At 41.2% G+C, this 121896-nt stretch overlaps 4 protein-coding genes across 11 annotated transcripts; 1 reads left to right on the forward strand and 3 right to left on the reverse strand.

The window, feature by feature from the left end:
- Positions 1–31980: 31980 nt before the first annotated feature.
- Positions 31981–59600, reverse strand: BMS1 (BMS1 ribosome biogenesis factor). Of its 6 annotated transcripts, XM_087765632.1 has the most exons (24): positions 59503–59600; positions 58728–59023; positions 58142–58332; positions 56587–56666; positions 54869–55057; positions 54232–54374; positions 51925–52046; positions 48229–48425; positions 47366–47502; positions 46028–46833; positions 44711–44812; positions 43397–43554; positions 42772–42853; positions 41716–41792; positions 40515–40697; positions 38619–38807; positions 37831–38011; positions 37252–37310; positions 36126–36248; positions 34932–35079; positions 33838–34013; positions 33206–33367; positions 32944–32996; positions 32362–32499 (listed from the first exon to the last, which is right to left on the reverse strand). In XM_087765632.1, the coding sequence occupies exons 2-23, from the start codon at positions 58901–58903 to the stop codon at positions 32985–32987; spliced, it is 3693 nt and encodes a 1230-aa protein (XP_087621758.1). In that variant the 5' UTR covers positions 58904–59023; positions 59503–59600; the 3' UTR covers positions 32362–32499; positions 32944–32984. The 6 variants fall into 6 exon arrangements, with proteins under 6 accessions (XP_087621755.1, XP_087621757.1, XP_087621756.1 ...); XM_087765629.1 differs by lacking the exon at positions 32944–32996 and having other exon boundaries at positions 31981–32499; XM_087765631.1 differs by lacking the exons at positions 32944–32996; positions 59503–59600 and adding an exon at positions 59125–59494 and having other exon boundaries at positions 31981–32499.
- Positions 59601–61760: 2160 nt separating this feature from the next.
- Positions 61761–64552, reverse strand: LOC104015441 (uncharacterized). 2 transcript variants are annotated; one of them, XM_087767313.1, is made up of 3 exons: positions 64503–64552; positions 64198–64382; positions 61761–64106 (listed from the first exon to the last, which is right to left on the reverse strand). In XM_087767313.1, the coding sequence occupies exons 1-3, from the start codon at positions 64540–64542 to the stop codon at positions 63153–63155; spliced, it is 1179 nt and encodes a 392-aa protein (XP_087623439.1). In that variant the 5' UTR covers positions 64543–64552; the 3' UTR covers positions 61761–63152. The 2 variants fall into 2 exon arrangements, with proteins under 2 accessions (XP_087623439.1, XP_087623438.1); XM_087767312.1 differs by having other exon boundaries at positions 64198–64542.
- A 13084-nt stretch (positions 64553–77636) lies between these two features.
- Positions 77637–84849, forward strand: TMEM254 (transmembrane protein 254). Its single transcript, XM_087767314.1, has 4 exons — positions 77637–77877; positions 79543–79646; positions 80873–80932; positions 83261–84849. The coding sequence occupies exons 1-4, from the start codon at positions 77770–77772 to the stop codon at positions 83379–83381; spliced, it is 393 nt and encodes a 130-aa protein (XP_087623440.1). The 5' UTR covers positions 77637–77769; the 3' UTR covers positions 83382–84849.
- A 5140-nt stretch (positions 84850–89989) lies between these two features.
- LOC104015451 (uncharacterized) lies at positions 89990–121405 on the reverse strand. 2 transcript variants are annotated; one of them, XM_087767466.1, is made up of 12 exons: positions 121187–121405; positions 116688–116714; positions 113063–113405; positions 108473–108589; positions 107328–107569; positions 105531–105696; positions 104957–105053; positions 103976–104051; positions 103129–103254; positions 101711–101878; positions 101350–101407; positions 89990–93283 (listed from the first exon to the last, which is right to left on the reverse strand). In XM_087767466.1, the coding sequence occupies exons 1-12, from the start codon at positions 121285–121287 to the stop codon at positions 93185–93187; spliced, it is 1620 nt and encodes a 539-aa protein (XP_087623592.1). In that variant the 5' UTR covers positions 121288–121405; the 3' UTR covers positions 89990–93184. The 2 variants fall into 2 exon arrangements, with proteins under 2 accessions (XP_087623592.1, XP_087623591.1); XM_087767465.1 differs by having other exon boundaries at positions 120993–121328.
- Between the last annotated feature and the right edge of the window lie 491 nt (positions 121406–121896).

Genomic DNA, 121896 nt, shown 5'->3' on the forward strand with positions numbered 1-121896 from the left:
GATGCAGATTCTCTTAGGTACTGAACAGGCACAAACAATTGCCCTTTTTTATGTTCCTCTCCGCAGCACATCAGACACTGAAAGCAATAGAGAAATCAATAACAACTGCATATAACTTTCCTGCTGAACATAGGCAACCCCCGTGCATGTGCATGGGCTGAAGGTTTCCTTCTGATGCAAGTGTCAGGCTGAGACTTTTCACCTACGTAGAGATATTTAACTCCCCAACACTCTGAAAAGCAATCTTCCTACCAGAGACTAACAATACAGAGGTCCCAATGACTATACCCAAGGCTTGGTTTCCTTAGACTAGCCTAGGTAGTCTCCATTTTGTTATGTATAGATATGGACAGATAAAACTGGGCAATTTACTTTGCTGCTAAACCTGATTAAATACATTTTATTAAGGTTCCTTTGTCTTGTCTGGATTACAAGCCTCAGTCTGGATTTTATAAGCAAATTCAGGCTGCTAGGAAAGAAGATTCAGCAGCTTCATCGGAGGTGAACTTTCCCTGAATTTGCACTAGACCACTCCAGTCACTCAGCAATTTTTCCATTTGCTTCAGTTACATAACCACTCTTGAAATAACATATGGATTTACTATAGAAATTCAGTTTGCTCACACTAACCGTGTTTGAAAGTGAGCACAATCATTGACCTTGGAATACCTCAGCAATATAATTCTATCTAATTCTCTAAGAGATGAAAATAAATATTCTCTCAAGATATGGTCACTGGAACAACTCGGATACCTAAGCATATGTCTTTGCTAAGAATAAGATTGCATGCCAAACTTTGCTTAGGTTGTACGTGGAAGACTTGTGCCTAAAATAAGTCCACATATGTTATTACACTTTATACAGGTGCCTTAAATCTACGCAAGAGTGAGTTCTAGCGTACAAATGAGTTTGTCTTGTTCTCAGAGTAAGTTTATGCTGTTAAACCAGCACATTTGGTCAATATTTAATTTAGAGCTGACACAATGCAGAACAGACTGCTTATTTGCCCAATGGTTGTAGGCAAATTATGTACAAAAGAGCACAGCATAAGGACAGCAAGAAAAAAAAATACAAATATCAGCTCTTTAAAAACAGATAGTTTCATTTCTTGCTTGTCTGGCTGAACAACTAACCAAAAAAAAAAAAGTCAATATATACAAAGAAAAATGACCAAACTCTGACGTATCCCCATTGCTTGATAAATATCTCCAGCCATGTTAAGCTTATATTGCGTCCAATTTCAAGTGTGTGGAATTCAAAGAAAATATTCTCTGCAACAATATCATCTGAATAACTTCAGTTAAGGTACACAGAAGCCATAGAATAATTTTGAGCTAGTTTGGGTTTCTTTTTGTTTTCAAAAAGAAACTACAGTTCTGTATGCACCTGAAAAAAAATGAGAAATTCATGTTGAATGTTCCTAGTATTCCATATGGATTAGCAAGCAAGGCTGAGAATAAGCCCAAGAGTAATGTGAATGAGGCAATGTGAGGTAAAGTGCAACAAATACATTAGCCAATATCTTAGCGATAATTTCACTAATGGGCAGGAAAACACAGTAAAAAGGCTTTTGAAATATTCTGCTGATATTCCTTGAAAACATGGTCCTAACCAAAAAAGTTTTGTTTTTTAAAGGTTTGTCCATGAACATTTCTTTCTTTTTGCCCCACTATTTATCCCCCTTATTGTCTACCCATTCACTTTCTCCCCAGAATAGTCTCCTTAATCTCTATTCATGTACTTTCTTTCCCAGACATGCTCTCTCTCTCTCTCCATTTGTTCCGAGACACAAAAAGTAGCCTGCATGTTGCCCAAAGATTATTAGCTTATAGCTAATAAGTTCTGACTGATATAAAAGGCTCCAAGGGAAACAGTTCTGTATAGTGGGAGAGAGTATGCAGACTAATTCAAGGTTAAAATATTTAAAATTGGCCCACCAAAGAGATACACAATAACAAAAATGCAGATATTTCAACTTTTGAGGAATCTTCAGCCTCCCATTGTCTTCCATTACACATTTTACAACCAAAATTTGTCAGGTTTAACATGCTCCCCCCACCCCCAGCACAAGACAACTTTACTTAAGAATCCAATTTGTCTGCCATTCATCAATGCCCTCCACGTGAACCTCATGGCATCACAGAGACGTTTCTATCCCCTGCATTCACAGTGCTGGAGCCTCCTGAGCCAACAAACTGTCAAATTAGTGCCAACTCATGACAGCTTTATGATATGTAATCTTGTTCACCAGCAAATGGTCTGAGACCCCCTGCTTGCTACTGCTGTCAAACGAGAAATGCTTTTTTGTGTCTCTCTGATAAATTTATATTTTGAAAGCAGATCCCAGCTGGGAAAGTAGTGGGTTTGCCTCACAAAAATCTTGCATAAGCACACTTAACTGCTTTCTCCATGTGTTACTTAAAAAGAAGCTTTTAGGTTTTTGCTTGAAAATGATGTTAGGGAACAGCAAATTGGCTTAGATTAATTCGAAGTGTACATTGTCCTGCTGATTCAAAATACTTATTCACCTAACAAGTAACAAATCCTGACTCCTTCAACAATCACAATTGACACAGTGCTAAAAATATTTTGCCTGATCTATGTGGGCTGTAAAGCCCATGTATCAAAAGCCGAGGTGCAGAGAAACCCAGTTTATTCAAGCATATTCAGAAAGAGGAAAAGTTGAATTCATAGCAAAACACTTCTTAAGATTTCAAGATGATAAACACTGGACAACAGAACAACATGGATAAGTTCGGACAGTAACACACACTTACATAGAGAGTTCTTTGAGACAGGAAACAAGTCTTTCCTTTACATGTCTTTATAGCAACTTTGTTCTAGTCATTGCAATATAATACAACAAGAGTATACTAGCTGAATTGTTGTATGTGTCCTGAAATAATCAGCTTTTACGTCCTTCTTTGTGTAAGTGATCTGATAGTAGCTGCCTGCATTTATTTCTTAATTGGTGGCAGAATTAACCACAAGAAGTAGCCAAAGAGAAAAATTAGTGTGTGAGAAATGCTTAAAAGCAAGAATGCTATTTTCAATTTGCTTCATTTATAATTCAACAGATACAAAGGGTGCAATTCTGCAAAGTTGCCATGCAGAGTACCCTAGTGAAGTCAGTGGAAGCACAAGGATTTACAGGAACAAGCCCTGTAAACAGAGTCAAAAAAACCAAACAACCCAAGAGTGGGGGGGACAATAAGGGGACATCAGGAAAACATCAGTGACAACTTTTGTTTTAAAAAACTAGTTTTACAGTCTCCCCTTCAAAAAAAGGTCCAAGCGTAACACAATTGTGCTAGAAAACACTCTCTAGTTTTCATCTACTGTATGTTCCTCTGCTCTACAAAACACCAGAAAACTTTAGTGCTTTTGCTTAAGAACATCTATTTGTAGGTGCAATACACATATCTAGACTTGAGCCAATAGGTTTTAACTGATAGAGCACTCATACATACATCCATGTAAAGTCTATCAAGTACTATCCCCAAATTACTCGCATAAGAAACAACCCAGACAATTAATGGAGAAACTTCGCTCGCTATCCCATTAATCTAGCTGTGTTAGGACTTGCAGAGACTACAAGGTCGTGTGAAACCAGGTGTGCAAATGCACTGGATCCCTGGCTGTGAGGCCACTTGACGCTGAATTTGTGGCTGGGTATATCAGAGAGACTGCCACATGGTTGTGTGGGGCAATCCTGATCTTGGGAGCACAGAGCTGCTGGAAGGGAGAGCATCCCCAAGCAGAGTCAGTAGTGCTGTTACAGATGAGCAAACGGTGTCTCTGGGCACGGATGGCTTCATATGAAGATAAAACTCTCTTCCCAAGGATGATTCCTAAAACTCACCCACAGTTTTGGGGGGAGGTTTAGCACACACGTATACGAAATGAGAGAAAAGGGGTTTGTTTTCTTAGAACCAATTCTTAAAAACCCCATTCTTGAACTTCTGGGCGAGGCTCATCAAAAGCCTAACTCAGGACCCCAGGCACCAGGGTAACCTGAGCACCGCACCTTGTCACAAGACAGCCGGTGACTATGAAAAACCGAGAAACACATTCCTGCCACTCTGCTCTTCACCCTCCACACACTGGAGAGGAAAGCCCACCCCCCCCCCCAGGGACTGTCCTCCTCCGAAGTGCACTCGGGGAAGCCGAGGAAGCAAGTGCTTTCCCCACCCCCGCGTTACCCTCCGGCTCGGCGCTGCTTGCGGAGGCGGATGGTGGCCCCTGCCGGCGCGCCGGAGAGCCCAGCAGCAGCACCACCACCACCAGCCGCCGCCAGGCAGATGCTGGCTGAGATTGGCCCAAAGCTATCCCATCTTTTGTCGGAAATTACCAAAGGTTGTCTCATGGATAAGGATTCTGTAGCTTTAAGATCAAAAATCATTGCAGATATTCCACTAGTATTTAATAATTGACGTTAAGATACTTGAGGGGGGGGAAGTACTTTCTAACATGGCTGATATTAAAGCCCAATAATTAACGGAAGAGAAAAATCTGCAGCTCATCCCATTTCAGCTTTAGTTTATTTGAAAATGTTGTTTGTTCCTGTACTCTAGCCAACTAGTGCTACATTACGTACTCTAGAATTGGTTAGGTATCAACAGAAAATTTGACAGCACAAGTAAGCAAGTTTCCATACAACATCTAGCCATACAAACTAACCAATTCAAATGTACAGACCCCACAGGTTTTCCATCCTTGCTTTTCCTGGAAATGAAAATATCAATATGAATGATGATAGATTTTTGCAAAATAATTTGTCCACTGAAGTTTCAATTAGCAGAACAATTGCCAGATACCAGTTGGAATGAAGTATTGGAAAGACAGAACCTCAGAAGTTGTTTACAAGCCTTTAAATTTAGCCCTTTAGGCCAGCATTTTCTGTTTTCAGATAAGAATTTTTAAATTATAAAGAAAAGAATTACATTTCCTATGTAGTCATTCATACCAACATGACTTAAAATTGTTTGAATTAATGTTCTTCAGTAAAATCTCAGATTCATTTATGTTCATATAGCCAGGGACTGCAACACAACTAAGAATTTGCCACGTGGCAAGAATCAGAAGCAATATGCCTAAACCCAGGCAATCTAGTCAGTAGCTCTGCATTTACAGCTGCCTGCCTACGAGCAGCTAAGATGTGCTACTTGGTCTTTCCTGTCGCACACCAACAATCCATCTTTCCCATTTACCTGCCATCTAATCAGAAACAGAGAAGTGACCTTTCCACTTACAAGTTAACAAGTTCGAACTGCTACTCACTTCACAGAAGGACAGCCGGAGACTTGAGCAAAATACATGATCTACAAATGCATTTCAATAATGCAAGGCATAAAGTCAAGCAGGAAGATGCTTTTTTTATTAGTCATCTTTTTAGCAGAGAAGTCTTATGTTGTAAGCCACATAAATCCCTGTCACTCCTTCTTCTGTATTAGCACACAGAAATGCGCCTTTCCTCCTTAGTGCCAGTTTACAGTCTAAACAGAGCTGAGGAAGAGAGGCATGCAAGCTTCTGGACACAATAAGAAATGGAAGCCCATCTCTGGTGTTCCTGCTGAGATGTATCCTTTCACCCTCACTGCGTGTCCAAAACAGATATAAAGGCTAGAGGTATTACAGTGTATTCAATATATAGTACAGTTTGTATTTATAAATAAAACATATACTCCAGTACACTTATAAAATATGCTTAATCATTGCGGTCTAAAATCCTTCCATAAAAGCTGCTGCTATAAAGTTGCATAAAGTGTCATTTGAGTACAGGCTGTAGCAGCTAACATCTCTGCTGCGTATAGCAGAGCCTGAACCTTTCTGTGCATGATCTATGTTGGCAAACTTGTGTTTGTAGTCAAGGGAAGACTGCACAGACCTCAGCATAAAATGTACTCAACCTTTAATGTTAACTATAAACAGTGACATTCACAACTGTCACTGTCAACTGTCAAATAAGTCCTAACAAAAAAAAGGAATGGATCGTTATTGCAGATTTTGAAAAGTACTCTAAATCCTTCAAATCCCAGTCTGCTACAGAAAAGCAGTAATAACCAAAAAATGAGAGAGAGAGAAGCAAGCAGGAGATTACGGTGCATTCTTTCTTTGGTGCCACCTAGGAAAGACTCCTGAAAACAATCTGTACTTATCACGATTGCCAGACTCAATTAAACTTCAGTGTACATGCCTTGGGTCCTGAGAGCAGGTAGATTGCTTTCATGGAGAAATCAGTTCCGCAGGGAAATCAGATCAATAAAGCCCTCAAAAGGTGCCCCCAGTTTCTCGCTAATTTTCCATTGCTTACCACTCAATAGAGGAGCATTAGCCAGCCTGCCTGTCCTTGATCAAGCATGTAGTTAACTCCCCCTAAAAGAAGTAATCTGCTATGCCGCACCAGACGTGCTTTCCTCCAGGGGATCAGAAAGAGCTAGCGTTCCAGGCGTCACTTCTCCACTTAGAACTGAATTTGCATTCAGACTTCAGATAAAGCAAGAAATGAAAACATTACTTCTAAATAAAGAAAAGCATGAATCTCATTCATACTCTCTTTCATGGAAAAGCATTAAAATTAATTCTCACCACTGTGCTAATGCTCCACATTCATTTTCAAAAAGCACTGTTCAGTATTAATAACAGATGCTCCATCCAACTAATCCTTCACATATCCTGGCATTTGTTTTGGCTTTCAAGCTTGCTGCTCTTAATGGATTCTTTTTCCAAGTAACGCACATCATCCTAGAGGCTGTCTCATTGCAACAGACGGAGGTGCCTCTCTCCTCTTCCTCCCTCCTACACACACATTTTCTGATGTGCCTTTCCCAACCTATTACCATACAATGTTAAAAAAGATACGCACATACACGTGCAAAAATAATCTTACTTGAACAACAATATATTGTACCTGTAGGCGAACAGTGAGTTAAAGTAAACATGGTTTCATAGTTAAGACATTAGAACAGGACACACAAGACCTTCATTTAGTTCCAAACTCAGGCAGGATTCTCTTACAACCTTTGGTAAAATTCATAATCCTTTAACTACACCTTTCTCATCTATAAAATAAGAATAATGACATTGTCCATATGGTTATTTTATTTTTGAGCAATTTTGAGGCTTAGAGTGTTCTGTATTTGCTGATGTCCGATATTTAACACCTCAGAATACAGATTGATAGGGGTCTCTAAACATTTCAAGGAAGAATAAGGAGAATAAGAAGAAAAGAATAAAGGAATCCTTCTAAGTCAGCCTGTTTCTTTTTTAATTCGTGTGTATTTATAGAACAACTAACAGTTTTCATTCTTTCATTGCCAGAAATTAAATGGGATACAAACCCTTCGACACAATTAGACAGGAGGAGTCAGAGTGACTGACAGTTCCCTTCATGAAAAGATTAGAGCCATGGTTGGAGGCAGGATCATCTCACTTGCTCCTTTTCATTTACAAGATCTACAATACATTGCTATATAAATCTTGCACTCTCTCTCTGCAGGTAATTATATAGATATTGTTTGATTTTATATATCTATATCTATCTATAGATAGGTATCTATATAGGTATATACAAGTCACACACAAGCAAAACGTGGCAGCAATATATATCTTGACAGTCTACATGAAGATAACCTTTTAAAGGAAAAGCCTTTTGTAAAATCAAAATGCCATTCTGCTTCACAAGACAAATTTTAAAGGAAAAATAGTGAAGCAGTATTAATATAGAAATAAAGCCATATATATATAAAAATGTTCTGATATATATACGCACACATATATGCATATACTCACACACACAGCATATACACACACATATAGAGAAAAACGTGTGTTTAAAAGTCCAGAGCAGGACTTCCCATTCACTAGGTAATATCACTGTTAAATTTGATCATTGCTGTCTTTAAAAAGTTGGTAAAAGTACAGGTAGGATGCACAAGAAAATGAAATCTGTCCATCATCAGAAATTATAGTCAGTGCAACAATGTTATGAATGTCCTACATGCATATCCTTTCCCTTATCCACTCCTTTGACTAACATTGTTCCAGGAAGGCGGCATACAATCTTCATGTTATATTGCAATCATCAATACACTGACAGTTTTGTAGTGTATATACTTTTATACACACACGTGTTCAACAGAAATTACTCTGGCACCATTCTTGTACGATTCCAGTTCAGCATATGCTTTGTGCATATGCTGAATTTAAATCCCATGCTTGAAGCTAAACATGGGTTTGCGTCCTTCATCTAGGCAGTTTAAATAACTATCAGAGGGAAATATAAATTTTACTTGATCCTGATTTGGGCTGGATTTCTACAGGTCCTGTGCAGAGCGCATCACATACTGTGAACTCTGTTACCCCCTTAAAAATTGGGTATGAGATTTGAAATTATAATTTAAAAAACAAAAAAAAAAATCAAAACCCCACACCTGTCACTAACAAGGGAACACTAGTGGGGGAAGAAGAGGTAAAAAAAAAAAAAAAGACATGAGTATCACTGGCAACTGTATGCCATTTTCTATGCATTTCACAGTCTCTGAGTTAAAGGCACCTGGAAAAGATAGGCTTTAAGCTTCTGGTAGTTACCTCTAGTTAGTCTTTTACATCCCTAACCATTGACATTTTACATGATGTAATGGGGAATGCTTTAAGGAGGAGCAGCAGCAAAACACACAAATACACATCGCTCTAACTCAATCCAATTTCTACGGCACCCAGAGTCTCTCAGTTCTGAGAAACTGCCCCATTCTGCCGCTCTCTGAGGTAGGTGAGACACAGTTTAAGAGACACAGCGCGGTCATAAAGAGAGACTGTTGCAACTGCCAAGTTTCCTGTTCCTGCGAGTGCTGGCATTGCTCCTGGAACAGAGGGGAAGAACAGTCTGTTAAAGTCCTATTGTCTCCAATAGCTCGAACATCTGCAGGAATGAGGGGATTTACTCTTCTTTCCCCTTTCCCTTCTCCCACTTCTTGGCCACTTTCAACTACAAGCACTTGTGATGTTTGTCTATATGCCATACTGCAATATTGACTTAAATCTGACAGCAGAAAGCCCCAGTTATTTATTTAGTTTTAGCTCATAACACTAAGTTTCTGTAGCAGCTTTTCAAAGCATTATACCGAGAACTGATAGAAAACAGAACATTTAAAAAAAACCAAACAAACAACACCAAACTATTTGATCCCAAGGAGGGAGAGAGAAAAAAAAAAAAAGCAGCATCCACATAAGATTTTATTACATGTAACTGGCCATCTTTCACTGTTGAAATTAAAGCTTTGGAGAAGGCTACAGAATATAAAACCTAAGTCATGTTTCCAAAATGGTTTAAGATGATCCAGAGTCAAGCTGAATATGTGAATACATCTAACACCAATTTCCATTATAAGTTTTGTTACATGTAATTGAAAACACTAACACAGAGTCTTTTCTATAGTTGTATAGCTAATACATTACACTAAAAAGAGGTCTTAAACCACTATTTTTAAAACATACGTACAGCTTCATCCAGAAACATACAGGATTCATCTTTTGTGAATAACAATGTATGCTGAAACAACTTCTCAATAGCCCCAACTCCCCAAAATGATTTTTTTTGAAGCATTCCTGGCTGTAGTGAAGTATGTGTGCTCTTTTCTGAGCATACATATATCTCCATTTCTTAGCCATTAGCATTAAAACTAGTATTTAAGAGTTGGAACAACTTGGCATGTGAAAATGGGATTACTCATATAGGATTAATTTAAATAGATCAAGAATGGATATCTACCTAAAAAATATGCTCAGCCACACATTATAGGCTCAATGAAGAAATCACAGGATTTCTGTATCTCTGACTTCTGCAGCAGATTAGGTCATAATGGTCCCTGTCCCTGCTGTCCTCAAAATCTACTCCTCCTCAAAAAAATTCAAAAAACAAACAAACAAACAAAAAAACCAAAACAAAAACCCACCACACCACAAAAACAAGATAGAAACAAACAAAATAAAAATACCACCAAACCCATACCCAACTCATTTTCCTATTCTGTAGTTCTATTTAAGAGTTTAGTTGGCTTAGGAGGGGGAGTGGGCATCTTCCTGGTTATGATAAATCAAGTTTTCATCTCAGAGAGCTTTGAAAACACATTATCTGCAGCATTCAGACATGAAAAGAGAAGCGTCTAGCACACATACCCTGACTGCATTAGATGCACTTTCCAAGCTTAGATATAAGAGTTCGGTTCCCCTCTCATTTCTCAGGTCAGGAAGGGCTAACAGTACTTCAAAAGGTAGCGCATACTCTCAGCTGGATAAGTTCTTTCACTGTGGGGGGAATTATGGTCCCAAAGGAAGCTCCTTTCTTCTATTAGAAGGAGAATTTTTGGCTGCTGAGGGAGGCAGAGCTGTGGGAGAAGATTTTTAATGAATTCAAGCAGAAATCGCGTGAATTAACAGCTGCGTCACTGGACCTGGAGTCAGGAGAGATGTGCTCTATTCCTGGCTTTGTGACCTCAGGCAGATCAGTTTTACTTAATAATTACTGCACTACAAGTAATTGGTAGCCAAAAGATCTTGTAATGCAATACTCGCATAGTACTGTTAGCCATTTTATGTTGCTTTCAGTTTAGTAGATGTCTCAGTCCCTCTGAAAAGATAAAGTGGAAAGAGAATACAAAACCCAGGACCTGGTTTGCTGGGTGCCACGTGCATGCCCAGTGAAGAGAAAAAGTGAACAGGCAGGCAGCAAGTAAGAAAGAAATTCAAGAAGCAGGATTGCCCTAGCCATACTGACCAAGAAAGGAGTAGCATCCAGATCATCCTATTTCCAGGCATTTCCCCTTTCACTGGGCTATGAAGCCTTCTTCACCTGACGCTGTTTCAGCAGCCTCATGACTGATGCCTGAGGTTGTTTGCTTTCTGTTTAATCCTTTACAAAGAATAATGACAAGCAGCAACTACCATCTCCTCCTATTCAGTCTTTTCAATAGACCCGAGGTGCCTCTTACATCCTTTTTAAGATCAATTCAAAGCAACACAAAATATCCAATGGTCAGTACTGCAGAAGAAACTGGAATAGTGACATTTTTTGAAAATAAAAAAAAAACAACCACCAAAAACTAGAAGTCATCAAGCATTTTAACACCACAAGTCCAATAAATAAAGTCACAGAATTGTCTAGGACTTCGCTGGTCACAATGTCAAGCATATTTAAGGAAACTAGTGAAGTATAACAAATTGTACATGCAACAGGTTGTATCTTGCCTTTTTACAGCAACACAGGTGGCTTAAAGTTTGGAAGGGGGAGAGGATTATTAATCCTCTATAATACTCACTTATTACAAGACTATCAATCACATTGCTATCCGTTATAAAATGGAGACTAGATCCCCACCTAATAAAATTTAGAAAGACATTCTGCATCCTCTTCCCTTCTGGTTTTGCAGATTCTTTCCCTGGCTAGTATTAACCCAGACAGGCTGTCTCTTCACGTTAGCTTCAATCTGCCTCTAAGCTCTCAGTGCACCCTGGGTAAGAGATTTCTGTTCTCATCCTGCACCTTAACCAGTAAAGTTTCTAGTTCTAATGTCAATATTTTCTCTAGGTCAGGTCAATATTTGATATCTTGGCTTTCTTCATAAATGAAATTAATACTGCAACAAGAAAAAGCCCTCTGAGTTTTATCAGTTTTGAAACATAAGCTCAAAAAGGAAATCTCAGGTGTCTTTTGAAAATGGAAGGAAAATATCCCAGCTATGAACTTCAGACAATGACTATAATTTTTAGTATCTACCTATAATTACAATTTAAAAATTATTGTATCTTCAGAAAGCTGCCCCTAAGTATTAGCATATATTAACCTCATTTGCTGAAACTCAAAAAAAGAAAAAAAAAAAGGCAGGAGAATCCAACGACCAGGTTCCTGCTGTGCCACATCACGAAACCAGGCTGTGCCAAGTAAGAAATGTAGGATATCTGCAATGACCTCTGTCATGGAGAATTCAATTGACTATAAGTTTCTCTTTCCTATTGATCTGCAATTTGGCAGGCTAGACATACGACATATAGTGTTTGCTCTTTCTTTCCCCCTTCTACATATATTTATGGGGCTAAAGAACTAGATAATCAAAAAGTTTGCTACAGCATAAATTCTTCATCAGAAGAATTACCTGATATCAGCATCCTCTGTTGTACCCAACATCTAGCTGAATTAGCAGGTGTTTACCACAGTTCTCATGTGTGGTGTCCAATTCACCCTAGTGAAAGTAAAAGAGGCAAAACAAAATAAAAAACCCACACAGCATTTTTCAGCTATAACTTGGCTATACAGAAAAAGGCAAAATGTCCTGTTGTGGGTTAACAATGGCATACGGCATTTCCTGAGTGGACAGGAATGGCCTCAGATGGTGATGAGCTATGACTCAGCAAGCCCAACTCAAAGCTGGATGTCTCACCACTCTGACAGCACACACGCTCAGTACAGGTTAGCTCTGTGCACCCTAAGATCAGAAGCAAAAACCTCGTTATCTGAAGCCCTCTTCTCTAGAAACACGTCATCAGCTTCAACACCTACAAAGCATTAGCTTAAATCCAGCAGCATGAGGAGAATACCTTTGTAAAAGGCTTTTCAGCTCCAGCCCAGTAAAATCAGATTGCTCAGCTAAATTAAAAGCTTTTTTTTTTTTTTTAATATCATTCAGGAACAATTAAGTCCATAATGTACTCAAACTATGAATTCGTAGAAATCTCATATTTAGTTGCCAGAATAAAGCACATCTTTTTTTCCATTCCTTTTATAATATTCATCACTAACATACAACCATACTCCATGAAAACTATTGAAAAACAGTGAGAACAAAGGATACATTTCGAAGATATACTTGCTACTCGATTGCAGAAGTAAAATGATAATGGAATTTCTAGAGACTGAAATATTTCAATTATTTTTTGTGGGAACAAATTTAAAGTGTTTTATACTTTTCCTACCCTTCCTACATGTATTTGCATGAACTTTGTTGAAAGAAATCAGTCTTGGCTTTTCTTTAAAAAAAAAAGTTAAATCCCCCGTCTCAATAAGAAACAAATTAAGAAAATGCTAGAACTGATGGATCACATGTGCTTTCTACTATCTTCAGCATAAGCACCAGCATGTTTTAGACAACAGAAATTGTCGAGTCCTATTTTACTTCAGTAGTATTTGCAAGAATGAAGCAAATCTCTACCCCTTCTCCAGTAACATGGTAAATATGAATCACACCCTATACTCGGTAAAACACATAGCATCCTAGTACAGTGATGGAAGCCAGTGAGAGCAAGTGTTGCAAAGTGAAAGCCAGGCACAGCCAGCAGAGCACCACATCCAAAGGTTTGCCAGTGGTGTAAGCCAGGCTCAGCTGCCCTTCCTGCCTTTGGCCATTCTTCACGCCTACCGTATGTTTTTTCATACCGTGAGTTTCCTTCCCAGAGCACGGAATAGAAAGGTTACTTCAATCAGCCCCTTTTACACTTTAATGCAGCTGACCAGGAACATGCTTCAGCAGGTAGATGCTCTGGTTTCATGCTTCACAAATAAGCAAAACAAAGAGCAGCAACAAGCTCAATGTGTAAAGTTACACGTCACAGAATAAAAACACCTGTCTCACATGCCCGCTTAAGAAAAACAAGTATTAGTCAAAAATATAAATTATTAGTATATATAACCTCTGCAAAGAGCATTTCTAGATCCACTTCGCAGTGCCCAGCAAGTCACAAGACACTTCCATCTCACAGAAAGAAATCAGGCTGACTTTTGTGGTCTTGAGGAGAGCTGATTCACAGGACCAAGAAACAGGAGCTACAAAAAGACTCATGACAGTGTTTCTGTTGCAGGCAAAAGCTCCACACTTGCTGTGGACTGCAGAGCAGAAAGTAACTTTTCTTGGCGCTGCCCCACGTGCAGCAGTGGCCAAGGAGCCTCTGGGCATCCTGGGCTGCCAGTAGCCTCTACTGCAGGATGGGCAGCAACTGTCCGATGCCTCCCCGGGCACCAGAGAGGAGAATTTCACGTAACAGCAGCATCTGGGGAAAGAAGTAGCTTAAGTGTGTACAAACCTGATTTCCTTCCTGATGTCCTCTCCTTTCCTCCCTTCAATAAGGCACTGCTTTATTACATTACTTGGCAAAGAGCAGCTTGTTCAACACAAGGGCAATTAGCTTAAATTTTTCTGAGTAGGAGCTTAAACCAACATTTGTTAGTGACCTCTAAAATTCAATGGGTCCTTGTTGCTGCCAACAGCGTCCTGACAGGAGGTTAGAGGTTCAGTCCAGTAACAAGCAAAACAGTGCTGCTTGCTTACTCTGTGTGCATCCAGTGACCAGCCAGCCTACTGCTCCCACTTGCAGGGTAGCAGGGGAACAGACATTTGGGACTTCAACTACCAATCCAAGACAAAGTTGAAAAATTGAAATATATCAACAAGATTTCCCCCTTTCTTAACACAGAAGGGAGAAAGGGACTTAACTGAAGCAGCACACCTGCCTTGTCATAGGCACTCCTCTACCCTCAGATCACAGTTTAAAGAAAGCAGCCTGGGATTACAGTAAGACTGTAGCAATTATTTAACTGCTGCTCTGACAAATATGGACCCTTTGCCTCTTTTCCTGTGCTTCCACCAAAAGACCTCCTAACAGGAGAGGAGACCTCACATCTTCATTTCTTTTCATTGATGAAATACTGCTAAGGGTAAACACCTTTAACAGAAATCATGTGTTATCACCAACATGACTAAATATCATAGACAATGCCCAATACTGTGTCCTGTAACAAGCCATGGATTTTAGCTGTCTCACACCTATTTGTGCTAACATTTGTAAAGGAGATAATTTAGGAAGATGGAGAGGATTTAAAACAATTCGCACAAAAATCTAGCAAAATAACAATCAGTAATAAACCAGCTGCAATCCAGCTCTCAAGCTCTTTTTAGGGAACATGTAAAACTGGTCAAGGCTTTCAGCCTGTTACACAGAAACAGTCTTCCCAGGCAAGCCCAGCAGGTGCTTACTCAGAGCTTTGATGAGAGGCCAGAGACCATAGCAGGAGTTCACTGAATCCTGGGACATATGGAAGCAGACTGCTTCAATGTCCAAATTAAAAAGCTGCAACAGAGACAATGAAGGGTGTTGAGGTTAAAACAATGTTCTTTAACAGAGATTAGTTAAAAGGACTATTTTAGCAAACCTATATTGCCCAGGTGAATACAAAAAGATGTTCCTTCAAACGAGGATAGCGCGTAGCGTGACTGGGCTCAGCAACGTCAACCCACTCAGCCAAAACCCATCACTAAGGTCAGAGCCGTTTCTCAAACTATTTGACAAAAAATCCTCTGTCCCACTCTGCCGAGCAGGTGGCTCACTCTGGAGTCCCCGACCTGATTTCATCCATGGCTCTGTGCTCACACTTCTTAACCCACTCTGGAGCTGTTTGGCTGCACACCCTGGTCAGTCAGACATGTATACATACGTACATACGCATGCTTCTTGCCAGTCACGATGTGTGGCTTCATAAGTACTACACCTTCTCTCACCGAATACGGCTGAACCTCAACAAAATGCCAGATGGGTTTACTGGTCTAAAGATCAAAACTGTAGCCATTACAATTAAACCTTAAACTTTTTCTGAAGGAGAGTTTCAGGCCGACGGTGTGAGCCTCCAGGCCAGCCATCTCTCTGCAAACATGATTTCCCAAGAGGCAACAGATGAGCGTATGCTGGCCTATTTCCACCTCGGATTTATTACACTCTAGGGAGAATAAATCTTAATATCTAAGGAAAAAAAAAAAAAAATCAATGTAAGCTTATTACAAATGCACGGTATTTTTAGAAGTTGGTCAAACTATCAGGGTTTTTTTTCTTTGTTAAGTTTCGTTTCTTTTTTTCATCCCAAATATGCCAGTGATTTGACTAAAAAGTTAGTTGAAAAAGTACATCCTTCTTCCGGATGCAAAAGCTTTAGTAAGGCAAAGTATTCCCTGAATATTGAAAAAAAAAAACCCAACGGTATTATTACATACCAAGACGAAAGAGTTACATTTGCCTGCTATTTACTAGTTACAATATTTATTCCAAATTTTCATGGGCTTGGACACACAGCTGAAGATGCAACACAGGTACTGATGGAGGAATAAACATAAGCCACAGCTTTTCCTTACTACCTTGCATGCCACATCACGTGACACTCGGGCAAGAGGCACTGGACACCCTGTGCTGCTGCTCAGGGATCACCAAAGGTTTGGTGTGTGGAAGGGGACCTCAACCAGAGAAAGAGGAGAGAAGAAGGACCTGGAGATCTGAGGTCCATCTGCCTGCTCTCCCAGCTCCAGGTCTGCCAAAACACCTCCTCACATTTTCCATCTCTGAGCACAGTTACTGCTCCTGCAGCCATATTTCTAGATTTTTCTCCTAACAAGCATCCCTTTGCCATCCATTCACCTAAGGCAAATGCAGTGACTTCTGCACCAGAAATTGCTTCAGAGCCATATCATATTTGTAAAACAAACCTTCAGAAGGAATAAAAAAAAAAAAAAAAAAAAGAAATACTCATCCTGGACTCTTACAATGTATTTTTCACACTGTATTATACCAAACCAACAGGCTTAGCAAGAAAGTGAGAGGGAGGGCATTCTGTTTGTATAATTTATTTTATCCAGTGCATAGCATTTTCTACAGTTGCAGCACCATATTCTGCAGGAAGAAATGCAATATAAGTATTCAGCACCTCCAAGGAAGCTTAGTTTAAAGAGCCCCCTACTGAAACCTGTGTTTTCTCACAAGTTTGCTACACTTCATAACTTTCCTTTGCCCTCCACATGTCTCGGAACAGTTGCATTGATTATTCAAGCCATAATATCATAACCGCCCTCCATAGCTAATACTGTCAAACAGTCGAATCCTGGAGATATTCACTGTTTTTATTTAAAATGCTTTCTCTTTCTGCTGACAGTAACAGCGCTCGCTAAGCCTGAACTCTTAATCACCCAATATAATCAGAGAACAGTCTTCAAGGCCTACATTTAGTTAACTAAGCTTACAAATTTTCATGTACCTAGGTGTTCTTCAGGCAAAGAATAAGACTATACAGTTCTTCGTCCAGAAATTTTACAACACATACCATTCCAAACACTTTACTTGGGGAAAAAAAAATTAAATAATTTATGGAGTAGAAGAGTATAAACGGTTCCAAATCAATTAAAATCCTTTTCAGTACAAAACTCAATGTAAAAGAAAGAAAAAAATGAGAAATTAAAAAGTAAATGTCATGCAAACTTTCCACTGATGGCAACTGAAGAATAAAATACAGTTATCTGACACAGAGATGGTTAAGAGGACAAAAGAATGAATTGGGTGGACATGAAAAATTGAAGGAAAGACAAATTCGGAACTGATGTCAGGCCACACATTTTAATTGCGGAACTGCATGCCAGAGATTAACACAGAGCTGGGGTCATTCAGAGAACGATCAAAGGGCACTTGGGGGACATTGGGCACTGGGGTGAAGCAACTTTCTACAGAAAATCTTGCTAGTCTTTACTTACTTGTACTATTGCTGTGTTATTTGAAATAGCTAGCATGAATTGTGGTACTCCTTTAGGAGAAAAAAAAAAAAAAAAACCAACAACACACAGAAAGAAAGAAAATAGCCATACCATTAAGGTTGTCAATCATAAGCAAGAAAAACTACAGGCATTCAAAATAAACTGCCCCTTCAGAGCTGAGGTCACCTTGTCAATATCAATCTTCTCATTTTGATGCATATTAAGAGCTATTGGAGTGTCCCCTTTTATCCTGTGACTGTGAATTGACCTTACTGACACTACTGAATACAATATGGTCATTTAAGGATGCAGTAATTATTGGTAACTGCACTAAGTTAGTAGCACACAGGGCATCATTGCTGTGGCTTGTATGGCCACCTGGCCTTTATTTTAAGAGATTTATTCTAATTTCATATGCCTTGACTCAAACTATATTCACATCAGTCCCTTATTTACAGTTATTTTCCATTGGACTCCCATGACAACTTACACTAAAAAGGAGCATATTTCACCTGAAAAAAAAAAAAAAGCGCTGTTGCTTTACAAATTTTAATTAAGCCTATCAAAGCTCATAGTACACAAACACCTTTAGTCTTCCAACCTTATCATAGCACCATTCTGCATTCTCTATCTTTAAACATTATGTCAAGACACTGATGGAAAAAATGCTGCACTAGTACTATCTTGCCATTTGTAAAAGAGAAGAGCTTATTGGAGAGAAAGGCACATCTGTGAAGCATTATTGAGAGCATAATATACACACCATTATGCCATGATACAATGTGCATGCTAAACTTCAGCCCTAAACAGAATCACTGAGATCACCTGCATGCAGGGTAGCACCAGTTTAATGACCTTAATTTAGTTAAAACAATGTGTGTAGACCCATACTTTAAACTGATAAGTGGGTAAGAAATGAAGTCTACTCAATGACAATTTAAGATGTTATCCATGCACAAAACACTATGGCTTTAGTCAGACAAGCTTAAAATGTGATTAAAAAAACACCAACAAAACAACTCACTGTGTCTGCGTATTGCTTTGTATGAACTTCTTGATTATGAATGGCAGTTCTCAAAAGGGAATATTTTGTGTGTATTACTACCTTCAGCATGGTATTAAAATGGTCTTTGTCATCTCACGTTTACTCCTGACGAAAATGCTTGCAAGTGAATCAAACAAGACTTCTGTCAAAATACAACAGAGGAACAACCACAGCTGGGTCAAGAATGAGACTTCCTGCCGTGTGTGTCACAGCCCATCACCACAGAGGTGACACAACATGCACCCCAGTGCCTCTGATATGCACCAGCCCATCAGAAGCAAAACCCACCGAATTGCAGCACCCTTTCTCCAGAGTTGTACTCCATTTCCAAAGTGAATCAAAAGGTAAAACAGCCTGTCTCCAAGGCTCAAGATTGGGAAGGGCGGGTGCCTAATATATGTATACATGCTCCTTTTTGCATGACTTCCAAGCAGCTGCAGCCTTACGAGCCCAAGATGTGGCCTTGCTGGGAGGACACCAGTCAACCTGGGCACACACGCCAAGTGCTGCACTGCTGCCAAACACAAGCCACAGTGCTTCCTCGTGCTGCAGCTTCCTTCGGTCTGAAATTGGCTTTACTGACAAAGATATACAATGTGATCACCATAGAGATGACTTTTTGTTAAAAGGAAAAAGAAATAATCAATAGTAGCTTGGGCTGGAAAGGGACCTTGGAATTGATTCGGAGAGGACATGCTGGGCTTAGGCCCAAAGCAGAGATCCTGGCCAAACAAAGTCTAATGCTTTTAGAGTTCATTTAAAGATGACCCCAAATTAAATTTCCAATTGTAGGGGCCTAATTCACTCCAGATTGTTTAGAAACACTGTTAAGGAAGAAGCAAAAAAAAAAAAAAAAAATCCCAACACAAATATCCTTCTGAGGTTTTGGAGTTCAACTTAATACATTTTTAATCAGACCTTGTATGTTCTTCCATGCTTGTTCACTTTTGTTGCTATAGGTTGTCACATTCTGTTAACCCGGAGGATCAATAAGGAGACAAGCTTCTCCGACAGCTTGCAAACACTACTGTTTTCTTCACACTGTTTCTATTCAGCGGTACTTCTGCCATAGATACATCCACATTTTTAAAGCTATTTATTTTCCCCGAAATAGATACAAAATGCTGTAGCAAAGAGAAGGCACAATACTCCACCTATTTAAACTAAGCACCCCAAAATATCTCACCTTGTTTTGCCATATCACAAGCCAGACTTGAGAAGTTACCTGGCTTTAGAGATTGCCATACATTCATCCCTCCAGACTGCAGCAGTCCCATCACATCAGATTCATCTGCAGTGCAGTCTTACCCACAAACTGTGCCAGCAGCTTTTGCTTCGCAATGGTGTGAAAAGTGAGAATAAACCACACACTGATGACCCATCAAAAGGTCACTGAACCTGGCTCTGCTGTGAAATGTCACTATATGCATCCAGGAAAAGATCCGAAGCACCAGAAATGCAGCAGTGATGGAAAACCCGTCATCTGCTTCTCAGAGCATTTCAGCAGCTCCAGCAGCCTGAACAGTACCTTTGCACAGTTCTCAATGCCAAAGTCCTAGAGCTTACCTAAAGCACCAGTCTACAAAGATAAGGGTGATGGGGTGAGCAGGGAGGGAGGAAAAGGGGAAATAAAGGTGAAAAACACTTCTTTAAAGTGAGTCATACTCACTTTGACCGTGGCTTCAGCTGTGTCTTGACAAACAATTAATGCTAGATTTTCACGCTACCACTCATTTGGCAGAACATATTTAAGCCAATACAAAACACAGATCAGATTTCAAATTAGCAAGATCACCAGTGAATTATATGATGAGAATCATAGCAAGTCTGTGCTGGCACCAGGCTTCAGCATGCCACCTGGTATTCCAGATTGCACTGATCCCAGCCTGTGCTGATCCCCACCACCTGGTGCATTGCAAAATGCCTCTTCTGCAATACTGCAAGGCTTTCTGAGCAGCCCTCTTAGAGGGAGAGCCCTTCTGCTTCCAAGGTCGCCAACATTTCCAAGAAACAGCCTTGCAGAAAGGCTGCTCGGCTGGATCAGACCTTTATTTGCATGTCAACACTGCAAGACCCTGCTGACTGACCAGTGCTCCCGACACTGCACTCATTCTCATGACCAGGACTACTTTATCAAGCCCATTCTGCTCATCGAGAGCAACTATACTCCTCCCAGACACAATCCACAGTGAGCACCCCCGCTCCAAAACAGCGCGCACGCTTCTGCCCAATTTGGCTTCTCCTTCCTGCTTCAGTGCTACCATAACTTCACTGCATACAGCATCGAGCATCAATTATTCACAAGAAGTGAAGGTGGTCATTGTGCCCTCACAGCTCAACAGATAAATAACCCTTATGGACCATCTCCACAAATTTGCTACCGCAGAAACCACCCAGGGGAAGTTCTGTTGCTATATTTAGCTACAGATAATTTTGTAAGTCCAAACAATAATGAAATGATCAACTGTATAGTGGAAGAGGTCAGATGCTTGATCTATGTTGATAAGCAGAGGGCAATCATGCAAGGGTCCAGCCCAGCTTCCCCACAGAAACCTCACTTTGGGCAGGAACAAGTCACCACTATTGTTGCACAAAGGCAGCTCTGCATAGCTATTTATCTTCTTAAAAACTCACAGCAAAAAGCTCCAGGGGCGAGAGCTGAAGAAAAATGGACAGAGGCTGCAAGCCTTGGCCAGGGCCCCTCCAGGAGTGCTCACAGGGACACAGCACACAGTACCTAGTGCTCCAGCCCTTGCCACCCCCCAGGGACACGCAGCCAGCTGCACCTCACGCTAGAACGCAAGGCTCAGCTAGCAGCACCATCTACAAAATCAGCCCAGCCATCTCCTGGCACTGCACATAGCAAGTACTAGGACTGACGCAAAATTAATAACAGCAGTAACACTTAGCTTAGAAAGCCTTTTTCTTACATTAGCCAGTGGCTCCCAAGGAGGCTTCCAGCAACGCTAGGGAATCAGTAGTGTAAAGGATCCTTCTTTCTTACTTACCTGGTTTCATCACTATCCTCCAAGTGCAGCAGCTTTCATGACCATGCTCAACCTTTATATGGGCTAACTTCAGCCACCCGACACTGAACAGCTTTGATGCTGAAACACCTGCAAAACAAGGTGTAGCAGATCAGTTATCACTCACCTTAATCAGAAAAGCCTGTGTCTCATCTGTTAGACCACAGAGCCCTAGCAAATTTTCTGGGGTTTAGCTAGCATAAGAGTGGGGAAGGGAGTAGAGCTAAGGGACTGCCAGGGACACACAGAGCCTGCCTGTGTGAGGTGCTGTGCTGGCACACCAGCTGAGCTCCTCGGGCAAAACAAGCCCAAGAGAGCTAGAAGTGACTTGTAAAAAGGTCAGTGGGAGGTCTGGTTGTATACTGGTAAACAAAAAAGATACATGAACCAGAATAAAACCTGCCAAAATGAAGTTAAATCATGACTTAAAAAAAAAAAAAAAAAAACAACCAACCACACACATTGTAACTGATAGGATAAAGATATATGGAATCACTGCTTTGTGTCTCACAGCTACAATGTTCTAAATCCAGTACCAGGAACACTAAAGCACATTGTCATGCCATTGCTCTGTTTCCCACCTTGGCAAAAGGAGATAATTTATGATCTCTCTGCTATCAGAGTAGCTTAGAGGCTTCTCACACTAACATGGGTAAAAACCGTTGAGACTCTTAGTGTGGAGGTAGAATAAAAATGCAAAATATATTAACTCTCCACATTAGCTATGGCTGGAAGGAAAATAGGAGGCTCAGCAGACTAATTGCTTTACTTAGTATGGCAAATTATCCATTCCAGAAGGCAACTAGTGGCATGAAAATAATAAGTGAATGTTAGAGGGCATTAGCAGAGGTGCAAGAATTCCCTACCATTAACAGCGCTAGTTTATGCTTTTAAGTTTACAGCAAATTAGCCACACCTTTCTAAAGCTTATCAACACTTCTCTCACTAGAAGTTAAACCTCAAACCCTAAAATATTGGCATCTCTGCCTTTTCATAATAACAAACCTTAAATGAGATAAACTAATACTTTTCTGTAGCGGTTAGGAAAAAACACTGAATCAAATCATGCAACAGTAGCCTCAAAGTCAAAAGTCCACTTCTCCTTGCATCTCCTCATACATGCTCATTTGCTTCAATGAGAACATTAACATTCAAGAGCAGCCAGATCTGCTTCACCTGCTGCAATTTACCAGAGAGGCTGCTTTGGAGTCACAGCTGAAACCCCAGTGGCACCGGCTGCCCTCAGCAGGACACGCTGTGCACACGTGGCCAGTGTACGCTCCAGCCCACGGCACGGATGTGTGTTCAGGGGCCCTGCTCATGTCAGCGAGGTGAAGGATCAAGGAAGGCTCTCAGAGAACATGTTACGAGTTTGAATGGAGTAAGTTACTTGATACTGTGAAACAGTCAAAAAGTCACTTCTGGGCTGGGGCAGCAAGAGGCTGGGGCGGGTTCTGCTTTACACAATTAGGCATAGTTAAATGAAGGGCATGTTTCCCTAATGAGCCCTTCTACCCCTATAACAGCGGGATGAATTATGTCCAATATATATTCCAGTTCACTACTTGAGAAGATTAAAATGGCATCTTTTAGTTTTCCAGAAATGAAAGGCTGGATCACTATCTTTCCCACTTGCAAAGCTTCTGGGACTAACAGGCATCACTCCATCTGGGAGACAAAAATCTGTCCTTCCAGCTGAGACCATAGCCCACGAGTATTGATCACCCGTCCACCTCCCTTCCACATAATAGAATTTCCCAGTGAGCTAATTGTTTTTACTTCTTTCATCTCCGTAAATGAGGTCAATGGCAAGGGCAAAGAAGAGAGAATTAGCTCTAAGCATTCTTGGCTTCAAAGCAAGAGGAGACAGAGCTTCCAGATTTTGGAGTGTACTGTATAGGGTTTGTAAAGCACCATGGGACCTTCCAAATATCTGAACTTAGAATTACTACAGCTTTGGATGAGGCTTGCCTGCACTGCCCAAGGATTTATGCTTTCTACATCTGCTGTTACAGGTTGGCAATGCCACTTGTGGGTCAATGACAGCCTTAATTCAGGTTGTCCCTCCAACAGTGACCTGCTCTCGTCCACAGCTCCTAAAGCACTTTACAAAAATGCATGAAGCTTCACAACAGATGTGAAGGCAGGCAAGTACCACAGTGCGTGTCGGTGCCTCATCCTTATTACCATCTGCCTGCAGTGACAGAGCTGAACGGCACCTTCTGCCCTGCAGCCCCGCATTGTGAGAGTGTAAGCGAGGCAAGGCGGAGTTGTAACAACGCAGATTTGTCCGTGCGGATATACACCAACATCAGGTTTACAGAAACGAAAACTAAACCACCAGCAAAGATGCAAATGACAGAATTAAAACCTGACTCTCAGGAGAAAAGTGGGTCCTTTGGCTTTCTCTCCCAAAGCAGCAATGATTCTCTGAGGTCTGACCTTTAGCTCCCCTCACCTTTTTCCCCACACACATGGGCACATGTCCTAAATCAAGGCTTTCCCTTGTGCAATGCTGCAGTTTCCTGCAGTATAAAAACCCTATAGGACCCATTAGTGTCTCATCAAAATAATATTTTATAGCATAGTTATCACAGGCAGAACTATTAACAAGGATCAGGAATGATGGCCTGAGACAGGCACCTACAGACTTCTTGTACGGGTGGGAAAGCAATTAATTTGCTGCTGAACTCTTCACATATTTTGGGAACAGCTAGAATTGAAAAGAAATCATGCTGCTAGTATAAACAGCAAGAGCAAAACTTCAGTTCAGAAACAGAAAGGTCAAAAAAAAAAAAACCACCTCAACTTTGTATACAGCACAATGAGCATATCCCATATTTTTTCATCTCTGTAGTCCCAGCCCTATGAGACTAGCAGCCTGAATGCTGGCTGCATGTGGTGAAGCCTCTGGTACACTCGGGGCTATTGCAGCATCTGCTTTACAGCTCTCGGGTTATAACTGGTTCATAACCGCCCAAGTACAAGACAAGGTGGAGAAGTCAGAGCAGGGCTGAGGCTCTGGGAGGCGTCAGGTCAGTTATGGCCTCACCAGACCTTGCTCATGCCAGTCTGCAAGGAGGACACTAGTGCCAGCCACCACCTCTGCAGGGCAGGTGGCAGGAGGGCTCTCATCTATGTGGGCAGCCAAATAGCCAACAGGTGGAAACACTTTTACTCTCTCCCAATCAGGGCAAGACAAAACTCAATGCTAGAAGTCTCAGCAGTGTGCTGGTCCTCCCTAAACACTAACGCTAAAGCTGTACAAATCAGTTTTGCATTCTGGAAAGATGCTTTTTAAGCCAAGCTCTGATTTTTGTGGAGTTTGCAGAGACCACGTCTCAAGACACAGAAGAAACCTAGCAGGCATTACTGCTCTCAAAACACATGTAGTACCCTGTCCTCAGGGACCAGCCCCCATTAAGCAAAAGCTACAAAACAAGTAAGGTCAGTAGTAGCACGACATCCAGCATTTGTAAATGGATTCTGCAAAGCAAAATTGTTATGGGAATCTTCCTGACACATCTACATATGTTTTCACTGCGTTATTGCTAGAAAGGACACCTTATAGAATATAAAACTACCCAAAAACATATGCAGCTCAACTCTGGGAGTAATTTTTGAAAGTCTGTTCCTTCCTGGATGTGAGCAAAGGTTATTATGTGTCTAGAATAGATGTAGTCTAGACAGATGGAGCATCATGGGGGGAGGAGGACAGAACTCACGATCTGTTTGTTTCCTGAAGAGCCTTTTGTAATGAACTTTGTAAAAAGCCTTTTTGTAAATCCAAGTGAATTAAATTGCTTTATATAGCACTGGGATAAACAACTTATTGACAATTAGATTTTTTTAAATTACTTAAACAATGAGTGTTGAAAACAGATGAACAAGCAGGAAAATTTGGATAAAATAATTTAAAAATACACACATTCCAGTAGGCTGGAAATTAATTCTCTTCCAAAAAAGTGTTTTTAATTTAAATCATACAAGCAATCCCATCAAAGTCAGCGTTTTAATATTTTCAGGAATAAAGATCTCAATCTTTCTTTTCAAGCCATGACAAGTGTCAGATCACAGAATCATCTATCAAGATCCTCAATAATCCATCTCTTTCCCTGTGCTGATTACTGTCTGTAATGAACAATGTGCCCTAGAAACTGTTGCATGATCGGAAGACCTCTGAATCTTTAGCAGTCTGCAGCCTTTTAAGATTTGCAGCCTCTCTTGATAATTTTTGATAGAGCATACAACACTATGAACACATGCTGAAAACTTGTGCATAAAGGAGAATTCCTATAATATACTTGTGTTTTTGTCTGGCATCAGATATATATTATTTAAAAAAAAAAAAAAAAAGAAAAAAAACCCACAAAACAAACAGAACAAAAACAAAGCAAGGAACTTATGATCTTACAGCCAAACCAGAGAAAGAGAAGACCTGAGGCAATCTTAGCAGGCCTGATGAGACTGAGGTGATTTTCAGCTACAGATAGTTATTTTAACCTATCTTTGTTTGTATCACTTAACCCTGTTGTGGCACAAAAGCCATGTCCTTCCTCATGCACTGAAATGCCAGGTTTGGTGCCAACCCCGGGGGGGAAAATATCAGCACATTTCAGTTCAGTCCCAACTATAATATATCAGCTTCCTAGCCTGCTTTGTCTCTGGCACAGTGGTTTTACCCCTTCCCCCATTCATATGGAAGGAGCTCCAGCAAGGCAGAGTAAGAGGTTCATGATCACTGTTTTAGCTCTTTCCCACGACATGGTGGTGGGACTTCTGTCTCGAGGTCCTACTGACTGCTCTTCTCATGGGGAAACAAGAAAAATATTTGTTCAGACAATTCAAAGTAAAAACCTACTGCAAATACACAATTTGTGTTTGAGTTAACCAGTCTTTACCTTGTTTTGTTTACATTCAAGCTGTAATCTTCTCCTACATGAAAAAATCTTGGGAACTCCTTCACAGATATTATCCACAGATAATTTAAAATGAGGCTTAAATGGCAACCTGTTTATACCACAAAAGGTGAAATCAGTAAATGGATAATACTGTAAATAATTCAACTACCTTTTAATATTTAATTTCTATGGATCATAAGTTTGTTTCATAGTTCCTATGAAACCTGCCCTTAATAGTAAATAAAAAGTAATTACAATAGCATTCTTCAAACATCTGTGTATGAGTAGTGATTGCACTAAGCATGAGGGGCTGCGGCCACAGTTCAATGAGGTAGTAAAAGTGAAAACTGGCTCAATGAAATTACCCCCTCCTCTGCCTCCCCATGAGTTTTTACCAAAGCAGATGACACACTGAGTTGTGCCACAGGGCAAACTGGAGCAGAGAATTGATCTGAGTCAACAGTTCCTCCCCTGTTTTTTCCTTTAGACACCACTGATGAAGGAAACCGGCAGCATTCACTCAGGATTACTAACCAAATGCCCGCGTCCTTAGGCCATAGACTGAAACTCTGATTTTGCACCTAGGAAACCTGGCATTTAGCAACAGAAATTCAAAGCCAAAGAGCCAGTCACTCCAGACTGCATCTTCACAGATGACCTGTCTCAGGTTCACTGCTAAGTTATCTTGCTGCCAAGTAAGTTTTCAGTACAGCAGCCTTCCAGCGTAGGAATTTAAGAACCTCCAAAACAGGAAAACATGACCCAGAGGAAAAAAAAAATGTAAAGACAAAATAAATCCAACTATACCCAGCAATATTTTGGGGAAAAAGAAATGGATGAAGGAAAAAGTTGATAGCTCTTTGTCTGATTTTATACAATCAGCATAGAAATGCTTTATCATCCCCTACAATATAAGCAACCCAACATTTTTAGTACTATATAGAAGCAAATATCTTTTCTGTACAAAAGAGAATTAATTTTAATCTATTTCCTCTGTTTCCTCCATTCAGGCAACTGCTTAATACATTGATCTTCCATGCATTTCCATTTTCTTCACCAATACATTTCTTATAATTGGAATGAGCTGCTCTATTAAGCTTCTTAATAGATTCTATGTTCTCAAAACCCAATAACTTCAGGACAATACATTAAAATAGACAACAAATTAAGCTTGGTGTTTGCGAATGCGAGGCTCCATCAACAGTGACCTTTAAAGCTACAGAAAGGATGCTGTTTAAAATTGTTTGCAGAGAAACCAGTGTCTAATATGTCTAACTGCATTACTTTGTGTCAATGCAAAGAGTCTGCAAAGACTTTGTCTTTGCAAAGAGTTTGTTGGTGGCCAGGAACAAATTACAGTCCTGATGTGAAGCAGCAATGGACATGTGCAGATGTCAATGAATTCACTTAGAGCTGTGGGTCTGTAGCGGTTGTGAAAAAAACAGGACGTCTGTATTTAGCTGCACCACCTAGCACAGACACAGCCTAGTTAGAGCGATGAAGTCAAGACTGGCCTTAGCTTTGTATAGGCAAGCAACACTGAGCATTACACACAGCACAAAAGTATTCTGACAGTCTAACATAGTTATTTTAATTATATCAATTGAATCCAATAACTATTCTGCAATATCATATTAACTTAGTTTGAAATACAATGGGAATGGGGGTTTTATTTGCAAACCATTACAAAGATGTAATTCCATTGTAAAATAGCAAACGATATAAAATAATTCTCTCAACGCTACTTAGCCCTGGTACGATTCCTACATCCTCCCATAGCTATAGAGCCAGCTGCCTTCACGTGTATTTTATACCACCTCTTAAGTCAGTCAGAGAGGAGTTTTCCACCACAAGTAAAGAACAAGGTGACCTGACAATGTGTGGGGTGAAGTCTTGAACACACGATGAGCAACTGGAGCCAGGGGATGGGGACACCCAGACAGACATTTTGCAAACAGCCAGCGCAGATATTTGCCAGATACCCACCCCACAACCCAGCCTCTAGGACGGGGCACGAGACCTCATCTGCTCTAGTATATGTATCACCAGTTCCAGCTGGAAATCACACTGAAGCGACACTAAGAATTAGGAGGAATGAGGTCTAATCCTTGTAAAATTAATCCAGGTAAACGAAAATGGAAAAATATTCTTCATCTATCTTTATGCTTCCTAGGAAAGGTTTTATTTAAAAAGTCAGCTCCTAGCTGCTTGTCACCTAGCATTAGCCTTTGCTAACCATTTGCACAGATAGCACTGTGGCTAACTGACCCCAGTCAGCAACACGACTGCCCTCTTGATTGTACTCCAGCACCCCCTCACAGCTCATCTATTTTTAATTCTAATTCAAAATCGCATATGGCCTGTTTCTTTGCAGTTTCAGTTTCTCTCCCAAGTTACACATTTCTTCAGCCTCATAGGTTGAACCGCTGCTATTGAAAGCCCCTTGCTCACAGGCAATTAGCATCCTCTCCTAGGTGAAATATTTTTGCATACAGTTCATTTTGCATTACCCTGCCTGGAAGACCCATATGGTGCCTTCTACCAGCAGATTACTTTTTTTTTTTTTTCCTTTAACATGGAAATCATTTGTACAAAAGACTTCACTTTTGTTACAGGTTTTCATGTTTGCCTAGGGCTTAATCACGAACAAGACTGCTAATTATTTGTACCTCCTGCAGCGCTGACTAGGTTTATTCAAGATAAGAACAGTTCAGCCCCTTGTTCCGCCACCTGCCAGTGCAAGACTGTTGCCAGAGATTTCCTCCGATAACTCAGGCTTTTTTTGCAGCTGATGAGGAGGAGTAAATATTGGTTTTGTTCTCCTAGCAGGCAGTTTTACTTGGTGGCTGCAGTAAGGGACACAGCCTGTGGGGCAGGCTTTGGCCTCCTCTCTGCCAAAGGCCTTGGCAAGAGGGAAGCACAAGCCACGGACCCAGCCCAGTGGCGGGAAACAGGTTTCTGATGACAGGAGGAGGCATTTGGGGGTTTAAGTAACTTTGGGGGTTACTTGACACAGCGCGAGGCCCTCGCTTTCTCCAAGGCCAGCAGCTTTCGCTGGCGCCAGGCCGGCGCGCAGCGGCTCTGCAGAGCAAACCTCCCTCAGCTGCGGTTCAGGGGAGCCACTGCAACACCAGGGAGGTGTTGAGCACTCGGCCCAGCTCAACCGCCTCAGCACTAACCACTGTCCTTTCTTATCCCCGGGGCAAAACTAAAATATTCAATGTTAAAAACAGGCCAAAAGCGCTATTACAGGTTACTGTTACTATTAAAACCAAAGTCTTATTTAGTCGTTCTGGATGAAAAAACAAATAGCCTTATTACAAGGACTCTGTGAGCTCTCCTCACATGCAGTATTAACATCTCTTGCAGCTATGCAAAGGCTGTAGCACAGTTGTCATTTTCAGACAAATACAGCAACGATTCCAACCTACGTGTTGTGCAGTGCTCCCCTCACGCTGGAGCGGAGGATTTACACTGACCTTCCCCGCAGCACTGTAAATCACAGCCCAGGAACAATTAGCAAAGGCAGGGGCCCTGGCCAGGCTCTCCATCACAACACAGCGCCAGGCCTCCTCGGGCCAAAGCAGAGCCAGGCTCTGCTGGGACAGTCACTAAACTGGTTCTCTCTCATCGGTTTCCAAATAGAAGTCAGCACTGCAAGATATTGCAAAACCTCTGCCTTTCTTTTAGCAGGGCTCACAACAGATACCAGCTCCTATCTATAACCCACTGCCTATGAAACTGTATTTAAAAAAAATCAGTTAAAAAAATCAAAATTTTCTCTCTCTTTGAAAAAGGCTACCTAAAGAGTAAAAAAAAAAGGATAATCCAGAACAAGTATCTTGTATAGTCTTTGCAGGTGAAACATTTTCATGCTCGCTTGGCTCTCTGAGTGGTTCTCTCCGCAACAACAACAAGACTGAAGTCCACCATTTCCCCATGTTCGTCTTCGGCAGAGCTATTATGAACAAACTAGATCAAAATTATTTTTCATTACATATAAATAGCAGATGTGAAACCTTAAGTCAAGTGTTGCAGTGGTAACTTCTCAGATGCTCAAAAAAGCTACAACTACTTGTCACACATGAATACATGGAAGGTGCAAACAATGGCACATAAAACGGGAGTCTGCTCACAACAGCATAAAAATGGGATTAATAGGAAACACTTCCTTGATGGTTTAGATTAGACCTAGCCTAGTGCAGTATGACAGAAAAGGAAACAATCCTGCAGAACAAAGGCATGGTGGACCACCCTGCGCCACTCGGTGGGGCAAAAAAAGCCAAGAGCTTTGTTGTAAATCTCTGAAGGCAGTGGTTGTCTACTCAGCAGAGAATCTTCAATTATTTAAGCATAAATCATGTTTTCATATTCACGTGACCACAGCTGAATCTCACAAGGGGAAAAAAATTACTGACAAATTAATTTGAGTCAGGCTTCAGCCTAATATCATATAGGCAAAGACAGATGCATTAGAATTTCAATATCAGTACACAGAACATTATGAGATTAATTAAGAAAATCCTGAAATGCTAAACATTCTCAAAAAAAAATTCAGCAGAAAGCTTTTGTGTGAGGCAGCCTGAACCCACACGGGATCTCCCATCTGAGATAGGAAATATTACTACATTGTAATAATAATAATGAATTTTGGCTTGACGATAAGGAGTGAACTCATTCAGGAAGAAGACCAAGAAATTACTGATGTTATCTAACCCACTGCCTGTTTGAAGATGAAGTATTAAAAATACGTACATCACAGTAACTACTTGATGCCACATATGGCATAACAAAAATAAATTCCACTGCTCTTCCAACAGAGTGATTGTTCAAAGCCTCTTGTCATGCCAAGAAAGATTTCAACTCTCACTTAATTTAACAGGACTGAAACAATCTACCACCTGTCCTCTCCATTCATCTTAAAAAAGTCTAACACCATATCATCAAACCAAGCTGTCTGGACAGAAGATGATGTTCCCAAAGGAAGCGAGTTACCCCATCTGTGCTTACCTCACAGAAAATCACCAGGTAGTTACACACATTTGGGAAGGGTCTGATACTGCTTTCCCAGTAAGTTGCAGTCATTGAGGGACCTACTGACAGTCTCAGTGTGCCAAAACCGGTCAAGTAACAGAAGATCTAGATGAAACACTATTTTGAAGATCTGCTCAGTAGCTAGTAAGAAGTGGAAAAAACTGAGATGCTTTCATGCAGGACCAGATGATCAAAGCACAGGAGCGAGCTACTCTGGTGGCATCTGCTAGCACATCAAAGCTAGAGAATCCAAAACTCCTGCCCAGTAACAGATGATCTTCATGCCTTTTAATGGAAGACTTGCCAAAGGCAAAATTTAGGCAATGGCTCAAAGTACTACCAACACAGAAGCCCATTCAGGAGACATCCAGAGGAGTTCTCTCTCCCACAGAATACTAAGACAAAACACTTAAACAATATTCTGTAATTGACATTAAAATACTTTATTGGCTAGATACAATGTGCAGTACGGATAGAAATATACTGAAATACAAAGTCCTCTGGAATATCATGTAGAAAAACCACAATCCATACTTCTACATCTTATTTATATACATTGCCAAATGTATTCAAGAGCTTGAGTAAGGTCATATTTGCATTTTTCTCTTGAAAGCATGTCTAGTCTAGTCCAAGGCCTTTTCGTTTCTTCAGCAGAAAATTGCACAGCTACCCCATTTCCTCATTTGGCCTAAAATCTGATCAATTTTTTACATATTCTTCTCTCCCTTGCTAGATCCTTTCAAGCTAGACTTCTGCCTCTTTTTCTCCCTTTGTCCCAGTATGCGATAGATTTTTTTCTTAGCCTCCTTTTGCCTCTTGAATTTCTGTTCATCCTCCTTCTGCTTAACTTTGAGATATTCTTTAAGCTGTTCCCGATGCTTTACTTTGGCTTTCTTTATCTTGTAATTATTCACTGTACTCAAAGCACTGAGTAGGGCTGATATCTAAAAGAGAAAATAGAGAATCAATATACAAACAGTTCAGTTTTGGTGAGCAAGAAACAGTTTAACCTCAGCAGAGCGCCCTATAATGAATCAAAGATTCAAGGCAAGTTCCTAATTATTTCTGCACCTCTTACCCAATTTCTAAAATGGTTTAATCCTTTATATTGTTGGGAAGTTAATCAAAGGCTTAATTTTTGTGAACTCTGATTTTTTGTTAGATACTATTTAAAAGGCTATACCTAATTGCTACTATAGAACACTTAAACTGAAGTTTGGATCTTCTTGCCTTTGCAAGCACTCTATAATTCTCAATTTCTGAAGCAGAGCATTTGCTTCAAGCCCCGTCTTTGTTAATAATGCATAGCAATGACAAGTCAAATAAAAGACCGCAGCTGCCAATTTAAGTCATCCATAACGTGACAGCACAACATCCAACTGAAATACCTGACAAGTCCTGTGAAAAGGACAAAAGTCCTATTCAGGCTTCAGGTGACCTCCTAGTTTGAAAAACAGACATCATCCACTCAAAGCCAGTTCCATATGCGTGCCAAACAGGAACAAAACAAATTGCGGGTGATTGTTTTTCACTAGAAGCATATGTCTTTAGCACTCGCAGTAGATTCAAGTGCTAAAACAATAGTTAGAAATGGTCTAAGCAACACATTTACCCTTTGGGAGTCCTTGTTTCAGAATAAGTGATAATTACCTTCTTTTCATGAGGCTCCCTGATAACAGCTGGTCTCCACTGGTCTTTTGGAGTCTTGCCTTTCTTCTCAAGATTCTTAGGCTTGTTCTTAAAAGGCAGTGCCTTCTGCAGTGCTTTAGGAATGTGGAGCTTATTGAAATGCCTTTTCTCCCTCACAATAGGCTAAAAGAATTGATATAGAACATATATAAGATTCATGATCTTAAAAAGCTTTTACTTTCCATCTTTCAGGAAAAAAACAAAAACAAAACACCACAAACAAAAACCACAACACCAAAAACCCCACCCAAACACTCAATAAACGTTCTCCAATGTCCTTGCACCAGACTGTGAATGATATGTTTACCGCTATTTTACTATGACAGAAGTCTCAGTAAGCTTTTGGAGAAGACTTCTCCCCTGCAGATCACTTTATAGACTCTCACTGATCCACAACAATCTCCTTTCCACTGCTTTATTCCCATCTCATTCCAGGAAAGACTGTGCCTTGTGGATAAAAATATGAAGTCACACATGCATATGTAAGAACACATATTTACACTACTCTCGGTCTGCACAGGTCTGAGGAAGAGTGCAAATTTGACTGTGATCACTGGTTTAAAAAAAAAAATTAAAAGACATATCAAATATACCTTATAGAGAGAATCTTTGTTTTGTTTCAGTTTGATGCCTCGCTCATGCCTCAGCTGGCCTGTTGTCTTCATTCCACTCCAACTATCTTTCTCACCTGCTGGCTTCAGCAATGATGTTACGGGGTTATAAAATCTTGGGATAGAAACAGGATACCAAGTCCTCACAAAGACAATATCTGAAATAAAAGGAAATGTTACTCGGCTCTGTAAGAACACAGTTCATCACATCCACACTCCGAGCACAGACTGCCTGAATAGAACAGATAACTAACACCTAGACCGCATGCTAGTATTGTGTTTGGTATATATACCAGATCTCTTCAATGTCAGGCAAAACCAATGTAACTATGTGTACACTTGGATTCTGTAAAACCCCATAAAGTCATAAAGAGCACATATTCCTGAAGAGCAGCCAGCTGAATACCACCCTATTCATTATTCATATTCAATTAAAGAACTAGCAAGAGTTCATATATCTATGTGTGCCTCTACTATTACTGACAAAAACAATTTGCTTTTCCTCTGCCTATTTTTATAAAAGAACTTGCTTTTATTTTGCACTATCCATAATTTCGATGGGTTTAGAAAAACAGAGGTCATATAAACCCAAATAAGCATAAACTCATGTTCTCAACATTACAGTGATGCTCAGCAAACACAGGAGATCACTTACCCCTATCCCCTGCATAATTTCCCCAAAAGGTTAGGGGAAAAAAACTTAACTAGAGTTACAATGCCACTCTTGGGATTTCTCAGAAAAACGTCCTTCTAGCACTTGCACCACTGAATACAATTCATCCTCACGTTCAAGCAGAAAAGCGTACCATGCTGTGTAAAACACTTTAAAACACTCAGAGAAATAGGTCTCTAAGAAAACCTTTTCATCTGCATACTATATGACTTCTGAGTATAACTGAAAGAAATCCAACATAAAATGTACTTTTTTTAAATTACATTCTGCATCTCACCAGGTATTTCATGCTCTTTGAATTCACATCTCAATTATCAGATTCCAGAGATTCTGAGACACGGCTTTTCAATCTGTGAAGCAGGATGAAAGTTGTGTGATAACTTACATGGAAAGTGCAACTTACCACTCATCAGCAACTTGTCTTCAAATGTTGCTCTGAAAGCACCTACTGGAGTTCGGAGGGCCTTTTTGATCTGTCCTCGGATACCACTCACAGTACGAATCGCTGCACCTTCAAATTTAGCCACTTCCAACTGAGAGTTAAACATTCCCTGAAAGTGTAAATTACCCACCATCATTCAAGATGCTAAGTCTCTCTCTGTGACCTATGTAGGCCACAAAAAGATAAGTAATTCCCACAAGCATATCTTATAAAGAAATAGGAAGAACATAAAACTGTCTTTATACTAAGAGTGCTGATCATACCAAAATCCTACTGAGCTGACTTTAAGGCAAGCTACTAAAAGTAATCTACTTAGAGTCATATACCACAGGCAAGGCTTCTTAGCATTAAATATATACATTTAAAAATCTAAAACAGAACATATTTAAGGGAATCTGTCCAGTTCTCTTTTAAAGTTATTTGCTGGAACACAGCATACCTTAAAAGCAAGCAGGCTGCCTTAAGTTGCTAGCTGTGAGACTCTAATACAATATAGCTCCACAAGGTTTGTGCTTCTTTCATAAATCACAGGGAAGTCCAGAAAAAATTCCGTGTATGCTTAGTGCGAATGCTTGAGTGCTTCACTGTTGGGATCAGTGCTTAGTTTCTTACTTCCCCAAATGCAGAATAACGTAACCTCTTCCTGAGCCTGAAAGCCCAACTAAGGACAGCTAGAAGGTCAACGAAAATTCACTTCTGCGACACTTCCTGCCTCAAATACTTTTGTAACTGGAACTGCGAAGTCCTAAGCACTGCTAGAAGTCATCTTTGATCCCAGAGCTGAAATTCAGTGGGATCAAACTGCCTGAATGACACCAGGGAGAGGTTCACATTCTCCAGAGGTGTCTGCTACTGTGGGAAGCTAATCAGTGGGTTTGAGGGGGGGCGGGGAAAATCACACTGAATGTGAGCCAGGAGACTGTTCCAGAATTTTTGTCTGGTTAACAGTAATTCATATTAATTGGCTAATGATCAGTACCTTTAGAGACTACACTGAAGAGAGCTCAGAAAAACCCACGCAGCTACTGAGATCCAGAACACTATGCAACAATTACAGGGAACTTCTGCCTCGGGAAAGACAGATGGAGTCCCAGGTTGCATTCCTTCCTATCATAGGTACATGTGGTTTTACAGTATACATATCTACATACCTACCTTAATAAAAGAAGTGTTCTTAAAAATTTTGAATGGAAAACCAGTTAGCTTTAATTTCTTTACAATAGTTATGGATTTATCTAAATCGAGCACAACTCCTGTCGCAGCAATCCGGAAATCAGGCTGAAACACACAGAAATGAAAGACACTGCTGAATGTATATTTACCAAACAGTGAAGAAACCATTTCACTGATACAATTTCACTACTTTTTAGAGTTTGAGTACAGAATTTATAACCTTTACAGGAGTACAGCAGCATGACAAATGCAAATTGACTTCATACAGACTAGTTGAGGTGCTGCTGACATAACATTCCTACCATTTGCTAATGAGATTTTCAGAACTGCCATTCTAATTACCTTGGAAGCAATCTAAGAGTCCTTGGTATCTACATCACTGTGTTCTCTTTATGAAACAGAATCTTACTCAGACAAAGTCTCAAAGGAAAAGTGCTTTGTGCACTGCTGTAAGTCGCTATATTATGCTAGGGACACATGACAAAAATAGCCTTTTAATACATATAAACAAGATGACTGTGCAATAGGACTTAAACAAGGTGTATTTTAGGAAGCAGATAATAATCACTACTCTGATTACTGTTGTGCTCATGACAATGCCATGCAAAGCTTTCTTTATAGGTTGTATGTAAACATAAATCTACCTTTCGGTAATATATATGCAACAAGATTATATTTGATAAATACTGCTTTAACACTATTTCAATTAATTCAGATATCCATAAACATTCTAACAAGATGCAGAGAAATTACGCTGAGGGCAAACTTTTTCAACAGGAACATCAGTATCTCATCCTGTAAAAAGGTTTTAAAAGTTATCTAAATACTTAGTACCTGAAAATCAAGTAGGTATAAATCCTTCCACAGAAAATAATAAAGCAATATTTGTCATTTTCAGTGTAGCAGATGAAAATTGTTAAAAAAAAAAAGCCTCCATCCAGTTTCCTATCTCATCACAATACAACTTTCCAAAGCTTAAGTCCACCTACTTTCTCAGTTCCTACAACATCACTGCTTTACCATACATAAACCTTCTTCCCCAAATCTATATATTTTATCCAAAGACCCATGGAAAGCAGTAATCAACATTTTGTGACAACAAACCTACCGTTGTGCCGCTGACAGACTGAACTGCCAAAAATCCTGTCCCCTGAGGAGTGATGGGCCCTACAAGGAAATTAAATTTAAAAATTTATTAAAAGCTTTACTACACAACATCTAGCCTCTATTTAAAGTCAGAAAGATTACAAATATGTGCCAAATATTCTCAATGAATAAAACCAAAGAAAAGTCTAAAGCATTCAACCCACTACTCACATATATAGCCCCACGAAAGTTAAAGGAATGGTTAACAAGAAGTTACTCATGTACAGAAGCATCTGCAGGGTTGGGCCCATAATGCATGCATTTCTCTGCACACAGCCATCAGATCAGGTTCCTCTTTGATACAACACAACCTAGCAGATTGCTCAGAATTTGATTAAAAGCCAAATAATTCATAAATAATAGGCAATTGCCTATTTTCTCATGCTATTTTGTGTTATTTTATATTCTGCGGGGAACACAACTTTATTTAAAGACTTCTCATTCCAAAAGCTACTGGCTGTATTTCCTGATACATCCTGTAAAGCTTGAGAATTTTACAATGATTAAGTGATACAGGATAGTAACTCCAGAACACCCTCACCCCAAAAAGTTGCTCCACAGTGCATATGTTGTGGTGTGTACTTCAGAAGCCTGTGACGCCCGTTGTGATCTTCAATGTAGAACATGGGGATAGTCTGAAACCGCCTCCACCCTAATGAGAGGATTAAAGGATCACGTGTCTTAAGTATCTTCTTATACCATCGGTGCTTCTTCAGGCGCAACTAATTAGAAAAGATGAACAATGCTATTACAGGATAATAACATTAATTCTGAAATTCAAGCCTTAATTTTCAGGAATGATTGAAAGCAACTTTCATCTACGCTAGAATTTTTTATTGAGTAAGCTTTGTATCTTCAAACATTCTCATTAACACTAGGTTGACTGGAAAGATAAAGCTAATCAGTATTTCACTCACTTTGAAGTCATGTTTGTATGCATATGAGCAAGTAGTAAATAAAAAAAAAGAACCAAACATATATGTGCTAGTAACTTTTCTATAGCTACTTGTCCATAGACCACAAACCTCAGAGTACAATACATGTTTGCAATTTAGCAATCACAATATCAGACATCAGTCCTAAGACATCTCTGCAGATAAACGTTAAACACCACCAACTTCTTCTTCCAGTTACCCAATTAAGCCTGTAAAAATCAGTCTGCTACTGTAGAGTTAATTGTGTCAAACACAAACCCCCTATTCAAGAGACAGAGACGAAGGTTTCTCTCTGTGTTTACTGTACCTTTAACAAACAGAAAATAAATAACTCCAGACACTCTGAAGAACACGTGTACCGATCTAAAGTGCACTCACAGCTTTGGCTACATACCTGTACATATCCTACGTTTCCTTCGCTGTTGCCTAAACCACCCAGGATGATGGGATAATGAGGGTCAAAATTCAGGACAAATTCACATGGGACATTCTCAATCTCTATTCGAACATACATCCCAGGCCGGAAGCCCTCATACTGCACTCTGGTCTCATCATCTTGATCTTCAAATTCCGCTCGATTAAGCTATGTGACAAAGAGAAAGTCACCACGTGTTTTACAAAATTCAAGTATTAACAACTTGTTCATGAGGTGCCAGTTCTATTTAAGACATGCTAACATTTATATAAATCTTTTGGGAAAGATCTGATAGGTTTTGTGACTTTTTATTCAGAGCAAGATCTCTGCTACCATGAATTCCTTCCAATTTGAAATCCCAAGTGGGCCTGTTAGTCTACTTGAAAGACAGTACCCAAGAGAAGCAAATGACTGAGTGACTTCTGATATACCTTTCATAATGGTGACTTTGGATTTTAACGATACAACTGTCAAAAGTACGTTTTTGATTCAGGAGCCCAAGTGCCTTTTAAAGTTAACGTCCTGATCTTTAAGGTGTCACTTTATAAGGAGGCTGCGCTCCTATCTTACGCAGCAGCCTAAAAATATTTCTGTGCATCCTCACACTGTATATCATCAAAAGGATCTTTGAAAGCTCTTCTGTACCACACGAATGTAGGTATTGTGTAAATATTTCACAAGATACCCTTGTGAATAACAGAAGCCTCACCCTCCTGTTTTAGCTCCTGATGTTCAGCTACCTGTAAGACACCATATTTAAGCAAACTAATTATTAATTTCATTTCTCAAGGTATTGAGATATGGCACAAATCTTCTGGTCCAAGTTTATTTTCTAGAAGCCTTTACACATCCCCAGTTTGAGATCCTTGCCCTTCCGTCCTGCAGTAGAAGTGTTGCTGATATGTATTTCTGTAACAGACCCCAAGCAAACAGTTGTAAATTGCCTCGTATTCTTTTACTGGAATGTCCTTCTTTATGCTTTAAGTGCTCTTAGTAAGTACATCAGCATACCAGAGCTCATATGATCACTTATGACAGAGGCTAATGCAAGAAGGTAATGATTAATTTAATGACTATTTAGGGAACGATTTTGTCAGAAGAGAAGACAGTGAAGTTGTTAGCAATGTAAGGCAACGTTCTTCCAAGTCAGCCAAAGAAAGAAGCTACTTTTAAGCTTACAAGATTTCATCTAAAAAAACAAGGCCTGGAACAAAATCCTCCAATTCTGGATACAGTTACCTGAAGACTCCTACTACCACACGTACAGAGCAATAGTCATCAATTATTTTTTCCTCAAAATAATTTGACAGTTTTATGAAAAAGACTGCCACATGGAACTTACTTATCCATTAACACTGCAAAAATCACACTAAAAATAATACTGGGAAAATATTTGACACAAATTAGTACAAGAAAGGTGTTCGCCTTCCTAAACATAAATGGATGCCTTTTTTTCCACCCCGCCCACCTCCTCTTCCTGAAGGGGAACCTTCTCTCTCATGTTCTGGAGTTTTTTTTGAGACCAGTCATTCTAGTTCAACCACTAAGGGACAAATGGATAACTGTTAAAAACTTTTAAGCAGATAAAGTCTAGATGATGCATCCTGACTTATTCAGTGATTTAGAACATGGTTAACTACTTAAGTCAATTTAAATGAAGCTTTCAGTTGTATGGCTTGTTTGCTTGTTTTTCTTTCCAACTAATGGACTCAAAGTTCAACCATAAAAAATTGCAAGCATGTATTTCTTTGTGTGTACTTTCTGAAGTAGCTTCTGAATGTCATGTGTGTCTCCAGCAAAAAACCTTTGGGCAAACTCTGTAGGGTATTTTTGAAGATGTATAGCCAAATAAATTGTCAAGTTAACAGCTTGTACCTGTGCTTGTTTATGCATTTCTTCTTTAAGATCATCAAAGTACGTGGCATCCCCTTCATCATACTCTGCATCAAACATTTCTTTCAGTTTCCGTTTCTTGTCCATGCGCTCCTTTTTCTTTTCCTCCTCCTCAGGTTCTGGTTTGGACATTTTTCCATCTTCCTCCTCTTCTTCACTTCCAGACTAATCAACAATAAGTTATCAAACATGTAAAATGGTTTGTTGAAAACAACCCCTTCTGATTAACAGTTTAATATATATTATCAATATTTTGTCATAATGCAAATTATTAGACACTCCAAAAATATTTCAATTTTAGACAGAAACTGGTAAGTTATTCTTACAAGAAGATATAACTTCAGCAATGACCAAAACATTTAATGATCTAATCATATCCTTTTTCACTGAGAAAACTTCTTAACATTTAAATGTCAGGGAACAGACCCTAGAATTGACCTATCTGGTATTCTACAGCTAAAATAAACACACATAATAAAAGAGGAAAAAGAAGTAATTGTTGATAGCATTGAGTAATACTGCACTGGAAGGCAGCGCTCTAGAGGCCAGAAAGGAGGAAGTTTGTTCATAGAGCACTTGAAAACTGCCAAAATGGTTACCTCAGTTTTACAATGAAATGCAAAACCATCAAGTTGCTCAGTCCAAAAAAACCCTTTGATTTTTCAATCTGTATAGTCGCAAACAACTACAGCTCTGTTCTTGGAAGATATCCAAGTCACAGCATAAAATTGCTTCCACCCGCCTCTTTTATGCAGATATGAGGAATGACTAGGAAACTGTGTCAGTTTCCACAATTTGTTAGGTTTAAACAGAGCTCTGTAATCTTCTGCATCAGATGAAGTGACATAGTACAAACAGTTATAATTACATTTGGTTTTAAAATACTTCTCTCATACCTCCAGATCCTCCAGCTCTTGATTAAGCCTGACACCTACTGTTAAGTGAGGTGACTTCTCCTACATAATTAACGTTAAACAACAATGCTGTTTGAGACTAAAAACATGCTGTTCTAGGTATTTGTAGGTTCCAAAGTCTGTAATACATATACCTTTTCTTCCTTGTTCCCATTGATTTCTTTCCTACTGATTCATGAAAACTGAATTTATTACATAGGATGCCTATCACTTGATTAGAAACTCATACACATGTATGTTGCTAAAGAACATGAAAACAGAGGTCAGACCTCATCTCCTTCAGCAGCCCGCTTTCCTTTGTGCACAACACCAGTTTCAAGGTCTTCAAAATCTCCATACAGTTCTTCTGCAACAATAAGTACCCAAGATATATGACAGTTAACCTTTCTTTTATATTGCAGTTAACCATTCTGTTGTATTGTTCCATACAATTTCTCATATTTTCAGTACTGTGTATTTCTCAGTACTGCTTTGTAGATCAGTTTCAGCCCAAATATTTTTTCTTCCCATCAATAGTTTTATAAGTCTGTTCTGCCGTCTCTATAGTTTCAGCTGAAAATTCTCAGCTGAACTCCAGTGGCTCCTCCTTTTTCCTTTCAATACCTTTATGATTTCAAAAACATAAAGTTTATATCATTCCAAAGGACCACACAACACATTAGCTAGCACTCTGATGACACAAGACACCAGCAGAGCAATCATGCTCCAATCTTTAATTTAAAAAAATAAAATTAATTAAAAAAATAAATATAGCAGACAATTAAGTTAAAAAAAAATGCTTACAGAAGCCTGTCAAACCACAACCATTTTGCACTGCATATGATAGTCATATTATTAAAATTTTCTAAATATTTTCTAATTAAAAAAACAAACAAAAACAACACCTCCAAAACATATGAAGATAGATCTCACTTTTCAGACAAATGTGAATGACCAGTTTGCCTTCCCATTAAAAAAGAATTTCTGCTTATTTCCACCAAGACTTTGCACAAGAATAAACCACATGTAAAGAATGAATAGCTAAACTCGGATACATAACTCAAAGTTGGCACAGCCAAGTGTTGACTAAGGACTCCATTTCCTCATTTAAATTATATACCCTGTTTTTCAGAGAGTAAATTTTCAGAATGCGCTACTTGCCTACTGTTTGTACAGAGACTTACAGCAATGTTTAATTATATTATCTGTATAATACTTTACATAATAGTTTGAAAAAAATTGCAAGTGTATCGCTAATGCAAAACATTCTACAGACAGAACTACAAAGTCATACTTTTCTTCATAATCCTGTACACATTAATCATTTTTAGAAGTCTTACACATACCATCTTCCTCCAACAACTTTGCTGCATCTTTATCATCCTCCCACTTTCCAGTAACAAAGCAGTCTCGAATACTGCTCATAACCTGCAAAATAAGTGGCACTGCTTGGTAGTTACAGCTTGTCATCAACAGAAACATTCTCCAATATGTTCCCCGCTCCTCCATCAAAGATAACACCTCAGAGATAATCCGATATTCTCACACACAGCTCCACATCAAGACATCATTACCAAAACTACACAATGCCTCAGCAAAAGCAGGAATGTGAAGCCAACTCAACTCTTTCCCAAAGGTCTTTACACTAACAAGGTCTCTACCCTACATCATATTTTCACTCACGATTCCCCTGCTTTTTATTTTTCAGTAAATAAATAGCAAACTATGATCCACCAATTAGTCAAGAGAGCCAAGCATTACATTGACTTATTCTAACTTTCCATTCCTGTAAGAACAGACCTTGGAATCTGTTAGCTAGTAAATACTTCTAACAGCAGCGAGTAGAAGATACGACACTCTGGCTGTAGCTCCCCTAGGTCTGTTTAAATGACAGCTCAGTAGTACTTTATGAGACACAGCCAGGACATAAGCAGTGCAGGATATGCAGAAGCAATTATCCAATAGTATTACCTCTTCTAAATTCCAGTCTTGCGGCTTTTCTATCAGGAATTTGGAGCAGTCAAGAGCATTAGCCTTCTGTTTGGATGCTTTGTCTGGACGGCTGACATGAAACAAACCTCCAAGTTCATCACCTGCATCCTCCCTCTCATGGTCCTCATCCTCAACAGCTACATGAAACGTACAAGCTGTGATTATTTCCCCCACAGTACATGGATTACATTCATTAACAACCTCTCTTCTGCCTTATGTTTCACAATACCTGCAGTAGTCTGAGGAAAAATAAGATGCAAACTAAAAATAGTTTTAAATATATGACTCAAGAAAAAGGTACACTGATCCAGTGTAAGAGTTAAATTAATACGCTCACAGGGACAAAATAAGGTGAGCAGCAACCAGGGAGATACTATACACTGTAAACACAGTGAACTTCAGCTGTACAGTTGTTCCATATGGAAACATGTAATTCCTTTCACAAATTCCACATAGTTCGAATTTCTTTGAACAACGTGAAATCTGGTTCTATTTGCATAACTGGAATCATCTGAAAAAACATTGCCCAATAAGTAAACACAGCATGTTCATTCATTATCCTAAGTAGAAACAATACTAAAATGATCTGTGAATAGAAATGACATTAAGCTAGTCTGTAAATCAAGAATATTGGACTGGAGAATCTGTCAGCAAATCTTTCCGTTCCTGCACTGTCAAAAGTTTACAAAAGCCAAATTCTTATTGTGTTCTACAGAGGTTCTGCATGATGAGGTTTGTACACTCAGAAAACTACTGGAAAAGTTGTGAATTACACAGGACAAATTACATAAATAGTCATTTTCTCTTCCTTTTAAGCCAGCTAGCTTTTTTTTTTTTCTCTTGACCAACACCCTTATTACAGACATAATATTAAGTCACATCCAAGAGAATATTCCACTCAGTCATTGGAACAGAAATTCCTGAAAACAGCCAACAATCAACATCCCTTTATGAAACACATCAATTATCACAATGGATTTGCATAATACCTACCAGATAATTATATAAATGAACAAACTTTAAATGTTTGGGAGGAAACAGTTGTACCAGAAAACATGAGTAACAATCGAGTAGCCTGGAAAATGAGCTAAAAATGCTTTTTATTGGAAAAGTAAAAACTGTCTTTATTACAAATATTAGTGAAAATGAGTATCAGCAATTAAAAAAAGTCAGTTAACTCTCCTCAAGCCTCCCACCAAAAGACAGTGCTCAAAGATTCAGACTTGCAAACTTAGTAACAGCTAAAAAGCTACCACACATTAAGACAGTACAAGTTTCCAAACAGATTTATACCTGTTCCATATATGAGTTTACGAAGATTGGGGGTTGAACTTTGCTGTCTTAGAAAGGTCTGAGCTGCCTTCTGTGTAAGGTCCTCTTTCCACTTAAGTGCACCTGAAAAGGGAAAAAAATTGCATTCTACTTCCAAAAAAAGAACAAGAGTTAGGAGCTACACAAATAATTTAAATAAGGACATGACCACAGCAGGCGTAAGAAGTATAGACAGAACCCACAGTTTCTTTTTTTCATACTCCACATATACACAGAAACATAAATTGTGGCTAACAAATTATATCACTGATTTTTTTTCTGATGAGTCCTACTTTAGGACAAAATTTTAAGATATTATTAGTAATAATAACAGATTTTATTATTTTCATGATGATACATGTCTTCTTCACAGACTTGCAGAACGGTTGAGGTTGGAAGGGACTTCTGGAGGTCATCTTGTCCAGCCCCGCTGCTCAAGCAGGGTCACCTAGAGCAGGTTGCCCAGCACCATTTCCAGATAGCTTTTGATTATCTCCAAGGATAGAGATGCCACAACTTTTCTGGGCAACCTGTTCCAATGCTCAGTGAGTCAATACATTTTAGTAATGTTTCCCCAAGAATGTTTTATTCTTTCTAAATGCAATAGAGCGTCAAAATTGTTTTACACACGTAGCCATAAAGATTAGAGAGAAATGTATGCAGAATCAATAAAGTTTATAAAATGAATCACCTACATTTTAGAGGAAAGAAACCCAAGACCTGCCTACTACATTGCAAATCAAAGGCTTAAGAGCAGATAATCCCAGGCTTCCTAACTCGAAGTTTGCCACTTAACGACTATACATATATATATATTTTGAAGGGGCAACATTATATAATATTTACTAATTGTAATATCCTTTAACAATGTAACTTGAAGTTTGCCACTTAACAACTATACATATATATATATTTTGAAGGGGCAACATTATATAATATTTACTAATTGTAATATCCTTTAACAATGTAACTTGAAGTTTGCCACTTAACAACTATACATATATATATATTTTGAAGGGGCAACATTATATAATATTTACTAATTGTAATATCCTTTAACAATGTAACTTGAAGTTTGCCATTAACAACTATACATATATATATATTTTGAAGGGGCAACATTATATAATATTTACTAATTGTAATATCCTTTAACAATGTAACTTGAAGTTTGCCACTTAACAACTATACATATATTTTGAAGGGGCAACATTATATAATATTTACTAATTGTAATATCCTTTAACAATGAACCCAATTAAAAATGGACAGTAAAATTTTTTAACATTTATAGTCTACCTGTTGTGTCAGCAGAAAAATCTATTTTTTCTTCATACTCTTCCTCTCTCAGTAGATTCTCCACATCATCATCCTCAGCTTCCACAGCTTTAAGTTTAGTCTGTCTAATACTATCAGCTTTCTTTGCTTGAGTGTGCCAAAATCCCTTCCTATTTGACTGTTCAACATCTAATTCATCCTGTGATCCTTCTTCATCATCGCCCTCATCAAGGGAAGAGTTTTCAACCTCAGATTCTGATGCCTCTTCTGCTGTGCAGTTTCCCGAATCTGTAGTGAGCACTGCTTTTCTTTTCAGACTGTGATCTGAGATTTGTGATCTCCTTTCTGTATCTTCACTATTTATTTCACGATGCTTAGATTCAGCTGGTCTTTTGCTTGCAGCCTCAAATTCACTATCTGAGCTTTCATTTTCATCAGTCCTTTGCTCCTCCTCCTCCTCCTCTTCCTCCATCTCATTCTCTTCAGGAGCAGTATTTCCTTCTTCTTCAGAACTCATCTCAAGATCATCATCACTGTCTGCAAATGCTGGCAGTTCATTCACAACTTCTTCTTTAGCCACCTCTGTTTTCAGACGTTTGGCTCTCCGAAGAGCCATCTCTTCCCCTAATAGCTCTCTGTCACTTTCTTCCTCAGCATCATCTTCATCATCACCATCACTTCCATCCTCAGACATTGCTTCTTCTTCTTGGTCGTCTTCCTCATCACTTACTGCATCATCATTTTCCTTCTCTTCTTCAAATAATGCCTTCCGACGTACTCTTCCAGTCTTCGAATCAATCTGTCTCTCTTCTTTTGGCATCACAAACCTGAAGTACAAGGAAATTTTAATGAAACAATGAAGCTTCATGTTAATATCTTAAATTTTTTTTTCTTTTTTTTTTTTTTTTAAACAGAGCAAGGTTATGGAGAACATTAAAAAGACAATGGAGTTCTTGAAGTACAGAATGCCTCTTAATTCAAGAACACACCCTATGTTATAGCCATAACAATTCCAAGAAAATTCTTCATTTTCCATGGAATTAAAATAGGCTATGCAATGAATTTTACTGAAGATTATGACTGCCATTCTACAAAACTCTGAAGAAAAACAGAAATATGTTACTTAGGGCTATATCAGCAAGGAATTCCTGGAAGGCAGGACCATACTGCTTGCAAAACTTTTCCAATATCAATTATTCCTATCTCAAAATACATGTGACGTACGAGTAGTATCAGAAGAGGAAGAACTGGACAATAAGCCATTCTACTAACTATGCTCTACTGAGAATTTTTCCTAAATTAGAGCCTGAAAATAGAGATTCATTCATGCTCAAACACTGCTCAGCATTCAAAACTTACTCTTCTCCTACATCTTCTGAACCTAAGGGTCTGGAGTCCATGAAGAGAGAGACCTTGCTTGATGCCATCTTAACGTCAATGGCTGAATGTGTGGAGATGAGGCTCTGAACTAGTTCATGATTTGGTCTCACTTCCTCCTGGAAAGCCAAGATTTTTTTACTTTTCAATTAAAATGAATAAACAAATGTCTAATGAACAGCTAGCAGTCATTAATCTGCCTAAAACAGTAGAAATATGCATATGCAAGAAAAAATTCCAAAGCATTTTAAACAAACATTTTCTCAGAATAGCAAGGTCTCTCTTCCCCTCTTCACATTTCAAGAATGCATACAATATTAACCCAAGAAGAATTAAAGAGGGCCTCCTTCACAGGATGCAACCACTACAGTAAGTATCGGCAAGCACACATTACCATAGACCCAAATGTATTTAACATTTAGCACATTACAGGCGAAAACAGCTCAATTCAATCTATTTGTATGCAAATGTTTTCCACCTCTCCCTTTGACAAGTCAAATCCTGTAAGTGTTCTCCCACAATCATCCTGCCCTGCAAAATAAGAGTGATAATATCCCAGTACCAGGAGTTTTTATAAATCTTAAGTCAATGTTTGGAAAGTTTATGAAGCTAGATTTAGGTACTTATTTTTAACTGACCCTTCAAATGTTTTGCACAATATTTTACACAGAGATAATAAAAATATCCCTCCTCTGATATCACTAGAGGAGAAAAAGAAATTACCCACTACGGATGTATAAGGATCGATTATTTTAAAGCAGCTTATTTTTAAACACTTATTTTGACTCTAAGGATAAAAACTACATTGTGCAAGAGAAATCAAATCACCAACAGCATTCCCTTACCTCTTCTTTTTCATGAGCATGGCTTCCACCAAGGTCAATATAAACAGCATCTTTATCATATACAATGCCCCCAACTCCTGAAAGAGGGGCATACACTAGTTTCTCTTTCTCATTTAAAGAACGCTTCTTCTGCTGTTCAGGTAGAGCACAGGGGTCTGGTAGGAAACTCACATCACTCACAGTAAAGTCTCCTACACCTGGGGAGACAGACAAGGGAAGCAATAAGGTTTTCACAAAGTTTTGATTCTGAAATTTGTACAATTCACCATTGTCCTGGTTTCAGCTGGGATAGAGTTAGTTTTCTTCTTAGTAGCTGGTAGAGCGCTGTGTTTTGGATTTAGGATGAGAATAATGTTGATAACGCACTGATGTTTTGGTTCTTGCTGAGCAGAGTTTACACTAGTCAAGGGCTTTTCAGCTTCTTGTGCTCTGCCAGGTGCACAAGAAGCTGGGAGGGAGCATAGCTAGGACAGCTGACCCAGACTGGCCAAAGGGCTATTCCATACCATATGACATCATGCTCAGTATATAAGCTGGGGAAAGAAGAAGAAAGGGGGGGACATTGGGCGTGATGGCGTTTGTCTTCCCAAGTAACCGTTACGCGTGATGGAGCCCTGCTTTCCTGAGGATGGCTGAACACCTGCCTGCCGACGGGAAGTAGTGAATGAATTCCTTGCTTTGCTTTGCTTTGCTTGTGCGCGCGGCTTTTGCTTTACCCATTAAACTGTCTTTATCTCAGCCCATGAGTTTTCTCACTTTTACTCTTCTGATTCTCTCCCCATCCCACCGGGGGGGAGTGAGTGAGCGGCTGTGTGGTGCCTAGTTGCTGGCTGGGGTTAAACCACGACAGTCCTTTTTGGCGCCCAACGTGGGGCTCAAAGGGTTCGAGATAACGACAGATTTAATTGGAATGTGCTAGATCGAAGTTATAGCAGGTATTGCTGTTTAGGTATTAATCGGCAGGCTTCTGTACTTGCCATGGGGCTTGCTTGCCTTACTGTATATTAGAGTCTAGTGCTCGTTAGTGGCTGCTTTTTGCTTTTGCTGCTTGCTGAACTGCTTATCATCTTACTCTGCTGTGCCTGGGAACATTTTGATAACAACAACAGCCATGCGCCTGGTCTGGCAGATGGCCAGGGCATCGCTGCTGTTTCTGTGCTGCTGTACTGGACAGGCTGGAACTCCAGTGTGAACTCGAGTCAAAGGGACTGTGACCTGTGGATGAGTCCATGCGGGAGCAGGACACCCCGAAGCATCTGTGGACGTGGATAAGCCCATGCCAGAGCAGGTATGTCTCGAAGCATCTGTGGCCATGGTTATGTCTGTGCCGCAGCAGATATACCTCTTGAAGGGATTGTGGCCCAAGGATAAGTCCATGCTGGAGAAGGTACACCTCGAAGCATCTGTGGCTGTGGATAAGTCCATGCTGCAGCAGGTACGCCTTGAGGCATCAGTGGCTGTGCATGAGGTCATGCTGGAGCACCTCAAAGCGTGTGGCCATGGGTAAGGCCACGGTGGAACAAGCTTACTTCTGAAGAGACTGTGGCTGCGGGTAAGGCCACGGTGGAACAAGCTTACTTCTGAAGAGACTGTGGCTGCGGGTAAGGCCATGGTGGAGCAAGTTTACTTCTGAAGAGACTGTGTCTGCGGGCAAGGCCACGCTGGAGCAGGTGTATCTCTGAAAGCATTGTGGCCCATGGAGAAGGCCATGTGGGAACAGGTGCACCTCTAAGTGACTGTGGCTGTGGATAAATCCATGCCGCAGCAGGTATACCCCTGGAGAGACTGTGGCTCATAGACAAGGCTCCACTTGGAGCAGGTAAACCCCTAAGGGACTGCAGTCTGTGGATAAGTCCAAGCCGGAGCAGGGGCAAGGGGAGGAGTCCATTGCAGTGTTAAGCCCAATGGTCTGGTCCAAAGGGGCCAGGGGTGGAGACTGTAATGGAAATACCTTTAAATTGTTGTAATCTGGGATTCGAGTTGCATGTTATGGGAATTACTATAGCAAGAACCCCTTATTGCTAGCCAGGCTAGGAGCAAGGGGAGGAGTTCCTTGCAATGTTAATCCTGGCCCAAAGGGGCCAGGGGTGGAGATTGTAATGGAAATACCTTTAAATTGTTGTAACCCATGATCTGAGTTGCATGTTATAGGAATTACCATACCAGGAACCACCTGAACCAATGGAGAAGAAGCCTTACAAGAAGCAGTGCAAGTGCAGCAGTGACCCAACCTGAGCTGGCTTTGGTGCCCAATAACTCCACGCAACACACCACCTCTCCTGTCCTGAGTGACCACCATCACAGATGGAGCCCAAAGTCACGGACTAAATGAACTCAATGGACATTATGTGGACATTTGTGGATATTTATGGACATTTTACAGACATTTTACAGGGATGGTCCATAAAATAAGTGGGGTGGTGGTTAATGAGGATGTATTGGATAATGTGGGACCTGAGCATGACGTAAATGGTATGGAATAAGGGGTGGATACTGTCCTGGTTTCAGCTGGGATAGAGTTAGTTTTCTTCTTAGTAGCTGGTAGAGCGCTGTGTTTTGGATTTAGGATGAGAATAATGTTGATAACGCACTGATGTTTTGGTTCTTGCTGAGCAGAGTTTACACTAGTCAAGGGCTTTTCAGCTTCTTGTGCTCTGCCAGGTGCACAAGAAGCTGGGAGGGAGCATAGCTAGGACAGCTGACCCAGACTGGCCAAAGGGCTATTCCATACCATATGACATCATGCTCAGTATATAAGCTGGGGAAAGAAGAAGGAAGGGGGGGACATTGGGCGTGATGGCGTTTGTCTTCCCAAGTAACCGTTACGCGTGATGGAGCCCTGCTTTCCTGAGGATGGCTGAACACCTGCCTGCCGACGGGAAGTAGTGAATGAATTCCTTGCTTTGCTTTGCTTGTGCGCGCGGCTTTTGCTTTACCCATTAAACTGTCTTTATCTCAGCCCATGAGTTTTCTCACTTTTACTCTTCTGATTCTCTCCCCATCCCACCGGGGGGGAGTGAGTGAGCGGCTGTGTGGTGCCTAGTTGCTGGCTGGGGTTAAACCACGACAACCATGAAGAGATTAAAAAAAATAAAATTCAGCATTCAGTGATTCATCAACAGCGAGCTCTGTATCGAGCATCCAATTCTTCTGCGTTACCACTGACCTCAGGGAAGCATACTTAAGTTCACCAGAATACTGCAAAGCTTTGGGTTTGTTTGCTTGTTTTTAAATAAGAAAACTAGCAACTTACTTTTCTGAGTAGGTCTGTAAAGTTATTATTTCTGAATTTAAGCTTTTAAATAATTCACTTAAAATATTAAATTTATTCAATGAATATGAGAAATTTTACATAAGCCAAATTTACTTTTCACTATTAGGGCTGATATGTTTTGCACTTCAAGCACCTTTTAAAGCAATACACCTCTGAAAAACTTTGGAGACTGCCAATATTGTGTTTAACACTGCAACAAAACTGCACACTTAAAAGCAAAACTGTTTACAAGGATCTATTTTTACAAAAATTTATATTATGAAAAATAATTTCCAAAAGCGTAACATGTATTTAGAAAGGTGAAAAATCTATTTTACAACATACAGTTTAAAGATACAAATCATTCCACAATAAAAACAGCAACAGCTATGTTGTTATTCATAGATCAGTACAACAACAGTTTTAGGAATCTGATAAATTACCTGGCATATGAATTTGACTCTTGTTTTTCAGGTGTGCTCCTCTCAAGTATCCATAAAGTGATATCTTCCTGTCACATTTGGGATTGATTCGAACATCTTCTGGGTTTGTCAACTCTTCCATTCTACCCAATGTTAAAAAAAAGAAGTTAGAATATCCAGCAGTCCTAATAGTAACTTTTGAAAAAATGTAATTCAAGAAAGGAGAATGGCAGCATCACTGCTGCCACTGCATGCCCTGCAGACTCTAATAATCAAAATAGAATTAATGTAAGAAAAAAAATCCATGGGAAAAAAAGATCTTTCAAAAATATCTTAAAATTGTGTTTTAAAACTTGTATAATCATGTTCAACAATATATTTCCAGAAGACTTATTGGCATTTCACTGAACACGTACTGCTTGCTTAGCACATTTTAAGTACTGTTTATACGCTTTCCACACACAACCCTCCTCAAATCAATTTTGCCATTAAACAGAAAACAGAATAACCACCCTAAGACAGCTGAAAGATGCATTTCCCTGCAGCCACACAATACCTTCTTTTCCCTAATAATGGTGGTGAGCAACACAAAAACTACCACAGGAAAGGGGAGAGGAAAAGATTGGCTGTTTTCAAGCAGATGAGGGGGAAAAGTCCTTCCAGAGCTCCTTTCTATACTGCACGAGGGAGGCAACACAAATGCACAAGAGGATGGGACATGCGTTCTGGCTACAGATCAGCTTAAAACTGACCCAACAACCCAGATAATAGTAACAGTTATAGCAACCTAAGACAATGTTACTGGAAGACTACAGAATATTTTTTCTCATCTTCCCTCTCTTTGCTTTATGTATTTTGCAGGACTTTGCACAATGCTTACCTACTTCTTTGACAATTTTTTCTAAAGAATTAGAGCTTTGAAAGAGAGTTGTTCTAGACACCTTGGATTCTTTTGGGAGTTTAGTCATAACTGTAAGCATTCTCACAATAAAATATGAAAGATGAGGTAATTTCTCAGATAGGCACAGCCACCATCAATATTACTTTCATGTTCCAAAGATACTGCGAATCAAATGCTATATGTGGAGATGGAACAGAAGGGATGTTCATAGAATAGAATCATAGAATCGTTAAGGTTGGAAAAGATCCTTAAGATCATCGAGTCCAACTGTTAACCTATCACTATCAAGTCCACCACTAAACCATGTCCTCGAGCACCACATCTATCCGTCTTTTAAATACCTCCAGGGATGGAGACTCAACCACTTCCCTGGGCAGCCTGTTCCAGTGCTTGACCACCCTTTCGGTGAACAAGTTTTTCCTAATATCCAACCTAAACTTCCCCTGCCACAGCTTGAGGCCGTTTCCTCTTGTCCTATCGCTTGTTACTTGGCAGAAGAGACCAACCCCCACCTCACTACAACCTCCTTTCAGGTAGTTGTAGAGAGCAATAAGGTCTCCCTCTCTCTCTCTTCTCCAAACTAAACCATCCCAGCTCCCTCAGCCGCTCCTCATAAGACTTGTGCTCCAGACCCTTCACCAGCTTCATCGCCCTTCTCTGGACACACTCCAGCACCTCAGCATCCTTCTTGTAGTGAGGGGCCCAAAACTGAACACAGTACTCGAGGTGCGGCCTCACCAGTGCCGAGTACAGGGGCACCATCACCTCCCCGGTCCTGCTGGCCACACTATTCCTGATACAAGCTAGGATGCCATTGGCCCTCCTGGCCACCTGAGCACACTGCTGGCTCATGTTCAGGTGGCTGTCAACCAACACCCCCAGGCTCTTTTCTGCCAGGCAGCTCTCCAGCCACTCCTCCCCAAGCCTGTAGCGTTGCATGGGGTTGTTGCGACCCAAGTGCAGGACCTGGCACTGAGCCTTGTTGAACCTCATACAGTTGGCCCCGGCCCAACGATCCAGCCTGTCCAGGTCCCTCTGTAGGGCCTTCCTACCCTCCAGCACATCGGCACTTCCACCCAGGGAACTCAGAGGACTAATTCGCCAGCTGTTGTTAAGTTGCTGGAATGCTGTTTCTTTTCCACAGAAATTCAATGTAATCACTAACAAGCAGGATTATGGTTTTTTTCTGCATTTCAAAAGGATTTACAATATACCAAAGGCCTATCTACTTGATCCGATGCAAGTGAAAACTGAATGGCTAAAGTTACTGGCACAAACCTGAAGAGTACGCTGTCATTTCCCCAAAGCCATCTAGATAACACTAAATACTCATGTGCACATAGAGTTGACTGGCTCTAATATCATTTTTTTTAAACAGCAAGGTGCTATCTATGCTGAGATTGAAGAACATAGAGAAATGCACGCACCTGTCTGCGAGAACATACGGGTGAGACGTTTGCCAAGTAAGAGGTCGGAATTTCATAACTGAGATAAAACGCCCCAAATTGTGAATTTCCTGCTTTTGATATTCTCCATGAACCATCCCAGACAGATAAAACAGCTTAGCACCCTAAACACATTAAAAAGACATAAAAACATTAAACATCAATTTAATACCTACAAAACTAAAAAAAGGTAATGCAATTCTAATTTGCAAATCATAATTGGAAATTGCAGGTTACAATGGGTTCCAAAAGATCAAACTAACTAGTTTACTTCAACATGAAAACTGCCCCCTAAATCTTAGGGGAAAACAATTCATACCCAGAAAAACTCCTACAAAGGTTAATTTGTTTCTCAGACCTACAAGTATAGCACCTGCATAACATACCTTTTTACTCATATCACATGTTTAGTAGCTAGTCACACTGGGATAGAGAATAATTACACAAGTATTTTAACAAACAGAAGAAAGATTACATAATCTGCTACGACACCAGCATTGTCCATTTATAGTATTATTTAAAAGATGTAAGAACATAATAAATGCTGAAGTATTGCCCCACTTTTAATTTAGCTTCCACAATGCAAAATACATGGAAAAATTAATGTTGAATGTCATACCGGATACACTTCAGTCCAGAATCTGTGCTTTAACTTCTTTTTAGTCTTCTTTAATTGTTTGTTGTTCTTGAATGTATCCAGATGGGTAAGAACTCCCATCATTTTGGGAAAGCCATGTACCTGACAAATGTTCAGGAATTCAAATGTTTCCATCTCAAATCCAAAGCTGGCATCAATGAGCATTAGAACCTGAAAACATAACATCAACATTTCACTATAAAAATACCACAGTACCCACACGAGCTAATTTCAAAGACCGCACCTTTAAAGTCATAAGCTTCTTGGGAACCAAAACCTTGCAAAAAGTTTTGTTCTTTATTTTCATATAACCTGAAAATCAACTTTGGCTTTTTAATTGAAGTATAGATCTTAGCTGCTTTAGAAGTTAGTGGGGCTTAGGAAATCAAATCTCTTCTTCCAGTCAATCAAATCTCCTTTATGTAGATTTGATTTGCTTGTTGCCTCTGAGAAAACTACAGAAGAATAAGGCTGCTCTATGAATGCAATAACTTACAGCATCATACTAAGGTCTGAACAGGTGTTTAGTTGGTGAATTTAAAATACGCAAAATTGACTATCTTCCAATATGGAAAGAATGTCTGAGAAAATTAATAAAATTTTTATATCTGTGTCCTGGATGCACTAATGCCTTTAAGGCCAAGTCTTTTGGTAAAATGAGACAAACTTACTTCACACGTTGCAATTACTGTTACACCTCACTAAAATGCACTGACACAGGAAAACAGCACCCAACAGTCACATGAAAATGGAAGCAAAGTTGTATTAGGACCTCAGCAGTTAAGAACTTAAAACACAGGGGAACTGATGACAGAGATCTGCAAGCAATTGTGTATTCTCGGCCTCCTAACAATAAAACCAAATAGATTCTCTGCATCACCACGTGCATGCAGAATCTCAAACATCCATCACATCTACTAACAGAAAAAAATTGTATTTTTTAATACATCTCCCTTCCTCAAGTGGAAAACATGCAAGTAGAACAATATCTGGATTAGTGCACGCATTTATTTAGATAGTTAATATTTAGATAAGGATCCCAAACCCTAATCAGCTATGAATAATATACTCCAAATCCACATGTAAAGTAAAATTCTAAATAGACAAACGGATCGTGCATTGGGTCCCAAGATCAGTTGATGCAATCCACTGAACCAAAAGCTACAAGTAAATTACAATGGTGACCGCACGCCACTGAAATCAATTGTATTACTACACAGCAATCTTCAAAGATGGAGACATCCGAGTGCATCAAATAAAACCAAATAGTAAACTAATACATATTTTACTTTATACATTAGTTGAAAACTTTTTCACTAAAAACCATTTTCAGATTTGACATGGTTTGACCAAATCCCTTAATGAAAAGTCACTTTATCACCTTGGCTTGTTACAAGATCTTCCATTAAAAGTTTACCAGTTGCATTAGCAATGAAGTTCAGTTGCATTTCCCTTCTTCCACATCCTCTCCACCACCACACGCACACTTTATTTCTCCCCACCCCCAGGATAAGGAAAGTCCTAGGGGTTGTTCCAGAACATCAGGTTTATTGTCAAGCTTAGTCTTGTTCTCTCTGAAACCAAAGACAGTTTTGCCTTTGATAGCAATGGGCAGAGAAATCAGACATGGGTGCAGTCCAGCCAAAGGTAGTATTTTCAATATAAGTTATAGTAGAAATCACGTGCTATTGTTAACTTACCAAATCAGCAACTTTAGCCAGGTCAATCATTGTGTTAATGTCACATCCACATTCAATAATAGTTAGCCTGCGTTTTTTACCTGAAAACAGAATTAAAGAATCAAAAACTGAAACAGAGGGAGCAAACTAATTAGTGCACTGTTTTCTTTTCAGGTCACATTCCTGAAGTTCCTTAAGAGTACCCGAGACTCAAATTCTTGTCTCCAAGTTGATCATCCAACATGCACCATTGTAGAAGTGCCTGTTTTCAAATGTTTATAATTCTGCTAAATTTTAACTTTTTTGGTTTAAAATGATCAGATAGAGTACATGTTTTCAAAGGAGTTGTTCGGTCTTTTCCAAAAAACGGGGGGGGGGGGGGGGGGGGGGCGCGGTTCTACTTTGAAAAAAAATAAAATCCTTGCTTCTTTTATCTTTAGTACCCCAGCATTAGTACTGTGGATTTTATTGTACCACATATTTTTATTCTTGTGATATTATTAGGAAAAATACAGTCTGTTCTAGCCTTTAAAAAAAGAGTAGATTTACAAATCAAAAAATTTCGTAACATGCATCCAAATGAGAAAAAAGTACCCACTGTTAACTTGGCTTGACTAACTTGAGTTAGCTAACAGAACTTTAGACAACAGGAATAACTTTAAACAACTATAGACAACAGGTATCATGGTTTTTTTCTTCAGGTTATCATTAGCAAAATTCAACCCTTGAGTCCCAGTAGACCAATTAGGAAATCCAATTTAACACATGAATTTTTCTTTCCATTTTTTCTTTCCCGTATTTGTCAATTATTTCTTGAAAAACGGAGATTCATTAGTTAAAGTCTCTGAAGAGTCTACCTGCACCAAACATACAGTTCTCTACATCCAAGCAAGACCTCCCTTACAAACTGGTTCCTTGAGCTGCTGTGGGTTGTGCTCCCCCTAGAACCTCAATGACGCCCCCCGGTAATACTCAGGGAAAAGTATGAAGGGAACAGACTAAGACAAGTGGAAAGTGGGACCGAAAACCTTAACAAGAAGGAAAATGAACTGACCAGGGGGTGAGGTGGAGAAATATAACTGGAAGTGGCTAGGCAAATTAATTCTTGGCTTAAGAAAGAAAGGGACACAAAGACAGGATTATAGGACACGGAACCTGAAAGCATGGGAAATCTGCGTAGAGGTTAGGATGAAGCCAGAGAAAAACAGTTCAAAAAGTAAAACAGAACCAAATGGAAAAGGAAAACCTGGGAAAAGTTTGGGCAATGGAAGAAACTGGAAAAAAAGCCAGAACGGATTAAAAAAACCCCAAACAACAACAACAACAAAAAAACACAAAAAAAACCAAACAGAATTGGGATCCCAGCAGGGTGGAAAACAAGTTTAAAGGGACAAGTCCCCTAAAAGCCTAAATCTCACTATTCTTTTACTGTTAATAAGTATGCCTGATAACACATCCAAATGATTTCTTAAAAATGACCAAGAATTATGAGAACATGAACGCATCCTAGCTCCAAAAGCAAGCCAAATACAAAGTGCAAAATAAGCATTTCCATTTCTCATATCTTTGTTCTCACCTGAAACAATTGTAACAGGACCCCGGATTTCAACCAGCTTTTGCCTTGTGAAGTTCTTAATAAGACACTTTATTAAGGTGCTCTTCCCGACCTTGGGAGGTCCAACTACAACCACCACCACAGGAGGCGGCTCCAAAGGAGTACGGTCAACCACAGGAATGTGATGTTTTTTAGTCTTCAAATCCTGAGTTCTGAGAAGAAATTTGTAACGAATAAATACAAGAACTTAAAAAACAACAACATGTATTCTTTGAAAGTCTTCAGTATTTGCAAAAGCTTGGACACACAAAGGTTCACCAAGAGCCCAGATACTAATATGTATATGGAACTCCCACCAAGTTTAAGAAGCTATACACATTTTTTTTTCCATTAACACAGCTGTACCATGTAACACAGATGCAGAAAGCATCACACTGCTGACACACGCATAAACTAAAACACAACGTGGTGAATGATGAAAGCTATGTCAGCACGCCAGTGAAAACTACACTATGCGTATTTCTACACAAAGTAACAAGGAAACTCCAGCCAACACCTATCCATCCAGCGGACCTTGCATGCTCTATAACCAATTCCCATTTCTTACCTATGGAAAGTTCTGGCCATCCGCACAGCAGACTGGACCGTAAAGGCTTTGGGGTTTCTCTTCCGTGCATTCTCCTCATCTCCTATTCCCAGGTCATTGAGATAACGTTTCCTTTTCTTCTCTGCCTTTGGCCCGCTATGCTTTGCACGATGCTTTTTCTTCTCTTTTTCCTCCATCTTACTTTTTCAGCAATAGTTTACAATCAACATGACGTAGATTGCTTCTGTGTGATACTGTGCACGCCCCACGTAGGAAGAAAATGCAGTTAGCAAATATAGCACACGTATACAGCAAACCTGTGAACAAACAGCAGCACCGTGTAAACATTACTTAACCACCTGAAAGAACAGCTAGTTTATATGCTGCCTGGCCGCACATGAAAAGCGCCGCAGCCCACCCAGCGCCAAGCAGCTCTCCCGGCTGACCCCCGGCCGTGCGCACTGGCCGGGGCCGCCACGGCCGCAGGGCTCGGCCCAGGCCGCGCTCCGTGCCCGGCAGGCCGCGGGTCTCCGGGCGGGCCGCGGGTCTCCGGGCGGGCCGCCGGTCTCCGGGCGGGCCGGCCGCCTGCTCCCGGCGGCGCGGGCTCCTCACACACAGCGGCGGTGCGGGCCGGCGCAGGGGGAGGGCCGCTGCTTTCCTCCAGAGAAAACCGATTTCCAACGCCGCCCGCGGCAGGGAGCTGCCGGGCACGCCGCGGGCCGGCCCCACGCCCCCCGAGGCGGGGGCAGAGGGCCATCCCGCAGGGCTGCTCCCCGCCGCGGCCGCCACCACCTACCTGCCCCGCCGCACCGCGCCGCACGCTCCGCGTGGGCCCGTACCGCCCCGCCCCGCAATGGCGGCCCCCCGGAAACAGCGGCTGCATCTGGAGTTCCGGGAGAAGCGGCTGCGGCGGAGCCCTATTGCCGGCACACACGGCGGCAGCCCGACGGGGCGCGGGCCTCTCTGCGCCCTCAGCGAGGCCGGGCGCGGCGCGGCGCGGCGCGGCGGGCCGGGCCCCGGGGGCCGCCACCCGTTTGTGAATAACTACCTTCCCCGCCAGCGCTGTGAAGGCTCGGGGTGGGTGTCCGGCGGTGCGTTCCCCACAGCACCCGGGGCCGAGGAGGCGTGCGGCCCCCGCGCCCCCCGACGGCTGACGGCGGGTCGGCGGCCGCTCGGGGGTTCCCGCCTGCTGCTGCGCCGCGTTCGGGGCTGTCCCCCTACGCACTGGCTGCCGCGGACCCAGAGACCAATGTGGAAAAGATTTCTTTCAAAAAAATAAATCCTTACCAAGGACAATGGGGGGCAAACAAGTCAGAGGGTAAAAATCTACGAAGGGCTTTCCAGTGCTACGAACGGGGACGAAAGGTACTTAGGTGGGGGCTTTTTTCAGATATCGAGCCCACCACCCCATAAGGACATGACTGGGCATGCAGGAGCCCAGGTATGCGAGGTGAGAAGTGAGTAGTTGTGTATCTCCGGCCTGTGCCTACGCCTCAAGGCGAGTCCTCCTGAAGTTATTTATAGGTACAGGCCCGGCTTGATTAAATGGAGAGCCCTCTTCTCCGGGGTAATTTGCCTTATGTCAAGAAACACCAAGGAGCAGGGCTGCTAAAGAGGTGTCCAGGTCATGAACTGGTGTCTCTGCGATGCTGGCCAGATCCTGCCAGATCCCGCCCGGGCGGGCGGCTTCCAGCGAGGAGTGGCAGCCGCAGGGGCCGGGGCTGTCGCTCTGGTCCTGCTGCTGGAGGAGCTGGCTGAGAAGACAGGAACAATTCTATGATCCTATGAATGCTCTTTGCAGGCTCCCACAAAATGAGGAAATCAAGACGCTGAGCGGTGGGGCAGGCCTAGGCTTATTATAAACCACATTGGTGAATTTGGGTCCTCACTATCTCTCTTTGACAAGTTACGTGGAAGAAAATACAGTTTTCAATATTCAGCATGCAAAATCCTCCTTTCTCCTATAAACAAGAACATTTTGCAAGCAGTAGAAGTAGTCCAATACTGAACATGCTTGGTTCCTGCCCCACCTCTTCCTCAGCATCACCTACTCGTATGACAGCAGAGATGCTTTTGGCATGCAAGTCCAGGAGAAGCTACTAATACCATCGCTGTGAAAGTACCTTCTACATGTTGAATAAGCATGTAGTTTGTGTTCAGGCATTCTCCACCTCACAGCAAGGAGTAAAAGTTTACACAAACATCACAAGAGAACGCTCTGTACAGATTTTTCTTACTTGTGAAATACATGCTAGGTAGGTCTGTTACAAACAACTTGTAACAAAATAAAGAAAACCAGTAACTTACAGAAAAGCTCTACCCTGAGCAGTAGGTAGCTCTGATGGGAGAGTGATTTATTTCTTCTTAGACTTGCTCATGAGGATTCAGAGTGTTCTTCAGTGTTGGAAACGTGGGTTTGCTAATAAGGGAAGCGTGTTCTCTAGACCAGATGAAGGGCTTGTAATGCCTGGTATTATTAGAGCAGCCAGAAGTGACAGCTCAGTGCCAAATGCCGAACACAGCTGCCTTGGTGCAGCTTTGACCAAATAGGCTGTCTACGGAGGGAGAGGGGAAAACAGCTGGAGGCGCTGCAGAGACCAGGCTCACTCTAAGAGAGTCGGTAGCAATGACCCCCCAATTATTTACCTGAGACCCTGTTAGGTAAGAGGGTGCTGGTTACCGTGCATTGAGGCCAGCAGGCAGGGTGCCATGGGAAGACCCAGTGCCAGGTGGCCACTGACTCCAGGGAGGAACCAAAAGCCCACAGCCTTGTTGGTTTAGTGGGGCATGCTATTCTCTCTGCTGTCCTTTTTCCTCTTCCTCTTTAACTCGTTCGTTCTTTATGAAGCTAGGCTGTTTTGCTACATGCTTTTGAACACCAGTTACTTGTCTTTTTCATGGGTAAAATTATTATTCTTGTTCTGTCTGTGCCTAGGACAAGTCTCACTTCTCATTAACTAGGTCTTATGAGGGAAAGAGTATATGTAAATAAAGAAATAAGTCTTAATGCACAGTTTTAAAAAAACTTTAATAAAGGAGTCATATATACAATCATAAATAATATCATCACCTTGTACTTAGCTCTCAGATACAACTTTCTGTGTTCAAAGTGCCTTGCAGCTATTATCTGAAGCTATGGTTCTTCCGTAATACATGAGTGTGTTCCAATCCTTCAGGTCAAGGCAGAAAAATTAAATTACTTCTTCACAGCCATGGCTAAAAATTACGGACAAAAGTCAGGACTAATTTTCTGGACTTCTTGTGTACACATCTCAATAGACAGCTTCTTCACAGAGACACCAACTTTATTAATAAAATAACGGTCTGTGTTTAAGTTTTATGTTTCTTTTGTTCTATAAACAAAGTAATTAAATTAATAATATACGTATTAAAATCTAGGCATACTTAAAATATTCCAGAGCCACATTTTAAACACAAAAAAGGATTTGCATGTATAGTTTTCAGCATCCTAGGCCCAACATTGCTTTAATACACAACCACGGCAGCTCTCCAGAGATACACATGAAGAATACTTCCATGATCACAGTGGTCTTCCAGACAGCCATGGATCCTGAGAAGTCTAAAAATAGGCTCAATGTGCGAATGCAAAGATGAAACACAATTAATTTGTTTTTCTGTGAGTGCAGTTCTACAAGTTCATTATCACCCAGGTAAAAAACCCCTTCATTTGGCAAATAGAAAACTAGAATTTGAAAAAAAAGACAATTTGAAAAAATGATACAAAAGGAAGTCACAAAAATATTGCCTTTTAAAAGGCTACACATGTGGTCATTTTTAAGTGAAAACGCTATACATTAAGTATCTAGGAAAAGACCAGCAGTGTTCTTTATCAGGAGCACACCTAAAACGCAAACACACCCAGTGAGCCGTCCCCTGCCACCACCAAGGCTGCTTTTCCCTCTCGTGTTAACGCTTTCTCCACTAAAAGCTATAAATAAGTCTCTTTTCTACAAATATCTTAAGTTAAAGTAGGTGAATTCTGACCAGAACAGAAACAAAACTCAGTGCGGTAAGGCCACAAACCCAATGCCATAGTCCCAAGCCTCCTGGCAGAATTAACCCAGCACAGTCTGAGCACAGAAAGAGTAAACCTTCAGTACTGACGTATTTGTGAAGAGGATCCGTCCGTACGTGCAAGTTAACGTGAGGCTGCCGACAACCAAACGCGTGCAGGAACACTGCAGGCGGCTTGGTGACAGTTTCCGTAGGACGGGGCGGGGAGGCAGCACACGTGCAGCAGGGTATTCCCCTGTAGCCCTTGCTAACTTCGCTCACCTTCCTTCCCCTTCCAGACAGCGCACAGAACTCAGAGCAAGCACTCCACACTGAGACCTGCAAAACCTCTAGCCACTTTGGACAACGCCGCCAATCGAACAAAAAAACCACATTCATTTTTTCACTGGGCAAGCAGACCCACTCTCAGTTTCATGTGTGACCCAAATGACAGGTTGAACTCTGGCCACCGAAAGCAAAAAGATAACTTTTTGGCCCACTTTGCTCCCCATTTTGCTCATTCTCAAATAGCGAATCTAACCCAGTTCCCAAAATTTCATTTCTCACGCCCAGCCAGTGAGGGTCACAGTCACTTACTGTCTCCAGCAGCTGCTGCCCATATGATGGGGCCGGAGCAGCAAGCGTCCCTTGATACCCCCCGTCATGTTTTGGAAGTACCAAAGGAGGACTAGTGTGACTAGCCATAACCAGAGGTGGGCTGTGCCTCATCTGCTCAAGCTCGGGCTTCGATTCCCCTTCACCATAACTGAAAGTGGAGCCCTTCCCAAAGGCAGAAGTGTTGGACTTGATATACAAGTAGTTCTCATCGCCCAGGCCCTGGTTAGCATTCAAGTAGTTTAAGACAGGCCTCCTATACATGTTCTCTTTAGCTGCCAGGTACTGGTGATCTTCTATACAAGACTGGAAAACATCTGCATCTGAGTAGTAGCTTTCGGGAAAAGATTTCTTCAGGTATGGATACTCCTGCGCCTGCTGCACAGGGAGCGAGAGCTGGGGGGGACTGCCCACGCTCCCCGCACCCAGCGGGACCCCTTTTCCCACACAGTCCAAACCGAAGTGAGCTGGGGTCTGACCCAGGGCTCCAAAAGCGTTATCCAGGCTCCTGAAATGAGCATCGAGCCTCGAGTACGGCTGCCCCGAGCAGGGCGACGGCTGACCCGAGAAACTCTGGTTTCCTCCTGGCAGGCCGGGCGGCGGATGGAGGAGGCTCCGGTCCGGCCAAAGACCCTGCGCCGTCCGGGACCTCTCCTGGCAGCCGCCCCCACAGCGGCTCGGCTTTTGCTTGCCGCAGGCCGGCTTGGGGTAGGCGGCGGCTTCGCTCTTCTTGTGGTTCAGCTGCCGGGCTCTCCTGTTCTGAAACCACACCTGCGGGGCCAGCAGAGACTCAGCGCCCGCCCCCGCCGCGCCGCGGCCCGGCCGGGGGAAGCCGCCCCACCGCCCCTCCCGCCCCGCTCACCTGGATCCTGGACTCGGGGATGTCGGTGAGGCCGGAGAGCTGCTCCCGCAGGGCGATGCCGGGGTAGGGGTCCTTCTCGAAGGCGCGGACCAGCAGCTCCAGCTGGGCCTTGCTGAAGGTGGTGCGCTTCCGCCGGCCGCCCTCCCGCCCCGCGCTGGGGACGGCGGGGCGCGCCCGGGCCTCGCCTGCGGGGAGAGGGGAGCGGCGGTCAGGGGGCACCGCGCCGAGCCGAGCCGAGCCGAGCCCTGCCCCGCTGCCACCGCCACCCGCCCGCCCTGCCCCGGCCGCACCCCGGGGAGGCTTACCGGTGGGGCCGGGGCTGGCGGGCAGGCTGGAGAGCTCCATGCGGGCCGAGGTCTGCGGGCGGTGGGGCGGCACAGGCCGCTCCCTGCCTTATGAGCCCTCCGCCCCGGCCCTCGGCGACCCCCACCCGCCCGGCCCGGCCCCGCCAATGGGCCGGGGCCGCCGGGCCTCCGAGGGTGACTCAGAGCTGTCTCCCACACCTCCATTGTCATCCCATCACCAAAATACACACAATGAGGGCTCGCCCCAGCGAAGGAGCCAAAGCGTCTCCCAGCGAAGCCCCCGCTGCCGCCACAAACCCATCCGCCTTTCTTTAATTCAAATGGAGAGTGGATAATTTAATGAACTTATCTTTTGCCTTTGGTTTGGCCCTCTGGGAAGGATCCCCTTCTCTCTGCACCACGAGCGTGGGGCTCTGGTGGAAACCCGGGGCTCCCCTGGGTGTGGGGAGGCCTCCACGTTGCCCTTCTCCCGAAGGGAAACCATCCCAGCTCTTACTGCGCCCGGGTGACAAGTCCTTGGCTTCCCCGTTTAGTTACCCTGCTCCTATTCCCATCCATGGGACATTTCTCCTTGACTCAACTGCAGTAAATGAAACGCTGGTGGCTTTACTAGACATTGCATCAAAACCCACCCTTCACAGCGAAGGACGAAGCCTCCGCAGCACGCTCTGCGGTCACCTGGGGGAGAAGGAGCAGTCTCCCTCCCGAGCGTGTGCCGAAGAGCTCAGCCCAACCTTTTCCTTTCCTAGGGCTGCTGTTTTTTTCCTCCAGACAGCTCTACTCATCCAAGTCATGTACAGAACAAGCAAGGCCTGTGCTTCCAGCCCAAGGTGAAATCATGACCAACACATTAATCGAAAAGAGAGGCCAGAAATATTATTTAAGAGAGCCAAGAGTGACATAAGGACTTACAGGGAGCAACAATTGCAATGCCGAAAAGGACTGGATGTTAGAACAGGATTAGAACAGCAGCAAATCAATTAGTTAATGTAATAATTTGTCAAATGAGGCCATTAATGGCTAACGCTGAAGGTGTTCAAGAACAACGGCATCATTACTTCATGTGTTTGTCATCTCAACATGTCCCCATTAATTTTTCAGTCTTGGGACCCACTCCAGCTTGTTCTGAAGCTAAAGGGTACAGGGACAAAGGCGGCAAGCTGTTACATGCTGTTTGTATTCTGCAGGGACCAGTGTGTCTGCCATTCAAGCAGACACTTTTGGGTTGAGCTGGGCGAGGGTTTCAACATCACACACACCACCACAGTGGTTCACAACGAAAGTGAATGCCCTCCCAGACAGGGGCGACAGTCAGCCCCTGTGAGTCCAGTACTCCAGAGACTGGGTTCCTTTAGCAGCTCTGTCCGTAAGGCAAGGTAAATGCCCTCAGAAACCACTTTACCTAAATAATGTTCTCAAGCAGAAGTGTATATGAAGGCAGTGAGAATTTCTGAGGGATGACTGCAGCATGTAGTCCAAAACATCTGGAAACGACAGCTTGAAGCATTTTCTCAGTACTCCTCCCCTTTCTTCTACTGTATCATTCCCATAAGCCTGGACTGTCGTAGCACAGATACATCCCACAATATTTCTTTTCTCCCCCAGAGCTTCAGGATGGTTCAGAGTTTTTCCTTGACATGTAAACAATACATTTGCATTTAAGCAAGAATTTGCATGGGGGAAAAGGGAAAAAAAAGCAGCAGCAGCCAGGTGGCAAGTGGTTCAGCAGTCCAGGTACAGTCAAGGCGTGCTGCTAGTCCTTCTGTTTTATTCACTTTTTTAAAATACTCTGATATATATGTAGGGAGGGGTGGGTGAAGGCTCAGACACAGTAAGCAGACATATAAAGCTTGGTGGCATAGTTTTATTGACAATCTTCTCTACAGCAAATCCAGCTTCAGCTACTCCTTGCTCTAAGCATGCAGGGTGCAATTCCACCAGCCTTTAGGCCCCCATATGGATTCACACGCAGCCCTGCACATGCCACCTCCAGTGCACACTTGACTAGAAAATGAGCCAACTCACAGAGCTACGCCTTCCAAAAACTGGTCACTTTTTTTTGGCCAGGTTAGGTTTTGGAGAGCTTAGTTCAAGCACCAGCATGGGATGGGGATGCACAGGAGCAGAGGGTAAAAGAGAGTTGGGGAACCCTGATTTAAACTGGCACAAGAAAGTGTGGAATTGCATCTGACCTTTTCCATCTCTCTGCAATTCCAGGACAACTGTCCATGGGGTGCATAATAAACTGGATCAAGGATATCAAGGATGTTTGTAGGGTACAAAGAGAGCTTACTCATTCAGTCTGGCCACGGGGAAGGCTAGAACAAATGCTGTCATTTTTCTTTCTGCATTTCCAATTTTCATGGCAGAAAACATCATCTCATAGGAATAACTACAACACAAAGCTGACCCTGGAGGCAGCCTGCAATACTGATCTCAAAAGGAGAGGGAAACCACCCCCTCCAACACACACATATAAACCTTATAGCCACAGCCAGTGCAGAAGAGATAAGGAGGAGTCAGCAAAGGCTTGCACTGACTTGCACTACTTGCTAATAGTGACTGTCCATCATTACTAGCTAGGTCAAATAGACCAGGCTTTTGTTAACATCCTCTGGCTATGGAGAGAGCAGTTCACACTTCCCGGAGTTATTGTTTCAGGCATTCTGCCAGGCAGCCTCTTTACACCCTTCATTTTCAGAGATTTTCTTTGCAATGCTAATTGATAGAGACTTAGATTGCGAGTTTTGTTTTTAAGTGAGATTCCAGGAAAGAAGATGGCAATCTTTGCCTCCCCCTCCTCTTCCCCCTCTTCTGCCGAGACGTATGGACTTTGCCTAACATAACAGCTACTTTCTGCTACAGCTACAGTTTGACCATACCCTAATCCAGGCAACGACACTGACCAGCCCTTGCTGACCATGTTCCCTCGGCATCATCATGCTGTTGCATGTCAGTCATAATCAAAACAAGTGTTTGTGAGCTCCCCCATCTCTTCTCTAAACTGTATCAGGAAAATAGTATTCTCCACCACCACCTGTATTTTTGATTCATTTCACAAATAGGGGAATGGAAAGAGTGTGGGGAAAGAGGCAGGAATACCCAAAGCAGCAGCATGCTTAACAAAAACAGCATCTGTTCAGTTCATAGATTGTCTTCAGGCTCCCACCAAAATCCATGGAATTTTGCTATAGATTTCAGTAGGGTCCAAATGTCAAAACCCACTGTGTCCCCTGCCACTGTTCCTTTATGCCAGAGTCATCATATAAGTGCATCTACAGAGGAATCCAAATCACATGTGGAATATGCTGAAAATACAACAAAAATGAAGGATATGTATGTAAAGGACATTTAGGAGAGACAACACAGTTGTTAGACAAGGACTAGCCACAGTGCTCCTTAAAATAGCTCTCAAAAAAGGTTTGCATCTATCCTGGTCCAGACCAGGGCATTAGGAGCTCCTGTCCTCTCTCCCTCCAGAGCAGCCCTGGCGTTAACAGATGCAAAGGCGACCCCAAAATCATGCTAGCGTGAGTGGGATGCCAAATCACCCAGTGCAGCCTGGGCTACGTCACCAGGCGCCTGCCTGGGGAGTCTTAGGACAAGCACAGCCCTCTCGAAATCCCTACATCAAACATTTTCTAAGGCAGCACAATGCTATTGATGTTTAAGCAGAACTTTCATCCTGAAGGAGGCAAGATCAATTTCACTAGTTGGTCTTCAGACATTAACACCTCATAAAAAGGATGCTCATGCCCTGCTTATCTGGAGTGCATCTTTAATTATCTTTTGGTACACCTTTTGCAGCCCATTACTTACCAGTCAACACTGCTTTAATTATGGGCTTGGCAGTAAAAGGCAGCTCTTACATCACTGAAATAAAAATGCTACAAAGCAACCCTGGAGAATTGCAAGGAGATTTCATATTCAAATGGAAAACTGTGGAATTCAGCAAAACAACATGGATTCTCTTCCACAAAGATTTCTCCCTATGGGCAGTACTGTCATAGCCAGATGCACCCAGGAACCCTCCAAAGAACATGAGCAGCCAAGTGATGGTTGTGCTCTCACCTGCTCCTCAGGAAAGAAGCATTTACAGAAGCTTGTCTTGTTTTGAAAATAATTCAGTGGCCAGACATGCATGCTTCCACCATGTGTCAGAGCAAGTACGATGGAGACACATTTTGCACCTGGAGCAAAAAGAGGGCAAAACTTATGATAATCCTTGCTTTCTAAGAGCATTCATTCTGCAGTCCAGAACTGGCTCTTGGGAGAGCTCTGTCACCAGCACCACTGAGCTTTCCCTTACAGTAAACACCTTTATTATGCCAAACCATTGCTCTAGCCTTTTTTCCTACCTGAAATAAATGTTGTTTCTAACACTTGAAGGTGGAAGAAAGCAATATTGCTGAAAACAAAACAAACCATTAAGTCTTGCTCTGACTCAGTTCCCATTAAAACAATAGGTTTCAAGGTGAAAAAGGCATTAGACCAGTTTCACATAACTTTTGAATAATCTCACACTTAAGTTTCTCTTATATTTAACCCTTAAAATAATTCATGGCACTGATTGTAAGTATCTGAAATTTGGGGCAACCGTACAAAAGGGGCCATACTTGCTAAGACCAAATGTCTGTCTAGTCTGCTATTTAACTCTTCAGCAATGGCCAAAAATGGATACCTGTCTAGGGAAGGTAGGTATCTATAACCAGCTCAGTCAGCAACGTACTGGCACTTTTACCTAGCAATGATGATGATGACCTCTGTTATTTTCAGCCCAGAGACTTCCAGAGGTGGATGAGAGTTTCTAAGTATACAGAAAACACAATATGCTTCTACTTTGTGAATTTATCCAGTTGTTTTTTGAACCTGTCTAAAACTTTAGCTTCCAAAGCTTTCCATTTTTTCATCAAACCCCATCACTTTCCCCCTTCAGCCACCTCTTTTCCAGACTGAAAAAAATCCCATCTTACTTATGGTAGCTGATCCACAATTACCCACCCTACAGTAACTGCTCCGTGCCTTTGATCGTTCATGTTGCCCTTTTCAGAACTTTTTCCAGTTCTACTGTATTCTTCCTGAGATAAGAAGACTCGACTGACTCTGAGGATTTAAGATGTAGATGAATCATGGTGTTTTAAGTATTATTATGATGATAATGATTTTTTCTCCATTGCTTTCCTAATAAGTCCTAATGTTTGTTTTGCTCCCCCTCCCCCCCCCCCCCCCCCAAAGAACTATCTGTCAAACCCCAGGATCTCATTTCTGAGTTGTAATGGTCATCTATTGTCTGAACCTGAGAATGGTTCCTTACTTGTACTGTCACTATGTTGCCTACTGGTGAGTTTTTGAGTCCTGTGACAATCTTGAAAGAAATCATCATCCCTTTCAAAGAGAAGACCACCTTAGCTTTTAAAGGAAATAAGACCCTAGGTAAAACTGAAGCCAAAACATTTGCAAACTTTGTGTCTTTTACTAAATGGTAGCCCGGTTGTGCCCAACACCATTCATTTGTCTTGTGGGCAATAGAATAAAAGTCTTGGGAGATGGACGTAGGATAGCATGGACTTGCTGGGAAGGTAGTGATTAGTGCTCCCACTCTCACACGATACAACGTCTCCTGCTCTGGTGGAGGGAAATCTCTCTTCTGTGGGACAGATCCACCTCACAGAGACACATAGCACAGTGATCAGTGATCAGATGAGACACAGATCACAGTGAGTTTGGACAGGCTGAGCTTGAGCCTGTAAAGAGTTAGGATGACCACAGCGTAAATCAGCAGAGTCCGCACTAGTGCAGGAATGGGCTGGAGTAGGATTTCCACTTGTAATAAGCCTAATGCATAGATGATCAGTATTCTTGTACCCCTTTGAACACTGAATAGAAAAGCTGCACAGGAACCCATGTGGTAGCAAACCTGCGCTCACTAAAATCCTGCCTTAAGAAACATCAAAAAATTGTGTAGAAAATATCCTCCTGAAATCCAGCCTGGGCCCCCAGAGGATTACTGAGTGCAGTTCAGTCTGGAAAGCCCTCGCTTGCTCCAGCACCCCTGAGAAAAATACCATTTCATTTAAATGCAGCAGTACTTCATGCCCACTACGGTCAGGTTCACAGTCTGCGTTACTTTATGGTAATCCTTTCCCTCATGTCCCCTGCCGTCTTCCTTCCCTGTCTCCTTTCCTTTGTAAGAGGCAGACTGTCATCGTCCTCACCCATGCTGTTTGTGTAACTGGCAGATGCCCTAGGACTGATCAGCTCCAGAAACACTTGTGGACTCTTAGCACCTGAGAGGATCAGACCTCTGAACTGCAGATGTTTTAGGACAAGGACTATATCTTTTTCTGGTGCTGGCAGAATACAAACACACCCATGTGATACTATAGAAATACTACAAATCGCAACATCATAGTCTGCGAACTTGATTACGATAACTAGTCGCCTAAAGATGAGTGAATTTGGCCTTAAGGCTAGTCTGCTGGGACTGGAGACAAGTTGTCTGGAGTCTTCTCCTCCCTGTTCAAAGAACTATCGCTCTAACCTCCCCTATTCCTTCTCATCTCCCAAATAACATCCCCACCCATGTGGTTGTACTGAAATGTGCTTCCCACCCATCTCACCCATCTGCTAGGGACCCCATTTCTTTGCTAGATCTGCCGTGGCTTTTTTGTACTGCAGTTAGCTTTTCCATCACAATATTCCTATTCCAGACATGTAGGAAAAAAAATAAAATACTCAGAGCTAGAAAACTGTCAATTGACATGACTTGTTCGTTAACTGAGAAACACGATAAAGATGCATTAGCGGGTCCCAATAGACCCTTGAGAACAGTGAACTAATTGGAAACCATTCCTTTTTCCCAACACTGCACTCCTGTGTTTACTACCATGCATGTGAAGAACTTGGCAACCTAAGGTGGTGTCTTTCAAAATAGGAAGCAGAAATAAAAGAGTTAGGAATTCCTTCAGAGAGAAACAAGAAGTGATAACAGATGCCAAATACTATGTATTAAAATACACATGCACTGTCATCAAGTGGTTAAGGGACAGAACAAGGCATCAAAATGCTGATGGTTTGCTGGACACTTACTCCTTTGGCCTGTTTTAACCACTCAATCTATAATGCTGTAGGATGCTGGTATGCAGAGGCATGGACCCTTATCTGTACGTAACACAGTTTTGAATAGTCTAAACTACTCAGGCTTTTCCAACATGACCAATATGAACAAGGCTGTCTGGTTACATGTAATTTATCCTTGCAAGGTACATTCAGTATTACTAAACAGCCTCCCCAAATGACATAATTTTTTTTTTCCCTACATACGTTTGAAAAAATCCTGTCAAATACCTGTAGCATATATCCAATTTAAAAAATTCCACCAAATATTTGTAGCATAAATCCAACCTTTATAAACTGAGATTTCAAATGCATGTTACTTGTTACTTTTTAATTTTCTTAAAGCTACCTCACACAATAAAAGAAAACCATCAGAGATGTTCACAAAGTATTTTAGTAGGACTAAAGTTACTGACTTCCAGCAGACACCAGTAAAAACAAATACGGAACTGTAAAATGCACAACTGTGATCAAAACTGAAGGTCTCTGTGCAACCTGGACTTCAAACTGGTGAGCTTTGGCTGGCTAGAAGGACTTATTAATGTAATGTTGGCTGAAGCGCATCATGATAAAAAAGTCTGTTTCACCTTTCTGTTCCTTTTTAATAACAGAAAAAAAAACCCCACAGTGATAGTGTTAGCATGAGCATATAGAACTGACATAAATTCATGTCTAAAATGCACAAACTGAATTTGTAGTAAAATCAGCAAGAAATTCATACCTTATTGCTTATAGGTATTACTTAGTTCTTAATCTTTGCAAAGAATAAAGTATTTGGCTGGGATCTTTATAGCTGACAATTTTGAAGACTTGAATTATGCTCCCAATTGTGCTAAAAATGTGATAAAGGGAATTAGTTTTATCAAACATCCAAGGAATCGATTTACCTGTGAGAAGGATACAGCAGAGATATGTGCAAAGGTTTATTTACTTCCAAGTCACAAAGAATATTCATTACAACAACAAGCAGTTACTATACCCCATTGTTTCTTCTCATGCATGTCTCATTACTCCTTAAATTTTTTTCTAAGTGTGGCAATCTGCTGAAAATCTTGACCATTAACCTCAAAACTGTAATGCTTGTCAAACTGCAACATGAAATACTTTTAAAAAGCATACTTTTCCTTAGCTTCTCTAGTCTTAGAACTAAAAGATTAAAGTGAAATAATTTTTAACTCCCCATTAAAAATTAAAAATGACAGAGGAATAGTCACATATTGACTAGTTACATTAGGAATCAGACATTGCTTGCGGCAGTTTCATTACAGCATTGTGTCATTTAACACTGATTAAAAAATGTTTTATTGATAATTCCATCTCTTTAGGTAACTTTCACTGAATGCATCTCATCTCTTTTATACCAGCTTCAAATCCAGTTTAAAGTTGGCTGCAGTTCATTTCCAAGTAACTTCCTAAAAGGAGCCCAATCCCTTAATCCTTGCTTATACAGAAAATCGCTGTTTACACAAGCCACATCACTGACTCCAGTAGGATGACTCACGCCATAAAGGTTGGTCTGAATTAGACTAATCCTCCCCGCCCCCTTTTTCTTTTTTTTTAAAGAATTTTAAAAGACACAGAAGAGCTAACATGTCTCTATCTAGTCTCTGGCATCTACCAAGAACACCAAACAAAAGAGGCAGACTACCTGGCAAATACCCTTTGTACTTCCCGATGAAAGTGAGATAGTCAATATCTCTAAGTTAGAGATAGCAAATGTTTCTGAACCGAAGGGGGAACAAGTTTTCTTCACTACTAGGTACAACAGAAACTTTAGTATTTGAAAATCTAAGAGAGTGATATACTGATACAAACAGCGTGTGAAATGAGCCAGCTATGCCTCGGAGATTAGGCAGGAAGAATGCACAGGTCCATTTCATTGTTTCCAGCAGAACGAACCCATCTCAGTTTACATACCCAGTCGCTACGGAGGCCTCAGGACCCTACAGACACAACTTCGGTGAAAAAACTTTTTTAAAAACTAATGGAGTTGTCTTTGAAATCCTCAAAGAGGATCATACGTCCCATTTTCATGTTACTGTATGGTTAGTAACCATACCTGTTGATCTCATAACGAACATCTCTTTCGGTCTTAGATTCTTAAAAAGTATTCGTGGCTTTAATTGCCAGCCTAATTTGAAATCTAAACCAAGTAATGCAAGTGAAAGAAAAAAAAAGTTTGTACACAATTATGAGGCAGCAGGCTTTTTTTTCTTTCCAGCTTGTTTTTAAGATTATGCTTTCTCTCTCTTTTCCATGGCCTTGACTACGATAGAAATAGACTCAATTTAGCAATCTGTGCAGCCTGAAATTTCAGGGTAAAGCTAGATTAGCTCATCTTCTTCAAATGCTTACAGAGCCCTGTCATCGTGATGGCAGCTGTGCCAATTGCTAGCTACCAATATCTGCATAGGAAAGGCCTGAGAAAGAACATGGAGCGGTGTTAATCCTGTCACGGCAGAGATACATGTTCCAAACTATAAATCTAAATCTGCCTTCTAGTAAGCATGGCCAGAGCTGCCCGAGCTGGCTGCCCGCACTCAGCCTTGGTGATATTTTGGTGTGTAGTATGCTATTGAGGGCTGCCAACTCGTAACAGCGTGCCAGGTCTTCATTCAGTCACTTTGTAGCACTGATTAAGAAAAGAGGAAAGGAAAAAATTAGAAATCTCAGAAGTTGCGGTTGGTGAAGTAAAGCATGCAGAAATAGTTTTATTTCCTATAAACTTGGCAAAGTAAATTGGTTCTGCATTTTTTTCAATAATTCACATAACTGCTTGGGATTTGTAGTTTCTAATTTAGATTATACTTGTCAATAAATGCAATTCACTGACAAATAACGTTTCCAGTGTTGTGGCCACAAAGGCAAGTAACCTATTGGCCCACAATATGAAGGCATAAATGCAAACATTTTGCAAAACATGATAGAGCAAGCTTTTTGGCTGGACTCTGGAAAATGACTGCCTTGAAATTAGTTGTTAGGTACATACTAACAACACCTAAGAAACACAAGAAAGACTAATCATTGAAAGCTGTGGATTCTCTGTCTTTTGCCGTCTTCAAAGTAAGATAAAATGCCCCTTGAGAAATATGCTTTAAGTAAGTGCAAGTTACTGACCTCAATTCAGAGAAACAAGGTAATATTTAATGGCTTGTGCTGGCCAGACTAGATGATGCTATGGGACTTCTGGCTTTAAGTTCTAAAAACTGGAACTATATTCACCTTCTTAAATACTCCAAAGACTCCTCTCTCTTAAGAGAAACAGCCTTTTTTAAAAAGTCAGGTCAAAGACACTGCCCTGGATTAGAAAAGGCCTGAGCAGGGAGTTGTCTTCATTAACTATCTCACTTTCAAGTCCGAGGCTGTGGAGATGCCCAGGGCTGGTAGAGCTACCTCTGTCAACAGGGCCGGCAGCGACTGGGGGCTGCTGTCATAACGTGAAGACTGGCCCCTTCTGCTGGGCCCCATGCTGGGCTAGCTGGTTTTGTGATCATGGTCTATCCAGGCCAGGAAGAATATCACTTAATATAAAGGCAAATCAATTATTGTTGGTGAAAGAGAAAGACGAGCAAGCCAGCTACCCCTCCTCTGCCCAAGATGACACAGCGTGGGCAGTCTTCACTGGAGCGTGGCAGAAAGGATAACATGACATCGTCTCTGACCTCACCTGGCCGCTTTTGGCCACCACAGCCAGTCTCACAACGCAAATGTCCACAGAGACGCGTGTCCCCCTGCAAGGGGCAGGAGGAAGGGGAAGGTTTGGCTGCCGGGCCCCAGCTGCGGGTCACACCCGCCGCGGCCGAGGCGGCAGCACCCTTCTCCTCCCAACCCCTTGCCGCTACAGCCCGCTTCTTTCCCGTGGACTTGACTGCCCTCTCCAGTCAGCTCCACGCAGCAGCACAGCCACCCTTTTGCAAAGTCCGTTCCTTTTTGTTTACGCTCTAATAAAACCGCTTTAATTGTGCCCCCAGAAGTTCTTCTTGGGGTGTGGGCATTGCTCCTTGTGTGGGGCACTCCTAGGCACTTCTGCCGCAAAGCTCGGGCCTCCTCAGGATCTCAGCACAACCTTTCGACATGGATTTGCAGGCAGGCAGGAACAATTTGCGTAGAATGTTCCAAAGAGCAAGAAATTAAGTCATGGGCTACAAAAAAATATGTCGAATTTTAGAAATTTCTGCCAGATACCAAGACGCTGTAGGTGGAGCCACACACACTTTTCCCCTGCATCAGCAAAGCAACCAGGCAACTGTATCATGGAGGTGCTATTCCATGTAGCCTGCCTCCATGGTTTTTATAGGCAGCCTCCCAGCAACAGTTTTACCACTGCAGGGATTTCTTACCAAACTCTCCTGTAATCTCCACAGAACACCTCAGCAAAAAAAGCACAGTGCTTTGGGCAGGAATAGCTGGGAATGCAATACGGAGACAGGGAAACAACAGTCTCTGGACAGAACAGAACTAACGCGAACACATGCAAAGTCCAGCTCCTCTATAGCGACCCTTTTCTGCAACACAGGGCTCGTGCTGGGAAAATGCCAGGCCTTGCTGCATTAGTTGTTGAAGAAAACAGCTTTACAGGCACATCATTAACACACAGTTAAAAGAACAGCTGTATTTAGCCTTCAGGCAAGGAGAGAGAACAGCACAGTCAACATTTCTCACTCTTTATCCTCTACCAAAGGTCAAAGTCACTGTCAAGCAAACAGGTAGCAAAGCTCTAAGGAAAGCATGAGACACCCCCCCCCGCCCCCCCAACATTTCTATCTGTGGGCACCTTTCCCAAGGCCCTAGTGACTTCTTTGGACAAGCTCATCACCGAGTCCAAAGTCCCAGAATGGCATAGAGTAGAAAATGCTGGATCATTAAATCGCATTAAATCAGTAGTTTTCTAAAGGGAAGGTATTATGTAGTATTCTAAGAGAGTCTCATATATATACATATATAATATAGCATTGTATATATGCATATTTATATGTAATTTTTACCAGGAGTGTTTCAAATAATTTATTGAATACAAAGCATGGATCTCAACATGCTTTATAACCAGTTAAATCTCATAAACACAGGAGAAATTAACTTAGACCCTTCTACCTCCTCTTTTAGTTTTTGCCTTAGGTTGAGGGTCATCTAAGGGCATGATGTGCCTAGGCTTGGGCTTCCCCAGCTCAGCTGAGACCTTCTGGACCTCCAGGAGGCCTTCCCAGCCCTTTGGATTCCCCGTCCTCCCAAAGACTGAACTGCTCAGTGACAGAAGTGTCACTACCCGTTTATTTTAGCCCGGCAGCGAGAACTACCGCCAGCGTGCAGCCTGCAGGCGGGCTGTGCCAGCGATACCGTGCACGTTTGTACCCGAGGCAGCGCCGGGAGCTGGCTGGGGCCCGGCGGCAGTGCGCCTTTCCACCGCCGCGTCCCCCCTTCGCGGCTGTTGGCCCTTTCTGCCGCGAGGGCGCAGTGCCGGTCTGACTACGGGCGCCGTTCCCCCCGCGCAGCTGGGACGCGAGGGGCGGCCGGGGGAGGAGCGCGGAGCCACGGCAGCGCCCCGAGGGCCCGGCCGGAGGGGGGCCGGGGAGGGCCCGGTGCCCCGAGCGCGGGGGGCGCGCCGCACATTCGCGGCAACGCGCTGGTTTCCTACATGTCCTGCTTTTTCTCCACCCCCAGAACAGGCTGCTGCGGGTAGCTTGTCGAGAGTTGAGCTGAGAAGTTTCGGATTTCGTCTCGAGTTTCATAACCGCCCTCCGCAAGCCGCAGCCCTCCCGCTCCCGCTGCAGGGGCAGGCCGGCGGCCGCCCTCCTGCCCGGCGCGACCCTCGGAGGGCCGGCGGCACCGGCCGCATTCCGCGGCGGGGAGCGGCGGCCGCGGGCACGCCCCACCGGAAGGAAGTGACGGGGCGCCGCTGCCCCCGCTAATGGCAGCCGTGCCCAGGGCGCCCCGCCGCCCCAGCCCGCCGCCTCCCGCTCACGGCGGGTGACGCCGCCAGCCGCCCACGGTTACGGCACGCGCGCCCCAGTTACTGACCAAGCGCGGCCGCACGGGGCCAGCCCGCGCGCCCAGGTGTGGGCGGGGCCACTGCCCCCGCCCTGGCCCCGCCCCCCCGCGAGCAGCCTTAGGCGCAGGGGCGGGGCGCGGCCCGCAGAGCGGCGGCCGCGGCGGGATGGCGGCGGGGACGGACGCGGAGCGGCTCCGCGATGGCAGCTGCCACTTCCAGCGCTCCCGGCTCATCTGGATGATAGCCATCACCTTCGGCATGATCTGCCTCGGCGTAAGGAGCGGCGGGTGGGCGCGGGGCGGGGCCGTGCGGGCCCGCAGCGGCTCCCCGTCACCCTCGGGGCTGCAGCGACGGAGTCTCAGGGGCCGGGTCGGGGGCTCGCAGGCGGCTCGGAAGCTGCCGGGTTTGTGGAGCAGGCCTCCGGACAGCCCCGGCGCCCGCGGAAAGGCCGCTTTCCGAAAGAAGCCGGGAGAAAAAGGAAGCTAAAGGTGCTGGTTTGGCCAGGTCAGCTGGCGAGGGAGCCGGAGACATCCACCAAGGAAGTTCGGAGGAAACAAATAGCATACTTGAATGGGATTCCAAAGGGAAGCAAGGCTGTGGGACGGAAGGCGTACAGCACCTCTGGCTGTGGTTACAGCAGCTTGTGCGAGTTCGCATGGCGGGTAGCCTGTGGAAGCGTCTTCAGCATTCACAAAATTGAAACCGCGATAAAACTCGCTCTAGGACAGCTGTCAGTTATGCCCGTAAATAAGGTGCATTGACAAGTGATGGCTTTAGTTAGACTGTATTAACTGGTAGCGTTGTTGGAAAACAGACTAGTTCAGTCACCGTGTTGTCTTAATTTCTAAAAATGGACTTCAGCTGAGGTAGGGCAGATTGCTGGAGTGGGGAGATTAATGACAGTTTTGATAAATCTGACAAGTTTATGAAGGTCATCCGTCGACTTCCACATGTTGTAGTTTTTCTCCTGTTTGCATGGATTTTCTATGCATCAGAACCACCACTGAAAAAATGATGGTCAAGGCAGGCCAAACAGCTCACAAAACAGCTTTTGGACCGTTTCAAGAAACAGAATGAGCTTTAAGCAGATCCCCTGTTTAAATCCATCATCTTGCCACATCCTTGGCATAGCCAAATTTACATATTCTTAGAAACTGCAGCATTGATACCAGAGAAAAAATAAGCCGGTGTGGACTTCAGCCTAGCTTAGTGTTTACCTTGCATCCCGGGTGGACTCTAATGTGCGCAGCTCACCGACTCCCTGCTTCTCCCCCACAGCTTGTTAAAATAAAGGTAGACAGTGATAAGCGCTGCGGACAACTCGATGACAGGAAAGATGCCTGAACACTGCGTGCATCTTTGGTCTTGGGCTTCGTGCTCAATTATCTTCTGTGCCCTGTTCAAAATAGAAGCAAATCTGACATTTTCTTTTTAAGGGACAAAAGAAAAAAGACTGATCCCCTAGTTATAGATAAACAGTTACTCCTCCTTCTCAGTCTAGTCGTTGTTTGAATTCTTCAGGCCAGCGCCATCAGATTAACTTCTTCAGGACAGAGACAATGTATTTTTTGCTGCTACCATGTATAATGGGTAATGAGCTTACAACTTAAATGCCACTTAACATGCAGATGCACTCTTGGTACGCAGATGGCAACCTTAAACTTGGCACCTTGCATATCAAGGAAAAGAAATTTCATAGGTTTGAATCTTCTTAATTAAGTGTGCTTTAGAAGGCTAGTGGTCTTGTTGTTGCAGAATGTGGGTCTTGGGCAAGGTTAATGGAATGAAAGAGTTGAAGCACTATGAATAGATGAGGCCTAAACCATGTTCAACAGACACGGGGACTGGGGGGAGCAAAAAGAAAGCTAATTTGAAGGTTAAATTGATAGTAATTCTACCTTGAAGTAAGCGAACTAATTTTTTTTTTTTTTATTTAAGTGGATAACGCTTTGGCCTTCAACTATACCTTATAGTCACTTGGGAATATTTGGTAGCTTCCTTAATTATTTAGTGGAAAACTACCACCAATGGGTATGCTATGGGTAAGTTTTATATTTGACCGTATAATTATTTTGCATCTCTCCTGTTGCCTCTCTCTGATTCTTCTGCTTGGTCTGTGTTAACAAGCTTTCCTGTAACCCAATTGTTAATTACATTTAAAGAGCTCTTCTTTCAAGCTCATTACAATTAAGGGTGTGAGGTAATAAGTATGTAGAAGACTAGACAGGCTAAGACCAGTAGGAAAGCTTAAAAATTCAGCTTGGAATTTGGCATCTGTGTAGTTATAGTGAGAAAGGAAAAAAATTTAAGATACTACTTTCGGAGACAGTTATTAGTCTGTATGGAGACTTATATTTCTGACACCTCCTAAAAGTGGCTCTCTTGTCAAATTGTTACTCAAGTAGTCTAATTCTTTCTTTAGGAGTCACTTTTTTCCAGCTTCAATTAAAGAACATTTTCTGCCCTGCTACTAACTTATCCTGATCCTGTCCACGTGAGAACCTGCTGAAGAAACTGCGTAGTGCTAAGTTTTGCTGGGTTACAAAACTTATTTTTTGCTATTTTAATTAATTTTAATTTTAATTAACAAAAGTAACCGGGTCTCCCACTTCCTGACGTCCTGTAAAGGCAGGAAGGCAGCAAGACTTCCTTGTTTATTTTACCATGCATCACGTAGAAGATCAGCCTTCATCTTTGCTTAGAGCATCTTTTGCTTTAGCAAGGTATTGAGTTGATCCTAACCGAATATCCTGTGTAACTTCTTTTTTTAAAAAAAGTAAAGTTTCTATATGAAAATTTGTAGACCAAGTTTGATTAATGAAGTCATATTATATATTCTGAATCTATACACATGGTTGTTTTCATAGAACTAAGTCTGTAAAAACTTCAGTAACTTATTAGGACCACTAAAAATACAGTGTAAGTAAAAGGATGGATTTTGCATGCTGCACTAAGATTAACTTGTACTGCTTTTACTAAGCATCCAGCTTTTTGGCTTAAGTGCTGGAAGTTTTGGAAACATGCAGTGGATACTTGAAATGGCAGGTCCAGGCATATTGCATGAGTTACAGTTCCTCAGTGGACTTCAGTTTCTCTTAAGACTATGCATGGGGTTTTGTTCTAAGATAAGAAACACACCTCACTTTCTAGGTTGAAGTGAGATGTCACTTCTGTGCTTCCAGTTTTACATTCTCTGCATAATGCATCTTGGATATAACAGTATTCTCCCTAATTTTCAACAAAAAAAATCATGTTTTCTTTTTATTAGGTTCTGGGTATCCTGGTTGATTCACATAGTAGAAGCCTTCTACGGTGTTAAGTTATGCCAGTAAGTTATTCCCTCCCCTCACCCCAAGTAGATGCTCTGAAAAGGATTTCTGATACAAGAGACGTAAGCTACAGACCGATTTGGTTCTCAGCAGCAATATTAGTTCAGAGGATACTGATAAAATTCTTGCTGCAGTAATAGTTTGCTATCCTCCACAAGAGGTTACTGCAAATTCTGGTAGTGGTTATTGTTATACAAGGTGGCAAAAGCAAGGGATGACAGCTTGCAGAACTGGCAGCAACAAGGTTTGCCAGAGCTTGTCTGTCTGCCTCTGAACTCGCTGTTCACTGGGTAACATTGCGCTTTAGGAAGCGGAGGGAACAATAGATAGTGTAGAAATAACTTCAGGTGTTATAACTTCATCAGATTTTACCTCATCAGAATTTTGAGACTGCTAATTACCTGCTTAAATGATTGCATCTATACTGTGAGAATACAGTTGGACCCTTCTATTTGGGACTATTTAAGATCTACTTGTATCTGCAGGTTTGTGTGATTAAATACTTTGACTAATCAGACTATAAAAGTAACGTCAACTAAGTCTTCTGTTAGGATAACAAATTATTTGGAAAGGTATGCAGTCCAAACGCGTCATCCTTCTGTTCATTTGAATTTTGTTTATAGTAATTCAGAAAAATGTACATATTGGTTTTCATACTCTACAGAGTAGATGGACAGTCTGCTTGCCACTGTAAAAATGATGGTTTTCTACTTCATTTAGTTCAGTTCACAGCTGTCTGTCACAGGCTTCTCAGGTAACATCTCCTGGAAGCAAAGGGATTTTGTTCCATGGAAAGCTATTTAAGATGGTTCTCGAGATAACAGAATATGGATGAACATTTTCTGCCTTCAGAATGGAAGTTAGTAGTAATTTTTTTACCAGGCTCCAGTTTTAAATTATGGAGCTTTAAAGTTAAAACTTTAACTCTGATTCTGCAGATAGGTATATAGGCTTAAGGTGATTTTTAAGTACGAGGGAACTGGATTACCAGCGAATGTACCAAATGAGTGTATTGTTGAGTAGTGAAGTTTCACAGAGTAGTGTTAAAGCCCATAAGAAAGAGAGACCATAGACTGCCTGCCCATCATCATCTCTTCAGACATACTTCTGTAGATTACTAAACAGTTGTACTTTACTATGAGCATCAAACGCCATACACTTTTTACTGATGTAAAAGTGATGTCTACTTATGAATGTCACAAAGGAGGCATGAGGAAGAACTAGGGAGGAAGCAGATACAAATTTATTAATCAATAGTAGTACTGTCATTGACTGTTGGCCTGTATTTCTGCATATGGTCTATTCAAGTAAGCTTGCTTTGTATAAGCAGGTAAATTTCTTAAGCCCTAGTTTTCCAGTTTCTGCACTCATTTGGAAACACTGCAGCTGGGATTATTAAAAAAAGGTTTTCACAGCTGGTGAGACAATTTAGGAATGAACATTAAGAAACGTTGTGTTAACACTTGCTACACAATCATTTTGTACATGTAGAGGCTATGGAACAATTAACAGCTTAACTGTTCTAGCAAAGGTCAGTAGAGGGAGCTCCCTTGTAAACTAATGAGTTGAAGCACAGTTATGCTTGACATAATTGTTTACTGGAAATGTGAAATCTGTTGGTTTTGCTATCATGTTTATACTTGTTCTTTTCTCTGAAAATTCAGTAGTATTTCTGAACAGCAATGAAGTGGAGGCAAAAGTGACATTTTCTGTAATATACAGAAAAATTCACATACGCTAAGTTAAAACTAACTGACGCAGGAAAGTCTCTGCTTCATAAATCAAGTCAGGTGTTTTCAGCCCCCTGTACCTGTATTTTTCTATCCACAGATTCAGTGCTTCTCAATTCTCCATCTTGCATCGCACAGTAATTGTCAGGCCTCTTTGCCCTGCTAGCATACAGTCTACCTTCAGTGATTGTAGTCAACAAGTCATATATATGACTTGTGTATTAAGATTAGTGTTAAGCTATTCTAATTTCTTGGTTCTTTGTACATAAACTTCTAGGATAAGTCATTTCAAATAGCATAGACTGAGATTACAATTTCTTCAAGAATATATAAATTGCATGCATGAAATCTCTGAGAGAACCTTTGTTCCATAGATAACTTAAAATCCACTAAAATCACAAGAACTGATATGTGTACTTAGTACAGGAAATAAGCCTCAGTAGATTGAAATTAGTGATGCTACATTCAAATGTTCCAATCAAGTTTGATGTATCAAGGATGGGTAGAAATATCTAACCATAGTTTGTAAGTATCACAGTATAGTCTGCAAAACCGTAAGTTTTTTTGACACGTTTTATGCTTTTGTTAATGTTACAGATCTAAAGGAATCACTGACCCGGCAATTCAGTTTCATTGGTTCATTCAGACACTTTTATTTGGGTATGCTTCCTTTGGTCTTCTGGTGTCTTACAAACCTGCAGCCAAGAAGCACTACTAGAAGACCGTGAAAGAAGTTACTTCTCACATTCTTCATCCTCATTTTTCAGAAAATATCCTCACTTACGTGTCTAGGTGCTGTAATTAGCTAAATTACATTCCTGCTACGTGACACAGTGCCCTTCTACCCAAGTAACTCTCCTCTTACTAAACAAGACAATTATAATTCACAGGGCCTTGGGGTAGTCCAGTAGAAATTCAGCCCTTCAGTCTTGGCACTGCTGAAGTTTAATCCCATTTATTATGCAAGAAGCCAGAAGTTGCTCCTCTGCAGTTTTTCACATAGATTGTATACTCTGATCATCATTGAAAAGTCCCTGACGGCTGGTGCTAGTGGTTGATAAATTACCTTTTTACATGGAGGAATTTTCTCCTATAAAAGGGAGAGTTATTTACAGCCACAAGGCAACTTGCACCTGTTGAATGGTGGAATTTAAGTTTACCTGTATTTTCTCTACAGGGCATTTTACTGGCTTTTTGTTGCTGTTGCCTGGTCTTTGTACTTTGTTTTGTCAACTTATTTTCTTCCACAAAGGACAGACCACTGTATTGCTGCAGGCACATTAAAAAGACCAAGTCTCAGTTCAGGTTGAGGTGCAGTGATGAGCTTGGATACATAAAGCACTTGAACTTGACTTAATACATGTGCCTTAAATTTCATGCAGCATGACCTCATCTGTTGAGTGAAGATTTTAATCTTTGAGTTAGTATAGCATAAAGTAGTAATCTTGTAGCTTTGAGGGCAGCGTTTTCAAAAAGTAATTTATTATCCAAGAAAAAAGGAAAAAATCTATTAGCATTCCAAAACCTAGCTGAAAATTTTGTATTTGTGAATGAAATTGGATGTAGTGAGTAAACCTACACCACTGTTTCCCAAATGCTGATGTCCTGAAATCCGTGGTTGAGAGACCATCTTAAAGCACCCCTCAGAGTACTTTCTGTATGTGTAGTGAGCCTTTTATCATATTGTCTTTTACTTCTGAATATTTGAACAAGAATTGAGCCTGTCTTGTTTTAGCACTTCTAAAAGTAATAACTATATAAAATAGTAGCTATGGTGTGGGCAGAAGTTTTACCATGCCACCTGCAGTGCTACCGTTCTGGAAGAAAGGACAAGAAAAGGTTGTTCTCCCTCTCACAAAGAGCTCCATGAGGCAGTAACAAATAAACTTAGGCCTTGTGCAGTAGCTACAGGCTGTAACACTTCTGATGGAGAAGTCTTATTCAAGCACAGGTATATAAAGTTTTTGCTTTTCAGTGGGTACTAAAAGCATGGAGAACTGAGGGGTTTGAAACAGTGGTTTGGTTTTTTAAATGGTGAACTGATAACATTAACATTTTGTAGAGAAGTAGAAACTCATGTTTAGTGGCTAGAAATCCAACAGGAATGTCAAGAGCCTGAACTATGTTTTACTGTGTAACCATTTCTCTTAGTCTGTGACCCTGGAATAAAGATTTAAAAAAAAAGTGAAGAAGTTGTTTTTCTTTTTAATTTATCCCGGAAATAATGTCTATACAAAATATATAGGCATCATCTTTACAACAATATCAGTATTCACACTTGGAACATACAGGATCAGCTGGCTGTATGCTTTCCAAAGTCCTACAGAAATCTAGTATTTCTAACAGGGCAAGGTATTGATGCGACTTGTCACTAAAAAAAAAAAATTATCTCCATGTCACTAAAATGTGCATAGTTTAACTTTGGTTAAACATTTTCATGATAACGCTCCTGTAGAGAGGAAAAGGTGTAACAATAACACCAAGGCTACTTAAAGACTTAGGAAAGGTGGTAAAAGACTTTTTTTTCTTCTTAATAGGCATTTTTGTCTGTTCCTGTTTGCCACTATTCACTTTCCATTAGTGGAGCTCTAAATAAGGTCAGAACTACTACACTAGCTTCCCCTCCCACCACCAGTCTGCCCACCAAGCACTTGCAATGCCCACTGTCACAGCTTTCACAGCCCTTCTGTGAGGGCTGTGGAATGGCTACAGATAACTCACAGCTTTGAGAAGTTAACAGCTTGCTGTTGGGCTCAATTAGAAGGGCTTCTTTTCAGAGAGGCAATGCTAAAGCCTTTCTGGTTTTTTTGTTTGGTTGGTTTGGTTTTGTTTGGTTGGTTGGTTCTTTTAGTTTGACAGATCTCAGCAGCTCTATGTTTGGAGGTTGCTGGACATGGCTTATCAAACTTCTTAGAAATGCCACTATGTTGTATTCATCTACCTTCAAACATTTTCCTTGCCCTTGCTTGGCAGCAGTTCAGTTTTTCCACTTGTTTAAAAAAAAAAAATATATATATATATATTTACTCTCAACCTCTGTCGCAGAGCTGTAAGCAGCACGAATGCCTGTTTTCTAATGTTTTTGAAGCCCATGAGATCCCCAGCTCAAAATCCGAGAAGCATGTGATAAGCAATGCTGACTAGCTTTTAAGTTAAAACAGCCTTGAGGAAAAGAAAGAAACTAGTAGAATGACAAGATTCAAAATAATATTGAGATCCCATTTCTGCATATCTGTTTATAGTGTCCCGAGCATCGCAGCAAGGTAAACGTACCATAATACTTTACAAAATTATTAGTTAAAAAAAGCCTGCAGAAGCATGAATCCAGGTCAACAACTCACTAAGCCCATAAAGACATACATCCATGGCTAGTAACAGGCTCTTCGGAAACATAAGCATTTCTCCAGGCCATCCTAATAGAGTCAATAAAGGATTACTCTCAATCACGTAGAGCAATTCTTTCCACTGCAATCAAAATGCCCTTTCCTAAACAAAAGGGGAGAGCAACGGAAGTGTCCGCTTCTGTTCTTGCCGCGGCTGAAAGGCTAGGCTGAGCGTCAAACATCTCCCACATCGACACCCAACCCACTTGCCCTGCCCAAAGAAACCACTTGCAACTGTTAGTACTTCACTGTAAAAAAAAAAAAAAAAAAGTTTGAAAATATTACTTCCTGCCAAAAGGAAAACCAAATGAAACTTGCAGAAGGGCTTCTACTATTAAAGAACACCGCTAAATGAGAAGGTAAACCACCAAGAAAGCTAAGCTGACATTAAGAAAGGTTTTTCAGGATGGATATTTCTGCCAACTAGGCTGTTGACAGTACCGAAGGGAAATAAATACTGCTTAGCCATCCATTTCAAATTGAAAACATCAGAGGAAAAAAAAAAAACCAACCACACAACAACCAACCAACCTTACTATGAAAACCTCTGCGCAAAACTGTGTATGCTTTATGCTAATAATGTCAAGCAGATGCCAAGAAAATGTAAAACAACAGTGCCTGTTTTCTCTAAGCATATACAAAAATAAGTCATCATTTATTTGACCTGCATTGGTGATCAAAGGAAATAATTGCATACAAGTCACAGATAACCACATCGCTTACAACAGTGCTTTTACGTTGTGATTGCTTGGTAACTTTGTTGCAGGAGAAAACACAAAGAAACTACCCAGATCCATTTTCACCTTTAAATCAGAATATATGTGAGTACGTGGAAATGAGCATAACGTACTTCTTAAAGTCAGGTGAGTAATCCAGATCAGCATGTTTGGCAAATCACTCCTCAGGTCAAGCTCTGTTCATGAGAAGCTGGGTCAGGAAATGCAGCATCAGCTCAGAAACTTTGTTGAGTCTGAACAGAGGCAACGAGATGTCTCCCCCATCTGTTCCCAAGAACTATTTCTAAAGCCTTAAAGGCTGTAGCTCATTTTTGCAAGGGAGTGATAAAAACCTCTCTCGGAATTACAATACATCGTTCTGCTTTGCCTCTCTTTCATGCTGACCTAGATTTTTCTAAACAAAACAGGAGTCAACTGGGACAGCCTTTGGAAATACCCAAGGGTTCATTAAGGACATTTAATTTGCCCTGGGGCTGGGCAGCTGGTCTCCTGAACAGCAAAAGAGCCCAGTTAAAGCTGGGGGAGTGGCCTTGTTGACCATCATCATAGAGTCTGCAGTCGGTTTGACCACTATAGGCAAGGTCTTTGACGTCCTACAGCCTGCTGCTTGTGGGCGTTCTGGCACGATCTTGGGGCGGGGGGGCAGAAATTGCAGACCTTCTACAGAAATACAGTAGAATTTAAAGGAACATGTTATGGAAAGCAACTTTTAGCTCACTGATTTTAAGGTTTCCAGGCAAATGACCTTTGCAAAGAAAAAAGTAACTAGTGCAATAATGGTTCCATGAATGAGAGCATCCGAATTCTATGTTCCTTCTGTATTTACACCTCATGTTTGAATAAAGAGAAGGGATCATCAACTCACATTTTTTAATTACAGTACTGTTGTATATGAGCCCTCGTTAACGAGGCCATCAGTCTCACTTCACTATTTACAAGGCTACGCAGTTTAAAAAATTCTTTGCTTTTTTGCCTGTTAATTACAAGCTTGTACATTTGTATTCCCCTGCCTCTCAGGAGGTAAGCTCCACATACAAAATAGATTTTTCTAGAGTTTTTTTTTAACGACCCCACTCATTTGAGGACTTAATGAAAACTTTTGGCATAGGGCCAACAGCCTATACATTCAGTTTATCTTGTCAGCAACATGTTTATTCAGACTGGTGCCTGTACGCAAAGCCTGCATGAACAGCTCAAGAAATCGTCATGGTTTGTTAAAAGCAAAAGCAACAAAAACCCCCTCAACGTTCCCTTCAGTATTGCTCTTCAGAGGCAAGGCAGCGATATGGCACAACCCGCGTGCTGTGCTAGACCTTGCAAGGCCCCTGCAACTCCAAGCACAACTACAGCACGTGCGTGACTGGGAAGGAGGAGGGGAGAGGAGGAAAGAGAGGTATAAGGAATACTGTTGCATCATTTAATCAGTGTTCTTCGAGACTGTTCTCTCAAAGCAAAACCTCTTATATGCCCCTTGAGGGAATAGACAGGGAGACCAATTTACCAAGTTTAGAAACCACACAAGTTAAAATCTCCTCCTAAACACACTCTAGACTCCTTAAAAGTTCTTTTTTCAAAAGAAAAACTGCATGCAAACAACACTCTTTTCCATAAATTTCAGAAGCATGACAGATTAAAATGTTTGCAGTTAAAAAAAAAAAAAACGCAAATAAGAGTACCTGCATCTAGAAGAGCTTTCAGGCAACACCAAAGCACAGCTGAAACCCCTCACCGACATACCCTTCCCCCCTGGGGGCAGGGCAAGCCCCTCATATCCCTTCTGTGGATGCACTCAGGTGTAGTTGATCTGGCTCTGCCCCTCAAGGACTTGCCCAGCTCTTCCTTTCTTCAGAGAGACAGGCTGTATGGGTTTGGAGACCCCGTTGTTATGTGTGATCATTGTTGAATGACTTCAAAACATTCGTATTTTATTAGGATGTTTTCCAACCACAGCCACCAATTTTTGCTGCAGCTTTATTTAAAAGAAAGAAATAAGTAAATGAAGCGGTTTTGAACAATGGGAAATTCATCAGCTCTGGAGGGCACAACATTCAGCAGGATTCCCCCTCCATCGGGATGCAGCAAAAAGTTGGGAGCACATGAAGGCAAAAGTTTGTACTAGAAAGAAACTGCAAATATCAATATCCTATATGTAGCAGACTGCTTACAGTTAACCAAAGAGCAAAGAAGGCAACAGGAGAACCAAGGCCATCAAATAAATGACTGGCAGGAATTACAGCCCAACCCCGGAGTCTTGCAGTTTCCTTTTCTGATCACTAAACTGCACACCTAGGTCTGGATCTAGCAAAAGTTTGCTATAGCGTGTCAAACGCATTTACAGCATTTTGGCATGGAAAGGAGGAACACATGTTTTTAAATCTTCCAAAAGCAGTAGGCTAGATGACAAGGTGTTACTTGTGAGGACACGCCCCCTGCATGGGGAGATGAACTTCTCCTGATGCTACGTAAACACAGACAGAGCTTTAGATGTTAATCCAGAGCTAACAGGAGCTGGCTGAAGAAATTAAGGAATCAATGTGGGAAGAGGTTTTGTTTCAATTAAAAATATGCCTCGTTTGCATCAGTCCTTGGAAGTTGTGCTGTGTCCCTGACAAACTTTGTATTCCTAGGACTGCTCCCAAAGCTAAGTAGCTTCACTCTAGCAGAATTACCTGAGTCAGCACATCCTCTTCCATTGGAGTCACAAACATGCATTTTAGCTGGTGGAGTCTGCTGCATCCTGAAATTGAAGGACTGGTTTACCAAAGTTCACAATATTTGTGATGAGTATCTCTGAGATCCGATTCACCAGATATCATGGACTTCATTTGCCTACACAAGCCCAGCCCAGAATACCTCCGCACCCAGACTCGACGCATTGCCCAGGAACACAGCCAGGTAGAAGCAAGGTGGCATTTGCTCCTGGTCCACTACGTGAGAGAGAGTCTCTTTCCAAGCTGGTAGGGAGAGATGCTCACCCAGCCATGCTGCTGAGCAGTCTGGCAGTCTCCCATCCCACTCCACAGATCAAGAGCAGCAGTCCTGCCCAGCTCTGCTCACCTCCCTGGCAGCCCAGAGCTCCTCGTGCACGGATATCGTGGATTTCGTCTTAATGTCACTGACAGAGAAAGGAAAAAAAAATGAACTCTGAATTTTTAATACAAGGCTGCTGTCGGTACCATATGAGAGAATTACAAATCTTTCATTGCTGAGGTGGCATAGCATAATTTTAATTGTTTTTCAAACAAATATAATGCTTAGATTTACATTTTGCTGATTTAACAATTTGTGGAATTTTTACATAATCATTAAAGTTATTTTTTTGTCAAGGTACATAAGAACACTCATATAAAAATACTTCTTTAAATGAAACATTAAAACCCCATTATTAGGTCTTTGAAATGCTGTAGTCCTATTATATTTCATAATGCAAAAAGGTTAGCAGCACAGATATTTCAATGTTCTTTCCAGTTGCATACATTCATTTAAATGTTTAATTTTTATTTTTTTTTCCCTCGGAAGTATTTCATCTTACCTTTAAAGCCAATGGACTCGCATAAAAGCAATATAGAATGGAAATCAACTCTGGTATCATTATATTCACATGTAAAGTGTTTACCACTGAAGAGTGATTTACAAATTATGTTTATACTTAATACAATAAAAATAAAACCAAACTGTATATATCATGTTTGACATTTTGAGTAACTTCTAGACATCACTTTCCTCTCCCCCCTGCCCCCGCACATTTTCAAAATCATACAGTGATTTTGAGTGCATTGATTTTTGGTTGCTCTATCTGCTACCTCTCTTGGCCCAGTTTTGTGAAGACTTGCTAAATGCAGTTCCCACGGATTAGAAAAGAAGTTGCTAATACTCTGAGCTTCTAAAAAAAATAAAGTCCAGGATAATGCAGGACAATAAACCAAGGACTCAGGACAGCAGAAGCTGTTGGCCATTACTGAGAACATTGGTTATGAAGTCCCATTTTCTTCTCATGTCGATACCTGAAACATCCTCAAAATTTCCTGAGAGTTTTGCCAAAAGAGATGAGGGGATAATTAGACCCTTATTTATAGTGGTTTTACATCCCCAAATCTGCTCTTTGATGATGTGCCTCACTGCTTGTTTCAATGTAAGTAGCACGTACACAATATGTAGTCTGTAATCGCATATTTCTATACAGATTTCTTAAACTCTTCTGACCGTGAAGAAACGAGTTGTGTCTGACCAGCTGTGATTTACAGGACGTGTTCTGGAGACCTAGCCCTATACCCATTGTTCCGGATGGCAAGAAGGGAAAGAAACTAACCATTGGGGCATCAATAATTTTTAGTTCCATGTGCAAACCAACATGGTCCTTCCAAAACCAGACCAAATCGGTGAACTTCTATTATCTGTCCACCATTTGTGAGAGTCTCTTCTCTACTCCTGCTCCTTCATGAGCCACAATAAGAAGGAACAAACAGACTATTTCCCAGAGGAAAATACTGCAGAGACATCCAGAATACTGCCCTCTTCGTCCTACCTTGCAGGCACAAGTTAAGTTATAGACATAGCTGGATATCTGTGAGTAGTAGATACAATACAGGTGAGATCTGCATAAGATTGGATACACAGTTCATTCTTTTTAGTCCATAGGGACCCTCTGTTTAGGTTGCTCTACCTCTCTGGATGATGCCCTTCCTAGTCTACAGATGGACTAGAGTTAAGAGAGGGCAGAGAAAGCTTTCGCCTACCCCAGGGCATCCCCTCTTCCACATGTGACTTCTTGCTTGTACTTTAGAGACAAAAGTTTCCCACTGCAGAACCAGAAAAGGAAAGGTACTAGCAAGCCCATTCCTAACTGCAGGGGAGGATTCAGGATGGAAGCTCAAACTATAAATTGTAGCATGACAGCAAAAGAGCATCCCTATGGGCTTGCAGCATCTTTCTCCTCCGAAAGCTATAGTAAAAGCTGATTTTCATCGACACCTAGCAACAGCTCACCCAGCTCTGCATGTGGGAACTGGAATGATTTGATCCCACGCAGCCCATGGAGATGCTCACTCTGACCTTGCTGGATTTTCAGCTGGGCTCGCTAGGGCACTGCTAAATACACCGTATTTATTTTATATACTTAATTATCAACTTGTATGCTAGAGGCAGGATTAAGATCTCTAACTAAAATACCTACACCCAAAATTTGGGTCAATCCTGATTAAATTTAACCAACTGGAATGGTATGTATTGGCTTCGCTGCAGCTGGCCTTAAACTGGATTTTGCACAAGTGGAAAGGCAACTGTTGTACACACACTCAGAAGTGGGCCTGAATTTCTCCTACATTTCTTGCCATCCCACTCTGTTACCTTATTAGTTGGTCTCTGCCTGTAGTGAAGAAAATGGTATTTAGGTCAATGTGTTCTTTGTTAATTGCATTAGCCACGTGCCTACGACTTAGGCTTCCTCTTCTCCCGGCACTGCCTTTGGCTATTAACATGTTGTCTTTAAATATATTTCACTCTTAACAGTGTACTTAATCTGTCAGGTGAGATGGATAGAATCTGTTTGAGGCAGACTAAGATGATCAGTGGAATGCTAATTACAAAATTCATATAGGTGGAGAGACCCCTTTTTATAAAGAAACACAAGCCATTTTATATGCTACTTTTTATACTGAGTCCCCAAACACAGAGGGAAGAATTACATTTGTGGTCTGCACATCAGGTCTAATTATATTCAGAATACTTTTTTTCATTGCTGCAACATCTTTTGGAACTTTATAAATAGGATCAGTTTCCCTTGGAAAAAAAATGAATACAATATTGGCTTTTATCTACCAAAGGTTTTTTGGTTTTGTTTAAATTGCATTTTATTAGCATAATTTTTCCTCACATGATAGCAAAGATCAGAACAGAAGTGTCTTCAAACCCACACGCACACCCATGTATGTATCTCCTGAAGCAGATTCAGCAAATGGAGAACTGCTTCTGGCTTGGAAATGGAAAATTACTATACTAGTAGTATGGCAAAGTCCAGCAGAAGGAGCTGCATTACTTTAGCTAGGGGCATCAAAATTAAGAGAGGTCTATAATCAGAAGTAAAGAAAAATGCCTTCTCCCTATTTATTTGTTGATAGCCATTGGATCCTACATGCTAGCCAAAATCCAGACAGCCAGCTGATAATGAATTATTGAATTCCAACACCAGCAGAGACTAGAAGTTTCCCTTAGCTAATCTAAAGTTTTGAGTTTAACTTTATTCCCAAGGACATTCACTACATTTTGAGCAGGAAATGAATATCCTGAAACTATTTGCTAACTGTTCAGCTTTGAAAGATAATATTTGTTCTGAATGCCTCAAGATTAGGGCTCTGTAAAATACTTGTCAGAGGACCTCGGCCCTTTCCCTTGTGCTGCGCCCATCACCGCTCGGTCCAGGCGGCTGTGGGGTAACGTTCCAGGAGCGCGTTCCTCAGCTGGGCCGTGTGGATCTTGTCTCTGGTCTCCACGGTGCAGGTGACCTGGGAAAAGAATTAGGAACATTCCTGATGGCATGGCAGCAATCTCAGACAAAGGCATTTCCAACGAAATCCTAAAATACGCTCGTAAAAGCAAATTGATCAGTTCAATGTGAAAACTCTGGACCTCACATCCTCTGTCTATGCAGGTAAGAAAACTGACATTGCAGACATCTGGGGCTCTTCCAGCCCTTCTGCATGGTCTTAAAACCTTCCAACAGCCCTACTTTTTATTGCCTTCACAGTTTGAAGAAGATAGACTGATCCTCTGCTGGCTCCTGGGCAAGTACTTTTCTACTGTTGGCCTCCCTGAAGTCATCCAGCAGCAGCTTCTCTTTTCCATTCCCTGGGGTATGTACATGGTGGTGCTGCCACCTCACCTGTCTCCGACTCTTACCTCACCCCATGTCCCATGTTTCTGGGCAGTGTTTTTTCCACCCTTCAAGCTTTTTATATTCTCGTCCTCTTCTCTCTCATGGAGATATCCCCAGTCCTTCATTGTCTCTGCAGTATTCTGGCTGGTTTCATCTACTTACACGCCTTCTTGTTTTACGCTGATCTTTTGTCTTCTCATTGATTCACTTCTAGTTTTCTGTTATGGTTGTTCTGCTGCTAAATCAAACTAAATGCAGGCAAACCTAATCTCGATAGTTTTCTTTTTAATCTTTACTCACCTCCACAAGTATTATTGACAATACTGTCACGCAGCCACTGAAGACAACAACTTCAATGTCAGTTTTTCAATTCTTCTCTAGTCCCCCTTTTCTACACACTCACATCTCTACTGCATCATTTCAAAATCTGGGCACTACCAAAAGGTGAGGCACTAATGCGAAGGTGCAGAAGGAAAATTATACTTCACAATTTTAGACTACTAACTGCCGTCACCGCTGACCCTGCTGGAATTATCACTGATGGTGAAAGTGCCACGTGGAAAAAGGACCTCACAGAAATATGGAAATCTAGCGAGGAAAGGATCCAAGATGAGTCACAGTGCAACAACAGAGAGCTTATTGTAACAGGCAAATCCAGAGAGAATAGAGGAAAAACCGGTCATGGTAACCTTAAGGTGGACTACTAGAGACAGATGCTCTGTATAATGTTCCTATCAGAGCTGCATCCTTTACAGAAAGCAGCAAGGCAAAAAATAAAAGTGTCTCTGCTCAAATATGTTTATGAGGACATTTCTAAATAAGCACTTTGTGAATTCATGTTTCTGGGAATGAGCTTAAAATAACAATAAACCTTTAGCAAAACTGTTGAATGAGAAGACAAAACACTAACTCCAGGTTATTCTAAATAGCCATGAGCTCACTTAATTAGAAAACTGGCTATAGCTTCTTAAATATCCATCATGAAATAAGCCACATTTCTGATCTGTTTCTGTAATTCTTCGCCTTTTATCCTGAACATAGTTCTATTCTTGTTTGGTTCTTTGGAACACAAATTAGATGCCAATTTCTTTCTCCTCTGAAAAAGTGGGATTTAATCTCAGGGAAAGTCACAGATGAAAATTAATAATGAGGGAAGAGGAGAGAACGCAAAGATTGGGAAAGTATCAAACTAATATCAAAGAATATGTAGGCACCAAAGTACCAAATGCCCATTATCTATTCCATGGCTCGTAAAAAATCCCTAAAGTTTTGCAGTCATATCTTCAAGAGCACATACTCATCTCTCACTGAGTCTGTAATTTAAAAAAGTGAACTTTTTCCCCTTCCACAGCAATCATGCCTATTTTGTCCTGAGCAAATCAATTGCTGCACTTGGAACCAGACTGGACTTGCCAGGTTCAGCTTTTGAGTATTTGGCAGCAAGCAGTTGCTCTGACTTGGGAGCAAGCACGGGAAAGCATTTTGATTTATAGAGCTAACTGTCCTCTTCTCTGCCCTTTTCTTTCTGCTAATGGTTGAAGCCAGACAGACTTGGATAGATTGGAGCCAGAGAGCTTGTAAACAGTTTGGACAAATACTGTCTTTTTGTTCTGTGCATGCACAGCATCCAACACGTGATATGGCCATTAATATGCTGTAGTGTATTATAAAAGTCATAAGAACAGCAGCAATAATAAACAACTCCAGAAATTTACCTGATTTTTTTACACTTTTCAAATAGAGGAAGAGAGAACATTTGCTCACAGTAGGACTGAACAGAGAATCACACTACACTTTAGAGCAGCTACAGTTCTAAACAGCAAGGAAGGCAAGAATTTGCTTTCTTGCTCAGATTAAGCCAATTTACACTGCAGTTTTACCTTCACAGGACTCCTCTCTCTTATTCGCTTCACCTGGGAAGTATGGTTTACCTGAGTGTCCAACAGGGCAATCCTCATATTCATGGGGAGGTATATGAGGATTATATTTGCCTAGGATGAATAGTCATCTAGGTACTACTAGCTACAGGAGGTCACATACTTCCTGATGAACTGAAAGTGCGTGCTCCAAATTGGTTTTATTTAAGAACAAATGGCAAAACCTATTGCCTGATGTTTCTTATACTCCAGACAAGATAACCCACGACAACTAGAGAAAACTGTACTTCAACTTTGTTTCAAACCCACAAGCCCTCAATGCTAGACATAGGCCTTTTGATCCAGCAGAGCTCTCATTGACTGCAGGACCATGTTTGCACAGTAGACCTTTCTTTTCTGTGTATCAAAAATCCCCACAAAAAAACAACAACAAAAAATGAGTACATTTTATGCATTTTTCTCCTGCATATTATATCCTTGCTGGATTAAATAATAATAATAATAATAATAATAATAATAATAATAATAATAATAATAATAATAATAATAATAATAATAATAATTGTCTGTTCCTTTAAGACTGTTAAAATAACCAGCCAGATGGATCTTTTACTGCATTTACAGTTCTGCTCTCTGTGGCAGGTAATCTAAAGACTGATTCTAGCCTAAGGGTTTAGTTAACCTGTTGGGATTTTTTGTAGCAGGCCTACAATAATGGAAGACAGAACAGTCTTCATTGACTATTGATGTCTTGTGGGTTTTATTTAATAACTAGAAATAATTGAGGAAGCAGGACAAAGGCCAAAAAAAAAAAAGATAAAGGAGAAAACTGATTGCAAGTTATTACTCTGTGCAACACCAAAACCCAGATGCATAAATTAAAATATTCATAGGAATTAATTCCATTTCAAAGAGAAGAAAGTTCATAACTTCACAAAAGGAGGAAATCTGCAAAGTTCTGTGCTGAATAATTTGGGCAACAGGGTGGGCACCTCTGCTCCCCTTTAACTGCAAGTCTTATATGTGGGCACTTTGCCTTTTAAATCATATTTTCCTAGATATTAAAAATTAATTTGGCGTGCCTCTCAACTCTCTGATGCCTGGTATCTGTAGGTTGTATGTGCAAATAAAGATATTGGGTGGACATGCCAAGCCAGTGCTAGAGGGCAGAGAAAATGTGAGTAGCATTGCTCAAGCAAAAGATTTCAGTCTTGTGCTTTTCCAGGCTCCGTGTAAAGATAGATCATAACCAGCTAGTGCAATTCCTTGTGTCCCTGACTCATCCATCGAACCTTTGTATCCCACTTCTTCAGTCCTAGAAACTATATTCACCATCTTCTAAGCGGTTGGTCTCGGAGGATTCACGTAACTTAATATTCATGATACACCATGCTCAGCAAGAGTATAGGTTTGTTTGCACAAAGATCACTGGAGTTAGGAGTGAAAACTTTATTTATATACACTGGTTTCAGTTCTATAAATAAAGCAAGGCTTTTCATTTCTATTAAAAAAAAAATCAACAACTGGGCAATTTTTTGAATTATTCAGCAAACACCCAGTGTAGGTTACTGCACATTACCGATTATTTGGCAACAGCACTTCAGTGTATGGTTTGGGGATCAGCTGCCAGATGGTCCCCAAGGTTGGTGTGGTGCAATGCTTGAGAAAGAGTGTAACAGCTGCCACAGCTGTCACTTGATTGTGCAACCTGAGCCCTTACTTTTTGGCATATTCTTGCATTCAGGTCGGTGAGCACGAGCACAAACAACTTACTGTCACAGTACATAAATCAGACAATAATCCAACAGGTCTACTCTTAGCCTCCCCGGAGTCAGGTTCTTATTTCTACACCTGGGGCAGGCTATTCTGTACTGCGTTAGTCTGCTGTGGAATGCCATTAAAGAAAATGCCCGAATTCTTTTGGAGGGCCTCAGAAGAAATGTACTGTTGAACTTCCCACTCCAAGTGTCTCCATTTTGCAGATGGGCGACTGAAGCTCGGGAACAGTGCCTTGCCCAGGGTTGTGCAGGAAATGCTTTAGGAATGATGGCATCCTTCTCATAGCTGGACAGCTACGTGCTCTTCTGTATTCTCTTCACAGGACAATAATGTGGAATATGTTGGCAACTGGGGACTCTAATCCAAAATATTCTCCTTCAGCCTTTTACAAAATGCAAGTTGGCCCAAAGGAATTTACTCAAATTGACCAGAGCAGACTAAAATAATTGAATGAGTTCTGGCCTGAGGTGAATAAACTCTATGGAAAAAACAGGTATTACACCACACAAAGTGAGCCAGGAAACCCAGCACCGCTGGGACAATGTGTAATGTTATCATAAAGAAAAAGCAACATTTGATTTATGAATTAGTATTTTGCTGCACAGCCGGAGGGAGAAGTAATGTGATGGATGTTCTTTTTACAACTGGTCTCTTCTGAGTTATTTAAAACCACAGCAGAGTTAAGCTCCCGAGAGGTTTGAAGTGAACGGACCAGAAAACCCCATAACATCAAACAGGACCGAGGTCAGAGGGAAAACTGCCACCACAGCTGCTCCTCTGCAAAGCTGCTGGAGCACCTCAAGACCTTGCAGGGCCTCACTGCTCTGTTCCAGGACCCTTCTGTACCTGCCAGTCTGGTTATGCTGCAGTTTCAGTGGTGAGGAGAAGGTTTTTCTAGAAACTTGATGAGGTCAAAGGTTTTTTGTTTTTTTTTTTCAGCTGAGTTGCCTGAGTCTAAATATGAGACATCCATTAAGCAGGCAAGCTGCTGATCTATAGCAAAGCCTTGCATGGCTTCATAGCAAAGATAGTTCTTACCTTATTAAGTCGCTTATTGATTTTGCTCATTGACTTCTCTCTGAGTCAATAAAAATATGAAATTAAAGGGATTTAAATGGTTATAATGAGGTTTACAGATGGAAGCAATTTAAGCAATAAATTGTCCCACATTGAATCTGAGGAATATTACTGATAAAGAATAGGGAAAGTTCACAGAAACAAGTTTTAGCTTCCTCCCACGAACTGGGTAATCCTTTAGATCTCTATATCCAGTTAGCTGGTGATACTAGATGATTTTTTTCCTTAGCTCTGATCTTTATTTCTGTCTAGATATTGCTGGTCATCTAACCCGCTTCAATAGCTGTAAAACGTGAAGCCTACCAGACTGGTTAGTTGTATGATTTGCTAAGAGTTATCTGTTTCAATGTTGGGACTCTGGAAGCCATTTCCTAACTGCTCAGGAGACACTGAATTAGGGTGTAGTCCTCTGGAAGACAGAAATCCAGTATTAGCAACAAGGAAAGAGAACCTAAACTGGAGGTATGAGCCGGCAGTATCCAAAAGAAACTCCCATATTGTTCCAAAGAACATGACCAGCCAATCCCACTGCACAAGGCACTTCATTAAGAATCAGCTGAATCTAATGTAGCCATAATCCTTTTTTTTTTTTTTTTAATTAAAAAAAATCTCTTATTTTTGCCAGTAAAATGTTCCAAAAGTTATTTTTCCAAAAATGTAGTTTGAACATAAAGGTTCATTTTAGAAAGTCCGTACTACTCCATGAAATCATACTATCAGCAAGGATCTTCCCATGGAGCATTCCAAGCATGCACCAGATGAATAAACACTAACCCAGCAAGGCATTTCACTAGAAAGAAAGAAAAAAAAAAAGCACTATCTTCCTGATAAGCAGTGACTAGAAGCCAAGTTTCTCTCCTTTGGAAAGGAAGGGGTAAATCTAAAAGGATGATTAAATACTGAGACAACAATCTTGACAGGACTGATTTAGTGTTTCAAATAAGCCACTACGCTTAGTGCTCTGTTCTGTCAAACACTTCATCTATATCCACAGCCGAAAGTATGTATTAGAGTGGAGTGGGTATAGCTGTAATGCCTTTCTTATTATTACCACCAGTTCAACACGTGATAATTTTGGTTCTTGATCCAGATTTAAATGCATGCTTAATTTAATGTGCTGTGATTTACAGCAACAAAAATGATACAAAGTTCTTTGCAGGTCTGCTTTAGTAGCAAATGCTTAAAATGCTTTGCTGACATACAGCTTTGGCTGTTACAAGCAATAAAGAAAAAAGCAAAACCTCCCCCACATATATTAGCTTTACTATGAAAATATGTACATTCTTCTATATCTGATTAGAGCAAATTAATTTTTATGCCTAAAGATAAATTCAATATTTCACCCTTTTTGATTATCCTTGTTTTAGTTTTCAAACAAAAGCTTCATGATTCCCTAGGTGTCACCAGATAGAGCTGCCTCCAAAGCCACTGAGGTCTGTAAATCTGGATCACTACTTTGTACTTCACATCTAATTATCCGACAGCCTCTCCCAGACTGATTAAAAGCCATCATGCAAATCCAACATCCAATTAAATTATTCAGGGATGCAAATTCCTCCGTCCAACCCAGATTCTTGAAGTGGACAGTGAGTGAAAATACATTGTGTTTAAAGTGCAGACAATCGGACATGGCAGTTTTTCATTCAGGGACTGTATTTATTACAGATTCTGGTAAAACTGCCTCATTGGGAGAGGTTTAAGAGCAATGGAAAATTGTTCTAACATTCTCAATCAAAACCTAAGAGAGTGGGTTTTGTTTAATTTACTTAGTAACATTAATAAAAACTACAAGCCTTACTTCACAAAAATCACATTAAAAACCTTAGAAGAGTTACAGGGTTTGTCGAATCTAGCCTTCAGTAAAAAGGTTTTTCAGAGCTAAGTCACTGAATCAGAGGGATTTGTCTTCCCCGTGCAGTGTCACGTTATCTTCAAGTTACCCAAACCACGGCCTATTCTTAGGGCAGGCTGCAGAATATTCAATATGGCTGGCCTGTCATTAAGGCACACTGCGGAACAATGTAGTTTTAGTCCTAGACACTTGAGAAAACTGATAATATCACGTTCTGAAAGACGTTCACAAACTTCATTGCAGCCCTTTGCTATAGTCATCTTTAATCTAACCTGTTCTTTATAGCCACAAGTGAAAATACTGAGCTGGTTTTTGCATCCAGGTGAGAAATTAGATTTAAACGACAAAATAGAAGAACTTGCTTACTCAACAGAATTACTGAATTCCAGTTATGAGCCTGTTTAGCAAAGACCCCTAACTTGACTTTCTCCTGTGATTTCACAAACTAAGTCAGGTTGGACTTGGACAGCGGTAGCATGAAATCAGTGGAACCACACCTTTGCCAAACCAGTTGAAATAAGAGATAAGCCATGAAAGAAATTATCTTTTTAAGAGATGCCATTAACTGATAACACCTCCTTCCTGTTACTGTATCAAATACTCAACAAAGGAATAATGGTTTTGCTCTGTGCTCTCTGTGGATAAGGTACAAAACTGAGGCCCTAGTTAAAAATGAGGATTCCTTAAGAGTAAGGGTATTCACATTTAAGGGTGAAGGGTGTTCATTTAAGGCAAATTGATCTCATATAATTACAGGCAGCCTACACAGCTGGCTCTTCAAGTTCTGGACCAATGCTGCAGCTTGCTCACCACCTCCAGCACACCACCACCCACGTAAGGAAGGTTTGCAATAGTAACAGCTGGAGTATTTCACCCACAGTGTTGCAATAGCAGGTAAAACAGGTCCTGTATTATTTTATATGCCTGCTAAGCATTTGGTGAGGCAAGATGCTGTATAACACAGAACAAATTATCTGTCACACTGCTCCCCAAATCACTGTACACAGTCTATTGGACTTCTTCAACATAGTCATATAGAGATATAGGAAAACAGAATAAACTAGAGGAGGTCAGTACTGCTAGAGAAAATGAAATTGCATCTCGTCTTACCTCAACAGTGAAGAGCTCAGATGTCACAAACGTGCGTTCTTGTTTGATATCCAAAACTCTAGATCAAATAAGGGATAAACAACAATCCTTTGTCATTGTAAAATAGTTTCTGTAAGTGTTTGAACAGTAACTATCTTTGCTGCTTTCTGTATTAGACACTTATTCTATGCTGCAAAAGTGCTTTCACATTGGAACAAAAATGAAGGAAATGAAAGTTTTCTGAAATATAACAATAAAAACCCCTTTGATTAATTAGTTGCTTACAAACTTGCCTTCAGAGAACATTTGGAAACATCTCCAAATCTTCAATAAGCTTTGTTCTATTCTGTGATTATATTTCCCTACTATTAATCTGATTTACCTTGCTTCTTCCCGAGACAAAATCTCCAGTAGCTTTGAAATGTCTCCTGGGCAGTCAGAAAGCACAAGGGAAAATCTGCACACTCTGTTATCGAGGGTCAGGGCACGAGCTATGCACTGCTGCAGCAAATGTAATTCCAAGTTTCCACTGCATATAACAACTGCCACTCTGAAAACAGGGAGAAAAATAGGATTTTTGATTAGCACTTGTCTGTGCAAAGGAATCATAAATCACAGGCACTGTATTTAATATCAGCTTAAGATCTGCTAGGACTGCCCTTTGATAAATATGTATTACATGTCAGGGGGGCTACTGGCTCTCAGTACCAATTGTGGGCAGGCAGTGGGAGCCTAGAAGCTGGCTGCATTAGTTGGTCTCAAACTTTGTTTTCATTTTTCATTTCCTGGAGATTTTGGTTTTGTTAGAGATAATTAGCTGGAGAATTCTAGGTATGTTTCAAATTTAAAAAATACGACATCATTTTTCCCCTGCAAGTTCTGAGTCTCAGCCTCTTAGTGGTTAGACAACATGTATGTTCAAGGCTTTCTGTAACCATTAATTATGTCCATCTCAACCCTGCAAAATGAGTGCAGAAATATTTGAACAGCAAGTGAAGAGCCACATGGTTAGTCCGTGATAATCTCTCTCTGTAGAGTCAAACCTGACCTCTTTGAAACCAAACCTTTGCATTTTCCCTTTAATTTTAGCTGTACTGCATTGAAATTTGTTACTGCTCTGTATGTACACTGTCAGCCTCTTCTGAAGAATTGCCTCAGCAGTGTTTTAGCGTACAATGTTGTGCATTGGAAATTTTATTTTGTCTGGAGTGCATGTGTGTTTAAATACATTCTGGACTGTGTCCTGAGCCAAGGCTCAATCTGCTTAAGTACTGAGTGCTCAAGCCCGGATGCAAGAAGGCACTTACCCACACGTTTAATGCTAGGTACAAGGGTAATCCCATTGACTATCTGGGCAGGAGTTCTCGAGGCCAGGAGGCAGGTGTCACTAAGCAACTGCAGAAGACAGCCTAGCTCTTGTCCCACCACAGACAGGGCTGATTTCCAGAGGTGGAATGAGAGAAGGCTTCAGGCTGACAAGAGCAGGTTGCTCTCCTAGCAGATGTGACCATGCCTTGTGGAGCTGTGTGTAACTGCCTTTTCCCCAACCATTTGACAATACAGGAAAATGACAAGATTTGTCAGGTCTCCAGGCTGACATTTGTCTTCTTCAACATGGTCTTCTGACCTGTGAGTAGTCTCTTCAGCCTGAAGTAGATGCCACAGATAAGCCCACTGCCAGTTCAGGGGCAGGAACTGCCTCGTCACTCATAAAACAAGTAGCTTCTCTCCGTTGCCTGGGATCACGGCACTCAGCCCCATGCTTTTGCCACAGTTCCCTGTTTGCAATAACTGCCGTACCTTTTACCCTTCAGCTCGGGCAACTTCCCTGCAACCAATGCTGCAAGTCCAATGGCCCCTTCTGCATCAACCGTGGCTCGTTCATACTCCAGCAATCTCAGCATCGAAATGAGGATGTCCTCCTCCCTGAAGGCCAAAGAGTTGTGTCAAAACAAATCAAAAGAGCTACCAAAAGCAAAAGACAATACATTTATGTATAACTGGATTCCTTCCATCCTCCCAGGTACATACAACCCCAAGGTGGTGTTGCAGAAAGCTGTGCTGCTGGGGGTGAATGTACATCTCAGTCTTGTTATTAACTGAAAGACAGGATGGCATTTTTTGCTAGAACCATTGTGCTAGCTAAATCCTAGTGGTAAGTATATTCTGCCAGCTTGGCCTTTCTGTGAAGATTTAGAAGAGTTTTGTCAAAGGCTGCCTTCAAGTGTTGTAGAACACAACAAGGACAAGTTTTACACCCAGAGCATGACCAGGTACTAACAGCAGGTGAAGTTTTGGCCAAAGGGATCAGTCTGGACAACGCTCTTAGTCATGTGATTTATCTTTAGGTAGTCCTCCAAGGAGCAGGGAGTTGAACTCGATGATCCCTTATGGATCAATTCCAACTTGAGATATTCTATGATTCTATGATATGTGGGATTGGGTTCAGTGTCTTCAGTGCCCCTCTTGGAAGTGAAGGCACCCCACCACCAACATGCTCTCACAGTGTGTGCATGACGGCAACTCCTATCAACCTGCTCTCCCCCAGTGTACATGAAGAACCACCATCCCCTGGTGGTACAGCATATTTTTCATATACAACAATGTTCACCCAGTATTATTCATTTCACTGTTTTTCGTCACCTACCTCACAGCAACAACTTTATCCACAAGTTTCCCAGTCAGCTGCAAGGAATTGCTGCCAAAGCAAAGTCCGCTCACATCTGCAGATTTCAAAAAACAAAAATATGAAGCTGGCTGCTTTAGATAAGTTCAACATTTTTTAGAGTCCTGGCTGCTTTATGCCCTTAATGAGTGCAGCACACTGCTGTTATATGATCTTAAGTTGCTTGATTTTTTTATATGACAAAAATGCATTTGGCCATGAAAGACCAAATCACACAGGAAGATTTTGCCATTTTGGTCCCCTTTAAGAAAACTCTGATTCTTCACTGGCATAGTGAGAGTGTGAGAGTGACCCTGCAGCCCAGCACTTTTCACTGTTCAATGAGGCTTGAAGGAGAGAAGAACCAAGTGTGGCACTGCGTTTGTTGGCTACAGCAGGACAGTTAGCAAAGGAGTGCAGAGACAGGCAGAGCTTACCAAGAGAGTTGTTTATAAAACTCCCATTTAACCCAAAGCTTCCAGAGATTTGAACATCAGGTAAACAGGATATTCTTAAATTGCTTAACAGTTGAGGTTTTTTGAGCAAATGATGTGGAAACAACTGTATAATTTATAAACAATGTTGTTCTGAGAACAGTTTTGTGAGTCTAAATATTTAAGCATCGCATTTTCCTGCCTTTTCACAAATTAGTCTTTTACACGAGAGCTTTCCCATTGACTTCACTGGTTAAGATGCTGCTTGTGAGCACAATGGTCAGATAAATACTTTCATATTTCTAAGTATTCACCTGAACATTTCACGTGCACTGGAAGTAGTATTGTACCCCAGGGTGGTGGTGGGGAAATGTGGCAGAAGTTGCTCTTACAGCTTGAATTAAATTCTGACTCTTCAGAGGTTTCCTTTAAAAAATATGTTTGAACTGAATTAACAAGAAAATAATATGACTGGAGAAATCAATTACAACCTTTATTTTACCTCCAAAAGAATAATGTATTTTCTTACCCCCATAAAAATGATGATTGCTGCAAGCCTGGTCTTCAATTGGGTGGCCAGCCTTTAAGGACTGTTGCAACACAGGGAAACTTTCAGATTCAACTCCCTGGGGAACACAAGTGTTGTCACTTTTTTGTTGATCTATTTATAGCAGAAGTCACCACCAAAGTGGACACCAAAAGATACACAAAGTTTCCTCTTCAAACTAACAATTAATTTCAAATTGCATAATAACTGTGCTATCACTAAACTTATCCTGTAGCTTATTTAGGGCCAAACTTTTCCTGTAAGAAATTATTTCAAAACACGGAACTGGATTTCATTTGCTTTGGAAGAGTCTTCTCACATTTTTTTCTTAAATTCAGCCAAGCAGCCAAGGGACAGGAGGCTTCCCAGGCTCTCAGAGGCACATCTCCTAGGTGAAGCCCAGGGGATCAGATAGTCCCTGTTCCCAGCATACATAGTCTCTGCCAGCGTATCACTAGATACCAGTGCAGTGTTATCATTAGATACCAATGCCTTTTGAAAGTACTGTGGTGAAAGCTGCCAAGCTGCAACACTTTATAGGTGAAAGGAAACTTACAATTACAGAAATATGTGGGTTGAGGTGTTTGAGTGCAGCAGCCGACCCTGCCAGCAAGCCACAGTGGCCTCCTGCAGGGAAAATCACTGCATCCAGCTTTGGCACTTGCTCGTACACCTCCAGCCCCACGGTTCCCAGGCCCGATAGGTAGACAGCACTATCCTCCCTGCGGGAAGGAAGGGCACAGCTCAGCAGGGTTCACTGTTGTCGACGCAATAATACTTCAATCTACTACTTTAAAGACATCGTTCGGCAGAAAAAGATATATATGAGAGTAAATCACCAGCACAAGGGGAGGAGGCGATACAACAGGATACTGCCATCAGACAGAACATTGTGTGCTTTTTCTTCCACTAGGAGAAAACTTGTGCTATTGACAAACCCCTTAAATAGCCTTCAGGCTGAAGAGCACCTATCTCTTGTTAGCAGTATCAGGTGGTTACAGAGCTGGTGAGACAGAAGTCATGTTTCCATTGCCATCACTTCCTTCAGCTTCATAAATTTTAAATGTTGCAGTCCAAACTAAAAGCAAAGTCTCAAAAGGAAAACTCCTCTTTATTTATAAGTGGAATTTAGTGTTTGCGATAAATGGGAATTTTCATGGAATTAAGCACTGCATTCAACCTCACAAATACCAAACAGATTGCTACAGAGTTAAGTCTTTCCACAATCCAGGGCCAATATCTGATACCTTCACATTACTCTGGAAGACTCTGGAAGCGTAAGAGAAGCATTTAGTCGTGCCAAAATACTCACTGGTAAAACACTTTCAGGCAAAGGTAATATAATGAGCAGAATAGGGACAAACAGAGTCAAAAGACTGAAGAAAAGTCCACTGTGGAGTCACACGATTGACTTGGATCTATTTCTAAAAGATGGTTTGCATTTTATTTAAAAGTTAGCAATGATGTAAAGGTAGAATGATATATGAAAAAAAAAAATGAGACCTCTGTATGCCTATATGTTCTGCTTCTTCTGGCAAATGGATAAGCAAACAGATAGATCCAATGACTTCACTTGATTTACTTGACCCAGGACGTTCGGGTACTAGGAAGCTATGCTTTTATTACTGTTAAACATGCACAGAGAGGCTCAGCACAAGAGCGTGGAAAGCCTGCAAGGTGGAGACCAAGGCCTTGAGAAGTTACCTCACATATATAGCAAAACACAGCAAATTCTTCAGGGTGAGTCTCTATATAACTACACAAGAAAGGATGGGATGAATGAAGTTTCACTCCTGTAGCACAGCTAAAGACGAAGGCAAGAAATCACAGTGGGATGGACAACTGAACCCTTGAATTTATTGTCTTTATCAAGATACTGAAGGAGCTCTCTCCTCCTTCTTATACGGGACAAAATATATCACTGGTCTCCTGAAAAATTCCTCTGGAGACTTATTTGCAAATAAGGTTCAGAACTGAGTTTGCGGAGTTACCCCTGCCATGGTTACACGGGAAACCATGGGGACCTGCAAAAATGAATGAGGACCTGGGATATTCAATTTACGAGTAAAACTTCTCTAACAACTGAAAATTCTGTCCAAAGGAGACTGCTCTGGGCATGGAGATTTATTAGCTGTTTGAATGAATGTTTCAGATAATCATGTTTTCCGTGCTAACATCTAGTTAGAACACCACTGATCAGCCTTCAGCTTTTCACAGATATGTAACTGTCTGTGCTCCAGGTAATGGGAACCTTTTGATGACCTGTGATCAAATTTTAATGAAACTAATTGTTTTTGCAGAGCTGCTCAAGTATCTAATCTAATCTTTCCAATCAACCTGACTTTCCACTTACTCTTCAAGGTAGAGGTAACCATTCTCCTGCGCCAACCTTCTTGCATGCGTCTGGGAATCCTTAGCTGTAGTGCCATAGGATATAACCATGGCTCCATACTCACGGCACATTTTCACTCTGGCCGGGGACGTGCTGGTTGACATGATGACAAATACTGGAATACGGAGCTCCGAGGCATGATAAGCAACAGCCATGGAAAAGTTACTGTCCGAAGCCACGATCACCCCCTTTCTTTGCTGATCCTAAAAAACAGGGTTGCTTATTGCACGTTATATAGTGTCACAAAGTTGTCCCATATGATCCTGGATCATTCTAATGGTGTGATTTCCTTCTTTTCCTCTACTAGCTGATCATATTATGATATTATGATACAGTATATGCATGTCTGGTGTGACCTCAGGACTTACACACAGAGCTAAGACAGCACAAGATCAGTCCCTGTTCCTGCACTTCTCTGAGTTCAATTTTTGCTCCATTGGAATTAGCTGCAAAACACCAGCTGATCCCAGAAGAGCTGATATCTGGCCCCTCAGAGCTGATATCTGGTCCCTCTTCCCTGCCTGGGTGAAATTATTCCATTTCAGGTTTCCCTTTAATAGAAGGATTTATTCATATCATTACAAAAATGCAGGAAAAAACACTGTTTCTGGGCTGCTGTATCATGCCAATTATAATTATGATTGCTGCAGAGACGTAATAACCTCCTACAGCAAATGATAAACAAGCTATTCATGTAATGATACTGAAATTCATTACAAAATCAATTGGTGATCGAGATCCTTCTCATCACTCATTGTAACTCAATTTCATCATCACAAAAAGTTTAGTGGTTTCAACATGTCAGAACCATAGTACTCATACAAACATTTTCACCTAATTGCCACAGAAAAATGTTGATGTTTACATTTTGCCAGATTTTCTTTTAAATATTTTTAAGCATTTCACCAGCAGATTGGCCAAGCGTAAATAAAGTATTTTACATTCAGATACTTGCAGACCTATCTATGTTGTTCAGCAGAATGGTTCAAAAGGCAAGAAACACTGTCATTCCATGGACGTTATGAGTAAAATTCTCTTTAATTCTGCTCCATTTTTGTGAAGCAGAACTAATATATTTCTTTTTGAACATTGACATTTTGTTATACCTGAGGCAATGATGTCAGAAGGTAAAGTACACCTCGTTCCTTCACAGATCCCGTGTACTGGAGGAACTCTTTCTTTAGGTAGATGTCCATTCCATACTGCTTGGATAGCCTAGAATACTGGAGTATAGACATGTTATTATGGGGATGTATCTAAAGTGAAGAAAAATCTTCCACACTCCATCAGCTCCCTGGTGAGGCATGCATTCAACTGCTGTGTATGAGCTCCAAAAAAGTAAATTTCATAATCTGTTTCTTTAGAAGTACATGACAGTGTGTTATTACCTACCAGATTCTTCTGGTTTATGGAAGTCATTTTCAAACTCGCAGCAGTGAAATACGTACCCCATGCCATTATGAATTCTGAAAATAGCACTTGTTTGGTCTTACTGTTCGAATACAGATATTAAAATAAGTATTTTCAATTGTTTCAAAAAACACCCTATGGTCTGATATTTTGGCACTTGACAGAACTGAATATTGAATACCCAAAAAATAAGGTCATTTCCTAATAGATACAAAAGCAGTTAGAAAATTCCTCCTTGTGTCCCATTATGATTCTGCTATGGTTTCTGCCACTGATTCATTACTGAGTATTGTCCATTTTGCATCCTAAGGCCAGTACGACATTAATAAAGACATTTCTTATTTGAAGAATGATGGAAATAATAAAAAAATATTTCCCAGGATTGCAAATGTAAGCAGCAGCCGTTTGAAGATGCTCAGTGTTTGGAACAGAAAGGATCCCTGAGCTGAGAGGAATTAGCAAGTATAATACATGTGATGCAGTGTCCAAGTGCATGATTTTTTAAAAAATTTTTTTTCATGGCAAACCTTTATCAATTTTTACAGTAAGACACTCACAGCATGCATTGCCATATTAATTTCCTATTACCATATTATCTAAAACAAGAGTTTTAAACAAGGTAACTTACGAAATAGAGCTGTGGTAAGCCTGTGGGTTCTGGTTCCCCAGGCTTACTGCATCTCTATTTTGTAATTGGCTCTACTGCTTTCACTGGCTGCGAAAGCAAATGAGGACCTGGGGATTTAGGGGATCAAGCCCTCATTTATGATAAGTCACAAAGAGAGGTAGATTAAAAGACAGCATGACAATATATTTTAAATATTTATCTCAAAAAATATCTGGCAGTGTCATGCATATGGTGTATAGTGTACATAGTAATATGTACTGACATATTTTGCAGACTGTGGGACTTTCTAAGTGAATCTATATAAATTAAATATATCTGAAATAGATATTTAGTTTAATTGTATACCTTAAAACAAGTATTTCAGGTGAATGTTTCAAGGTTGTGATGAATGGTTCAAGATTTACAAGCATATGTTAAGTTCCTCACCCATAGGTGGGGCCAGATTCTCTATTTTGCTTCTGAAAATCCTGCCATAGGAGCTACCACTTGCTGCTCCTTGCAAATCTGGCTGCAGAACTGAAAGAATGGAAAGTGCTTAGTACACTAATAGGATAATAGTTTCTATCCTGAACAGCCTAATCTATGGAGAATGCCTATGCAAAACAGAACAAGAACACTAGACCAGAAACACTACTTTACTGGTTCTTCACATACCATACTAGTTTTATCATTTTTGTTTTTGTAGAGAATCTTGGACTCTAGACTGAACAATGAGAAAAAGGATTTAAGGAGATGAATCCTGTGACTTTATAAAGTTGCTAAGTCTCCTACATTTAAAAATATGTGTCATTAAGTCATTCTTTACCACAGAGGTGGTGTACTTCAGGTTATTATTATTTTTCTTTAATTTTGATACTCAACATTTTAACTCTTTAGGTTATCCTTTTCTGCTTCCTTTAACTGAGGCTTTTTATCCTGTAGCCTAAATATAGCAATTACTTTTAACAAAGGAGGTGTCAGTGCTATTTTCAGCTGTACTGACCTGATGCATGACCTTGTAAGACTCATTGAAGCAGCCTGTAAGTTTTCCCTTTTGTCACCGTGATCTTATCTAAGAACTACAGACACTGTGTCTAATGTACAACACACAGCACAGACTCTGTTTGGCATCCACAACGCTAACACAAAACATCCCTTAAAGTTCCTACATCAGCAACCAAACCACGTGCCCAATTTAATGCTAATTCCTTGTTTTCCTACACTCACTACCTCTATAACATCTGTTACAATCATTCATGATGCCATATTTCAGGTCCGGGCAAACCCCTACATAAGGACCCAGGACGCTCCATCCATGGTCTTACCTGCAGATTAGGAATCACCCTGCAAAATGTTTCTCCATTCAATTAACTGAATGGGCTATAGTCATGCTCACTTTTTTAATCCAAACAAACATCCCTGAAAGGGGCTCTTAGCTCTCAGCAATGAATTAAAATAAAGGTTATCTGTGTTTTTCTTGACACTACTCTGTGCTTTCAATACTCTCCTTTTTAATCAGTACATGAAACTTATAGTAGTGACTTCTGCAGGAACATTACTTTGAATAGCAACAGCCATGGGCTATTTTCACACTAAAACAAGTGAGGATATAGGTTTTCCACTATTCTGATCATCCCAAAAGCATAGTTCATAAAAAGAGACTAAAGAAAGTTAACCTGTTTAACTTGGCACAGTAAATGCAGAAAGGGGATACAACTGTGTTGCATAAATCTGTCAGGGACACCCAAGAGAAAAGAATTATTTAAGTTGAGGCACAAAGCTGCCTGAGAACAAATGGTGTGAATGGGCCAAAGAGAGCTTAACTACTTGTGAGCAAGAGCACGATCAGTTTACAAAAAGTTTTGTATTACATGGATGCCTGCAGGAGCAGAAGACGGACCCGATGGTGCAGTCTTGCCTTTTCCTGCATTAGGATGTGCTGAGAGCAAGGACATGGCTCAGGGGATGGGGCTGAGATAGATTTACTAGTTTGGCAGAAATGCATGCTGCCATGAGCTGCAGGGAAGGGATGATCCAGGCTATCAAAGAGTATGGAGCTAGCTAGTTCTGCTTTCCAAATTAAGCCCTGACACTCTCCCTCTCCCTGCCCATAGACCTACCCTTGTACAGCAAGAGTAAACCTATCTAACAAATATGACCAGAGTTGTCCATTACAGAGAAATGCAGTGCTCACTGCTTGCAATATAAATGCAAAACTTCTCTTCCTGGGACAGTCTCTCCACAAAAGCAGAAGATTGACATGTCTGTCTAGAGCATTGACTGTGCTCTCAAGCATGACAGTCTGAGAGCTTTGGTGGCAAACGATGCCATGTGCAGAGTTTGGTACGCTCCCTCTGTTCGCCCAGGTCCTGGCCCCCCGACCACCCGTGCTGCACACGTGTTTGCTCACCCCACCCCCCCACCCCCCCCGGCCTTCCTGGGCAAGCCAACTTTTCCACTCTGAAAGGAAATCCAGGTACAGCTGGCAGGATGGGTTACTCCAGAGTCACTCTGAGCAGGCAGTACAAGAACACAAAATGCACCCAGTTTGACTCCCTGCATTCCAGCCAACAGTACCCTGCAAGTTTTTTGTGCCACCTTACAGCCCCAAATGGTCTTGTATTGTGCCCTTTGTCATGAGACACACTTCTTCAGTAGCGTGCTACAAAAAACACAGCTATCCTTATTTTAGGAGCTCTAAGCTAAAAAAAAAAACCAAGACACCACAAGTAATTATGATGTCTCTGGATCAGCAGGCACCATCTGGGAACCAGGAGAACTGCTGTTCCTTGCAGACCCAACCACTTTGCTCTAGGCACTGTCCACCCCAAGCAGCGGCTCAGACACCAAGGTCCTTTCCCTGTGCAGGCCAGAAAGACCATCCACCACTGGTGAGGCTGGTGGGGTGCTCTGGGTCAGCAACAAGGAGGGATTCATCAAGAGAGTGATTTGGCGCTGCTGCTATGAATTGCCATTTGGCAGAGACGCTCTTTTCCCTCACTGCAGGGAAAAGAGATTAGCCACAGAGTGCCTACAAGTAGCCTTCATGAAGAGCTCCCAACAGTAGAAATACACTACAAATTAAATAGCTTGCCACTGTACTTCTCTTAAGCTTTACCAAATGATTGTACATTTGTGGAAGTGTCTCAGTCATTTTCATACCTAGACTAATCGATAGGTGCGCATGTTTGTGTGTGTATAACTCAATGTCCTCGTTTTGTTGAAGACGCATGACGGAACGACCTGGTTACAAAACACAGACAGCCTTGCCAGGCTAGGAAGGAAAATCTGTACCTTCAATCTCTCCAAAACTCTGGTTCCAAACCAGACCCTCCCACAGGACTGCTTACCCAAACACTGACAGTCCGCCATCTCCAATTCAGGTTCCTTGTAGCAAGAGTTTTTCACCAGGAGCATAATACCACAGTGCATTAAGTTTATGCCTAATTAGGTTTATCCTTTGTTTACAGGTCACTGCAATCTTTGAGGATTTAGGTTAGTGTAAACAAGTAAGAAGAAAATGCTTGCTGACAGTTAACAACAACTAATAGGAACATAAATCATCTTACACAGATCTATCTGCTGCAATTCACACATATTCTTCATTCATTTCTGATCAACTTTTATAAAGAAAATTAAAGAAGTACTGAGAGAATGCAAAGCCATTTAAACTCCCTACCATGCAGGGGGTTTTCTGAACACCGCACTGGATTTTGAAAGCTGCTGCACTAATATCTTCAAATCGAATCAGCTTGTTATAGCTTGACAGGCTGGTCCTACTGCTTGACTGAGGGATGCGGGAAAGGGCATCCCTAAGTAACTCCTCATTACGGCTCACTATCTTCATTTCCCAGGTCTTCACATCCCCGTTCAGGTAATCCTCCTCACCAAAATCTTTCAGTCTCTCAGGGTTGATAGAAGGTGGCTTCTGCCCAATAAGGCCATTTCTTATCGGCCCATCCTTACAACAGTGAAGATCACAAAGTGCGGGGGCATCTTGTTTCTTTATTTTATTGTCATCCCTAAAAACAAATAAAAGAAAATTGTTAGGAAAGCTTGGATGATTAAAGGCTTGACATTTAGCATTTAAGAAGGATGAACGTCTCAGTTGCTCTTTGCAAGCCTCAAATAGGCAGAATGAACTATTGCTGTCATTACCTTACCTTGTAGGTAGATTGAAAGCTACTGTAACCAGCCAGCTTTTAGAAAAGCCACAGATAACCTGGCGTGTGGACAAACTGGGAAACTGTCATACCCAAGAAAATAAGAAAGATATAATCTATGCTGTCTGGGCAGCCAGACCTTCCTCAGTACCCAGGCTCAATTGGCAATGATCCCAGTTCAGTGCTTCCAGAAATTTTGGAATAACTGGAGTTGTATTTCCTGTATGCAACTCCATGTTTTTCAAAAAAGGCAAATAGCTGCTGCAGAGCATTCCTGAATACTATTAATAGCAGTAACAAATGTCATTACGTTGTACACACGAGGTCGGCTTCTCTGCTCTTGCATACTCGCACAGCATACCCTTGACAGCTGTCAACTGCCTCGTGACAGGAGGAAATTACTTTGATAAGGGATAACAATTATATCCTATAACAGAGCTAAAGAACTAGGTCTCGTGATCTGCGAGTTACCGCTTCATAGATAAAAACACCTGTAGATAAGATGACATTGTGATGCCACACAGAATTCCTTCCCAAAGAAACTTTGGAGAGACAACACTGCTACAAAAATTTGCCAGTTTTCCTACCTTCAACTGCCTTGCTCTATGGTCCACAGTGTTCAGGAGTTCACAAGGCATAATATACTGTGGTGTAGGATTTTGCAGCCCTACTAACAAATAAATACAAAACTTCTAGGAATTCTTGAAATTGGAGAGTAACGTGGGGAAAAAGGAGCATTAAGCAGAAGACCAGTGATTTGGAAAAGAGCTGATACCGTCCCTCGTCTGTGGCCCTGATTACACAGATGGTATAAGCCCCTCTACACAAAGGACTCAATATTAATCTATTTGGAAGAAATGGTTTTCTAAAAAATATACATGTTATATTATGTCAGAGATTTCAGCATCATCTCCAAGAAAAAATATTTACTATTTTCACAAAATAATTTGCATTTAAGTTACGCAGTTATTCATCGGCAGGGCTGGCTAAAGCAAGTGTTGCCCTAGTTTTACAGCAGCAATCAGCACTGTAATATGCATCGTAATAATTTTGAAAAAGAATTTAAAAACATTCAGAAACAGATGCTTTTTGAGCAATTGCCCCACTTTTGGCAGGGTCATCCATTTTCTTTGTGGTCCCAATAATCTGTGCCAGTAGCTCTGCTTCCTATTACACTTCCAATTGTTCCACTGAGGACTTCACATAACAACATGGGCAACATAAAAGGTTTTGTTATTTGAATCAAGTAATATACCAGTAGCATCAATCATTTTGTATATCCTCACAGGAGACAAAAAAGGACAATTTTTGTAGCAAAGTCTTCTCTCTCCGAAATTAATAAGATCAACACTAATTTTCTAAGATAAATAAATAAAGTATTTACACATTTGTAACTTGTTTATGTTGAAACTTGTGATTTAAAATATGTTCCCAATACCGTATCTTAAAGCTGATACATCCAACAGGAGGCATTCTGCCTTCAAATTAAATATCTTACCAAGTAGCTCTATTCCATACTTCTCTGCATTTCTGCTCCTTTGGGGTTAGAGGGTTGGAACACTTCATAAAGACGTTAAGTTGTCAGTGTTAGTTCTCATGCATGTTAGTTAGCTTAATGCAAAGATGAGAATCAGATCAGACTGTCTCCCTGTGAACTTGTTACAGCACAGCCCCTGGCATAAACAACAGCTATCATCATCTAAGAGGCCACATCGCTGTTAAGAGTTCATTCCCTACCTCCCCCCCCCAAAAAGACATTTTCCATATCACAGTAGCCCATAACCGCTCCAAAAAGAGAAGAATACATCTTATCTCTAAATGTATCATCTAAAATCTTTAGCAAGCACTAGCAATGAATGCTATTTCTTACACTTGCAATGGGTTAAAAGGGTATATGTAGGGTAAAATATACAGGTAGATCAAAAATTTGTGATTCTTCCATGTTAAATTTTTTTTTACTGACTGGCATTTGCGATAGGAGATAAATTCACACTTTTTCCTTGCATCTGTTGCAACCAACTACAAAAAGTCCATAAAAAAACCCAGCCAAAGACGACCACAAAAAGTCCATTGCTGAACCAGGATTCTGCAAGAAAGTACAAACTACAGAGTAATGCCTCACCACACTAGTGCCATCAAATATTTTTATCTGCAAATAGAAAGACCAAAATGGGATACTGATTTTTGGCCCGACTCTTGGATTTCCCTTTTTTGGCAGAACAAAAGAGGGAAGCAAATCAGATTCTCAGCCCTTGATCTGCAGCATTGCTCTTATGAACAGTGACTATCTGCTCAGGACCCTGATGGAGACAACACCTTATGACCATTGGATAAAAGGAACAGAAGTCAAACAGCTGTAAAATACGTGTAAGCTTTCAAAGCTTGAGATAGGTTTAAAGCACATCTGAAACATTACCATCTCAAAATTTAATATGGAAACCATCATCCATTTGCATCTGAAAGGTCAGCAGCCTCATTACCGAAGAAATATCATCGTGCTATTGTATATGCATGTATTGTATACATTGATTTCAGATGAATCTTTATTCTCCTTCTATGTACATATTTTTCATTTACATTAATGAATGACATTTTTCCTTACTGAACCTGCCTGGGTGTGCCACAGACCTACTGAGAGCTCTCAAGCTCCCAACGTAAACAGTGGATTGAGGTTTGATAATCCATCACAAACAGGCAACCAATAACCCTGTTGGGTCAGATGCATTTCTCTCCCCAATCACATTTCCTATGCTTGGCGCAGATCACCACAGTATGAATTTCTTTTGCAGGAACAGTCAAAGCAGGCAGCAAAGCATGCAAGTGCTCACAAAAAGACAGCACGTGATTTCTCATGCACAGTAACAAACTATGGCCCCTATTCTAGCGATCATGCCCACCAGATGAAAGTCTGAGCCAATATAAAATGCAAACCCCAGCATTATAAAACATTGCTCCTTTCAAATGGATCACATTTCCTTTTTTGGAGTTTGTCTAGGAAAGTTTTAATGAAAAAGTCTGTTTATTTCCAGCCATAAAACAAATATCCAGCTGGTAAGCTTTGTTACATGGTTATAAATTACGACATTTTACCTTTAAAGTGATTAGTAAAAGCAAACATGAAAATACAGTTTATAAACCTACTTTTTCAAGAACAGCTGCTCAGCATAACTGCAAAAAATAAAAGAGAAGATCCGTATGCAGACATTCCATAAATAATTAAGGAACTGGAAAAAATATCATTTGTTTAGACAGATAGCTTTACATGGTTTAAAGTCTCAAAGCCAGTGCAAAGACAGTATGTGCTGAAATGTACTCTTAGAATGATAAAAAGCAACAACTTAGAATGAATAATTTTTCTGTTTCCAATTTGTTTTTTTGAATATGCTCATAATTTTCATCAAGTTAAATAGCTGGGAAAACAAGTTTGGAAAATAGTAATATTAATAAACTAAGAAATTAATAAAACCAACAAGAATAATTTTTGGAAGATAAAATGAAGTAGTAGACATTATATACATTACATATATATATATATATATATATACCGATACCTAAAGACTGATACCTAAAGACCACAACTCTTGCCTTCATTACAAGAAGAAATGCCCAGGCAGCGATCCTGCAACAATGAAACAATTACATGTCCCCATCAGATGAAGCACATGCAGATTGCCTTCCTCAGGATCCATGAAACAGACTAAACAGATTAAACTGATATACCGGATCTCTTCAGCTTCTAAAACTGAAGGAGCAAAAAAGTCTACAGAGTCACTGATGTCCAGGAAATAGCAAACTGGGAAGGATTAGTCACTGTTTTTCCCAGTATAAATGTTAGGGGGAGATCATATGAAAGTATCAGATAGAAAATTTAAAAGTTCCCTTCTTACAGAAAATAATTAGCTTGCAGAACTCATTGTCACAGGATGCTATGAAGAACAATGGTATAAATGGGTTCCTAAAAAAACTGTGCAACTATGTGGAAGTAGGTCTAATAGTGACCAATAAACACATCCTTCAAGAAGCAAGCTGTGATTCAGGAAGCCCCTAAGCACTTACTTGGCAGACTCCATGAAAGTATATGAGAGGAAACATCTTAGGTGGCTTTTATTTTTCTCCAAGCTCCTGTTACTGGCCACCACTACAGAGAAGACACAGGGGTAAACTGCTCTTTGGTCTGACCCAGTGTTGCCATTTTGATTTGCAGACGTACCCAATGTCAGCATTTGGCCCATTTGGCAGCTTTTATACCTCTTACAAAATGAGTCACAACAATGCGTTTTGAGGCAGAAATGAAGTTGGAATTATGGACATATATTCCCATGTTACTGTGCTGCTTCACAGATAGAAATTCAAGTGTCACAAAAGGAAACAAAGAAATTTTAGTATAAGACTGAAGACTCAGCATTTCTTTGTCATTGCTACAGCAGTTTTTATCATCTGCATTCACAACGATACACATTCACCATGAAGAGGGACCAACAGTATGGTACAAGTTTTGTAGAGTATTTTAGCATCCTTATAGGTCTACACCATGACAGGAATTTCGAACTCCAATGCCTGACTTCAACTGATCAGTGGCGTGGTGCAATCTGGCAAAATGTTAAGCTTGAATACCACTTCAAACCATCCCAATGAATTGGGGCTAGCCTGTAATTAACTCATCAGCACACATACACACATATGCACGTTCCCTACATGTGGATTTTTTATTTCATTCTTTTTTAATTTTTTAGGGTAAGGGTTTCTTAAGCTCATATCTATCTGCTGCCATCATCTTCAGGCTCCCTAAACACCTTCCTGGAGCACACCGAGCAACAGACAGTGGTAAGATACAGTTTTAGCCATACTTATCTGCTTTCTGGATAAATGGGCTCAGATCTTATGCCTGCAAGTTCAGAATACTTATTACAGCAAAAAGTGACCCCTTTAAAGTCACTTCTGTGTCATTCCTGAAAGAGTTGAGCAGAGATGGGTCATGTACTGGGGGGATGAGGCCAGGCGAGCAGCCTGCTGCAGGTAGCAGTCTGCTCAGCTTATGACTGAGATGTGACTGGGGCTGGGATCTCCTCTCAAAGGAGCGAGAAAGAGGTAATCCCAGGACATGACAGAGAGGGCCCTTTCCCTCATCCAAATCCCTCTTTTACCCAGAACCTTCCCATTCCATTAATCCTTCTTATTCCATGTCCCCAGCCCCATCTCCCCTGACCCTTCCAAATGCCTGAGCCTTCCCCATCCCTCTGATACCTTCCCCTTTTGTTGCAATCCCCTTTCCCAATAGCTCCTAAACATTCCTGTTCCATCCCAACTCCTCTTCTACTTTTTTCCCCCTCCCCAAATGCATCCAAATGCTGCAATAGCAGCAATTCTTAAAAGTGTCTCAGCAGCTTGTGCAAGTGGGTCTTTATGAAAGAGAAATGATGGAAAAATTGAGGCTTGCTGAGATACAAATGGCAAGAAGCACCATAACAGATGTCATCTTCACTGCTAGTAATTCTAGGTTACTGCACTGTATAGCGTTTGGGTGTCCTCTGCAGGACTACAAGGTGACAAGTAAACTCCCCCAGGCATGGGGAAGGAACATGCTAGATCTCTCTTTGACAATACAGTTAAAACGGATCAAAGACAATATTGCACTCAAACATTACTTTCATGTATTATCGTTATTTTGTATAACACTGGTACTTAGAAACACCTGTTTGAGACTGTATCACTCCAACTTGTGGCAATTACAGGATGGAAATTTAAAATGCATCTCTGACATTTAGATACCCAAACCCTACACAAACTGACTGTTCCTAAATCACATAGGAATCACCAACATCTTCCCCTAAACAGAAAGACAAATTCAGTAAGTATTAGCTCAACTTTATTGATAGAAACTGGGGCACAGACAGATCGAGTGACTTGCCTAAGACTCCCGCAGGAAGTTCGTAGCAGGGCTACTTATCAGAGTGTCTTAAAGACGGAGAGATCGGGGCTTAGTTACTAGCCTGTATGACACAAATGTTGGGGGATGTATGCACTGTGACCATCCAGCATGGATAGGTACATAATAACCAAGCCTTGAGATTGAGCAGGCATTTGTAACTCTACTCACCATATAAAGGTCTGACAAAACAGTGTGATATTACACCAGCAACAAATGCAAAGAATGCTCAAGCTCATCTAGGGAACAACCAAGCTGCATTATCACTTCTGATAAAATATCTCCTTACTTTCAGTAAGTCAGATTTACCAAAGCCTGAGCCTAGTACTACAGCTGCTTTCATCTGTGGTCATAATCCATTGCCAGTCTTCTGTACACACCGCTGAAATGTCATTGCTTACTGCTGGCAATGGCAACTGGGTCTCGGCTGCTAAATAGGTAACATGAGAAAAAGTAATCTGAAAGCAAGAAGAACTCAGAAGGTCACCCCTCTTGGTTACCTCTGCTTCAACACTTTCCAAATGTCGCTCAAGCGGACCCATCCCTCTGAGCAGTTCTTACAGGACATGCACAGCTGTGAATGTGAAATGGTCACTATCAAACACTGCACACAGTTTGGCAGTTAAAACTCTTCAAGTAATTAAACTTTTTTTCCTCTTTAAGTTAAATGTATTTTGAGTTTAGAGGTTCTCCGGAGATTAACACATCTCCATAATTCACTTTATTGTAATAAAGAACAAATAGCATAACCCAAACTAGAGGAAAGAGTTGTCCTGTGATGAAAAGACTAGTTTAAGAGTCTCAGTTCGCTGCAGAACATGTCACGTCATGTGTGACTTTGGGTAAGTCATTTTTTCAATGCAGAACTGGGATCTTGTCTTCCCCTTTGGTGTTCCGTGAGGGTTTATTAACAGCATTGACCCCACTGAAACAATTTATGTTTTAAGTATTACCAACATCTGCAATTATTGGCAGGATGCAGGAAATGAGAATTGCCCCTTGTTTATACCACATCTGGCAACACCAGGTTGTGATCTTGCTGGTGGTGTCCAGATAATAAAATTGAGGGAGAAAACTACGCAAAAGGTTAAGAGTGAGGTTGTGCAAACACAACCATGCCACATGGGTGCATGCACCCCAGCTGGTGCTACACAAGGGCACTAGACGTCTCCTAAATTCCATCTGCACCATCCAAGCCTGAAAACAGGAATTCAGGAAGACCATAAGCACCATAACAAAGACAACTGCGGAACACCTGTAATAACAGGATCTGATACAGGCTATCCCAAGATAAATGTTCAGCAGTCTATCGGCCTGTCTACGGTTATTTCTAATACTGTACTCATGAAGAAATAAAAAAAATGAACTCCACAGGCTTAAAATATTCAAATCTCCACTGCTTCTAGTGGATGACTCCAAGAGCAACTCGTACCCATAGAACCCTGGGAGATATTGGAAAATTACAAACAATTTCCTTTTTTTTTTTTTAGAAAGTAAGGAAAGGAAAAAGAAAGCATTACCTATACAGCACAGCGACTAGATAAACAACGAGGTGAAGCAAAACTCCAACTACGACACCATAAGGAGGCAGGAGGGATCCAGGGGTTGTCATGTCCTTGGGCCTGGCCCTGGGTGGACCCCAAGGGCTGACCATGACCCCTGAGCGGGAGAAAGGAGTGCTCTAGCTCTAAGTCAGACAGCAATATTCTCCAACCTTTGCCAGAAAGGATCGTAGTCTTCATCTTCCCTGGAGTGGTCCCTGGGACTTCTGTTTTTTAACACCCTGGAGTAGAGAAACTGTGCTGCAAAATTCATTGTAATTCCTGGTGCAAAGCAAAGCTGGGAGACTGCGGGCAGGGGACACACTTGCCTGTGATAAGTGCCAGCCCTGCAATGCCTGGGTGGGAAATAGCAGGTGACGTGCTGTAAGCAGCTCTCCAGCTCCAGCTGCAGGGGGAAGTGCCTTTGAGAGAGATGGCTGCTGCTATTTAAAGAGATTATTTCAGAGGCCAACCTGTCCTTGTCAATTTGAGTCAAGGCCTGGATTATGCTTGGGTGACGCTCTGTTAGCAGGACACTTGAAGCTTTAGTTACTTACTGCTTAGCTGTGGAGCATGATCTAGACCTGCTGTAGCGCCCGCGATTTAACAGCATGCACTTGGGTAGGCAGGCAGCAAGAAAGGGATGCCTTTTTTGTGGTGGTTGAGTCACCTGCAGGGATCCTTTAAGGCAGCACCAAGGGACATGGGTTTTTGTAACTGAGGTGCAGAGGAGATTAATTACTTTGTTCAGGTCTTCTCTTGGCACAAGTCCTTGTAGCAGAAAAACAGAGATATCCAGATCACACAGACAGAAAATTAAAGATCATTTAGGGAAAAGACTGCAGCAGCAGATGTTAAAAAAAAAAAACATCTAAATTTGTTC

Source organism: Nipponia nippon, unplaced genomic scaffold (assembly GCF_047370975.1).
Source record: "Nipponia nippon isolate SJK-2023a ecotype South Korea unplaced genomic scaffold, ASM4737097v1 scaffold_3, whole genome shotgun sequence".
NCBI classification, from domain to species: domain Eukaryota; kingdom Metazoa; phylum Chordata; class Aves; order Pelecaniformes; family Threskiornithidae; genus Nipponia; species Nipponia nippon.

Excerpts from the sequence above, each read along its gene's own strand:
- BMS1 (XM_087765629.1), bottom strand. The coding sequence starts at position 58,903 with ATGGAGGAAAAAGAGAAGAAAAAGCATCGTGCAAAGCATAGCGGGCCA. Across the intron at positions 54,375-54,868 it reads TCTGGACTGAAGTGTATCCG|GGTGCTAAGCTGTTTTATCT; the intron begins GTATGACATTCA and ends TAATGTGTTTAG. Across the intron at positions 32,500-33,205 it reads GGGAGCCTCATGAAAAGAAG|ATATCAGCCCTACTCAGTGC; the intron begins GTAATTATCACT and ends TTTCTCTTTTAG.
- LOC104015441 (XM_087767312.1), bottom strand. The coding sequence starts at position 64,542 with ATGGAGCTCTCCAGCCTGCCCGCCAGCCCCGGCCCCACCGGTAAGCCT. Across the intron at positions 64,107-64,197 it reads TCCCCGAGTCCAGGATCCAG|GTGTGGTTTCAGAACAGGAG; the intron begins GTGAGCGGGGCG and ends CTGGCCCCGCAG.
- TMEM254 (XM_087767314.1), top strand. The coding sequence starts at position 77,770 with ATGGCGGCGGGGACGGACGCGGAGCGGCTCCGCGATGGCAGCTGCCAC. Across the intron at positions 77,878-79,542 it reads TCGGCATGATCTGCCTCGGC|TGGATAACGCTTTGGCCTTC; the intron begins GTAAGGAGCGGC and ends TTTTTATTTAAG. Across the intron at positions 79,647-80,872 it reads CACCAATGGGTATGCTATGG|GTTCTGGGTATCCTGGTTGA; the intron begins GTAAGTTTTATA and ends TCTTTTTATTAG.
- LOC104015451 (XM_087767465.1), bottom strand. The coding sequence starts at position 121,126 with ATGGTCAGCCCTTGGGGTCCACCCAGGGCCAGGCCCAAGGACATGACA. Across the intron at positions 101,879-103,128 it reads CCCGAGCTGAAGGGTAAAAG|AGTGGCAGTTGTTATATGCA; the intron begins GTACGGCAGTTA and ends CCCTGTTTTCAG. Across the intron at positions 93,284-101,349 it reads CTGAGCTCTTCACTGTTGAG|GTCACCTGCACCGTGGAGAC; the intron begins GTAAGACGAGAT and ends TTCTTTTCCCAG.